This window comes from Scomber scombrus, chromosome 4 (genome assembly GCF_963691925.1).
Source record: "Scomber scombrus chromosome 4, fScoSco1.1, whole genome shotgun sequence".
Lineage (NCBI taxonomy): Eukaryota > Metazoa > Chordata > Actinopteri > Scombriformes > Scombridae > Scomber > Scomber scombrus.
The window spans coordinates 8895820-9008154 of NC_084973.1; the positions used below are offsets into that span (position 1 = coordinate 8895820).

Here is a 112335-nt window from a genome sequence, read left to right on the forward strand (position 1 = left end):
AGGCGCTTCTCTCTAAATTCCGAGCTACAATATCATTCTGATTGGACTTGGTCAAATTATGCTCCTAGCCAATCAATTTCTCCTGAGTTTAGTTAAACTTAAACTTAATTGCGGCCACATAGACCTTGCAACAAGGTTTAATTATAGCACAGCCACAGTAACCAAAATCTTTACTACTATCATTAGTAAGCTTGTGTGACATTATGTATGTTTGCCTGCTTGAGAATAACATCCATTCCACAGTCAAGTATCAAGCATTGCTGCCTGACTGCTTCCGACTGCTTTCTAACTGTAAGATAGTACTTGACCGCACACACACACACACACACACACACACACACACACACACACACACACACACACACACACACACACACACACACACACACACACACACACACACACACACACACACACACACACACAGAGGCTTCACTCACAGAGTCATTTGAACAGCCAGTACAAAATATTGATCACACTGAAGGCTCTAATTGGTATGGCTCTAAATGGATACAGTTGGAGTGCCTCAGATAAGGCAATCACAGCTAGCGGTGGATTCTCCAAAGTCTACAACCAGATGATATGGTTATGATAGACAAGGGCTTCACAATTTAAGACATTTTGCCACAGGGAATTTTGCTGAATAACCCATCTTTCCTTGTCAATGGACGGTTCACACAGGAGGAAGTCAACAATAACAAACTGATCTCCAGTGCAAGGACACATTTGGAACATTCCATTAAGAGGCTGAAATTGTTTTGCGTTTTGCACCACATCCCATACCAGTTCAGAAAAAAATCATCAACAATATACTGGAAGTATGTGTGTGTCTTACACATTTGCTAACACCCATTCTCTGCAAAATTGAATGAATCGGCTGATTGTCAATGTATGTTGTACATAACTGAATAACAGTGATTCATGCTGTTTAATGGAGAGACAGATGTGCTTTGCCCCCTTGTGGGTCATCCATCTTCCTGTTCTTTTGACTGATTTATGCCTGTTTGTTTTGCAGAAAACTTTCATTAAAAAACTAATACCAGACCAAAAGAAAGTTACTCCTCTCTATATCCAGAAACATGTTACTGTGTGAAGTGCTGAAACTTAATTTATTACAACTGTCACAATTAATTCAAAGGGCAAGCGCAGATATGTGCTTACAATTGTGACACTGTTTGGCAGGAAACAGTCTTTATAAAGTATTTCCAGAGTGTCAATAGAAACAGTCCATGTCAAGTCTTTTAGCACTGGCAGGATAACAAGGTCAAGAGGAGTCCATCCAAATAGTTAACAAGTCCAAGTAGGTTAGCTCTGGTCAGGTGCCCTGGATCTGATGCCAGGACTTACACATTTGTTTAAGTGTCAGGGAATCGGTCACTTCAATTCATCCAACTCCAGAAAACGGTCCCTATTCTCTGCTGGAAGTCAGGTACTCTTGGTTCTGGCTGACCACGGACACTTCACCTTAATAATACAGTCACCAAGTATATAAGACAGTAACACTCCCCTCTCCTGGATATTCACACCAGTACATGCTGTCCATTGCTGCTTTGTGCTTGGCTCATGGACGATTCCCCAATCACATGCCTTGAAAAAAAACCAAACACACCGCAAATTACAGAGGTCACCTACCCTGCTCCGGGAGAAATACTGTCTTGTTTTAGGTATTTCCCCACTCTAACACACTTGATTCTAATTATTAACTATCATAATCAATGCTTTGATGATGAAATGTAAATTTCCCCAGTGACTTACAATATATGAAGTTGTATATGTTATAGATTGTTAAAACTGACTTTACTCTTGTACTTGGTTAAGTTAGAGCTAGTTTTAACTACTTTATATATTGTAGTTAGATGTTTTAATCTTTAGTATGCATTATATTTCATAAGCTTATGTGTTTTTAATGTTAAATAATCTGAAAAGTAACATATAACAGCTATCATATGAATGGTGTTTAACCCATACTTTTGACAATAAATATTTATTTTCATCACACAGTGTGTAACAATTCATTTTGGCAAATTTGACTGGCAGTCATAAAGTAACAGTAGAAAAGGCATTCTGATAAATTCAAAAACAAACTTCTGTTTTAACACAACATTTTCACTAAATATTGCATTCTAATGAACCAGTATTATCAGCCAAAAATAATGTATGAATTAATTCATAAATTAACACTTTTTTTTTCTGTAATTCTGTAAATTCTGTAATGCCAAACTCAACACAGGTGAAAAATAAAAACCGATGTGCACACTTACAACACATAAACACAAGAAATGTGGCATGCAGTTAATGTCACTTAAAGCATCTCATTATTGAGTACATCACTACCTGAGGGAGGGCTTTGTTGGATCAGTTGTAAAACTGAAATCTCATTCAGTTGTCAAGATATACTTAATACATTTCATGATGCAAGTCTACATGACTGTAAGACAGGTGTTCTGTGTGACATCAAAACATACTCTCATTACCTTTAAATCTCTACTGTAAGATAACAAAGCAGGCACAGTTTTCTAGTATTGCTACACATTGGCAATATTTGGTCATCTCATTCAAGATCTTTTGACTGCTGTGGGCTGGTGAACTTTTACCGTACACACAACACAAAAGCTTCAAATACAGAAAACAACCTAACTAAGTAATCTTTGTTTCAAGTACAACACATTTAAAATCATTTATAATTTGATCTGATTACTCTATGTGCAAAACACAAAACAACACACTATCATGTTTGTAACAAAACAAATACTGAGAAAATGTTACCTGATCAAAGTATTCAAACAATCATAAAACAGTCTGTCTTCAAGAAAGTGTCCTAAATAGGACTTCCAGTCTTTTCTGTGCAAATGTCAGGATTATAGACTGGGTGGTGGGACAGGAGCGGATGCTCCAGTGGTCATTTCCCTTAAGAAAGATCAAAGTGCTTCTGTGTATCAACAATCTTGGAGGATCCATCTACTGTACATTGAGGGGAGATGGATGAGGAAAGAAATGTAGTTGCAGGGCTCAGTTAAGTCTGCAGAGCTGAAATACGTCGCTCAATACACTGCTTACCTGAGAACAACAGAGAGATTGAGAAATCGAGATTATTAGACTAGATTTAAAATCTGGTGAAGGTAAGCACAATAATAGTGTCAAGACAATTCATCACTATGACAGCATGGGAAATGCTTTTATATGTAGTGTGATTCTGGCATTTGTGTGTCACAATGTTTCCACATACATTTATCAATGCTGTCAATGTCCTTTTGCTCTGTGATGACTCGGGACAGACCCTCCATCAGTAGAAGGGCTTTATGGTAGCGCTGGACATATGCTGTACCGTAGTGGAACATCTCATCCAAAGCTGCAGCCTTTACCTGGATGCAGTAATCACACACACACACACACACACACACACACACACACACACACACACACACACACACACACACACACACACACACACACACACACACACACACACACACACACACATATACACATACACACAGTTATGATAAAATAAACATACATATTGGATAGAATTTGATTTAGAGTGAATGTCAACATCCCCCTCTTTGAGGTGAGCTCACCATGTGCACAGTGTGGTTGTAGATGAGCTTCTCTGCTGTGAGTCCATTGAAGCGGTCCATAAGCTTCTGTTTGTTAAGCAGGAAACTCTGAAGCCGAGTGGTGAGGGAGCGACAGCATGTTACGCAGGTCTTGTACAACTCATTCAGCTTCCTGATAACTGAAATCAGGATATACAGTATGCAAATACATTTCATTATTATTATAATTATAAACTGACTTGACTACCACACCAAAAATACTTGCATATGTCAAGCTGCTCTGGGCAGTACTCCACCAAAATGTATCTTACACCATTCATCCCATGTCAAATTGTCAGTGACAATTAATCCATTTTTAGTGTGATAAAAAATATTTAAAATGTCCATAGAAACTTCTAAAACTTTTCCTTATGAAAAATCAATTTTTCCAATGCCAATCTGTATCACAGTGAAACAATCATTTGTTTGGAATATACTGAGTATATCGATTAATAGCATAGAGGTGGATTAAGATGCTTGACAAGTGTCTGTTTTGATATATTACCTCTGCCATTAGTACACAAAAGTCCTCACCTTGTTTGACAGTGGCAGAGGGAAGGAGTCTGCCTTCTTTGATATTCCCTTTAGCAGTGTGCAGTGCTGCTGACAGAAACTCTTCAGCCTTCATGTACAACACTAACTGCTCTGCATAGCTGGAAAGTGAACATGAGAAACAACATATTTTCAAGAACCTTTGTAAAGAGAGGGGAGCTACTGTACATGTTCAAATGTTGACATAAAATGTCAAAATCCTCATGCTTCTCACCTCCACTCTTTACTTAAGAGGCTGATCTGATCTGTCACCAAACTCTGCTCTAAAAAGGAAACATCAGGACTGTTGATTGTATCCAGCCCCGGTTCCTTAGAAGAAGCCAATTCCATGACACAGTGGACAAAAGCCAAGGTGAAACGGAGGTCACTCAGAGCATCTGTGTGAGCTTGCTGAGAAGAATTGGAACAAATAAAATACTGTGAATACTGAGGTTGATCACTTGGATTCAGAGTTTGCCGAGTTTATGTTCATTAGCAAATAATTCATCAGGCCTGTGACTTCAAAACAACCAGCAGGATTCCCTTCATCTCACAGTCACTGTATTTTTCTTTACCTCCATCAGTGTATCTTCAGGGAGCTCTGGAGGGTGAAAGACCACACTGCAGTGTGGAGTAGCATCCATAGCTTCAGTCTCACTGTTTGTACGACTTCGACTTTCTCGCTGAAGAGGACGACTGTTGAGTAGCCAGGCTGAGTTAATGTAGTTGGGGGAGCCTGGATTTAAGAAAAATACAAACCCATCATAACCCTGAACATGTGAAATATGAGGAATGAAAAGAGAAAGCATATTCATCAAATTTGCTGACCTTATAGCAAACTGCAACTTTAATGTGACAAATCACAGTTCGTTCTTCTACATGCCCAATGTTAACTTGGAAAACTTTAAAATGTACCTGGTTAACAATACTTCTATACTTGACATGACATCTTATTTAATTTGAATAAATGGTCCGATTGAACATGAAGCTGGGGAGAGCAAGTCATAATAAAATTATAGCCTCAATCATGGATCACTCAGAAATATAAGAGACTTTTCATAAACCTCCTACAACACAAGCTAAAATAAAGGTTAGGTATGAATGTACTCAACAGTTCATCAATATGTAAGGTAGTTACTGTAATAAGAATATATACCTGTTAACATCCTTGGTACCATGGCATCAGGAGGAGTGTTTTCTTTGGGTGAAAAACCCATATTGAATACTACAGCAGGTGAGCCGTCAGGGGAAGGAAATCCTGCATGACAACCAGTAGGTGGAGCTGTGGGGATGAATAAGAAGAGTCAAATGGCTATGATGGTCTTGGCCCAGTAAACTTCACAGTCATGGTCACTACGTAGTCACATCTAAATAGGCATCTTGTTACTACAGCACGTTGCCAACATGTTTTAAAGTGGGTATTGATGTCATTATCACCTGAGACCTTAAGGATTTTACAGAGGCGCTTTTATAGATTGACCGATACAAGTAAAGACGTATATTTGTGTATGACAGATGCACCTATCTTTCCTGATTTGTGACAATGACACGACTACATATACTGAGGTACTGGTAAGTAAAGATGAAGACTGGTACCTATGATGTCCATGCTCTTCTCATAGCCAAGGCTCTCGTCACTTCCTTCATCCAGAAGTTGAGCTCCAATGGCAGCCTTAAGAAGCACGTCGGACAGCTTGCATGTGCTAAGTGATCTGGACATTCAATACAGCCACAGACATCACAACATCATGACCATTAGTTAATTTATCACATGGCATATCTTTCATACTGTTGTGGCACCACTGTGTGCCACATGGCAGGTTTTCATATCAATGATGTAATCTCACTATTGAACTGAATTATTGACTATGTCATATGACTACAGAATGTTTTGTATAACATTATTATATAATAACTATTATAATAATAATGATAATTTACAGACATTACACTATTCTGACCTTTTAAAAGGGCCATTTTTATTGGGTGAATTCCTGCTGAAGTTGATCTGGGAAGCAGGAGACATGTCAAGGGACTGCAGGTCTGGGGCTGTCGTGCTTCGGTTGGGCATCCTTGATTGAACCTGCTAGTAAGAAGCATTTGAAAATTCTGAGACTTGACTGGCTTGAAGGTGTGTAGATAAAAAAATATTTAGGGTTAGGGTTAGGTTAGGGTTATTTGTGTAATATAGTTGTTTTAGAAGCTGACCTTGGGGCTGAAAGTGTCTTGCATGTCCGGAGAGACAGCAAACCGTCCAGTTCTTGTGCAGAGAGGAAGAGTCTGCTCTGAGATCTTTGGGGTAGTTGCCACTTGAGTATAGAGAATCACAGATATTAAAACACTAGCAAAAACGTCAACAGTATTCATTGGAACACTTTTGTTCTTATTAATAGTATCATCAACACTGAATGAAACATGCTCAGGCATGCTCTCTGGGTGTAGGCCTGAATAAAAGTACAAGATTCAAGCAGAGGGAAAGTGGGTACAGATATCAAATAACAACACTTCATCACAAAAAAACTCCTGGAATGCATATTTGTGCTGTATATCAGTTTCAGATGGTGGAATTTTGTTAACACCCAAATGGCCATGGTGGCCAACCCATTCTAACAGACTGGGTTGATTTAAAGTAAAACAAAAGCAGATTAAGATGCCTACCAAGTGGAGAAGACTGCAGCGGTCTGGCTCCTCCAGTTGCCAGCCTTGAAGAGCAGGGGTTGACACCTGAAGCTGGAGATCTACTCCCTCCATATCGTGGTGAGCTTTCATTGCTGCTCCCAGCACAGCAGAGTGTGACCCTGGATGACATGAGGAATAGACAGAGGAGAATGGTTAATAACAAGACACTGGGGTGAAGTGGGTACAGGGATAAAACAACTGAGTGGTTGTACATGCCTGGTGGAGCCATGAAGGCCTACAGGCTGCACCATACGCTGGTAGTTTCGGATCTGAGTTGGGACAGGAATGGGCTCCGAGCGACAGCGGTTACTGCTGTTGAATCCAACAGTCTTGCTGTAGGGATAAAAGAGAGTATGTAGAGAGAGAGGAATAGGCAATTAAGAGTATATTTGATAATTTTATGAAAGAATGGAAAATATTTTGTGTCATTTCTCATATAGTACATGAAATGGATACACTGTATATAATGTTGAATTGAGTTTCACATTCAGCCTTGTTATCTATCTCTGAACACTTTCATCTTCAACCCACCAAAACTGGCTTTCTCTTACCTAGTAAGCTTGAGGGGCACAGGAGATGGAGGAGGCATCCTGCCTGCAACTCCGGGACTTCTTTCAGCCAGTAGTGAGGTCCTGGAAAGAGCAAAAACACAGATTTTCAAGCTCTGTTTGCACATATTAATAATAATTACTAACCTAAACACTTAAACAGGAGTAACATATTTCTAGAGTTTAACTTTCAACCTCTGACACTGAAATTTATGCTGAATATTTATAATGGGGATCACAGAGCGAGTCCTTTCAACTGTATGTGTTTAACTCACCCACTGTATATCAGGCAACTCTCAATGGGTGACCCACCTTCCTCACATATGTAGTCACCTTGAAATCAGTCAAACAAGAAATAGTCAGCCTTCAACACGTTAATATGTGACAGGTTAATGTTAAAGAACTGCATGATGATCCATTGAGTGATAGTGACTTCTTACTGGTATACTGAGCAGGGACCATGACATAGTCTTCTGTGTAAGATGAGGTGTTCCTGCTTTCTCGATTGGCTATTTCTTTCAGCAGGAAGTCAGGGGTATCTTGTGCAGGGGAGCACTGTACCTTGGGCTGAAGTCGGTGCATCTCCCCATTGGAATGCTGCGAGGGTGTGAAACAAACAACTATTTGATCAAATTTAACTAAAAAGAAATTGCAGGGAAAAATACACATGTTTTAAAGAACATCTATATTACACATCTTTTAACAAGGGATTTTGGTTTCATAAATCCATAAGAGGAACGTGTACACACTTGAAGGGAGGCCAGATGGGATGTTGAGGAGCTGCTAGAGGAGCTGCCTGAGCCAGAACTGGGGTAGGAGAGCATGGGAGCTGGAGAGCCTGCCAAGAAAACATACATGTACTTGTGTTAAGACCTCAGCACCTTTATTAATTATATAGTAAACTGTACTGAAACAATCATGACACAGTAGAGTACGTACACTTCTTTGTAGATGAGCTCGTCTCCAAGAAAGGATGATGGAAAAACTCATCTGCAAATTTAAGGATTTTGATTTAAGAGAAGCCTTTAAAAATGTAATTATGAATTACTGACTGTTAAAAGGCAGATCTTACCAAAGCTTATCCTTTCTTTGTGGTTTCTCTGAAGGAGCCGCAACAGTAGATGTCTTAGTTTACTCGAAGTCTCCTTTGGGATGCTGCAGAACATTTTTTGATACACAGTACAATCCAGGAAGAGGGGGAAACATTAGATAGGTGTCTCTGCAAGCAGCTTATACAAAATGTAATGAGTGTAGCCTACATGTCCACAGAACAGCAATTATTTTCAATTACATGCTTCAGTGTGTTCGCTGTGTGCACTTTTTGTTGTTGGGTCTGTTTAGGTGGTGTTAAAAGAAATAATATTCAGGTCACTTGTGTTTCATAAGCACAGAGCGAGCTGTAAAATATGTGCATTTTTAATCTAATTTACAGCTTCAGTGCAAAAACCCTCAGGGTACCATGACACTCAGAGTCAGTACAGACTGCGTGTGTTTATGTCTGTGTTGAGCTATGTGGGTCATGTGGAAAATGATAGCTGTGCAGACCACTAACTGGCAGCTCGGGGCAGGTTATATATAGAATGAAAGAAAACAACAAGCCATGCCTCCCCATACAACCCGGCCGGCTTATCACCGGCTTTATCAGTTCAAAAGATAAGCATGGCCACAAGGCATACACAGACTGGCAAAGTACACCATGCAAACAATCCATAATCCCCTTGAACACTTTCCAGGTCCAAGTTCTGCACATCAGGGATTCAGTGTTAAAATGACTTTAAATAGCCAAGAGAACTGTTCTTTTAAGGCACTGGTCTAACTGATATCAAGGCAGAGAGTTTCACATTACACACTGACAACACCTTAAATAAAGGATGAAGGAATATCCCATAGATGAAAACACTAGATATAAATAGAATATTTGCCTATACCTTGAGTGTATGGAATTAAACAGACAGTATAGCACATTAAAGAGAAACCGTGGCTCTTTCTTCTAACTTCATGATGACTGATTATTCAACAGTGGAAAATATATTAGACGGCACAATACTTTTGCAATTGTGCGGCTCATCGAGAATGTTCTCCAAGATGATCGGACCCGTCAGGTGTCTGTATCAGTTTCTTTCAGATTAAAACTATATTTAGTGGTGGTGTGCAGCTTGAAGATTTATTAAGTTCTCTGTAGGCATGTATGTCTGTTTGTGCACCTGCATGTGTTTTGCAAACCAGGCATGTGCACACATAATTTGCGTACGCACAAACTTGAGCATGAGCACAGGGCAGATTACCATCAGTCATTAATCAGAAAACTGAAAAGTGCAACTGGAAACAGCTTTCAAAGTAAGGCGTCAACTTTTTCCGTTGTACGTGTACAGTGAGAGTTTGTGTTGGCGGGGGGTCACCCAGAGGCGCACTAACCTGGGTAAGAGGTTCCTGTTGCTTTCATAGAAGAGACGGAGCTCCTGTGGTGTGCTGGCCTATATACACACACAAACATGAGTTACAAAAAAAATCGCACACACATGCATAAACACGTGCAAATGAATGGAACTGCACACTTACAAACATGTGTGTTTGAGTAAATGATGAGGAATGTTTGACTATCTGCAAATATTAAAAAACGGTGCCACAGCCAATTGTGCCACAGTTCATATAATCCAAACATAAAACAAAGTGGATCGCTTGGAGATGCCAGCTAAGTAAACATAATCGTCATCATCTTCAGCTACCCTCACACTGACCTTCGGACTTAACTCACTGACCTGCCTGGCAGAAACAGAAATCAATCTGTCCTCTCATTCTCAAGGAAAACGCATTCAAGGAAAATGTAATATAAATAACCTGCTTACAAAAGGTCAAACAACACATTTCCTCTTCTTTAACTTCTAATACATTAAGATAAAATGGATTTCAAAATCAAATAAGGGATCAAAGAGGGGACAAAACATTAGCATCTGTCTGTACATAAATCAAAGCTGAGGCAATCTGCAAATAACACATTCATCTGAGCTGCCACGTGAACAACATTAAGTTATAACGGGGAAATTGTGAAACAATATTTACTCTGGGTTTAGAGGAATGGCATGCAGCCATTTCCGCTTGCCCCTCATCTGTAAACAAGCCTCTTTCCTAACAAGCAGTCAAGCTGTTCCAGCATTTTCCAAATAAAAACACAAGAACAGGGGGAGTGTCACTCAGCAGGCAGGTGGTTTTTCAGAGTTACGTTGTGGATCACGTTGTTTCTATGTTGTAAAAAGAACGTATCGTGTTCAGTTTAGTGTTGACAGTGATGAGCGTTCCCATTCTAGAAACTAAAGCCAATCTTACAAACAACTTCATAAGTATTTGTGATTATGTTACGGACCTTAGTGAACATTTTTTGGTTTACTGCCAAAACCATTTACGTCATCACAGAAGGTTGATACAACTTTTGTATCTGAATGTGTGTGTGCTTAGAAGCGCCGCTCACATGAAATGGTGCCTTTCCGGTCAGACACTGGTAGATGATAGTGCCTATGCTCCACAGATCAGCCTTGGCATCGTAGTTCTGGGACATGATGACCTCCGGTGCCTGTGTTCAGACAAACACAGCTTACACCTTGGGGCCACAGTAACTTGTCATTTTGTTGGCATAGGAAACCAAAAGGACTTTAATACTCACCATGTACATGGGAGAGCCACACAGCGTTGCTGCCATAGTGTTTGTCTGGAGGTGACGTGCAAACCCAAAATCAGCTGAGGGGTGAGAAAAGTACAGTGAAGGACCTATGGCACAGTAGTGTGTGTGTGTGTGTGTGTGTGTATTTGTATGCATTGAAGGGCATAAGCTGTTGAAATCAGCTAAAATGTCTGGACCACAACATGTATTGACAAAATAAACTATATATAAACTAACACAAACACAGACACACACAGTACATCCAGTTCTTCTAAAACTCTTGTGACTTAAATCATTACCTAACTTAATGCAGGTGTTGATGGGACTGGACCTGCGCCCCTCTGTGTGGCAGAGCAAGATGTTCTGGGGTTTCAGGTCTCTGTGGAGAATGCCTTTGCTCTGCAGAACCTTCATGGCTTGAGCGATCTGCTGTAAGAATACGCGGATGGTGTCCTCACTTAACGTGCCCTTGGCTGCGGGCCAGAAGGGATGAAATACATTAAATTGATACAGGAGGAAGTTAGCATTGTAGCATAATAAGGGTTTATCATATTGCATGGTGTGTAGATAAACGTGGAGAGGGGAAGGCCAGCACTTATTCTCTGTAGGCTGCTGCAGCATTAGGCCCTTCTGTTGGACTCTTAATTTAATAATCATCAATAGTAAATAACATAGGATTAACTGTTTTATCTATAAAATATACACATATAATAACAAGTGCCCATCACAAGTTACCAGAGACAAATAAAAAAAATAAAAAACCCTAATATTGAGCAACAGTATGATAATATTTTTCTGGTTTCAGCTTCTCAGATGTAAATATTTGTCACTTTGTGATGACTTCACTATTTTCGGTCAATTTATGAACTGAATGATTAATAGGGAAAGTTATCAACATAAATCAAAAACCAGATCTTAAATTTTACTTAAAACTTTATTTTGTTACACTCCCATGATAAAACTCCAATATGACATAGGATCAAATACACAGCTCCAATCACATCAGCGTCACTGCTATCATAGTTCGTAGAAGAGAATTTTGTTTACGGTGTGGCTTCTTTTGGATATTAAAATATGTCTAACGACCCCCACCACACTCCCCCAACTCCCCTTCCCAGGACATCCAGAATTTCTAGCTGCAGTGTTTTTCCACCAGAGGACAGAGGATAAGTGAGTGACAGATGGGTGAGTTCAGGTGCGTGCTCCGTGAACCCTGCCAAGACGTGACCGTGTGGATCCCTGCAAATAGCTGGACGCGACTTCTGGCAGGGACACAACATTGGCAAGTCTACAAAATAAGGAACTCTGGCACGGTGGCGGAATTAGATCAGTGTTTTACGTCAGCATTTAAATAGACACATCTACACCATCGAGGTAAATTTAGCACAAGAAAAAACCACCTCCTGGCCCTCAGACACGTCATGTTTTTTGACAGAGGGTTTGAAACTTGAAGCAAGGGAAATTTTCAGTGTGACGTCTAGTGAGAAAAGTGATCATTCTGAGAATTTAAATATGGTTAAATCACAAGGTATACAGATCGGCAACGACAAGGGGAAAATAAGTTGGGAGTTATTATTGGGCACTTATTTTGCGCTGGTTTCTACATAATTAGTACAAAAAAACCTAAAAAATAAACAAACAAACTTAATTACAGGCCAATTCTAGGGGTTTAATTGTATCTGGGTTAAGTACTTGTATTAGTGATCATTAACCCACTGACCTGTGGGAACATTAAACCTGAACTCTATGGTTATGCTACTCCTGCCGACTAAAAATCCTGTTATTCCTTTAAAACACTGAAAAAGCTGAGCCACACTGTCCCACCAGTACTACAGTAAGCTGCTCCAAACATGTTTACAAGTAACAGGCTGTGAGTCTGATCCTCTTTTGCAACAGTAGGGTGTACTGAGAAAGGTACAACGGAAAAACTTATCAGTTATGAAATGTGGGTTACATTAGAGCCTTTGTGTTAGGGGACACTTACAGTGAAGATACTCGGCCAGGTCACCTCCGTTGCAGTACTGAAAAGATGAGAAGGACTTAACAGAAGCTGTCATGATGCTGTGTTATAATGAATATGCTTTACATTTTAACATGGAAACAGATGGGTCATTACTATTTCTAACACAACTTACCTCCATGACAAGATACACACATCCCCCCATTTCCTGTGGATAAAACCAGATATAATGTTTACAGGAAACTGAGGACTAAGAAGTATAAAATGATGCTAAGATTCAGATCAGAGTGATTTTTAAACAGATTTGATGAATGGTAATGAATACATCACATTTTATTCATGTACTATAGGCAGATGGGGAATTATAACTTATACTGACAATCCATCAATGTCTTTGCAGCTGTGCCCTGGGTTACACAACATCCGACAGCAACTCATCTCTTAGACTCATTTTTCGCCCATCATCATCTATGGGCTCCTTGACAACAGATAACTCAGGGGCCTGAAACTGTACCCCATCATGGCCGTGTCAAGGGGCCTTCCCCCAAATTTAGCAACCCTGACCATTGCCATTGAAGAAGCTACAGAGATCGGTGATGTGAGACAAGGTGGGGTAAAAGTGTGAGAAGTTTAAGGTGTCAACCCCACCTGTTATTTTAAGAGGATGTAAAGTAGGGGGAGGGGGGTATGAGCTGCCTCTTTGTTATTTATGCCAGGAAGTTAAAGCTAATAGGGTCTATGTCTTGGATTAAAACTTGTAATAACTCATTAATAACAGTTTGTCTACTATAGTGTAATACATGTCGCAGAGAGCAGACGTTGTGCTGCTGCCAGGTAAATTAACAACATTAGAGTCTACAAAAGTCTCTTGCAGCCTGACCTAGAGTCTGAGAGTATAATCCATAGTAATTAGCCCTGTATGCGTGTGTGTCTGCTGTGAGACGATACTTATACCCTGTGCTCTATAAGCCATTGTTTAACCGGCTGCACTCTGCCATCTGCCAGAAACAGAGAGATCGGCTCACCCATGTCTGGCAGGTGTCAGTAAGGTGAGAAGTACACACACCCATTCAAACACACATCTAAGCAAATGGTTACTATCCTGTGCTATGTGTGACCTGTTTTAAGTTTTATGGATATTTATTTAGTGTATGGCTGACAGGAAAATACCCTACAGACAGCCTCATGAAAAACTTCAAGGCCTGACAGCTAAATCTGTAGCACATGAGCACATGTTTCATCAACATGTCAACATTTGCAACATGTGGCAACAAGGTCTACAGTATGACTTGAGTGTGAATAGCTGTGTGTTACAGAGATATGTGTGAGAGGAGAGAAAGAGAAGAAAAAACAAAACATCTCTACCTGATAGTCCAGCAGTCTAACAATATTTTCATGTTTGAGTTCCTAGAGGAGGTGGGAGAAAAACATTTTAATTTAATGTACACTGAAACTGACACAAAATATACTGTACTGCACCATCAAAATCACATTACCTTCAATATTTTGATTTCTTTGCCAAGAAGAGCTTGTGATTTGGCCAAGTTTTTCTTGTTGATACACTTCACAGCAACTTCCCAGTCACGTTTCTTGAAAAATAGAAGAAAATATAATAAACGGTACATATCAACAATGACCAGACACATACATATTTGTCTCACATATGAAAGTTACCTCTTTATGTCTGCCTTTGAACACAACTGCAAAGGCACCGTGACCAATCAGGTCTTTCCTGCTGAACTCAAACTTCCCAACAGACTCCATGGATAATAAAAAATAAAGAGGCTAAAGTATCCTAGCAGGTTCAGGAGGCTGATTTTTCGACTGAAACAAACTCACAGTCCCACAATACTTCCCTTGTGCCCGTAAATCCCATTTCATACATGAAAAACGTTGTATTCACAAGTGAAAAGTCATATCATCGAAGAAAAATATCGATGACAGCCTTCAAAAGTTGCTGTCACCAGAGGAAAAGTTAAAACAACGTGCGTAGGGATAAACAAAGGTATGTAAACAAAAAAAACTAGCGTCCCACTTTGCTTATTTAACGATTCAAACCTGTTCAAACGGCTCCCTGTTGCTTCTCCGGAAAAAAACACAAGTTAAAAAGTCGCAGTGGTGCTGTTAGTTCGTCATTTGTATTCAGGGAGAGCTCGTATATTACTGTCTTGCTCACCTTTACCCATCCGCTGCTGTTATTCATATCACATGGCGAGCATGCGCACACGGACAGACAGAGGTTTGACGACGGCGCCTTCAGGGACACCTCGTAAACTCTCCAGTCAATGTCTTAAATAGACTTGAATTTATTTTTAAATACTAAATGTAGAAGGTAATTTTAGTGTAACAAGTAGCCTACTGTATGGTACGAGGGCGTATTAGGGCCATATATGTTTTTAAAAATAATGTAGGGGGCATTCTCTGATTTTATAAAGTGGCAAATTTGCGAGAAAAAAACACTAATTTATGAGAAAAAAAACTCTGATATTTTCTTTATATATATGGCCCTAATACGCCCTCGTAGTATGGTGGCCTTTTTTCGTTTGGAAATTTAGCACTTCTTGCTTTTGGATGCCTAAACAATTTCTTTGGACAAAATAATACATATGCACACTTAGAATAATTATACACACAATAAAATCAACACGTTTTAACCACATTTAGTGGTTCACATGCTTGGATTACCAAAGGCACCAGGGGCCCGAGTTATTAGGGGTCACTAAGCATAGGGCTCAGTCAAAATTCCCCTCCATAAAACTGAAGAAATCCCATTTGTCACATCAAGAACAATATTATAACACTTTCAGAAGGAATTGTTTGTCTCCTTTGGTTTCTGTAAGCAGTTTAGGCTTACTCATACTGACACCATGCATTGTAGGCATTAGTGCCTAAAGGCCTACAATCTCATAATCCATCAGGGCCTAAACATCACAAACACATCGACATGATAAGAAGTAATACTTTTATTGTTGTGTGTTTTAGCTGGTTACATAATGTCTCCATATCAGTCAGTTACACAGTAAGGTAATAACTCTCTCTCTTACAAAAAATGGTATAAAGCAGTAATAGTGTAAATAGCAGGTACATATACAAAAAACCAACAAAGGAATTATGCTGGCTATATAATAAAGATGACACAGGTTTTTTGTCAAAAAGTTTTTTTAATAAAGATAATTGGAAGCACAAACCATAGTACCATAAGACAACAATCAATAAAGGCCTTATACACGTTTTGAAATACTGAAATATTTAACTTTAAATCTGACATGAAAAGTGGGTGCAGAGTGACTTACAGTAAATCCTGTTTTAGGAAACTTAATGTTGGTACAGTGTAAGATAAATGACATTTTAAAATGATGTCCTCTCCCTCCATTCTCACAGTATGTTAAGAAAAAAAAGCAACCAGCTTATTGTGTCCCTCCGCTGCAGAACATATTTATTTTAATGTACAAAAAAGTATGAAAATGTAAAAGAAATTTAGCTCTAGAAATAACTAAAGACACTATAAAACTTCACAGAACTGTGTCCACAACACAACCAGTATTCACTATTCTTCAAAAAAGCGTAACATACTGCATCTTACGAAGATGTGAGGTACTGCAAAAATACCAGTCAGTTCATTTCGAGAAAGAAAACACAGACGGACACAGAATTTACCATGAGAACATACTGATTATTGAGCTGTGACACTTTGCAGAAGACGTAAAACAGAACTCAGAATCACAAAATAAATAAATACATTATATCAGAAATACATAGGTTCTAATTCACTGCTACATCGTCCTTCGTTATTATGCAGTTATTATGTTAAAGCTGTGTGAATGAGTTGAAACTTAGAGGTGTTTATCCAGCAGTGAGAACAAGTAAAATGAGCTATTTGTCCTGGGTGCTGATGATCCTGCTGTTAACAGCTGGTGAAACTATTGTATTATTGTTTTGAAGGTATGAATCTACCTTGACAGGAAAATAGAAGTGCTTTCCTTGGTTTTACTGTATCCAAGATCATGTTTTAGTACAGAATTGTTCCCTATTATAACACTTCTCATCCCAAAATGTAGTTACATTTTCTACAAGTAAGTTAAAGCCGATGGATTTGCATAATATTATTTTTTGAGGAGAAATTACATGTTAAAGCATTTCGCTGTGATTTAGATTAACTTTGGCCACCCACTTAATCAACTGCAATGGACATGACAGACCATGCAGCAAGCTAATCCAGACACTCCATTACACAGAGCATCATGGTCAGACCCTGAACTACCCTCTTACACTTGGTGTCACCTCCCTGACCTCCTCAGAAATCCCAGGCTCCTCTTTTTGGGAACACAATATGTTTTTAAATGAGATATTAATAAGGCACAGTTCTTAGAGTCTGTTTGTCTGTTAAGGTGAAGCTATAACTTAGCTACATGACACCTCCTTTGGTATCACTTTCACTTGAGGCTCGGATGAGTGTCCAATTCAACACGTAAAATAGTGGAAAAAAATACTCTGGCATTCAGTGTTTTGTCATTCTACACTAGTAAGCTTCAGATTGCTCTGCTGCCACAGACGAAAACGGTGGCTGGTGGTTTTACACGGCGGAGAGGTCGATACGATTGGCTGAGTTGGTGCTTTTGTCCCATGTGTTCATCTTAGTGGGAGTCACGCCCTCCTTGTTTCCATTCATCTGGAGGATAATAAGGAGAGTATTAGGTTCAGTTAAGAGTTGAACAGCTCATCTTTGCTCTAGCAGAGCTTATACACCAGCACTCACAATGTCAGAGTTGAAGGGCTTCACATTGATGTTTCGAATGGAGCTGCTGGTAAGAGACCACACCTTGGTTTTGTGTTTGAAAGCAGCTCTGACCTACAGTACAGAAAGAAAGAAAACCATTACACCATTAGACCCTATTGCCAAATAAAATTCTGCTGTTGGGTGTGTGGACACTTTTCTCCCACAGGACTTAACACAAAAATAACACAACAATCATTAAAACATGAATGTAACATGTTTATCACCATACCTCAGAGTTGAGAAGACAGTGAAACAAGAAGACAAAGAACCCCTAAAGAAAAGGCAAAGGAGAGTAAACTTTAGGAGGAAATCACAAATGAAACATTTTGGAAAAGACAATATCTTGTAATGAAGACCTTACTTGTAATGAGTTGAATACTGCAAAGATATATAGGAACGGCAGGGAGTGCGTGTTAAAAGCTAGGACACCGAAGATCCAGGAAATGCCAAGTATAGGCAGGAGTACAGCCACTGCCTTTACTGTCAGCCTTAAAACCAAGCAAGAGAAAAAACGTGTTTATATTATTAGCTCTAGACATAAGAACAGTATCTAATAATCAAAACAGCACTGGTGTGATCATGAAAACAAATCAACTCACTTTACAGCATTAGCATCTCCGTGAACTTTGTAATTCTCTCCGCTGATACGAGATATAATTCTGGTCACAGATATCAAAATGCCAATGTTCACCTGTAACACGATTCACGCGTTCATGAACAGAAAACACTATTTTCTTTCTTTCTCAAATAGAACACAATCTCACATCTGATAGAGATTAAAGTTGAAGATCAAATTGGACAATGAATTGTAAACTGTAAAAAATGACAAGTGCAAATTGCTGTAAATTACTCACCACAATGACAAACAGAGCCGGTGCCACAAACGCCCAGATGGCTCCATTTTTCAGTGACAGCCAACAGCTGAGAAAGCAAAGACAGGGGAGAGAGTAAAAAAGAGACATATTGCATTGCGTTCCAAGTGAAAATGCTCTAAAGCTGTAATGTGAATTATGAAATGACATCTGTAGTTACTGTTAACCTGAAAGTTTTTGAATAACATTAAACACAGTTGGCAGTTCCAGTTTTTTTCCAAAGTTGATGTAATTCTTATGCAACGCCACCAAGCTTTGATCAAATCAAATTAATTCAATATAAGTCCATATGATATCTTTTTTTTTTTTGGTTGAAACATGCAGGTCATACTTACTTGTCAACTTCACCATAACTGTCCAGAGCTGATGTCATTGACACCACACAGATCACCAGTGGAGAGCCTGAAAAAACAAGACATAAAAAACCCCCTCATGTTACAAGTCTTAGTACTGAACTTAGTATGTGTGGCTGGATTGACCTGCTAATGGACTATGGGGTAAAAAAAATAAGTTGTTATCAGCACACTCATCTTATTCAATTAAGAAGTATGCAATCAACAGAGTCTATGTTCTATTTTCTTCTAATGAAAACTTAGTCTTTCTTTCCATATTTTCTGATTTCCCTCCTCTGTCTGTGGCACTCAGCCTGTTCAGGACAATTATCTTTTAAATGGCTCACAAATATACAGTGTAATTTAATTAGAAGAAGAAAAAAAATACAGACTACAACTGCTGGGCTGTGCAGTTTTTTGTCACAGTGACTCAAACAAGAGGAGTAAATTGTGCATTTGTAAGGATCTACATTCAGCTGCTGATTAATTCTCATTTGCACTGCTATATTATTGTATTTCAATGTTCAATTCATTGTTTGTATTTGCCTGTTGATGGAAATTGTTAATCATTGTTTAAAAAAAGTTATCTTGTAAGAATAATATGAAACAATCTACTGTAGGGCAATACCACTGACAGGTTAGGACCGATTTATGCAAAATAATTAACTTTTTTGTCCACCTGCACTGTATATGAATGGATGAGATTTTCATGACACTATAGGAAGTGAAAATTGCCATCATCAAAAGTGTGCCTCAACTAATTTTAACAATCGCAGAAACTGTTAAACATCATGGTCCTGATTATATTGTCCAATATGGTAAGAGCTACCCACCAACGATTTCTTGCATGCTCTACTGCGAGGAAACCGTATAAAGGAGGAAATGAAAGATAAAATCTCAATAGCCTTTATCACAGCTTATAGCAGCAGCAATTCATTATGAAATGAATCTACTTTTTTATTTGCATCAGGTATGCTTCTAACTGTCAGAGAAATCTCTAGCACGTAATTTGCAGTTGGCCACACAAAATGAAAAATTACTCTGGCCAGAAGAAAGGAAGTAATAAAAAAAGGATCATTTTTCCACTAATGGATTCAACATGTGGAGGAGAGACGATGCATTCCCCAGCAGCCAAAGAGAGTATATGTATGTCCCAGATTCCTTTCATCTGTCCATCAACTCCAGTTCAACTGAGATCAGGAGAGACAATGTTACACTGGAATGTAACTCAAAGCAGATTTATTTAACGGGTTCATAGTTGTTTACATTTACCAAACAATATTTGACCAGTAAGGTCACTTCAAAAATAGTAAAATCACATTTACAGTAAAGGAATGGCATGAGATAGAGACAGGACACTGGGTCAAATTAGAGACAATAAAATAAGATGACAAGAACAGAAAAGCAATAAAATGTCAAAAGAGAAAGTCATGGCAGATATATCCTCCTCGTAATGTGAGTGTAGTAAATAAAAACTACAGAGCAGACTTACCCCAACCAATGCCGTAGTAGTAGAAGTGTTTGCTTCCCTCAGAGCCAAACACTTTGACCACCATACTGTAGAGGTGGAGGCCCTCCACCAGCATCCAGGCGAATGCACTCAGAAAGAAGAAGTGAAGTAGGACAGCCATTACCTTACAAGGCAGCTGGGACAGGGAACACAAATCCAATTGTTTCATTTCATTTGTTTTTTACTCAACTACAGTATTTTTTCCTTCACACTTTCTTCTTCTTTTTTTCTTTTATACATAATCCTTAATTTTAAACATTCACTTGTAGTTCACTCTTTGCAACATTTAGCATTTTACACTGTAAAACATGAACTATGTTTTCCTCATTATTTATCCAAATGCACACAGACATGCACACTAATCTTTCCGAGGCACACTACAGTCCTTATCGCCTTAATTTGTATTTATCTAATCATTTAATTAACATCATCATTGTCTTTTTAACATTGCAATAATTAAAAAACTGCTTACAATTGTTATCATCAGCAACATCTTTATCAATACTACATGGCTAATTATTATTATTATCATCATTGTCAACATGAGCAGAGTGCTGTACTGTGTAACTACCGTGCCGGGGCTGAAACGAGCACTGATGAGCAGTAAGATCTCAGCCACCAGGATGGCGAAGGACAGGTTGGCGTGGATGTGGTAACGTTGGTTACGGATGGTACTCACTGACCTGCAGAGCAGCAGTGGGACAATATCATATCAGATTGCTATTTTCTTGTGATCAAAATGAAATTTTTTGAACAGATATTTATGTTCACATTGGTGCAGTTATGAAATGAAAAAAATATTTATCAAGGCACATGGAGTGTATGTGTGAATCTGTCGATTGATTGATATATTATGATACATTATATGTTACAGTCCCCCTCCACTCAAAAATGTGTTTTGCTTCTTGTTACCTCACTTGGATGTTTGGACTTCACTGTGCAGAGTTTGACACATCTGTTTTCACACGCATCTGGTGAAGGAGGAAAGTTTCTCCATGCTCATCTTAAACCTGACCTATGATTGTGATTTTGTGACATCACAACTAGTTTGGAGCCAATCATGGTTCAGTATGCCACTTTGATAAGTATGCTGTGGAAACTTGAATGAGAATGGACTTTTAAGTGAGGTAGGAGACATCACATGTTCAGTAGTTACATTTGCATACTCATTGATTCTTTTTTTTCTTTTTCTTTTTTTCTTTTTGATGAAGGAGGAGTAGATTTAATTTTAACTTAGAGAAAAACTAATTTATCACAAATCATTAGGCTATTGAAAGCAGAGTATTTGTATATGTCTTCAAAATGTCTGGAGGGGTTCTTTAAACGTAAAGATTTATGAATGTGAGCAATTCATTTGAGTGATTGTTGATACTCACGACAGGACTGCAAAGGTGACCAGAGTGATGGCAAGACAAAAGATGGAAATTGAGCAGCCAACATAACCAATGGTTGACAGTGCCACCTGGTGGATGGTGGTGAGCTGTGTATGGAGACACATTGCTATCAACAATGGACCAGACAATTTGTAAAAACATGATTATTTTTCTTACATGGAGGGTTGGTACATTGTACCAGCAACACACATGCAAAGTTAGTTCTTTCCAGTCTCCTGGCCTGTGTGTGTGTGTGTGTGTGTGTGTGTGTGTGTGTGTGTGTGTGTGTGTGTGTGTGTGTGTGTGTGTGTGTGTGTGTGTGTGTGTGTGTGTGTGTTATAAGCCAAGAAATTCAAAAGAGCTCAGTAGAGTCTATAATGATGAACACAATATTGACCTTCATTAGTATTTACTCAAGCAGGCTACCTTCCAGGACTGGGCAAGAATATATAATTCAACCATCAAAAAATCTGAGTAAAATGGCTCAAATTCTCCTCAGTAAAGGATAAAAAAGTTGGATATGACAACTTTTTGAGAAACAGGTTTTACCAAAAAAAAAAGGGGGAAAAAAGAAATACATGTGTTAAACATTTCAAATAAAGTTGTATGAACTCACTGTAAACATACAGTCAAATATTATTTATTGTTACATATTGTTTTAATGGTTCTGGGATAAACAGCATGCACATTGTCCAAAAAGCTAATTGTATTGTGTTTCTCCTTACGCACATGGTCATGGTGTACAGCCTTGTGCATTGATGTTGTTTTGGAGTTCAAGCTATTTTGAGGGTTTGGGTTTAATTCTCCATTAACTGTCTTCACATGTGCCTTGTCATTATGAGGGCAGAGGAGTCTCAGTCTTCCAGAAAAGGGATACGTGGGATGTTCCCTTGCAGCTAAGGGATGAGGCAGCCCACTAATTAGAGACTGGCTAGGGGAAAGTATAGCATCAAATAAACTTCTGCTCCTTAAATACAGCACTGGCCCACTTAGCAGCAATAAGAACTCCTGTTCTATATTTAAAGAAGCCAATGGGGTTGCTGACCATACTCCCGTGGCACATATTCTTGGATAACAAAGACTCAGTCTGTGGTGACAATGCACATGGGACTGGTGTTCCAAGTTGCTCTAAATCCAGATAATGTAAATGTAAAATACTCTGCAGAAGAGCATTTAGAATTGAGGAGAAGCAGCGATAAAACGTTACCCCAGATGTTTCAAAGGGACACCTTCTGGCCGATCGTTAGAGGGACAGCTTTTTGGTCTCATGGGGGACTGTGGTCCTTGAGGAATTGACCTTTGCAGTGATCCAAAAGAACCACACTTAATCATGGTTGTCCACAGCACTTCTGTATAAAACCACCAGTAAAACCGACATCGTGACTGTGCAGGTCTGCTTACAATTGACCTACAGCGAGGAACTGCAAACTGTCCAAAAGGATAGAGTGGGGGCTTCTGGTCGGTGGGTTAGTGTGTGGTAGACCACTGTTTCCTTTCTAATTATGCTACAACAAATCTACTTATCTGTGACATGACAGTGAGGGAGGGATACACTTTTGAAAATGGTGGCATAAACCTCTCTAAATAAGTAGTGGGAGGTTTACTGTTTCTGCAAATGTACAACAGATTAAGGAAAAAGCTCAGTGGTCAAAATCATCACATTAAACCTTCAAGAATTATTTTTTTGGCCACCTGGGGGCAATGCAATAAACTATATACACAATGACATATTATCACCATATAAGGTTGAGATGGCTTAAGTGTTAGCAAAATGCTTCATATCCAGTGGATATTGAGCAACATTAGCATTCCTTTGGAGTCATATTTTTGGCCAGCAAGCGAATGTAAGTCCAATTATTCATTCTTTTTTTTTTTTTCTTTTTTTTTTTTAAATCTTCGTTTTAGTCTCCCCAAACTCCTCCTGCCAAATGCTCCACTGTGTTTGCCGGATAGTAGCAAACTTTGTCTGTTCACCATTTGGTGCTGGACAGGTATTGCAGGTTTATCAGGGATTTTCCCCCTTAAAACAACTGCCTGTTGTGGCTCGAGATGAGGTTGATGACAACAGTGAGAGTCAAAGCAGCAGAAGCCAAAACAAGAAGCTGAAAGAAACTAAAGCGCTCCATAGGGGAACTGCAGAGTTGTGTAATAATCCTCTGTAAATTCATCACTTGAATGAGAAATTAGTTTCACATTACACATAGTACTTTAATCTGTTGTTCCTACAAAATTACAGCAGCTTTTAAGAGTGGCCTCATACCTTTATGGGCACCACTTGCATAAGGATGGCAAAGTTGGTGAGGTGGTTGCAGAGACACACAGAGTATGTCATGTTTCCATCTGAGCGGACACAACCTTCGTTGGACCATACTCCCTCCTTTGAACTGAAATAGAAGACAATTAGGTATTATTAACGGTGAAACATAGAGAAAACATACATATAAAGATGTAAGCGTTCAAATCTGAAAGAACAACCTTAAAGAACAGAAGAGACAAGGCTTTTGTAGGATCACTAATGGCAAAGATCACTCAACATGATCTATTGTGGGAGGCACACTGAGAATTTCCTTTGCTGAACTTACCAGGGCAACCTGACATAGCGATCCAATAAATCACATTTTTCTTGAGCTTTCAGGGCAAAGGGGAGTTAGGAGAGGAAGCCTTTAAATCCAACTAAAACACACTCCCTTTAAAAATGATTTATATTTTCTAAATAGTGTTTTGGCTTCCCTTATCATAGCGCCACTTTTTCTTCAGTGGGCTGTTGGTCAAGATACATCAAACTGAAACAGCAAGACACGTCACACCGGGTGTTTTTGATTTGAATGAGAAAAGGGAAATACACCTTTTCCAAATCTTTTGTTATTGCCTGTGATTCAAGACTTGTGCAAAGAAGATCCAATGAATCAACAATCAAGACAAAGCCTCTCTGGCTCCACATCTGAATGAATAATTGGGACATGCTGTATCTAAATCATGCACATAGACCCACCTATAGTCCAAGAAGGCACAGTAGAGGAAGACTTTATTGCTCTGATTTAATACTTGGTCCTGCTGTTCTTTAGTCTGAAAAAGAGAAATAAAACAAAGTTGAGACAGTGCTATCTTTAATTATGTGGCATACAAAAACATTTATTTTGGATTGTACTAGCTCATTAAATTACAAACTTTGTTGTTCCAAATCTAGGAGCCACTTGCTTGGAAAATGTGATTTGATTGAGAAAACAGCGTTGAATATTTAAGACACAAATTAGCGGCATTCTTTCCTTAATGCTCATTCTTTCATCATACACTCAACAGAAGCCATGGATCTTGATATATTGCATAAAAAAACACTGAATAACTTACTATTGGATCTAAGGACGAATAAACCACTTCATTAATTCAGCTTCTGATACCAAATAAAATGCTTCATTACTTCAACTAGAAGAGCTTGAGATCATAGTAGAGGAAAGACAAGACGCAGATCACCACTCAGCAAAGGTGATTATTCCGCTGAAAGAAAATCCCTACTGTCTACAAGAATCTTATTTGATTATAACTCACTTTTTCCATGTCATTCCTTAATATGAGATTTGGCATCCCAAGAGACAGTGAGCTAATGGCTAAAGTGCAAGAACTCAGTAATTGGGGCTTGGCCCTGGTTTCAGGTCAAACCGCTACCCTCCTCAATCTGTCATCTGAAGAAAACAACACTTTCATTGGCTGGTTGGGTGTATACTGAGAGACTGCTCACCTCCTCTCACTCCTCGAGCCTTGACTCTCAGACTGAATAAGTATATGATTAGATGGACTGTGTCTGCACTATTTCCTTCTGGAAAAAGTGAGAGTGAGAGTGAAACTGACAGTCAGGCTGTCTGTTTCCTGGCCCATAGGCTCAGTGATTCATATTACAAAGCATAGCACACGTACATTGACTTCATTGTGTAACCAAATCGTTGCTCTCATTCTGTCTGTTTCGCACATGCGGCTCTTTAGTCATCATGTATTGTTACCCCCGAGATGAATGCATGGATAGACATGTGGCCCATTAGAGCAAGCAGGACAATGGATCCAAGAACCATGAGACCGCCATAAATGCACCCCGTCATCGCAGACCAGCTTTGAGGAGCTGCAACAACCCTGTGGGTGAATTTACTGCTCCCCCGTGGGCTTTAATAACTCACATTTCTTGTTGGGTGTAAATGAAAGCAGATGGAAGAAAGACAAACTGTAATCCGCGTACTGTAAGCCTTTGCTTTACAGTGTCGTGTGTTTGCGCTCCACAGTCACTGAACGTTTAATGTTGCAATGAAGGAAGACTAATTATCCACATTAAGAACAAAATGTAAACCCTGTCTTGTGGGAAACAATCCATAATTATCAAACCCGAATAGGTACAAGATCCACTCTAACATAAACATTAACTAACAGATCATAAAACATGAGAAGTGCTGTTTGGCCATGCTTTACCTCTAGCAACTGTCTGTTTGTGATACGTTCAGCGTGTGTTTTGGAGTTGGTATCTGAGGAGAGGTGCAGGAACCTGAAAGTCACTGCTGAGTGTTAAAATGCACTCGGAGATCCGGCCAAGATCTGCGCGCACGCTGTTGTTCCCCAATGCCCCGAGGCCTCAGCATCTACCAGCCAAGACTGCAGCTGGCACTCCAACTCTTTATTAACAACAGAAGGCCAGCAAACACCACCTTGGAAATCACTTTGAGTATCATAAGAAGGATAGACAACAGAGAGGAAGAGAGGAAGAGGGGACAGAGGAAGCTAGTGACCAGAGAGTGATGCAGAGTGACGGGTTGATATAAAGGAGGAGAGTCAGGAGAGAGGATAGAGAGGCTGATAAATCGTAGATAGTCAAGGTGTTTCTAGTGCTCCTACGCATGTCACTCTGTCCTATTTGATACAGCTGTCAACCACATCTTCATCTACAGTGCTTGCTTTAACCACAACTTTTACAGATTTTTCAACAGTGGGAGTTAAGAAATGAAAGAAAACAGACTTTAATCTTCAGATTGACCAGCAGCTATCAGTGGTGGAAGAAGTATTAAGATCCTTTAAGAAGGAGTTCAACAATGTAAAAATACTAAATTAAGACTGAAACTGCATTCAAAATCTTACCTACCTAGCAGCAAGATGTACTCATAGTATCAAAGTACTTGTTCTGCAGAAACAGTATACCTGTGAGTGATGCATTATTACATATGATATTATAAGATTAAATAGATTTTGTGAGTAGCGTTTCACTGTTGCAACTGGTCACATGCTTTATACACTATCCCATCCAGGTGATCAGAACCCCTCTAATGGGTTAAGATAAATATGAGGGGTCATGAAATGATTCATGGAAAAAAGCTTAAAACAAAGTTCTGCTACACAGATTTGTAGCAAATATTTGCATTTTTTGTGAAATATTAGATGATTTAACGTCTTTGGGCTTAACATTTTTCATTTAAATGACACCATCTGGGGGGTTTTAGAGGGGACATTTTTCTTTGGTAGAACTGCCAATTCAAAGACATCTGAAAAGTGACAAGTTTCCATCTAGATACAGATTTTTTTTAAGTGTCACAAGTGTAAAAAAGTTAAAGTTTAAATCTGCAGTAAGTTCTGAATTTATTATATATAATAATCAAAATATATTCTTTGAGGCCATTATTGCCTTTTATGGATAGCAACAATTGAGAGATGACGAGAAACAGGGTGAGAGAGACGGAGAATGTTATATGCTACATTATAAAGCATGCATCTAGGCTGTGAAATAAATGTTGTGGGTAAAAAGTACAATATTACCCTCTGGAATGTAGTAACGTAAAAGTGGAAAGCAACATAAAGTGAAAATACTCATGTTCTGTAAAGCACAATCACCTCCAAATTGCACTGAGTAAATGTTTCACACTGGCAGCTATGATACGTAGAGAGTATTTTGGGTATACAGATACCACTAAGCTGAAACAGCTGCGAGTAGAGAATAGTACTATAAATTATAATACTTGTTTGGAGTAAACAAACTGTTTATAGCTGCCATGTCATCGTCATTACATGCCTGTGATCATGTTTTACATAACAACAATTTATGGGGAAATTCCGAGCATTGTTAAAGATTTGAATGGTGTATCCTGATGACTCGGTCGTGGCAACACATCTATCAACCGTTTACACCGCCACGCCATCAGCTGTCATGCTAACTAAATGGCCCTGAATGTTAACATGAAAAATGCTGTCTGCTGTCTGATGTGTACATCTCTTTAGCACAAACTAAGCCGAGTCCTTTTTCTGGTTGATGACTGTGTTGAGCCTGTTGGGTAAAATGATGAGGGATGAAAATAAACACTCTCATGCATCACAAAAGTATATAAGTCTTAGATGACATACAGAACCCAGCAATTTGTGTAAATCCAAGCTTTTCTGTCCTCTGCGGTATCTGTCAGACCTCCCATGACTGGCAGAGCTGGATGCCGGAGCCTCGCTGTGGCTGAGCTAGCTTCAGCAAACACAGACAGCGTATTCCTCTGAAAATCCCTAGATTTTGGGCAATTACAGGCCAATCTAAATTTTAACTTTCGACGTCTGGTTTTCGAATAAGGTGCTATCTATCAATTTTGTTTCAACAGTCAATTCAAAACAGACAGTGCTGTCAGAAATGCAGACAGGAGTAAACCATTACACAGCCTCCTGTATAAACACACATGCAAGCTTCCATTTCTGTACTTTAGTCTGCAATAATCTAAATTAAAAAGTTAAACTCACAAATAACTATCAACTATCACCAAATAGACAACTTTGGAATTATGTTTTTAGGGTTCTGTGATATGGACAAAATCAAATATCATGATATTTTGGACCAAATACCTCGATATCAATATTGTGACAATATTGTTGGTGCTTTCACAAAATATTAACACAATGAGATTTATGATAAATAATCATCAGTAATGCGGATATAAGGACTAAATGCTATGCTTACGTCCATTTTGGCTCACATTTGTTCTTGCTTATGTATGCTCCTGTCAAACTGCTCTGTAATTGTTTGTTTGTCGCTTTGTTCAGTCATAGTTTGCTTTGCTCTTACTGTGTGCTGCTTATGTCACTCTTAGTTTTATACTTATTGTAACTAACTTGACTTATAATGATTTAAATCTGTTTCTTGATTTTAGGCTGCCAACTCACACCTGGCCAGGGACAACAGATGAAAACTAGCCTTTGGGCTAATTCTGGCATATTTACAGATATGTTCATTAATATGCACTGTCCCTGACAAATAAACTAATAAAATAAAATAAATAAATAAAGGCAAATAATAGAACCGTTAGAACAGTCTGGTCTATAAAATGACATCACTTTACTGTAATACAGCCTTTAAAACCAGGTAAAGACTTATGAAATCTTGTGATATTAAAATATCCAAAATCTAAGACGATAGTCTCATATCACATCATAAACATAATATCAATATATTGCTCAACCTTGATGACCAGCACTGTGTACACTAATAGTATGCTGCAGTGAAACCAAATTGGCAGTAGTCTATTTTTAAATACCCCAAATGGTGACATCCAAGTAAAATTTCATTTACACATATCAAATGTGAGCTTATATTCAAAGAACGCTAAATAATGAGCATAAAAAAAATCTTGACATTTTGACAAAAGAATAAAAAACTCCAGGAAGTGCAAGTAAAAGGGCCTTGAGTAAATGTTCGCCAAATATGAAATATCACTTACAAAAATAAAATAAAAAGTCTTGCAAACACCCACTCAATCCATCCAGTGCTGGCACCATAATATGCAGCCACAAGTGCAGTCAGGCATATTTCAGGAGCAAAGAAGTCTAAATAAAGGCTTTGGTTGCGCTAAATATAAGAAGCAGCAAAAAAGGAAAAAGGAATTACACAACAGCATGAGTGAATAAGTCAGCTATCTTAATCTTCTCCTTTTCCCTCAAATGTTCCAAATATTTGAGAACACAGAGAGCCAGTGTGTAATTTGGACTGCACTTTCTGCGTTTGGTATAGATATCATTTTTTAACAGTGGGGCTGCCTGGAGGGCCAATAATAACAGCACTGAAACTCATCAGTCACACTTTATATGACTACATCCTATTATCTAAAACTACTATATTTTTTGTGGAAATGTACAGTAGATTAAAGTTGTTTAAAGTATGAGTCAACAGAAGAAATGGCTGTCTAAGGTGTAGTCAGGCTTTGACAATGGCTAAATTGTTCTGCCTGACAACAATAGATAGTCCATAATCACATTTCCCAAAAGCTACAGTAACTGCTGTTAAATTTAGTAAGGGAAGGAAACACTTTATTGCAGTATGTCTGGGAAAGGCGTGCAGAATTATGGTAAAACATTACTCAGCCAGCTCAAAAAGCACTCACCCCAGCTCAAAACTTGACCCGGGCTTTGAGAAAAACCTGCTCGTTGAACCACCTTAAGGTCAATGCACTAAAGCACCCTGCGGCTTTGACACAGCGCAGATCTCATTGTCGTCATAACAGCACTTTTCAATCAGAGGTTGGACTTAAGCTGATCCACATACAACATGTGGAGTAAGAATCTGAATCCATGCAGCAAAAACACAAATGGTCTTGAGTGAGATCATTGTGTCAGGGGAAATGTAATAATACGTGCAGCTGTGGTTTCAGCTCAGCCTCTGAGATAGACACTTCCAAACAACGAGACGTGTTGATAGGCACGCAGGGTGTGAGGGAAACTGGGGACAATTAAACAGCCATAGAAGTTTTGATAAGGTGAGTGGTGGATGCTTAGAAATACTGTACCGTGACTGTTAACTTTTGGTTCAAAGTAGGGAATGGGACAAGTGTTTCTTTGCATTTAGAGCTAAACTCAAATGACAACGCGTGAGGTTCTCCATGCGTGAATTCATGTGTTAAATTCCCACGGGTGTTCCTGTGGGCCCACCGTAATGTTCCTCTGGTTCCTGGCCTGTTTCTGCTGGAACAACATGTTTGCATTTATAAGTTTGATGGGCTGCATTTTGAGCCTTCGCAGAGACGTTTGAACGTGGGAAACAAATGGGTCAGTAGGCGTTTGGGCTTGTGAGAAGATGTTAAGAAATCATTTCACAACATGTAAAAAGTCTTGTGTCGAAAAGAAAAATGAGTAGAAAAGATTTGTAGTTGTGGGGGAAAAAAATTGAGAACTTCTAAATAAAATGTGTGCAAGATTTACATCAACAGTGAGGTTACACGAAGACACTAAGAAAAGGAGCTGCTTTCATGAACATCTGAAGGTTAAAAGAAGAAAGAATTCTGAAAAAAAATGTATGAAATGTATTTGCAACTTAAATGTGAGACTTCGGTGTCACTCACATTGTGGGAACTTTGAGTTTCACGATTTTCTGCTTTGACTTTTCTTTACTCAGATGTACACAAGAGCAATTTTTCTTTCTTCATGTAATCACACCATTGGTATAATTTGTGAAAATTATAATTCACTCCATCCAATTTTGCCTTGAAGGGCAGGTTTTGAAATTCTTTCTGAACATTATTTCAAAAGCTCCTCTTTTTTTTTTACCAACATTGAAGCCCATGGAAATAATCGTATATATACAGAATCAACACCTTTTCTATCTTCCTTTGGGTTTAGACTGGAGCTGCACGTACAGAGAGGTGGTGGTCGCAGGGATAGAAAAGGGGAGCTAAAATGGGAGGAGCCGTAAAGAGGAGGCTCTAAAATCCAACTCTTTTGGCAAGAGAGGAATAGCAATAGCCAGACCTCCATCTGTGATTGATCAGTGCGCTGGCTCACACAGCTTGTGTTTGTATGTGTGTTGGCGTATGGATGGGTGTGGGTGGTTGGGAAAAAGAGAGAGGGAGAGAGAGAGAGAGAGAGAGAGAGAGAGAGAGAGAGAGAGAGAGAGAGAGAGAGAGAGAGAGAGAGAGAGAGGGGGGAGAAGAGGCTTTGCCCACAAGGTCTGAGCTGGGCGTGTGCTAGGAGTTATAAAAAGACTTGCAATAAAGAGCAGTTATTATTGTGGCAGAAAAAACTGATACCAGCATTTGCTTAAGTGATTAAACAATTAAGAGCGTGAGCATCCGAAAGAGTTAAATAACCTTTACATGTTTATGTTCCAAGCGGCTGAACAATTAATCCATTATTTTCTACACAAGTGCAGCAGCTCCAAGGAGTCTAGACGTCTTTGTAATCACAAGCCCCCCAGTTTCCCCTTGTTGCCCCTGACCTCTTTCCTTTCTTCACATCAAACGCTTGCTTTCATGCTATTTAAATCATGAGAGCGAACATGTTTGAAAATTGGCACATGTGGACACTACTTTCTTGTCGAGCCACTTAATGCATATTTGAACTGATAGAGTCATGGTGAAAGTCAATTGAGTCAGTTTTGTAAACCAAATCATTACATTACATCTTTTTTTTTTAACATTTCAGGCAAGATCGTCGTGGTTATGTCCAGTCTGTGTAGAAAAGAAGACGTTGCCAATGTTAATGATTTGTAGTTCTACTTTACCTCACAACTTAAATGATAAAAGTCAGTTGAGGGATTGTAAGAGACACCAGCACTCTACCTCTGCTGCCAACCTGTGTCACTGTTTGCTTTGGCCCTTCTTATGAAGCCACCTCACTAACACACAACTTTATAAGCCTGTAAAGTCATGCCCTCCTTGTCAAAATCTGCTTTTCAAATCCTCTCGCTTTTGACCCTATAAATGGACTTTGCTCATTAAATAAATCTTTCCATTCATTCACTTCATACCATCAGTGTGATGCTTTGAAGCAAGAAGAGGACAGGGAGGAGGTGTCAGTGTTTTTATGTATGTATTAATGTTTAACTACAGACCCCGATGCCTCCCACCCTCCTTTTTCTTCTCTTCTTCTCTCCTTCGGCCCTCTCAAACTGAACTGGAGTCAGACAGTGGTGATAAATCACTGGTGGAGCCAGTGTCCAATCAAAACCATGGTCGAATGGCGTGAGAAAGCATGTGGGCCTCCAGCAGCCTTGATAAGGCCTTTACTGGGTATCAAACTTGGTCTGTACCATCACGTAGCGCTGCTCCTTGGCTCTGACCGAGTCCGCTGGGAATGGCATGACTTCATTGTGCTGTTACAGTGAGCTCAGTGAGGGTATCAGTCAAAAGTGCAAGGTCACTTAGACACCAACTGACGGTGGCACCCGCCATGACAAGGTTGGTGACTCCATCAATCCATGGTATATCTGGTTAATCATGGCAGGTGTCAGATAAAGAAAAAGGATTGGCATTTTGGGTTTGAGTACAGTGGGTGACTGTTTGTACAGTGCAAGCAATGGCACCAAGGACTAACCATGGCAACACGAAAAGACATATGAGAAAGCTGACACATTTCTGCCTCAGACACATTCAGCCTCCCCGCTCGGTTTTAATGAAGTCACTGGGTGCTTGTCTACTCTCTGAGGATAAACCACTGAACTGGTGCCATGAGAGTACACCTTTGACCTTTAACTTGCGCAGACAGTAAAGAGCGACATAAACAATGACGGGAAAGGTCTGCCACATAGTGCGTGAGCAGCCCTCCCTGCCTGCAAGCGAGGGAGGCGATAAGTATCCATCAGCTGCCAAAGACATTAAAATTCCAAAAATAGCCACTTTTTGACTAAATCCAACTGCAGGTCTGTGCGGCAAACCAGTTACAGCAAAACAAACCTTTTTTTGGACATGTTCACAGCCAAAACCGCTGTGTGCCAAATTACAAAGCAGCTCCTAAATATAAATCATTGTCCCAACTATGCAGCCTAAAGTTGAAAAGTGCTGGCACGGCACGTTCCAATCAGTATGTGTTAGTAATAAGTATAACAGCTTATTTGTAATGGGGTAGAAAGGAAAGAATGTAAGAAGGCTGATTTATCCTTACATCAGAAGTAAAGGCAATCCAACTGAAACAGAAACACCTTCACTCAACAGAGAGAAGAGCTGGTGAGCATCTCCAGCACCCTCATAACAAAGGAGATAATAAGCTCTCTCCCATGGTGTCCGCTAAAACAAACACAGTAATCATTGTCACAGGAACCAGGCCAGATAATTGTAGCATAAACATTTATTTCACCAAGGAAAATGAAGGCAAACAAACCGATATTGCCATGGTTTCATGAAGCTGCATGGTTTTCATTTGTGCTCTTGCGAGTGAGAAGAGAAAAAGCCTATTCGTAAATCATCTCAGTTGAAAATGAATGGTTTCTGCAAGACTTGTAAATTAAACAGTGCTACATTAGTGGGGGTTTAGTCAACTGGTTTTGTATAAATAATTGCTATTGTATGATCATCTAATATATCATTAACATCATGCATTTAAATGAAAAGAATGCATGGACTCACAATCCATTCATTGTGCAAAGGATAAAACATACACTGTGGTTGTGAAGTGCACCGCCGCATTTCTGACTTTACAGGGAAGCAAGCAAATGCGATACACATTTGTAAGTTAATTTTCATTATGAGTTTCCCATGGAAAACTGGCACGGCCCGTGCCATAAAGCAGTGAAGAAAAAATATGTTGTTCATAAAAGCTAGTTATTGTTCCCTTCAAAGCGCCCTAAGCCCACAGTTCAAATGTCCATAATCAGTTCGCTTTCTGGAAGCCACATGCTCCGTGAGGGAAAATTTAAGCAGGCTAATGAAAACCAAAATAGGCTCCGCTCTTTGTGTTGGTGAGTGCCCAGCTGCACAAGCCTCGGTCAGTGATAGACACTCATCTTCTTACATAAGAGAACGCCCAAAAATAGAGCTGATAAATTTCATATGGGGGGATTCGGCTACTGCAACCACAGGCAAACTGTGGCCTTTTTTTCCTCTGATAAGCCGGGTGTCCCACACCCAACGGCTGCGCCCTCCAACTGGAAAACCTAAACACTCCATTTTCCCAGTATGAATGAGTCACGCAGCGGTAAATGGCAGATAAAGACAAGAGTCAATTACGAAGATGCAGTTTGTATTGGTTGATTCTTACCAGGACATGGGTGAGAACAATCTTGATGAGTGGAGCTCCAGACAGGTTGATTGACAGTGCTGGTGAAGGCTCCACTTTCAGAGAAATTAGGCAACTTGCTACTTGAATCTTATGATCTTTGAAATCAGCTGCTTCGTGAATTCTAAGAGACAAAAAAGAGAGACAGGAGAAATAGGAGGATGTGAGAAAATAAAAATATAATTTTATTCAGAGTTAGAGACGTAGATACTGACACCAAGTAGAGGGCAAGACAGAAAAAAAACTAATTCAGTCAGATAAATAGAAAAACCCACTGTGTCCTGGCACAGGCACCAACACATAAGTGTTACACACAGGCTCATAGCAGTAGCATTTAAGTGGGACTTTGATCATCTGTCTATATAATTAATCGTGCTGACAACCAGCAGCATAGCATCAATAGTCTTTCAGAGTCATCTGATATGTGACATTGAGATCATACAAGCATCACCTCTCTATCATGATACAACGGGGCACTCTCACCCACAGAGAGAGAGCGGAACAGGGCAGTGAGAGAGCCGTGTTAAAAACATTCAGTCACAAACATCTAACATCTCCAAATGTGTTGTCATGTATTTTTAATTCTAATTAATGTTTTGGTACTTAAAATTCTATGAGGGATGGCGGCAAGGGAAAAAAAAGGGTTGCTTAATCACTGTTATGTCAGGTTTGGTATAAATAAACATTGCAGCTGTAGTGGAACAAGCTGGCCTGGTGATGAGACAATAACTAAGGGGAGGGAGGAGTGGAGGGATGGAGGGAAGTGGGGGGGGGGGGGAATGGATATGTAGAGCTAATAGCAGGGTGTATCAGTCAGTGGAGGTTGAGTGGTGAGATGAGAGATAGGAGAGGGGACAGATAAGGCTCTGGCCCCAGGCATCAGCCGTTCAGGAAACACGGGCGCCTTAGTGCCAGTGGACTTGATACCCCCACCCAGGAAGTACAAAGAGAGAAGGCTTTTTGAATGGCTGGGTGAATATTTACAGCTAACATTTTTGTTTAGAACATATGGTCATAGGACATAGATAGGGTCCTCGCCAAAAACCAAAGCAGCACGTCGAAAGTTTTCTTACCTGGTCTTGACAGGACTGATCTCATTGTAGTAGCTGTGCATGTTGTGGTAGAAGAGACCAACGATGGTGGTTTGAGCTGAGGTTAAAAAAAACACACACAAAAAAAACACATAGTTGAATGTACGGGGCAGAGGGCTGGGAATGTAAAGCTGTACCGCTAAAATGCTCACAATGAAGGGAAGTTAATTAACGCTGCCCTGCTGCCGCACGCTGGCACCGGCAGCCTAATAGGACAGCCGTGTACTCGCACAAGGGTGAAAGGGAGAGGGCCACGAACCATGTGGTTGTTGGGAAATCTTATGAAACCGCTACATGACTTCACCAGTAGAGTAGGAGGTCTGGTCCCCCTCCCTTTATCTGACCTATCATCCAGCTCTGTCCCACCTCAATACTGCAAAATAAACAATGAAATTGGAGGAAATCCTTAATGGTCCTGGTCCTTTTTTCAAAGGCCTTCTAGACTGGTCCGCTGACTGAGACAACAAAAGCTTGCTGATGTCAAACAAATGTGCTGTGTGTATGATGCAGGAGAGTTTTTAACCTTCCAAAAAATCATTTCAACAGAACCCCAGAAGGTGGTGGCCAAGTTTCTTGTACAGCTCTCCTAAGGAAGCTGATCGATGTGCAGCACTCTCCCTCTCTCTTTCTCTCTCTAATTATTACCTGCCCTAAAAGCATTTCATTCAGCCAGGTATTCAGACCTATGAGTTAATTTGATCCTGGCTCTAATGTGTCAGCAATAACATGTATTCCATTTCTGATAATAGTCCTTTAATGAATTATTAAAGCGATTTATTCCAGTGTTCATATGGCAACGTGGTGCATGCAGTGGCCAGGTGGAGCCAGGGGAATCTGACCTGAACACAAAGTCAAACAAACAGAGTTTTAATGCCCATCGTAATTACTCCCCTCCCCCTCCCCCACTACACCATGTGAGTACACTCTTCTTAATGACAGATAAAAGTGCTCTCTCTCTCTCTCTCTCTCTCTCTCTCTCTCTCTCTCTCTCTCTCTCTCTCTCTCTCTCTCTCTCTCTCTCTCTCTCTCTCTCTCTCTCTCTCTCTCTCTCTCTCTCTCTCTCTCCTTCTTTCTGTTTTGAATAAAAGAGTAACTGCCAACATTAAAGTCATAGCTGGATTTCTACGGTGCACCATAAAGCCACACAAAAGCTCTCATGGCTCTCATGTAAGTACACTATGCTATGTTAGTGGTCTTAAATCTTAGCGTAATAAATTACCGGCCAATAACAAGAGCCTCCCAGCTGGACAATTTTCACCTGGCAGAATCAGTGCACGACTTAAATGTGCGGTGTTCACGCTCAACTTGGACAAGCTGCTGCTCTTCATGCGGTGAATCCTCAAAGCTAGGAGAGGTCTATTTTGTACATCCCTGAAGATATGTCATGTTTGAACATCTGTAATCTGAAATATTTGCACTCACACTGCATGGTGAAAGCCTCGCCAGGCACGGAGATGTAATTCTTGCCCAGTGTGGGGAAGCGGTAATGCAGGTTGTAGTTCTGTGGGAATTTCATCAGAGAGTAATCTGTGGGGTCAGAGGTTAGAAAAAGCGAGAAGTTTTGAGAAAAACAGGCAGAGAAGTATGAAGCTATCGATCTGGTTTATCAGGGGTGGATCAAAGATGTGAGGTCACCCTCGGGAGAAAGACACAAGCAAGTTTAGTGGCAAACAAAATATTATGCAAAAGAATATAAAACCCCACTCCCGTGAGAGGCAAGGTGGGAGGGAAGGAGGAAGTGGGGGTAGACCTCCTCCAACTCTGCTTATCTGACCGGTGTTTGTCCTCTGAATAAGAAAACGAATGATGTCAACTTGATGCTCCGTGTCCTTCTGTCCTAACTGTGTCAACACTAATTTACAAACAGTGAGTCACCTTATGGAGAGCTGACCCAATACTGACCTGCAACAAAAGATGTTCCACCCAGGGAGATGAGGGAATTCGGGCTGGGCTCCAGGTTAGTCACCATGTGTTCCATCACTCTGTCCACGGTCTCGATCAGACCGCTGACCACAGGGGTGGACTGCTGCTCAACAATGACACAACAGGAAAATGAGCACAATCAATTCACAATCACCACTTTCACTGTCCAGCGTTGCTTAATCCTAACCTATTGAATGGGGTCACATCTTTAAAATCTCCTTTTGGTATTTCAAGTGTATCACATTTTTTCTTTGCGGGATGAATTTACAAATATGAAATAGGTCAAGTTAAAGGCGCGTTACACCAATTTTACACATAAATATCAATTTATTGGGCCTGGAGAGTACTACTTGTGATGAGTTGTAATCTCATAGTTGTACTAGATGAATGTGCTGGTTGTTATATGTTGGTGTGTGTTTTTAGGTGTATCTGTATAAATCTTAGACAGATAGGTACTGCATGTAAATCAGTGTTTTATTATTTGGTAATTGTTCTGTGTGTACCTGCCTAGTAACTGCAGAAGGAAATAAGCTAATAGCTAAATCTGGCAAAAATAATCGCTTTTCATTGTGAGATTAATGGTTTTGTGCATGGCCCTTGTTTAATAAAAATTAAAGACTTAGACTCAATACAATACAATACAACAGGTTTATAATATGTTCTGTTGCTCTGGAGAGAGTTTTACAAAGTTATCTTGGCTTGAAATTAAAAAACGATAACAGAAAGCCTGCATTACAAACTGGTGGGCATATACAGTAGTTAAATGATGTTAACCAGGCAGGGAGCGGAGGAAAGTAAATGTTGTTACTGGTTGAATTATGGGAAATGTAGGATACAAGGGTTTTTGGAGTGTGACCTATACTAAAAAGCATAAATTAGGATATCTCTCTCTCTCTCTCTCCCTCTCTCTCTCTCTCTCTCTGTTGCTTCAGTTCTGACAATTAGAAAAAAAATCATGATTTTTTATTAGAGTGCGACATTAGGAGGTACCCCCTATAATCAAATACGTATTTAAAATACAGTGATGAGTTTAAAAGTCTAACATGTACCTTGTGTGTCTGTGTAAGATTATAATCTGTTCTGTGAAAATGTGTGAAATCGCAGGGGGATTTACTGAACACTGTATCGACTGTCCAAGTTTTGCATTCTCGTACGTGAACATCTGTTTCAGCTTGCTCCTACAAAAACAAGCGTGCTTGTTCTGAGCACTCAATGTACTGAAACCACACACTTTCTTTTGGAAACAATGTATGAGAGCACGGAGCTTTGGACAGGCTTTACAGTACTGGAAGTTGCAAATGTACATTGAAGGAAAGGTACACATCTGTATTTGACTCTGTGTCGCCTATATACTGTTGTTCTATGTGGATTAACACTGCCAGGTACTGTTATTGCTCCTGGCACCACCTGTTCCAGAAATGTGCAGTGTTACAATCTGAAACTCATGGATCTCTTAAGTGCCTTCTATTAAAGTATCCATCACATTGCATATGTTTCACTATAATGTTGCAGAACAACAGTGTGAACTCATTTACCTCTGGTGACCCCGGAGCGGACAGCACTTCTTCCACGCTTTTGAGAAAAGCCTGGATGGAAGAAAATGGACATCACGGAATTGTTGCATCATGTGCACATGGGTGGGCATTGTATCTGTGTGTGAACTGGTTGTGCAAGTGTAACGTGTGTGTGTGTGTGTGTGTGTGTGTGTGTGTGTGTGTGTGTGTGTGTGTGTGTGTGTGTGTGTGTGTGTGTGTGTGTGTGTGTGTTTGTGTGTGGAACCGTGCTCCAAGACCTGTGTGAGGTTGTTGGCAGTGTTGTGAGGAATGGTCCTGTTGGGCAGCTCCTTCAGGAAGCCCAACATTGGCATGGACTCCGTGTCCTGGGAGCTTTGGACCTCCTCATGCTGGCTGTTGACGACAGCAGAACTCTCTTCAATGGCTCTCTGGGGAGACAACACATGAGGCATCAAATGAGGTTTATCAGGAGGTCGTTTCCGAAGGAGCATGGTGTTCCAACATACACAGGATGTTTAATGTGACTGATAGCCTGAATTTGGGGGAATACTTTTTGTACAAATGATTCAGTGTTGCTTTCTTTCAGTCTAGTGCCCTACAGGGAGCCATTTTGTGTGTGGTATTGAGCAGCTGTCTCCACTTTCTTCTATTTCTTTATCCGTGTTCTACCTCTAAAGCCCTTTAATAAACAAGACCGCTCTATTCACATGTGCTGTCAATATCCTTTTTTTATTCAAAAGGAAACAATGGTTCAATAAGAAATGAATTGTTTGCATTCAGGGGGAGAAAAGGCCTTCATCCTGTTCAGTAATTATGTTTGTACATATTTTGGCCCTAAAACTGTATACAAATTCCTCATAATCATTTCTGTGTAAAGGAAAAATTAAATCTTTCACCCATTTAGTTCATGCAATTTTACATTTAGGTATCATAAACATATTTTGTGACTGCGAAGTCAAAATTAACAAACTTACGGCTGTTGGTAAAGTTAAAGTGAGTTCTTTGGAGACACTGGGTGTTGTGGTAGAAACCACGGGTTGACCTAGAAAAGACAAAATTAGAAGACTCTATTAAATGTTAGAAAGATGTCTTTTACTTTCTAAAAAGTATTAACGTTTAGATAGCCTTTGCTCAAATGTGAACTCTGTGATCTTCCCATTTTTTAAGCATTTCTATTATTTTGTCATTTGTCCTTTGTTGAACCTGACTGGGCTAGCTGCTTTAATGTAGCTGGATTTTATCACCATGCAGCATTAACAGTTTACAAGGCTGGACTGTGCCCAGTCATGAAAGGAGATGGAGCACAACCTCCACAAAAGCTGGATAATCAACCACATAATACTCTGCCACTAGCTTCTGTACAAGGTTATAATACAATTTTATGTCTTTGCTGTCATTGAATAAAAACAGCACTAACTAGCTACCAGAAAATGTCCATACATGGATCTACATTAGAGGTATCAGTCTGAACCATTCCTGCTCTTCTTTGGTTCAATGCAACATTTTATATGTGTGCTCTGGAGAAGTAAAAATATTTTTCTGTAACCATAACAGTTGGACTCTTTGTGTCTGGTAGTGGTCTGTAGAATATATCATGCTTATGGTAATAGCTTTGGAGAAGAAATCAAGGCAGTGTTTCACACATCCTGACCAGTGTGAGTTCACACTAATAGCATCATATTATTACCTGACACACAATAGAGGAGGCAGCTTACACCCTTAATCAGTATTTTTCACACACACAACAGGAGTTAATTCGGACTGCAAGCTGAAAAGGTGAATTTCATCAGGCTTTGATCATTTCTCAGACAACCATGAAATGTGATAATTGGCTATTTATCAATTTTCAGCAGAATTTATATTTCTAAATCTTAATAAACATTAAGAGTTTTTTTTGTCCATTTATGGCCCTCTCCTAACCAAAGGAGGTAAACAGCAAGAGAACAAAAAAAGACAAAAGTCTGGGGGTTTTGTCCTAGCATGTTTTAACCTGTCACATTAAATCAAAATGATCTGCCCCCTGCAACCCAACATGCCTCAACACTCTTATAAATACTTATAAGGCAGAACTATGTGAGCCGCGGCACTTATTATTGTCAAAGGTCATGAAAATGTTTTGTGCAAGAGCCATTTGACAGGGAGGTGGGGTATATTTGTATAGTTTAATATCTTGTTGTTATGCATGAAAGCTGTGGGTGGAATGCAAGCACGGAAATTGCTTTTTAACCCGTATTTCCTCAGAGCGGAGTCAAGAGGGAGGAAGCTTTATAACAGACATGCCATCTTCGAGAAGGACAGGAAATACTTTGAAGTGGACCGTGATGTCCTACCTATGGCTACGCTGTAGTAGAGCAAGATCTCGTAAGGGGTAAGGGCCCTTTCCCAGATGACAAACTCATCAAAGGCCCCTGTTACATAGTGACCGTAAGCCCTGTTGTTGCCAGTTCCAATGACAAGATCAGGGTAGGGGTCGCCATAGTTTTCGGAGACACTGCCGGTTTTGTCATCAGCAGTGAGGGTACCGTTGATGTAGACCTTCAGGCCGTCCACTTTTGTCCATGTGAACAGAATGTGGGTCCAGTAAGGCCCTAAAAGAGAAAACAAATGGTCAGTTTTATATGTCATTCTTTCAGGGACATGACTCTGCTTCACCTGGCACTCAGCTTCTTTTGTCAAATATATCTTTCTTATAAATAGAATAGATACATTAACATCAAACACTTGGGTTTAAGTTAAAAGGTTCATTTAATAGCCTGAATCAGCTGAGTGGTATAAGTTTAAAATGCAGCTCTGAAGCCTCTGCTTTGGTCTTTATTTTGCCACACTGCTGGCGTTCAGATTCAGCGTCTGGTTCTGTGATGGGCATAACATGCTTGGCTACAACTTGAGCGCACCTGCTTTCTTTTGGGCAATGAGCCGCTGGCTTCAATTTGATTTGTTACACAGAGACATGGATGAAGTAGCATCAAACTACTGTACTGGATGGATTACTGCGACTACTACAGTGTGAAAAGAGCAGACTAAGATGAGCAGAAAGCACAGAAATCTCTGGGAGGAGGAGGAGGACTATGCATCATTGTCTTTAACACATGGGGAAATCACTTTGAACAAGACATTGGCCGTTTCATTTAAGTAATTTTATTTCCCAAGAGAGTTTGGAAAAATAAATATAATCCTGACATACTAGGTCCTGATAATGAAAAGGCTGCTAGCAAAATAGCAGAAAGCTATAACAGTGTGCTTTCTCATTTGGGAGCCCTTGGTGATTTTAACACCTGTTACATAAGGGGACATCTGCCAAAACCAGAGCAACATGTCACTTCTCCTACTTGCTCCACTCAAATCTTAAACTGTACTGTGGAAATATTTAAGACGCATATAAAGCAGTCTACCGACCGCCGTTGGACGGTTTGGATTTGTAATTAATCTCCTTCCCAAGTACAAAGCCAGAGTAAAAACAGAAAAACCACCGAGGAGATACAGGTGTGGTCTGGAGGCAAACTCAGAGACTGCTGTGAGGGAAAATGTGGGTCACTTTTTTTTACTCATGTCTGGATGGTAATGAACTTACTGACACTGTAACCTCCTACAGTAATTTCTGCAAACATTCTAGCATCATGATGGGTAGAGAGGGTAAGAAGCAGGAACATCATGCTGTGAATAACCCAATCTTTGACAATGAGCTGAATGTTTTCTACAGCACATCTGACAGCTGCTTTCTAACATTGTTTCAGTTCCCAAAAAAGGCAGGAGCTACTTTGGTTCATGATTTATGTTTGTCTCTGTTATTCAATAGAGAAATACTTAGGAAATCGCCTCACTGCTTCTGTCACTTAACTCGATTCACTTCAGTTAGATTATAAAAGCAAAACAGTTTTGGTTTTGGATTTTAATTAAGCTTTTAATGTTCTGTTGGACAAGGCATGGTAGGGTAACCTGAACAGTGAATACAAGAGAAAGCTGGCAAGGATCATCAATGTGGCCAGTAAATTAATCAGAAGGCCACAGAGACAGTTACAGGGTTGAGGGGGGGGAAGCTCTGTGTATCACAGAGAAACCGTCACATAGAGTCTCCAGATTTGAGGAGCTAAACTCTGGTAGGCGGACACCTCTGGCAACATAGAATGTAAGAAGAAAGAAGCTATTTATCCCGCAGGCATTTGGCTTGCTCATTTCTTGAGATTTAGTTCTAATATTTTTACATTCAGCATTTCAGTATTCATCCTGTCAGTGCTGTTGATATGTGGTGTTCTATTCTTTTGTGCAGATGTACAATTAGAAGCAATTGAACAAAGTAAGCACTGGAAATGAAGAGGCAAATCTGGAGTGCATCAAGTGCAACAACGAGAATAGGGAAATCATCACTGAGCAGGACACACAAGTCCTTTTTGCTACTTACCTCACAATGATGATGAATTTTTAGTGCTGCAACTAACATTAATCATCATCATTAATTAGATACAATTATTCTAATGGTGAAACTGCCCATTATAATTTCACAGACCATGAGGGTAACATATTCAAATTGTTTGTTTTCTCATGACAGCAATCTAAAACCCCCAAATATTCAGCTTGCATCATATATGACGAAGACAAGCAACAAATCTTTACAACTGAGACATTGAAGCCAAGATTTTTTTGGTATCGTGAACGTTTCATGACAATACATCAAATAGTTGTTGGGATATTTTATCTAAAACTCATGTCAAGCTCTTGGTGGCACTGATGAAAAAGTCAGATGATCATCAAAAGTAAGATTAATCCTCTGGAGACGATAAACATTTTGTACAAAATTTAATGATAATCCATCAAATGGTTTTTGAGGTAGATCCGTCTGGTGCAAAGTTGTGCACCAAACAACAGACCAACAACTTTTGCTCTAAACTTTTTGTTTCTCATTATTATTTTACGATATACATGTGTGCCCACCAGACCTCAAGATCAGAGTCTGTTCTGGTCCTGCAGAATCTTTGCAATCAAGTTTACAATGCAAAGAACTTATTTCCCCTCATTTCCCTGAAGCAAAACTCCCAAAAGACAACACATTCACTGTTTGAAAAAAACTTCTACCAGAAAAGCAAAACTACCAAAACACATCTATGCTTTTGTGCCAAAGACCACCGCCACAAAAACATTTGAACACTTTTAACTGAAATAAAATGCCCCTTGCACACTGTGACACAGCCTTCACTGATGATTATTTCAGTCACGGGGCACCTCAAGATTTGATCCATTATCCAGAAAAGCTTTTTCTCACAGAGAGAACTGACAGATTTTGACATCATGTCCCAAAACTTCAACATGTCACTCTGTATGAGAGCCAGATGATGTTTGATCCTCCGTAACTGAACACGCAAAGCAAAATTGAGTTATGACGCCCTGTGAACACAATCCTGAGTAATTTCAGGGAAAACAGAAGATGACAGAAGTCATTTGAGAGCAAAATACTGACCTGTAAAAGCTTCACGTAACTCGAAATCTCATATGGTTTATTCAATTTTGTCACAATAGGTTACCAAATCTCTTCATCTCATTAGAATACAAATTTTACGCTTTATGGCCACACTATGACCGTCATTATGTTTCACATTTCATCTAACTTGACCCTAACTCATCACCAAAGTCGGGCAACATTATCTTTTTTAAGAAGGGAAATGAGCACATCTCATTACACGTCCATGATAATAGTATGTTAAGTGAAAGATTTATGAAATTTATCCTTGACTTGCCAAATCAAATCCAAGTCCACGGCTACATCTGGTTTCACTTAACCAAACCATGAATGCAATTACATAGCTTACAAATTATGGTTTAAAAAAAAAAAAAAAAAAAAAAATCTCCCAGACCAAAATACATTCCTCGGGGGAAAATCAGCTGCAAGAAGACTGTGTAATTGAAAGGCAAATTCATTCGCAGTACCTGGAACTTCGATATTGGCCTTCCATCTGTGGTTGTTGCCTCGAGTGTAAAACTCCACGTAACCGCTGTAAGGATTGGTGTAGACAGAGAAGCCATTAGAGACAACTTTCCCTCCAGAGGCTGCGGCAAAACGTGACTCTTTCTCATGATTCTTCCAAAAAAAGGAGAAGGTAATCCCTGCAGAATGAAATGGAAAAATAATTTGTAGTCATCAATACATGAGATTGAAAATGCTTTGTGTTTTGCCAATTTATGTGCACAAACTGCAACAATATGTTACAGTGATATCTGACGCTCACCCTCAGGACCGCACAGAGTAGGGTCGCTAATGCACGAGTTCTGGTAGTTTCCAAAGTGGAGGAAGGTACCACCGTTGTCTCCATTCAGGAAGATGCCCTTGTTGACCATTCCTTCAACAATATCTGTGGCAAAGCAACAATAAGGGACGTCATTTTGCCTGTAAATTGGGAGCAGTGTCTTCTAGTCACGAGATCTGCCCGATAAGAACCAAAACACTGAGAATGTTCTGTTTTCTGCTAATTCAACAAATCAAATTATCCAAGCACTCTCACCAGTCAACTAATCATAAATTGTTTCGCAACTAATGAACACAAGTATTTTATAGCTTTCTTTCTCATAAAACAACACAAAGACATTAAACATGTGGCTTAAATGTATTAAAACAGTTCTGGTTTGATTATAGCTGGCAGTACAAACTGGAATCATGTGCATTCAAGCAATGAAAAATACTACTAATTAAAAAATCCTTTCAAAGTTAAGAATCCCTCATCTTGTGCTGTGCAGATGAAACAAAGAGAAAAGTGCGAAACGCTCAGCTCTACCATAGTTAGGTGTGTGGTAGAGAGAACAACAGAGGGCAGTGGGTGGTGCACGAATGAATTTCAGTGAGCAGAAGTGATTGATCCTCACCTACTGTTGCAGAAATGTTAGTGTAGGCAGAGTCATTGGTATACACATAGGAAGAGTTATGGGAGGAAGGGAGCACAGTGTGGTTGTGGATTCTGAGAGCTGGACAAAGACAACGGAGAGAAACAGTGATTCACACCTATATATAGACACATGACAGAAAGAGACACAGTGAAAAGACACAGTGAAAAGAAAGACAACGAGAGGGACGTGGTGCGCAGGTATGAGACAGAGTGATGCTGAGCAGAGTGCACAGTGGCAGCGCTTTTCCTCCTCAACTGAGGAATCTCCTAAACTCAGAGTGACTTCACACATCATACTCGAGTCTATACCTGATCCCTCTTCAACTTTATCTCTTTTTTAAACACTTACAAATGTAGGGACAACATGGCTGCATGTGAAAGAAGTAAATATCTCTCTTTAATCTATAAATCACATTTTATCATACTTTTTCTACCTCCAGATTATGGCATGCTGTATGTAAAGTATAATATAATAAATTAGCTCACACAGCAGATATTTTATCCCACAATTTCAGCAATAAATCTGGAATACTGTACAGTATGAGAGCTTTAAAAACAAATCAGCAGCATATTTAAAAAGCACAATTGCTGTGGTGAAAAAAGCTGAAGACCATGCAAAGATCAAACAGACAAAGACATTTAGGTGGCGCGTTCCCATGAACATACACAGTTTATGTATGCACATACTTATGTTACTTCCGTTAACATAACCTGGTCTGTTTCCAATCTTGTCCCACAGTTCATAGATTCCTTCCACGGCATCGAGAGGCCAATAATGTGAGGCCTTGGCCAACACCTGCAGGCCTGGACGGAGAATTCACGGATAAACAAGGATCCAAAAAGGGATTTTCCCCCAATCAAGCTCTGTCCCATTACTCAAAATACATTTTCCTGGCACTCGATTTTCGGATTTGGGGAGGGATAAGAATATTTAAATAATGAAACATACAGATGAAAAGGCTGTTTATGCAGCAGGGGCAAACAAATCAATAAAATGTTATGGTATAGATATTAGCAGATCAGATGATATAATTAGTGGATGTATAATTCTGATCCAATATCAAGTGTAGCTGTATTATATCATCTAATTTAGCATCATTTGCCAATATGTGAAAATAAAAGCAATCATTAACACTCATGCAGAAATGCATTACTACCTGGATGTTGTACCACTTGAGCATAGACCTGCAAGGAAATCAAATAGATTGTTAAAGGCTGCGATAAAACAGATATCAGACTACTATAGGGTATGATTGGCCTGTACTTGTTAAAAAAAATGTATTACCTTAAGACAGGAGAGAAAAGCTGTGAAAAGGTGAATTTGCAAAGAAAGCCCCATAGCTGTTGAAAAAAGTAGGCTACCCGTTGTCAGTTCTGAAACAATATTGTTAAATCCACAAATAAAGATGAATCCAGGAGAAGTCACTCATTATTCCAAGGAATATTCCAGAAAAACTTCAAATCAGTCAACGTGTCCAAAATTTGAAATGTATTTAAAAAATATAACAAAGACTCCTGAAAGAAAAAGGGGTCAATTTAGTGCTCTGGTATGAGACAGAAAAGCTTCAGAAACTGTTCTTTCATGATAAAAATCTGAAGCCCAACTTCCACGCTGAAAATTGTAATCCGTGATCTTGAATCCTACATTGACTTAAAAGTTGTTTCTATGCGTTTTATTCTCTGTGTCTGCATCTGGACAGTTGCAAGGAGTAGAGGCGCACTGGGTTGTTGGGCTGAACGTGGGAATTGCAAAGCGTGATGTCATTTTTGGATCTTCTCAGAAGGGGCGTTACAGCTGTGCGTACATGGCACTATTTGTGCATAATTGGAGATTGCGCGGGGACTGAACACTGTGCGATCCAGATAAAAAAGATACGCATAAACATTTGGTTTCATGACTAGTTTGGTTATTTGGATAAATTAGAGGGCAACACCCAGGATTCTGGGAACAAGGAGAGATGCTGCTGAAGATGGGTGGTTTTTGTAACGGTCTGCTGGCATGGAGTCAGACCCAGAAACTGCTGAAATAAATACAGTATCTGCAACTTTTCTGGGTGACCCGTTGGATTTTGCTTTATTACATTTCAACCACGTTACTCTGGAAAAAAAGGAAGATTCGCAAATATAACTTTCCCACCATGCAGAAACAATATAGTAGTGTGTTATATTGGATGTTTGTTTTATGACACCAGTTCAGTATATGAAGGTACACAGCGCCATCGCGTGGCCAGGTGAATTATAGCTCAGGTAGTGGTCACATAATCGACTTCATCTATTATTTATGAAACCCTTTTGTATAACTGGCTGGTGGCGTGTTTGCTGTCAACGTAAAAATAATCATCTAACAAAATCATCATTCTCATCTATCATGTGGTTGTCATTTAATAAACCACATGTGACTCTGTTATAAGCCTACAGTGTTGTACTTCGGGGATTTTTAATGAGGTTATCTTAATATGAATTATTTTTCCGTTTTCTTCCCTCCCAAGTTATAATATGATTATATTCATTCGGTTGTTTATCTTAATGGACTGATCAAATTTAATTGAGGATGGACTGTGTGTGTGTGTGTGTATGTGTGTGTGTGTGTGTGTGTGTGTGTGTGCACGTGTGTGTGAGAGAGAGATTGAGAGAGAGAGAGAGAGAGAGAGAGAGAGAGAGAGAGAAGAGAGAGAGAGAGAGAGAGAGAGACTGAGAGAGAGAGAGAGAGAGAGAGAGAGAGAGAGAGAGAGAGAGAGAGAGAGAGAGAGAGGCGGATCCCGGTGAGAGAGATATTGTAGATCTGTAAAGACACATTGTGTTTTTGTGGTCAGACATATCGACACAGATCAGACCTGAAACAGCCTCCTTTAGGTTTTAATTTTGTCGAACCTTTACTTTAAAACTTTTAGAGCACCTGAACGCGCTTTCTATTTCTAGGACCCGTCTAAATAACGTTGTGCATGTAGGCCTGCTGTGTTTGTTTCCAACCATCCGGACCTCAGTCCACAGCTAGGTGGTTCAATGTTACACCACATATGGAGACTAACCACAGGATGACCCAGCGGGTGTTTTACTAGAATTATCTGTCCAGAAGACGAACTGATCGGTGTGATGAAGGATCGACTGGCTGAACTGAGCGCTGTAAGTGTTCCAGCTTGAACTTGCTTTGATAGGTAAAACGTCCTGGTGCATTTGCGCAAGATAGTCACTTTTTTCCATCCGCAACAGGGCAAAACACAAGTAGAGGAGGATGTTGCAGTCGCAGTGGACAGAGATGGCTTCATGGAGAGCTTTTTCAGAAGGGTGGGTATCACTGTAACACTGGTTTGGGCTCTGGGATGAAATGGAGATGTTGACTTGTTTTTACGTGCTTGTTGACGCAGGTGGAAGAAGTTCGAGGGCTCATTGATAAGATCTCCTACCAAGTGGAAGAGGTGAGGAAGATGCACAGCATGATCCTGTCTGCACCCAACCCAGATGACAGTAAGTTTGTGCCTCATATGAGATATTCAGGACTCAGTCAGAGAGCATGGGTAATTTTTAAAAATATTGTTTTTTAATTTTCTGCCACATTTTTCAAGGAATAATCATTGCAGTGAATTGTCTTGTGAACTGCTTGGCAGGAGTTAGATTTTTCTGGCAACAAATGCAACAAATGTCTCACTTCCTTTCTTTAATTTTCATTGTGGATGAATGGCTGCCTTTCCGGAAATCATGTGAAGGAAACAGCACTGTTTCAGCCCCAAAACTCATAAACCACTGTACTCTGGGTTCTGATTAGGAGGTTAGAAACAGATGAGGATTTGAACATGTTGTCATTTGCAGATGTTTGTTGGCACCAGTGTATTACTTAAATGTTCTTTAATTTAACAGAAACTGTTTCAAAGTACGACAAATGATTAAAACAGTATAACAGGCACATGTCAAAGTGGCACACAGTTACTGTGGAAACAGACCAGAGAATTAGCCAGTGGCCTTGTTTAGTGTGGGCTGAGCTAATGCCTGAAGAGCCCATCATGACCCAACTGAGACAAAGAGGCTGATGAAACGAGTATGTTTAATGTAACATACTGTAGTGCTGTGTTTTAAGATCCATGACATGGAAATGGTCACCAGGGACAGAAACAATGAGCTCTGTGAAGTGTGACCTCTGCAATATTGCCACAGGGTTGTTGCCAAGTTACAAGATGAAAACCTACAATAAATCCTATATTTACAGGAGAGAAGGCCACAGTGATTAGCTGGATGACATTATTTTTCCTTGACAGCAAACAGAGTCTGACGTTTTTCCCATTTGTGTTTGTGTGTGAAGGAACAAAGGATCAGCTTGATGCATTGACCAACGATATCAAAGGGAATGCCAATGTGGTGCGAACGAAGCTAAAATGTGAGTTGGACCATGACACAAACACCTTAAATCAGATATTTAATATTTTTATTATTTAGATTTATTGACCGTACTGCACCAACACTGATGTCTTCAACTTTTCTGTTGTGTAATGTTGTGTCATACCTCTCCTCCTCTGAAGCCATGGAGCAAAATATGCCCAAAGATGACACAGCTAACAGATTTTCTGTTGACTTCAGGATCCAGAAAACACAGGTATTGTTTAAATGAGGGGTTTACAGATTAAATTATGATTTTCTCTGTTTGGTGGTAATTTTGAACCTAGAATGAAAATCTAAAAACAACGTAAGCATCTTGCTTTGTAAGGTTATATGAAGATGTACTAATCTGCAATCTGAAAAACCCACATTCATCATCCTCTGTCCTTGTGTTTTTACTTGTCCTCAGCACACAGTGCTGGCCAGGAAGTTTGTTGAGGTCATGACCCAGTACAATGAGACGCAAGTGTCCTTTCGGGAAAGAAGCAAAGGAAGGATCCAGAGACAGCTGGAGATAAGTAAGTGACAAACACTAACCCTCCTGGACCCTCATGAGGCCAGGGAGTAAGGCCTTTTGAAGTCCCTGAATCTGTTTAAGAATTAGTGTTGATGAAAACTGCTAATACTGACATGAAATACTCCTCTTTTTTGCTTAACTCTGGTTAAATGCACAAGAGTTGAAAGTGTGAGACTTCTAAATCTAGAGATAAAAGAGCGACAAATAAAACCCGGCTGTGTTAGGACAGGATCCAGGAAACAGACCACACCGGTTTCCTCTCTGCTTCTCTGCACACTAACCTTGTTGATAAACAGACGGACAGAAACTGGGTTTTTTTTTAGACTTCTTCAAGTTGTCAAGGTTCTCTTTTCCTCAAACCAAAGTCACAATTCAATGCTAAATGGAGTTCTTGTTCCTGATCACATCCAGAAACCAGAACTTTAGTGTTTTGTGAGATTTAATGTCACTGAAATTAGTAGCAGTTGTAGTAATAGTAAGATATAAATATTAGTTGTGTTCCAGTATTAACAGGATGTGCAAAATTGTAGCATTTGCAATATAGTATATAAATGATATATAAGATATATATATAAATTGATTTGCATTTTTATTAGCTTATTAATTTTAACTTTTATTGTTTGTTTTTGCAGCCAGTTAACCTCATATTTTCAACCAGTTTTCTGAGGAGCATGCTTGGGTGTCTCAATTCGAAATTTCAGTGACAAACACATACAGCGTGTATCAGTTGCATTGTATTATGCACATATGAGTAACATGAGACAATAGTGAAAGGCAAAAATAGGACGGTCTGACACAGTCCCTGCGGCCAGCATTAATGAGAGGCTCTGGTTCTCCACTCTGCAGACGGAAGAGCCTGATACTGGAGACGCCTCACTGTGTTAGTGTTGCCTGGGAAACGGGCAGAGGGCTGGGCGGCCTGTGTTACAGTAGTTCACCTGTCATTGTCAATACAACACTAACCTCAGCCTGTGCTGTAGTGGAGCTGCAACATTAATTTACATCATTGAGAAGGGATACCCTATTTGCGCCAGGTGTATTGATGAGTTGTAAACACGGTGTGTTTTTGCTGTATTTGGTGCAGTGTCTCTGAGGAATAGCCATTGCAAAAGGTGTGTGACATTACAGTAAGCACCTGCACAGAGATCAGCCTCTCCAGGGAGGTTGTTGTACAACAGGAGGGCTGGCTTCAGGAAAAGAAAGCTTTCTGTTTATAGAGTTTTAGCAGCTGTTTCTCTACGAGGGGTCCTTTGTTCCTGAGACAGTTCTAATCTTAGTCACAAGTACAACCCTTATCCATGAATAAACTGAGCAGCTCGGCAGGAGCTGACTATAATTAAACATGAAATTATCTAAATTAACAATCCACTTGAAAATGCATTGTTTGCAACTGTTGCACTGAGATATGAGGTTTTAATTGCAGCATGTTTTCCTTTTGATGTTTAGCACTTATAATCCCTCAATAAGAATTTCAAAACCACAAAAATTGACTCGAACATGTAAGGGAAGTCTTACATGACTTTTAACTTCAATAGTAATCCTCGGTGTGCCTTACTTTAATGCTGTCTAACAATGTGTTAGATTATCTGTTGTTTTGTTAAAGGGGGATATCATATTTGGATTTTTTTGTTTCATTAAACAATACAATAAATATCTCATTACTCACAACAGCTTTGTGTTTGTAGCAGTGTCCCCTGGGTGGACATCAAAGACATTATTTGTCTGTCAGCTCAATCAATAGAGCCACAGTGCAATGAGGTTTCATCTCCTCACACAACAGGCATTATAATGCTCAATAATCTGGGGGTTCTTTGAATTGAGTGTCCGAATTGTATTTTTATTATATATTTATATTTATATTATATTAATAACAACTTCGTCACACTTCATCATGTCATGTCATAATTTTATATACGCCATTTTAATGGTGAAAGAGCTAAATTCATTTCATTGCTGGATAATCATCGCTTGCTTTAATTATTATGATTTCAGCTGGAAGAGTGACCACCAATGAAGAACTTGAAGACATGCTAGAAAGTGGAAATCCATCAATCTTCACATCTGATGTAAGATTTCCCATACTCTGCTGCGCACTCTTGTTGCAGGTTTAGAAAGTAATCATGCCATCTAGTGGTGGAAAAATAACAAACCCCACTTAGGGTGGGGTGCTAGGCTTTTTTTTTGTCAACCAGAACTGGTAAGATTGGTTTGATGTTTGAATAATTATTCATTAAGTCACACTTTTATCTCCTCTTTTAGATCATTTCTGACTCTCAGATCACGCGTCAGGCCTTAAATGAGATAGAATCAAGACACCAGGACATTATCCGCCTGGAGTCGAGCATCAGAGAGCTTCATGCCATGTTCATGGACATGGCAATGCTGGTTGAGACTCAGGTAACAGCTAAATCTCCTTGGTTGTTACTTGTCAGCTCTTTAAGATCAGGTCATCTTCATGAAAGACAATACAGATTATGTTTTAGTTGATGTCTAATAGTATCTACTTTGTCATACAGTCTTTGTCATAACTTTAACCTTATGTATCATTCTGCAGCCACTATGCTTCTTTACCTATGTTACCAAGACAAAACCTTGCACAGTTGACAAATAAAAGCATTTAGATTCTGTCATTTACAGGGAGACATGGTCAACAACATTGAAAACAATGTTTCCAATGCAACTGAATTCATTTGTCGGGCTAAAGAAGAGACCAAAAAGGCAGTGAGATACCAGAAAAAATCCCGAAGGGTATGTGTTTCTTTTTAATTACATGCGGCTAAGTTGTCACAAATAAAAACATTTGCAAATGTCAATTATACAAGATGCCACAGTTTAAATGACAAACCTCAGTTTCCCATTTACAGCCACTGTATGAATCTGTTTATAGTGCTAATATTACTTCTTTTAGTTCAAATAACACCATGTTCTTTACTTGGCAGAAATACATTATCCTTGCATTTGCTCTATTGATCCTGCTTGCTGTCATTGCACTAATTGTTGGCCTGTCTGTTGGACTAACTAAACCTCCTGTATGAGAGGTCCTGTGATTACTGCATGAGGTAATAACACCCACATACAACTTCTATTTCTGGAATATTCATCCACCCATTCATGTATTTATTAACACATTCATCTGAAAGTTTTTTTAGCATCCAAAACCTGTGTTTCCACTTGTTACAGCTAGTTACATCTCTGTTCTTCTCCTTTTGACAGAAACTTCTCTTCCTTACCATGTGTGGGGCTGCAGGGTTACTCCTTTTACTCATCATAATAGTTGGAGTCTTTGAATGATAGATTTCATGGTTCACAGACTCACAGCAGTCAGCTGTTCCTGTAGTGATGAAGCCTGCACCGGCTCCATAATAAGTCTGTCATTCACTATCCAACAGCATTACAGAGAGGATCTCTTAACCAAAGTGAGGTATTTGTGTGATCCACTTTGTACCAGTAACATCAGACCTCATGATACACTGTTCTGGAGCAATTCTGTACCGCTATAATAAAATGTCTTGTCAGCACATATCCCTCTCTGTCAGTGGCGATATAATGAACACAGACAGCACATCAGATATATACACTGGTGCACATTCTGTATTGCGGCCATTTTCTTGTGTTGGATATCAATTTCAGACATTTCTTGGTCCAATGACTTGAAAGTAATTGTTTGATGTTTTGGGAAATATGCTTATACTACTTGCAGATATTTATCTGAGAAGATTGATACCACTCTTAGTGCTAGTGGTATAACTCTTGGAAATGAGGCGAATAAGTGTACTTACCAATCATGTTGAACTATTCCTGTAATATTCAAATGTTTATGTAGTAATTGTAATTCTATAAATTATAATATAATTTGTTTTACATGTTCAAGTGTGTGTTCCATATGTTATACATGTGAATTGAATGTAAAAGTACTACAGCTCAGGACTACATTAGGAATAGTAAAATGTAAAAAGGAAAAAGAAAAGAAAAAAAACAATTATATTCACTGTAATATTTTCCAGTTAATTGTTTCTCAATCAGAAGAAAAAATCCCAATCAATCAAATGTGATTCATCACTTTATTCAATACCACGAAACCAGCTGGTATTGCACATTCAGAATGTTTTTTTACACTAAACCATACCTGCCTTCTTGACCTTTAATATGAATCCGTAACTTATTCAATTGTATTTATTTATCAGTGTGTGTGATGATTGAAATATTCGTTGTGAAAAATGTCATGCTGTAAAGTAGGCTTCTGGATGACGTTATTTCAAGAGCACACATTTTCATTTTGATATATTTGTTTCTTTTTTTTAATTCATTTAAGTTATATCTTGTATTTTATATTAAAGCTGAATAATGAAATCATGTAATTTCAAAAAATAAAAAAACGTGTTTACCCCCTTTCATATCAAAGGCGTTATTATTTATATTTATAGATCACACCAGATATTTTTATATTGCAAACACCTCTGAATTACTCAGACATTATCAAAGCTCTGTTCATTTAACAACCCAAACATTTGGAAATATGGTATGCGTTGAGTAAAATAGAAAGAAACAGAGGTTACTGTTTACTGCAGGGCTAATGAGCACTTTGCAAAAAGCACCTGACTTCCATGTAATCAACCAAACAAGATTAATGAAGAAAGTGGAAGTAAGCCCCCCTATCAAATCAGAATTAGATTAAAGGAAACGTCAGAGGTTTCCTATTCCTAGGCATAAAATACGAGTGAACCTCTCTGCACATTGGGGTGTTTTCAGGTCATTGAGCACAATATTCTGGATAATAATAATAATCATACTAATCAAATTGTGTTTGTAAAGCACTTTTCAAAACAACTGTTAGAAAATGCTTCACAAAGAGGAATAAAGTAATGATAAAAATAATGGATAAAAGTAAAAAATGAAAGTAACATAAAATAATAAAGCAAAAGCTAGATGCTAGTTATGAGAGACGATTGAATTCCTCAGGTAAGCGATTCCTAAGGGTTGGAACCCTGACAGCAAAAGCCTGGTCACCCTGGGTCTTCAGCCTTGACCGGGGAATACTGTAGGTAACAGGGCCGCATCAGAGGATCTCAAGCTATGGGCTGATGAGTAATGATTTAGAAGTTCAGCCAGGTAGCTTGGTGCCAAACCGTTCAGGACCTTAAAGGTGAAGAGACATTTTTTAAACTAGTGAGGTAGGGAAATAGATCAGGCTTTTTTTATTTGGTTAAAAGTCTAGGGGCTGCATTTTGGACCAGCAGAAGTTGTGCAATCATGTTTTGGCCAAGGCATGTAAACACTTCATTACAATAACCCAGTCAAGAAGTGAAGAATGATCTTTAAAGATCATTAAAACATAAAACGATCTAATTCAGGAGATATTTCTCAAGGAGAAAACACAAGACTGAGACAGCCTTTTAATATGGGACCTGAGAGCGAGGTTCTGATCTAAAATAACTCCAAGGTTCTTAACAATGGGTATCATATGTTGAGCTATAGTGTGAACAGCAAGCACAACTTGAATATGAGTGTTTAGGACTTATAATAAGGGTTTTCATTTTGGAGGAGTTAAGCCGAAGAAAATGTTCTGCCATCCAATCCTCAACTGCAGCTAGGCAATTTTGCAGGGAAGATTTGCTCATTCAGATGGTTTGCAGGACAAGTACAGCTGAGTATCATCAGTGTAGCAATGAAATTAAATATCATGCTGTTATAATATGGCTCAGAGGGAGTAAATAGAAAGAAAATAAAATTGGTCCTAGAATGGAGCCCTGCAGCACCCCATACATAGACAATGCTTGAGAGGAGGTAAAACCATCAGCAGATACAGCAAATTTTCTGTGAGAAAAGTATGAGATTAACTACTGGAGGGCAGTCCCAGACAAACCAACCCATGTTCTCAATCTTTCAATAATAATACTATGATCAACCATGTCAAAGGTCACCTTCATCAAGATCAATGACAACATTTACAAGGGCTACAAGGCCCCTTCAACAGTTTAGAAAATTCAATGAAGTTACGTCCGTGATCTTTGTCACCTAGATGTACAAAAACTTGGTAGGCACACATATCCCGACTTACAAAAACGTCTCTTGGTGCTATGCCCTAAAGCCATAAGGAAGTCAGCCATTTAAATTTAGTGTGCAATATCAGTTGTTGAATCAATCACACTTGAAGGCAGCAGGCTTGAAGAAGTAGAGTCCATTACCTAGGCTATTTGGGGAGTATCATTTACAAACAGGAAGGTACAAAAGCAGATACACAACAACAACAAACAAAAATTAAAGCCGCAAGCGGCGATGGCGGGCCCTCGCTCACCCATGCCACCGCAGGGCCTGAGGCATGGCGGGGCTGTGGTGTGAAGCAGAAAGTGAGAAAAAACCTGGAAGGAGGCCAAAAATGCAATGTTTCGTTCATCCAGTAGGGGGCAGTCACAGGTAGTTACACATATGGTCTGGTGTGGTCTGGTGTGTTCAGGGCGGCCACTCATCAGTCATGTGAAGTTCGGAGTGAATTGGACAAAGCATGAAGGAGTTATGAGAGGTTGATGGTTCATCCACCAGGGGGCAGTAGAGTGTAACAAAACACAAGCGGTTGCGTTCAGGGTGGGACAGTGATTACACATGTGAAGTTTTGTGGAAATCGCACAATGATGATGTAAAATATGGCACTTCCTGTTTCCACTAGGGGGCGACACGAGTGAGATCGCCTATGAGCGAATGGAGACGTTGAGGTCGGCACCCTGGACCTGTGTACCAATTTTCATGATGATACGAGTTCAATAAAGCCATCAAAAAGCCAAACGTATTTTCATGGCGAGGAATTGATGGTCGCCGCGTCGCCACACGGACGCCATTACTCGTAGCTTCACAGTCTTCATAATGTAGCTTCACCAACTGGTTCTGAATGAAGTTGATGGGGCAAAGTATGTAATTTTAATGAATCTTAGTTAACTTCTTGTTACCACCGGGGGGGGGCGCTATGAGTTACGTGGGAAGTTAATATATCGGGACGTTCAGGGCGGAGCCATCATCATGTCCAGCAAGTTTGAAGCTGATTGGATGAAGTATGTGGGCGTGAAAGCCACTCGTATGTACATGGCGAGCACGCCAAAGTTAGTTGAGCCCTGGCAGACACGCCCTTTGACCTACGGATGCGCAGAGCACAACTTAAGCTCAGCTAGGTCTGGAGATGTTGCGTACCTAATTTGAACTTGATCGGGCGAACGCTGTGGGAGGAGTTAATTTTAGGCGGGAAAAATCAAAACCAGAATGGCCGACTTCCTGTTGGGTTTAGGTTATGAGGTCAAGAGGCTTTTTTGCATATGTGGGTATAATATATATGTGTACCGAATTTTGTGAGCATAGGACAAAGTTAGCAAAATTCCCTATGGGCATTTTTGGACTTTGTAGGGGGCGCTATTCCGCCATTCTGCGTCGACCATGTGCGACCACCCAAAAATATCGAATTTCGGATGAGGCCGGACGTCCGTGCAAAAGTATAAGCATTTTCGCATTTGGGAAAGGGGCGAAATTGGGGCACGAAATGTCGGAAGAATAATAATAATAATAATAATAATAAACATTACAATTTCAATAGGGCTTTCGCCAGGCGACTTGCAGTCGCCGCTCGGGCCCTAATAATAATAAACATTACAATTTCAATAGGGCTTTCGCCAGGCGACTTGCAGTCGCCGCTCGGGCCCTAATAATAAACATTACAATTTCAATATAGCATTTTTCCCCGGGGGTCTTCCATACCACATGATTACTTGATTACTTGATTACTTTGGGGTCACTTGCACTTTGGGGTCACTTGCACGTTGGGGCATGAACGAATTTCAATAGGGCTTTCGCCAGGCGACTTGCAGTCGCCGCTCAGGCCATAATAAGACTCTTCAACTCAAGTGTAAAATCTGTGATGGTATATGTTGCCGGGACCTAGAAAATGATGAACACCACAATCAATAAAGATCTTAATATCTATTGGCCATACAAAATCAGCAATAGGCCTAACGATCTCTGACGAGGACACAACAATTACTACCAGCAGCAGAAGAAATTGGAAGAAGATAAAGATGGATCGGCACGGTTATTGATTGTATTATTAATTTTATTTATTGGTTAAAAATTATTCATTTTGTTTTATTATTGTCAGACTTACTCATTAATTGACTGAATGTGAATGTATTTCTTTTGACGTCAAGTTTTACCCGCCTTTACCGTAATGCCTTGTACGTGCAACGCAAAACAATGCGGAGCTAGCTTCTTGTCAGGCGGGGAGTTCTGGTCCTCTGAAATGATGCGAACAAGGAAGTAATTTAAAACTGCATTCTATCAAAAGGCCACGGGGGGGGGGGGGGGGGGGGGGGGGGGGGGGGGGGCCTACCGTTTTGGTGCCAAAAGGACTTCCGTCTCCATACAAGTCAATGGAGAATTCACCAACTTCTCACTTGATTTATAACCTCAGTAAACGTTTTAAAATGTGTTTATGGTCTCAATCGCTAGTTTAAAGCCTTCTTCAATGCAGTATGATGTTCATTTGGGAAATTTTGGCCTCCTTGATTTTATATGTGACGATAAAGCAGGGTATGCATTAGGGCGTGGCTACGTCGTGATTGACAGGTTGATTGGTTCACAGGTTCAGGAGGACGCCTCATGCCCCTCCTGATGCCCATATAAGTAGAATCCGTGTTTGTTTTTTTTACCCAGCATGCACCTGAAATTTTCAAGATGGCGCTGCTCAGATCCGAAACTATTCGCTTACAATTTTTTTTTTTTTATTGAAAGATTTGTTAGTTGGGGTGTACATTGTGAAATGAGGGATGAGGGGGTTACTAATAAAAAATGGAATACTGTCAACAGATTCAGTTACATAGTATCATGACAGGCAGGAGAAGACAAAGGATAAGTACATTTTATGTTAGGCAAACAGAGGTCTATTCAAAAACGTGGAAACAGAGAAAATAGTGCTATGGTCTTGATGGCTTTCTTATTTTCAGATTGACTAATTAGGTTGAAACTATTCGCTTCCAAGCAGCAGTCCACAAACCAATGGGTGACGTCACGGATGTTACGTCCATTTTATATACAGTCTATGGTTGCTACAAGGCTAAGCTAAACACTTAATCAGACCCTGCGTATGAAATTATGAATGCGTGTTTTCAGTTAGCCAGTGTACGAGCGGCTTCAACCTGCTAGGGCTAGGTCGGCATAAACTAGGCTAATAATTGGTCAACAAATTTAAAGTTCATCTGACCAATGAGAAAAAAGGGAAAACTGACATTGCAGCCACGCAATGTGACGCAGCAGGTGTCAAAAGACTGTCTCTGCTCTTAAAAAGGATGATATTTAAATGCAGAGTAGTAGAGTACGTGTGTAACTGGAATTAGAACTGACAGGGGAAGAAAAGCCTGCAGCTCACAGTCTTGTTGCGGTTTTTGAACACGCTGTCCTGGATGACCATTGGACAACCTCACTTCTGCTGCAGCCTACTTGTCTGCGTCAGACGTGAGTGGTAGTAAAATATTAAATATACTGTATTCATGTGGAGTGTGATAGTGTTAGCATAGCCTACAGCTAGAGTGAATCACTGTATCATCAATTAAACATAAAGGAAAACTCGCATTGTAAGCAAGTTCAATTATGCTGACAATCTGAATGTCCTCATATGTTTTGACACTTCAATTCAACATGCAACTACAGCTTTGCCTTTGAATGTCTTGTACACTTAACACAAATCAAGCCTACATTTTTTAAAATGATTTGTGACATTTGAAATTGTTCACCTTTCCAAACATCATCACTTCCATTTAACATTCCTGTTATTTAATCTCATGAAAAACAAATAAAACAAAATGAGTTCCCTTTTAGAAGAAATACATTTTAAGAATAAACCACAGTAGATATATGCAGCTCTTTTCTGCTTTTTTTATTTTTATAAAACAGCCATAAATGTAATTATATTTTTATATTTTCATGTATTTCCTGTAGCAGCTGTGCAGTCTTCCCTGTCAGTGTGTACCGGCAATAATCCAACATCCATTGTTATGTAACTCTGCTGAATACAGATATTTATAATCTGAACATGCTGGAGTCATGACATCATCGGGCACTGCCGACCATGACAAGCATTTGGGGAAGCATGCAAACCGGTCTGTCATGGTAGGTTCTTGCTTTAAAACCAACAGGAAACGTATTAGTGAGATGTAATGTGATTGATGTGTGGCTTAACTTGATGTTTTTATATCCCAGGGGACAATGGGTTGCCAGAAGGCTTGCAAGGTGGAGAAACTCCTAAAACAGTCTCAGAGGGAGGTCGTGTGGAGCCAGAGACAAAGGTTAGCCACAGAAAAGAAGAACAGCCGGATGAGAGGCACAGATAAGGTGAGCGTGATGTGTTGTTTGCCTGCGTGTTGGTCGTAAAGCTTTCGATGAATAAGCTTTGATGCAGTCGTGTCTGGACACTAGCAGGATCAGCACTTGTTGATGCCTGCAGCCATAATCTGACCTCATCCTGCACTCCTCAACCAAGGCTCTTTACTCTTAGCAAGGCTCATCATTAACAAATGTAACCATATGATGCACTCAGTGGTTGTGATTTCATTTCTTATGCAGCTGATGCAGCTACTAAATGTGCAAGATATGGTCGTGCCTTATTCATTGTAAGTTGTATTTGCTTTTTTATAAGGAGATTACCCAACATGCCATTATGTAACATGTATTTAATTAAATAAGGCATAAAATATGCAATACATCAACAAATTAACTGCATTTGGGCAAGTCTGCTAGATGTTTTGCATTGGTCTATAATTATACACACACATATGCAAACATGTATTTTTTTTTATACTTCTGGCAAACCAACTTATTTATATAGCAATATGGTTAGTTTTTAAGTAACTTTGTAACCATAATGTGACTCATGGAAACTAAATATCATACACTTTTAAAAAGCATTTTTCATAACAGTAATGGTTGTGGTATTGAACTAATGGTAGTGTGTAGTTGTCGTGTGGTTAATCGTCAGTAGATTCACAACTAAGAGCAGAACTGATTTGAAATTGCTGTTGAAGTACAAACAAACCAAGAAGGAGAGGAGTGAAGTGCAGTGGTTTTAAAGATGTGCAGGATGCAGGTAGTCTGGTAAATAGTTTGAGTAGCTCATGAGTAAATATGTGCAGATTAACAGTCAGTATGTGATCATGTGGTGGTGTGTGTACTTGTATTGTGTTTGTGTGCGTGTGCAACGGTGTTTGAACCTGCTTTGGGGGGGGGGGGGACCTGATACTTTGTGCTATTTATTGCTTTGGATTTGGAGCAGGTATTTAATGGAGAGTGAGTGACTGTCTTCATAACTAAAGGATACAAAGTCAAACCATACTGAGATGGATGATACATGAAGGGATAATTTCAGTGATGGGCCTGTAGAATGTGACACAAATATGTCGTGACGTGTAGTTGAATGGAGAGCATCTTCGGTTTGGTGTTCTTGATTAAATCCCTTAATATTTGCAGTAGCATTTGGTATTTGCTGGGTAGAAAATTCCTTACGGGTTCTTGGGAAAGTCAGTCCTCATCTATACTGTCTTAGTAAAGTGTTTAAGGTATTTATTGGCACACCAAATTGACAGACCTCCTAGTGGGTCATACTGTATCTGTTTAAACAACTGAAAGAGCTTGATTTGAAAAGTGGCAGTCATTTAAATGTAGGGACTATAGGAGTGGAGAGCTTGGGAACATTCAGGTACCTGTGAAGAGAATACTTTTACCCATTAAGAACACCCTAATGCATTAGGAACTGATGTCAATGCCACTGGTCTGAAGCAACAGACACTACCAAAGTTAGAATAGTTTTGTCTGTGCTGTTCTCCTGAGCTTGAAGTACACAGGACCTTTGGCTTAATGTGATATCACATATTTTTATATACCAATCAAAAATGAGCAACATTTGAATCAACATGTGATGCCAGTTTTTAAGGCTTTTAACTTAACAAACCACACCCACACAGTTCTGATAAAAAAAGAATAGCTTTTTTATTAATTAAAATCATGTACTGTTTACATCCCTGCTTGCTTGCTAGCAGTCTTTTTTGTTACTACCTTTCTTGGTGTATTTCTTCAATTCTTGGCGGATTACCGCCACCAACTGTCAGGCTGCAGAACATGAAACTAATGGTATGATGTGAATCCTGCTGTCTGCATGTTTGCAAGGTAAAAAATAAAAGAAAAAAATCTACTAGCAGTCAAAAACTCACACCTTTAACTTCTTCTTAAGTCATGAACATTAAATGGACATTCTCCTGGGCATTAATATTGGTATAAATGCCAAATACTCATGTAATGGCATGATAGCCAAAACTGATCTAAGCTTTTGGTTATTGTTATTTTGTGAAATTAACAATGAAGTCTAGCTTGGTCATTAGATGATTAGTTTAAAACAAAAACCTTATGCAGCAGTATTTATCCACAAATTATGTCTTTTTTATTCTGTACTCCTTAACATATAAGCTGCCATCACTCTTCATGTTACTGTTGTTGCACCTCACGCAGGTTTTTTATTTTTTATTAATATGCAGGACCCTTCACAAAAGTGAATGTCAAAACAGTTGTTCACACCTCCGTACGTGTCTCAGTCAGCTGAGTTAAGGCAGGCCTGGAGCGCCTCTTTGACAGCTGTCTGAACAGGTTTGGTTCCCTTTAACGTTCCAAGGTAGGCAGGCGTCCTGTGAATCATTATTAAAGAAATAAATAAAATAGACTAACACAAGACCAGCAGCAGCACAGCTAGCTGATGCACGCTATAAAGCACTCTCTTGTCTTGTAAAGATTCAGACAGTGCCTTGATCCCACTTAGCTCAGACATAATTTGCAGCTTGACATTAACTGAAAAGGATTTTATTAAAATGATCTGATCTGTCAGTCTTGTGTCTTTCCCAGTTGACCAGAACTTTAAAAACTCATAGCTATTTTAACCTGTGAAGCTTTGATGTTTCATTGGAGGGCAGATGAGATCTAGAAATACAGGACTGCATTATTCTCTCTCATGGAGACACATTTAATCGGCATCAATTACCCCATCATTCATTACATCTACATTCATGAATAATAGAATAAAATCAGATTTTTGAACATAGTTTCATTTAAGAAATCAGAATGCTTGTATTACTACTTTTTTATCCTGCTGTGTGGTGGTTTTAGTGAATTTAATAGTTGTGGCCCTTGAGGACATATAATGTACGGTGCCGTTGCCAGCAGCTGATGTTATAGTGAAAACCAGGTGTGCTTCCTGCTCATTGTCAGAGCTCAGCACCTCCCCCTTTTGTGTTTACACACCAGGTAGAGGACATGGGAGGGAACATTTGACATCAATCGTGTGTGATGTAGCGGTGCCTTGATTGTTAAACGGCCGCTGTGTGATATAAGCTCCCAATTGGGATTGCAGAGAGGGTCCCACTGGAGGGGGAGGGAAGGCCCAAAACAGAGGTAAGGAGCTGCTGTGGTTGCTAGGCATCTACGCTAAGAGGAAAGCATATCTGTTTTGGTCCCTGCTCCTCCTCTCTCATTTTCCCACAACAGGGTGCAGCGCCACTGTCAGCCACAGAGGGCAGCCACACTGCACAAGCTGTGCTGCTTTCCTCCACATCTCCCTACAGTGAAAAAAAACCCTCAGGATGGCCCAAATAATCTCCTTTAATACCCTTCTGGACTTGATTTCCTGATCTGTGATTGGATGGCAATGGGTTTGCTGCTGTTTGTGATAGCTGATTGGTCTGGCCCACTGTTCAGTGAGTGAGGGTTTGTCAAGCTGGGCCTCTGGGAAGCCTCTGTGGCATAATGACCCATGACGAGGCAAGGCACAGTCCCTGTATCAGCTTGCAAATAATAATAAAAAAGAAGGTCAGGAGCAGTGCAAAAAAACTGGGAAGAAAGACCAAGGGGGACGCTAGAGAACCTCACATGACCTTGCCAGCTTCAATCATGGCTGCTCATCAATGGTGGTTAGGTGGGCAGGCAAGACAAGGGGATACTGCACTGGAGGGGTTTATTGATAGGATTGTGTGTGACTGCTGAGAATAAGACAGAGAATGACCAATTCTGATTAAGGAAGACGAAAGACATCCTGGAGAGGGAGAGCGCTGCTCAGTGCTGCTGCACACTGCACTGCCTCTGCACCCCTGCGTGCCTGTGTGTGACTAAGTGTGTGTGTCAGAGAGAGAGAAAGTGAGCGAGAGAGACAGAGAGAGAGAGAGAGGGAGAGAGGGAAAGGGGGCGTGTTGATATGTGTGCTCTGCTGCACAGCCACGGTAGTGTGAGCTGAATGATGCTCGCTGGCTGTCTCTCTCTCTCTCTCTCCCTGCGCTCCCTGGCTGTGCCTCTTTCTGCCGAGCATTGATGAACCATTTTATGCTACAGAGCTGCCATAGACATTGTCCTGGTCCCGCTGCTGGCTGATCTGTCCTTCCAGCCCAAAAGGAAACACCTGCCACCGCATTTGTTCTCTAACTGCTGCTGCTAAGGTACTGTACCGTCTACTGTCTGCTGTCAAGCCGTGTGTGTTTTTCTGAGCCAGGGATTGTTGTGCTGCCTCTGCTGCAGGATCCCTGTGCCACTGCTGCTGCTGCTGCTGCTGCTGCTGCTGCTGCTGGGGGGATAAGGATGATCTCAGTGTCTCAGAGTCTTAGTGGCTAAGATAACAGAAATATACTCTTCTGTCTATTATACACATGTAGCTCCCTGCCGTTATATGCATTTCGCGAGGGATGCATCAGCCGGTTTTGAGCTGTTCTGCACAGGAGTGCTGAATATCCAGGTTTTGACAGCACTGAGAGGAGCCAGAGGACACTGCACATAATTTGCATGCAGTAAGGATTCACTCCATATTTGTATATGCTCCTTGTCCTAATTGAAAACATGCTGCAGTGTGTTTTCACAGACTAGTTCAGTCAGCATAGCGTGAGCAGCCTGTTTATTGTCTGTGGGTGATATAACAAGATTTTTGGGGTTGACGTTGGTTCCGGTTGTTACTGCCATTCCTGACGAAAGGCACTTTATGTAAAGTCTGCATGCAGAAATGTGTCATTAAGGTTAATGAAATTGTATCAGTGAAGATATGAATGCTAAATGGTTGTATTTGTGCAGATAATTCCTCAGTGTTATACACCAGTAGACTGTTATCAGTACCCGGCTGCTAAGATAACAGCTGATATGGTTGGTGTGTTTTTTTCCCCCTTAATAAAAAGGTGTCCTCGAGCGTGTGTGTGTTTGTGAATTATAATTTGACACTATAGGTTGTCGTAGGTATTTATAGATATGTAAAGAAGATAAGTGTTTCTAAATGGTGTGTCATTAGCTTTAAAACTAAACAGCATTTTGCAGTGAGACGTGATCCTATAGGTGGCAGTCATGAGAAGGGAGGGTGGGAGTGGGAATAAACAGTGAAGGCTGAACTGTGACTGTGAGAGAGTATGTTGTCTGTGTGTGTTCTGTGTGTGTATGTACGAGCGTGCGTGCATGCACAGGTATGGATGTTTCTGTCGCCTCCCAAGGTCACTCATTTTGAGGAGCTTCCATAATTAGGGCTGTCACTCTCGATCCGCACCTCACATATGAGACAGTTCTCTGACGACAAACTCCCATTCATACTGTAGCTCCTCCTGCCCACCTTGACAATCCGGCATGGTCATTCATCATTTCACTGGTTATCCCTGAGCTGCCAGCAAGTGACTTTTATCTTCACAATGCACAGGGGATGGGTATTCATATTTCTTAACTTAAAATGTTTGGCTCTGCATTGAGTTGAGTGTAAGAGAAGGGATGGGAGGATGGTGGTGGTGAAGGGGGGAGTTCAAGGAGGGAGGAAGAGTGCTGCTGTGTATTTCTTAAATCCAGAGCTGGGTCAAATAGTATAATTTACATAAAGTTCTGTTAATTTCCTCCATTGGGTATTTATTGGGTAGGGTGGGGTTTCACTGCACTGGGAGTTCAGACATTTTGTTTTCAGTGATAGAAAATGACTTAATCTGAATTTAAAAACATCTGCTGACTGATTTTATGCTACATGGAATCCATCTGGTGTTTGCCTGTTTGGTATATGTAGTAGACTGATTTGCACTGGATTTTTTCAATTCCAACACTGATATTATAGTTTTGAAAAATACAGTTTATAGGCTTATTTTTGATAAATTTGCTATTTTAAATTTGAACCAATATCCATAACGAGTGGGGCATTTAAACCTTCAAAAACTGATTTTTTTGCCACTTAGGGACTACAGAACAAGCTCTAAACATAACATTGACATAGCAAATAGCTGATTTTTTAGACATCCATACACAGAGCATAATTACCATGATTTTGCAGGTGTGTTTCTGGCCTTCTGGTGAATGTAACTCAAATATTTACTTTTCTTGTAGCTCTGCGTTGGTCCTCACCAACTCCTGCCAGAAATATTTGTCTCATTAGCAACTTAACGCTCCATTATGTTCACCAGCTTGCTAGCTTTGTTTGTCTTTCATTTGGCACTGGGCAGGTATCATCCAGTGTGTTTATCAGAACGCTTATCATCAACAGAAATGAATTGATGGTGGTGAGAGTGAACCATAGCATTAAAGTTGGTGACGGTAAAACCAAAACAATGATCTGAAAGATGATAAAATGCTCTGTATCAGGGTCTGAGTCAGGTGAAAATTGTCTGTTTTTCCAGTCCTTGTACACTGATAACCGACATACATGCTGATACTGACATAACTATAATAAGCTTAAATCATGGGATAATATTTGCGATGCAGATGTGTCAGTCAACTGAAACTATGAAGCAGGTTACAAACACTATAAATTACAAAAAAAAAACTGTGTTTGTGGTGGTGCCAATGCTCAGCATAATTAGCAGAATCCCTTTGAAGCTGGTCTGTTTAGGTCTGTATAAAATTCATTAACTATATATGGCTGCATTGTTGGAGTGTGCACCAGAGTGGTAATCATGCAGTTAGCAACCTTTTTGGGCAATGTCGATGGCACACAGCTGGTAATTCACAAAGAAAGCTGGAACTGAGGACTGAAATATATAGCTTACATAACAATACTATGATCCAACTATAAGCCAAATAATGCATGAGCTTCTCCTGTACATGTGTAAGGTAGGCATTAGCTGCATATTGTAAGATGTTTTCGTATGAAGCATTGCCTCTCTGTTGAAGAGACCAAAGCAGAAAGGTCAGGGCTTAGGTGCTGAACATGGCTTTTCAGTGTGAGAGGAGCATGGCTCAGCGTGGTCCTGAGTGACTGAAGCTAGGCTGTAGTAACAGCTGGAACACTGCTGCTGCTGGCGCCTGGATGTGGCCTGGATAAGGCACGTGACCCCGCCACAGTGTGAGGCATTAGTGATATGAACAGCAGGGTCCACGGCCGCTGTTACATAACACCATCTTCACTGGGAAATCTCTGTAAAGATGGCTTTGTGAGACTTGGTGACAGCAGAGTGAAAGTGCATTATCATTGTCAGCGGCCGCATCACTCGGTCTGATTGTTGGACTATCCCATGCATGACAAAGCAAGCACGGGTTCACTGCCCTCTCTCTTTTGTGTCCTGAGGGCATTTTAATGTGAGGGCAGATTTATGTAGATGTTTGTGCTTTCAAAGCCCTGGTGTGTAATGCCTCTGCACTTGATCCTCTCTACACGAACGTTCAGTATACAGTGTTTGTGTGCATCTTCTTGCATCTGTCTTTAGATGAATGTGCATGTGCATGTTTACCTACAGCTCACGTTTGTGTTACGCCATAGCGCCCACGGCTCAAAGGTAATGTAAATTGATACGTTGTGCCAGCTGTCTTCATGTCGGCAGTTTGACTGACTGCTTTAGTTGGACTCAGACGTCCTGGAGGAACTGGCTGCTGACTGTGCTGGAGGTCAGAGGAGAGTAGCCGGTAATCACCTCAGGGATCTGACTGCATTCATAATTGATTGTTCCTGGAGTTGATCAGGGCTGTCCACTCAGTCAGATGGACAACACTGATCTGGCGTAAAGAGCATGAGATTAGATGAGCCCCCCGGAAGTTAGTCGGAGTGGTTTGTTGTTGTGGTGACGCTAATAATTTACAAGTTTGGAGATGCGCCAGAATACACAGCAGCAAGTGTTTGCATGAAAAGCTGCAGGTTCAATCGGGATGAGTCTGATCTTGCATGGCTTATGCTAATACTTCTTAGGTGTTACATTATAGTGCGCAGGCCATTGATTGTCTATACAGGAATTCAGGGAAGAGAAAAATTAACAAAGCACCTTTCTTGCACACATGTTTTTAGTTAGCACTAGCATTACTTGACTAACAGAACTTAAAAAGTCCTAACAGTCGTCATTGTGAGTACGAAGAGAGCAAAAACACAAGCGTAATTTTATCATATTTAACTAGTTCTCCCGGAGCTGTCAGTAAGTCTGTGTTTGTGGTCAGCTCACAGAGGTTCAAGGGGGCCGTTTGGATCTGTTCTGGAAGGTGGACCATCAACACCTAAGGGCGGGGGCAGGGGGATGAATATGCGGATCTTGCCAAAATCCACAGGCAACCATGATTATTTGTCGGGATTTGCTTTGTAATAAAACAGCTTATCTCCACTGGTCCAATCTCGGTCATTCTCTCTGTCTCTGCCTTTCTGCTTACAGGTTTTTGTACATTCATATTTTCTTTAAAAAATCTAAATCACATGTCATGCTGTCATGCTGCATGCTCAGTTTCACCTTGTGTAAGTTTATTTAACCCGCACTGGCTGATTCCCTCTGATCTGTTATCCATGAGACAGACTGATGTGATCCCTGGCCTGTGCTCCATTTGACTCTCTATACTGTAGACGACATGAAGAGCTGCATCCTCTGAAGTACGAGGTGTTTGTTGAACGCCATGTCCAATGTTCATGTCCTTCACGTGGACAGGCTCTACTGTCTGTATTGTCCACCATGTTGGAGGTTAATTGCACACATTTTGATAGCATATTATTGGCAGGCAGAGCTACAGGCGCACCGTGGCAGTCAGTTCAAGGCACACTTGCTGTTCCTACACCACTTTTAATGTTGACAATGATTAATGGAATGCTAATGTGATCTGGAGTTAATGCTTTGTGTTTATGTGGGGATGTAATTGATTCTAATGTCCCGATCAAGTGGAATTTCACAGTGGATTACTTGAAAAAAAAAAGCTCTGCTCTGCAGTGGGTGCTGTAGCACAATGATTCCTTTTTTGCAGCGATTCATCTTTGTTAACTGTGTGATAGGGCATTCTACGTCGTACCGTGTTATAGGTCTCTGTGGGGTTGGTAAGGCTTCTGTCCAATCCACTGCCTCCATGCTGGCCCATCAATGAACAGGGGCACAGGGTAATTGCATGAAGAAGCTGTAATAAGGCGGATTGAATTAGCTTTTCCCTGACTAAAATGAATTAAAGAGGCAGTCATGACATACAGACTCCTAAACTGACTTATTATACCTGCTCAGGCAAATATATCATAATATAGTGTATTTTCTGAGAGACGCTGACAATCTAGGACTACAGCCCAACATGAGTTTGTGCAGATGCCTGTATGCTGAAATAATAAAAGGGTGTCTAATTCTACTTAATTAAAAATGCCAGAATGAATATTTGTCCTAATATGGATGTAAACTAAAAGCCAACCGTTGGCCCTGACAATTGTAACAAATAATGAGCTCATATTGTCCTGAAATGTTCACTCGAATCCTATCTGTCATGTACACAGTAATGGAATATTTTTGAATGGCAGCTATGAATAACTACATCTCAAACATTTTGTAAATGATCTGATTAGTCAATCAAGGGAAAATATTTCAGCAACTATTTTGATTATTGATTAATCATTTAAGTCATTTTTCAAGCAAAAATGCTGAACATTGCCTAGTTCCAGCATCTCAAATGTGAGGATTTGTTGTTTTCCTCTGATTTATACTATTATAAATTGAATATTTTGGGATTTGGAACTGTTGGCCATTGGCTTCAGAAAATTGTGGTGGGCCTTTTTTTTTTTTTTTTTTTTTTTTTTTTTTTACAAATTGCTGACATTTTATAGAACAAACTATAAACTGTTACATCAATAAACTGAGAAAATAATTGGCAGATAGCAACTGATAATGAAAATAAATGTTGCAGCTCTATAAATAACACTGTGTAGCAGTGTGTGGATGATTACAATTAATGGACCGTTTGACAAACAAGGCAAAGGTGTTCTGACTAAGCAAGGAGTCACTTTTGGTTATATTTAGACTCAGAGTTTCACGGGGGAATGGCAACCGATGCTAGAGAGACAAGCTTTGGAGCACCTACTGTATGAAGGTTGAGGTGGATGAAGGGACTGCATGGCTTTAGGAGTTGTGCCTTGCAGCAGGGGTCTAGGGCAGGACAGAGACGTCCTGTATCCAGATGTCTGTTTGTGTTAGGGAGGTTACAGCACTGCCTCCTGCCACGAGAAACAAACACTAATTGCCCATTGGCCCTGGGTTGGAGATGTGCAGCTGGGGACACGCGGCTAAAAATAGCACTGCTTGTTCACATGAGTGGCGGGCACACAGCACCATAGCATTAGTATTCAGCACTGGAGCATGGCATGGACAAAAAAAGGTCATCTTCTGGCTATGGCCACAAATGTCAGGGTGGGGTACAAAGCGACACCAACACAGGGCCGGGTGAACTCCAAGGAGCACCTCGGGCTTCGGCCCCCATATGGACCCACCTACTGAACCACCGTCCTCAGTCTGAACACTTGCAGGAAAATGTCACATGGTAACAGCCCAGCAAGTGTCATGACATCCTTTGTTTTGTTTGTAGCCCAGCAGTATCCACGCTTGTTCCATGCAGACTTTAGCTCCGTGCAGAGACGGCCTTCCATGCTTGAGTCGAGTTACAGCTCTCCCTCTATGACACAAAAGCAGCATCTGGTTCCACCTGACTGGAGCCATGAATAATTTAAAACGAGGCATTATTATTTTCCAGCCAGCTCCACTAGCTTGGCAATAACAAGCAGTTTAGGTAGTGCTATCAGCATTGCTGGCTAAGTGGTTGAACATGGAGAGACGATGTTATTTTACCTTGTTGGCATCTTATACTTGTGTGGGTTTGTAAGTATCTGGTTGAATGAGTGCGTAAGTGTTATTTTTCATTGAGACACTAGGTCAAATCTTCCTTGGTTGTTTTCAGGAGTGGAAATGTGAGTCAACAGAGCTATGTGAAGCATCCGGGTGACTTAGTTGACCATTATTCCAGTCAGCTGACGTCTTGTGACATGCACAGATTAACAAGCAACAGACATGAGAACTTTAATTTGATTTTACAGCTCATTCATTCAACATTCACTTTCTGATTTTATTATGTGTGGCTCTTTTTTTTTTTTTTTTTACTGATTTGACAATAAGTCCCTTTATTTCTCATATTATCAATGTTTACTGCACTCAACAATGTCAACATGTGCTCAATGTAGCAGGTGGTCCAGTAGATTCTTTACTTTTCAAACTGAACCTGTGAAGATCAATGAAGGAGAACACACTCTTGTGCACACGCTTGTGCTGCATGAGTGTGGCTGTTAGCTGTTTTTCCACTCAGACCACCTGCTGGCTCTGAGTGACCATTCAACAACACTTTAAAATAGTGTGCCAGCAGATTTCATCTGGGACTTAGCAGTTATTTGAATTATCCAAAAACTGTGCAGTGAAATTGTAAGTGTAATTGTTGTATCGGTAACTTGCAACTGAGGAATAGTTTGGCTTCTTACCACTGTTATTATTGTATTAATTTGTCTGCAACTTTCCTGTTCCTCTCCCCCCACAGCTGAGAAATGAATTTCTGCCACTGCAGCTCCCAGGCATACAGCGTGTGGACAGCTTTCGTCTTCTAGAGGACAACAGCGGAGCTCTGAGACTCAACCCGGAGACCCTGAGCCACCAAAGGCTAAAGCAGAAGTTACTGGTGAGTTCTCTGTGTGAAAGGGAGATAAAGGCTCGTTGATGCTGGACCAGGCATGGGCCATTAGGAGCAGTGGAGGATCTCTGTTAATTCATTTGCTTTTAGTGGTGTTGTGTAGCTTTCATGTTCCTCTCTCTGCTTTGGATTGTGAACTCATGAACCATTAATTATTTTTCCTTTGGTTGCTGGTTTAGCTTTGAAATGAACTCAGCTTGCCTCCTCTCTCGTGCGTTTGGAATCATCGTTTGGATTAATTGGGGTCAAAGTTGCAGTTTACTCAGTATTTCATGATTACTGATCATGTCAGGGAAGAGTCAGGAGATGATGCTCCTGAACTTGGGCCTGTGCATCTCCTGATCCCTGCTTGAGGAGACCAAGCCTAAAGTGAGATTTTTTTATGAAAGTTTATTTGAACTTTTTGTTCACATTTCTGTCTGTTACATGAGGCAACAAACTATTTTGTTGCGCTTGTAGCACGAGGATGTTAATATTAAATCAATGCCAAGCAAATATGTAGATCTATATGGCAGCTGATCCAAAATGAAATCTTTCTGCATTGTATTGACTTAATGATATATGAATGCAGTCAAATATCAATCTATAAAGCTTTCTATGTGTGAATATCTATTGGTGTCACATGGATCATTTTAGGTGCATGTTATCATTCTTAAAGGTTCACTAATGTTTAAATATCCCCCAAATTTGGAAAACAGATTTTTTTAACAATCTGATGTAAGCACTGTCGCAGTGTTGTTTCCTGTGGAGTGGGGAAACCCAGTAGCCATGTTGTTGCAATGCTTTGGACAGTAAACAGCGGGTTTCCAGAATGAAGCTGGCTTCCTCTTCCTCAGGCTTCCTCCAGGCTGCAATCTCACAGCGGAGGCTGCTTGTAATTCCCCCGGCTTCCCCTGACGTCTGTGGTTCAATATGAATGAGCTGCATCGATTAAACCTCAGTGAGGTGCTTGTGCGGAGGGGATGAGTCGTGTGTGTGTGTGTGTGTGTGTGTGTGTGTGTGTGTGTGTGTGTGTGTGTGTGTGTGTGTGTGTGTGTGTGTGTGTGTGTGTGTGTGTGTGTGTGTGTGTGTGTGTGTGTGTGTGTGGGGGGCTGCTGGCTTTCTCTCCTGTGTGTCTTCAGCACTTACCAGACTGTTGTTTTCACAGAGGGTGACGTTACGGGTGACATCTTTTGGCGAAACCATAAACTGAAGCGTTGTTATTATCAGCTTTTTCCTGCTTGTTAATTAACAGTTAATGTAACTGGTAATTCCCAGTGAAGTGAAAAGAGAGGATATATAGCATAGGATTACATAGGAGGGTAGGATTTAATTGCAGAAATTGTAACATAAGAAACTAACATTATCTGTAACTGTATCTCGTCATGTTTTTTTGATTCTGGTTTGCGTGGTTCACACTAACATTGCACTCCAGTAACACACATATTCTCACATGGCTTTCACAACCCTCAAACCTTATTGTCTCACGCACGGAGAGTGTGTGTGTGTGTGTGTGTGTGTGTGTGTGTGTGTGTGTGTGTGCCTCGTTGTGTTAAAGTCCACAAGCTGTAGTCTATAGGGGGGTGCGAGGTTAGCAATACTGACTGTGATTGTTTGCATAATGAGGGTGGTGTGAACTTTATTTTTAAAGTCGCCTGCCTGTGACAGGGCTACTTGATAATTAGCTTGTCAACATTTCCTAAGGGCTTGCCTGCCTCCTCCGTCATGCGCAGCAGCATTTTCAAAGAAACTAAATGTGAATAATAACATGTATTTCAAAACCGGAATTAATTTGTTAAATCACACTTTTATTCATCAAGTTCCCTAAAGATATTGTCATAAGTCGGTGGAAAGAACATGACTGTGTGTATGCCTTCATTTTGGCAGTGAATCAACAGAATGTTTTTGATGTATCTTCTGATAATTATAACATTCGCGAATGAGGTCTGGTTACCTAAAAGCTCTTTTGTCGTACCTGTGGCGGTTGCTGGGAAACGAGTGCTTTTGAAGCCTGCGTGCATCCTATTTTGTCATTAAGCTGGCATTTTAAAGCGTTCAGTCAACAGAGAAATGGACTGGGAAGAACGGGGGGGTATTGGAGAGAGGGGTGGGTGGGTGGGTTGGAGGTGGTGTTGTTAGTTCCCTGAAGTGGAAAAACAGCCAATTATGGATTCTGAAAGATTGGCGTACCATCAGTAATTACCAATACTGCATATTCCTATGTAAGACTGAGTGAAGTGGTAATGAAAAACTGACAGAGCATGAGGCACTTCTTCAGCAAGCACCATTAGCCTGCAGCCCTGTTATCTTATGATGGAGATGCAATCAACAAACAGCCGACGTGCCCTGGTAAAGGTGTCTTCCTCGTGTACACATCTGTCTGCAGGCGTTCCATCTTTCCGTCTCACACAGCATGTGTGTATTCCTGTGAGCGAGCACGACAAAAAGTGACATTTTTAAACTTTGCCCTAGAGATTTTGTACCCTTTTTTGTTACCTTTGTTGCTCGTCCTCTTTTAGGATTGCAGATTTGTGCTGGAGAGGGAATTTTACAGATAGATGTTATCTACAAAAGTTGACATTTACATAACGTTCTCCCCTGTTATAGGACTTGATAGTGTATGACTGCAGGAGGTTTTGAGATCATGGAACATATCACTCACTTTCGTGACTTCACAATACATTACGCATTACCAAACTGTCACACTGATCATTAAAGTCTCAGCTTTTCCTTCAATCCTATTATATCCTGAAATCAGTGCATCCAAACCAACAGAACAGAAAGTTTCAGCTAATCAACTAGCCTGTTCTGCACGATTTGTAGATGGTCCGAGACTAAGAAGCCTTTTACTTCTTCAAAGCGATACTTCAGTATGCATCTTTTGCTGAATAGAGGCTACTGTAACAAAATGTGGTAGTTATGTAATCATGGTAAATATAGTATTATAGTAGCATAAGCAGAGCAGAGTTAATATGTCAGTGAAATGCCTCAGTATCAATCATGTCCATTAATACAGTAATATCTATCTAAAGTTTGCTAACATTAGCTAACTCTAGCCCAGGTGTGTAGTGTATCAGCAGAACCCCTCAGGATAAGGATACGTTTTAGTGCTTATGAATTCAAGTTTTAATTGTCAGAGGAACTATGTGTCACTTCCTCTTTTGAAAGTAAGTAAATAAGAGTCTCGCTTTAAATTATCTTAAAAAACCTGAATGGAATTGCGGTAGAATTAGGACGTCTTTAAAGTCTCCATGTTTCCAGCCCGCGCTGCCGCAGGGGTACATTTTTGAGGTAAATTGGCAGGCTTTCCACAGTGTCAAAAAATAGAACGGGCGCATCCGTCAAACGCTGGTCAAAGCGAGCGTTTGAGCGTTTTTCACCATTTGAGCGCTTGACGGATGCAAGTTGCATAAAGATGTGCTGTTTAAAGTGGAGAAGATTTACTGCCTGATGCGGTAATGTGATGTGTGACGATTTCGGCGTTAGGAGATTGGCGAGTCATTCCCATGCATTTCAGATTATTCCGGTCTCTTTATCCCTTTTTTTTTTTTTTTTTTTTTTTCTTCCGGTGCTCTGAATGGCCTACCAGCATATTGATAAGCTGAGGATGTGACCCATTACCCATCTGTCTCTGGAGTGTCTCATTGTCGCAGCCGTGATGACAAGGGGCAAGACTTATTAGGGATGTGAGCAGTTTCTCCTTGGTTAACTCCTGCCCTCATAACTATTCATGACTTGGAGGAGGCCTACAGTCAGGCCTACGGGTTTAGTCAGGCTGCGCTCAGTTTGATGGTCAAGTGAATCATCAGGCCAAGGCAGTGTTGTTGATCATAAATATGCATCACACAGATTGGAAAAGTCACAGTCACGTCTCAATATAGATATCATAGACTGCGGCGTACCCATCATGTTCCTTTAAACAAACAGAACTAAAAATATTCTGCGTGTCTCATGTTCTCTCTCCTACACCACCATCACTGACCAGATTCATAATTTATTCCAATGTGTTAATATTAAGAGGTCTGGGGTAGAATACACATTTCACTCAGAAATGAAGAGGGCTGATCAATCCCCATCTCACTGTGATACAACAGAGCTAACCACTGAGCCACCACGCTGCATCAGATATAATAACACTGCTGTCACTGCTCAAACACTGTGCTCCTGTGTTTCATGTGCCACTTAATGCTGCCCACCGCCCCCGGTCCATTATTATCACTTCATACATGTAAACTCAGAACGGGTCGAAATCTCTGTGTTGTGACAGGTTGTTACATGAGACAAACAGGTGTGTATATTTATTGTCTTGTATATTCATTTATTTTTGCTTGTGTATGTTTGTGTGTGTGTTTGCGTATGTATTGACGTGGGAGGCCCCTGCGCTGGGGGCCAACCTCATGTTTACATCACTTGTAATGAAATTAGAGCCGCGTGGCGCCCACACTACAGGCCTCCACTGATCCTCTAATTCAATTACCCCCCTTATTAACGCTCAGATGCTGCTGGCTGACCCAGGACAACACACTGCTTTTGCAACACACCATTCTCTCCGCAGCCTTTTCTGCTTCTCCAGTGGGCCGACTAGTTATGAGCCATTGTCTTACAGATGCCCAGGGCACAACCAGGTTATTCCTTGACACATACATCTTTCTTTATGACTATAGCAGCAGGCTAAACGCTTTACTGCACTGATGCGAGACACAGTTGATTAGACAAAAGTCAACATACAGTACCTAACATTGTGCAGTGTGTGTGAAAAATCTACAGTAAGAGGGGAGAATATTTTTGTGCTTTTTTTTGTTGTTGTCTTTGTGCCAGTAAATGAATATGGATACATTATTCAAGTATGAACAGATCTGAAACTGAAAACTTGGCAACTGTTGAGAAATTAACCAGCTAAAGTTAGTGACCATATCAAAAGTGCAAGCAAGGGCTTATCATTTTTTCATTTTTATCCATCTCTTTCTTATGTTTTTTTTAAAGACACTCTTCAGAACCACCTCCCATTGCATCCACAACTTTTTTCTTTTTCTTTTAGATTTATAGCTTTATCATTTTGTAATCAAATATATATTAATGTGACTTGACATTCATGCACACATACATTCCTCCTCCTCCTTCACCTCCTCCTCTATATACAATTTTCAGTTTGAAGGAAAAATAATGCAGGTTGGCCAAATGCAATTCTGACTTGTGTTAAAATTCAGTTTTTCTATTTCCATTATTCATATCCTCCTGGATCATGAACAGTTGCCCTGCTCTTTTCAGTCAGACTCAGTTTACTTATTTATTGATTTTTTTAAAAGCAGGTTTCAAATACAAATTCTTTTCATTAATTTCCTTATAATCAGGATACAGACATTTTTGTAAGGAAGATAGCAGCTTTGTGTTACAATACCACAAGAAAGCAAACATACCCAATTCAGCTTTCAATTATAAATAAGAGAAAAAGCGGCTGAACAGGAGTGTTTGGTATTCTTTGTATTTAATCAACTACAGAGTAAATGCACAGAGCAAAATGTATCATCACTCATGAACAGTAGACATGGATCTGATTCCTGTCTCATTTAGCAGGAGATACCAACCTTGTATATAAACTGTAAGACTGTGTTGCTATTGGAACAAAGCCCATCGCCTCTTCGCTGTAACAGATCTTCAAGGAGCTGGGGGGACGCATGGCATAATTTAACACACAGGGTATCCTGTGCCAGCACATACACAGACTAGGGCGCGCGCACACAAACATACAAACACACAGCACTGTGTCTAGCAGACGGGCGGGCCTCTACCTCACCAGATAACGACACACTCATGATGCTGAGATAACGTTTATCACAGCCTTATCACAGATAGTGGAGAGAAGCAGAGTCCTTTCCAGTCTCTTCCAGGGTCAGGTGTTGCCAAACCTGCTGACACCAGCCACCTTCATCTACAGTCTAGCCTGTCATGATGGCCATGAGCTTTAGCGTCTCACTACTCTATGTATTTATTCAACAGCGGCGCGGCACCATGTGGTAAAATAACTCCCACTGTTGCTCCAAAAAAGAAACAGATTTGAGATAACATGAGTACATTCAAGTTCAGGAATAGACCTCTTTATGCCAAACCAAACAGAACATCAAAAATAGCAGTAGAAACATTGCTTCACATCACAGATTAAAAACTCTGGGAAGTGTATGAAGCTAAGCTGGTTAATGGGTTTATCACAGGTTTGCAGAATCCCCTGTCTTTTGACTCGCTCGAGTGCATGCATGATACAATGAGGCTAAATCATCTCATGGCCATTTTCAGGATTTCAAATCTAAATCTCTGCCAAGTTTCTCAATCTGTAGCAACTGCATTGAGCTTATTAAAATTTCAATCTGCTACAGGCTCTCTTTCTCGCCTCGCAGGATGAATGTGCCCTTTTAATAATGTAACCGGTTTTAACAAGATCGTAAAATGTTCATCTAACTTTCATAAGGCCTGTTAGCAAAGTGACAAATTCTTGTGATGGCAGCAATCACTTTGGCAGTCCCTCAGTTTTCGAAATGAGAACACAGTCAGTTTTTTTTTTTTCTTTCTTTCTTTCTCTTTCTGTGCAGCTCCACGGAGGCCGGAGAGTTGTGCCTAAGTTTACAGCAGCCTGCAGGGGAGGCTGAGCTTGTTGCTGTGTCACCCCCGTGGCTTTGAAAAAGAGGTTAGTCATGATGGTGGAGATTTAGATCGGCCTTCTGGTAACTGATAGTGCTCAACTGAACACTCCCCTTCTCCTCTGCCTCATCTATAATGTACATGAGTTACACTGGCCTAAACCCTGAAAACTCAGTCTTTTCAGGCACAGCTTGAGCATCTGCCACTTGAAGGCCTTTATTTTGCATTTATGGCTGATGAGCGCTCTCTGTTTTTACACTATTTAATATAGTATGTGGTTCAGTGACATAGTGGATCTAGGTAGGCCCGTAGCCAGAACAAATTGAAGGGGGGTAGGGGTGGTTGGTCGGGCGGACTTTACACATGGTTGAAAATGTACACTTTTACAGGTTAAAATGTCAATACCATTATGTGACAAGAGAAGCACTCATATTAAGATAATGCTTAACAACCTGTGCTATAATATAAAAACACATTAAAAATGTGTTAATTAAACAGCGAAATGTCTGTCTGCGTCATCACAGTGTAGCATTTTCTAATGTAAACTTAATGAACAAAAACAAGAATGTTGCTGAAGCAAAAGCTGTTTAATTTCACCAAAACACCACAACATTACAAGCCTGAGTTTAAATAGGTTTGTAATCTATCTGTCCTGTGCAGAGTGAGCATTGTTTGCCTTATTCCACAGCTCAGTGAACTCAGCCTCACAGCTGAGTTTCTAAACACACTCTGCATCACTCACCACCTACAGTTTTTTAAACCACTGGACTCACTGTTAGAAGAGCTACATGCGACCCGTCTCAGTGTGGAATCTCTGTCCTGAGGACCTTTCCCTTTCATTCATTCAGGCATTTGTGTTTGATGTCTGTCTCAAAGGCCAGCTGCGCCTTGCGTGCATGGTGCATGGACCGACGGGGGTCAGCGAAGACATGCGTCAATGCTGAGAATGAATTTTCACACGTCGCAGTGGACACATCAAGTGTTAATCCAAGTCTCTTAGCAGTCACTACACTTGGCATGAATAACAGAATGCTGACGTTGGTACCAGACTGGCTTGGGATCCTGTGTTATGTTTGGCTGTACGTCAGAAAGTGTACGGATGCTGTGTGTTTGCACCACAGACTATCAATAAAATAGCAATTTTTACATATAGTAAAATGTAAATGCCAAACTTTACATGTAATTATTCCATATCTGTTTGTGTAAGTTATCAATGCCCATATTTACATTAAAAAAATGTTTCTATAGTTACAGATATTTTAATAATACAATTACAGATAGATATTTTCAGTTTTTCAATTTTTTATATATTTAATATATTTAATGCATACAGTGAGTTATCTGTACAAGATTTTTTAAATTTTTAATTTTTTTTATTTAATTCTCAGCCGGGAATAAAAATACAGCTGCAGTCTGGAACATGGGCTGCTCCATTATTTATTAGATAAAATAACACAACAAATTCCATGTACAACCCACAAATCAAATTCAGTAAGGCAAAACATTTTGTGAAACTGCAAATCAGTATTTTGCCTTGACAGAGGAAACCTCAGCTCTTGGTGCATGCAGCTGTAAACAGTATGCTCCGTGACCCAAACAATTGCTGTCAAAATAGTTAAATAATCCACTAACTGACATGCTGAATAATAATTCTAGTGCACAAATTTCACTTGGAATATTTTGGCAGTGCACTACTTTGCTGTTGCATGTAGGTACGCTAGAACCTGAAGAGCATAAATTCTTAATAGCAAGACATGCACTATCTCCAAACATCTTTTGTAAAGGACAACATTCTTAAATTGGATTAGTAAACCAGTAAACCGCCATCAAACGGAGCTAAGGTTAGCTAACGTTAACTAACAAATGAAGACCACAAGGAGGAATGTCATTGTCACTCTGAAAAACACACAGCTTGGACGCTGAGCTGATCTGGCAGGTCGAGCTGATCTGATACCTACACCGCAACTGCCTTCACCATGTATTCCTGCCATTCACAAGTCTGGTACCTCAATGACTGACAGTGATTGCTCTCATACGGGGTGCGCCATAGGGGGGCAATGCACCCCAATGCCCCCCTCGTAGCCACAGGCCTGGAACTAAGGCCGGGTCAGGGTGGTGTGTATGCAAAAGCTGCTGGCTAATTTAGAGTGTGCGTGCGCTTCGCCCTCTCAGGCGTTGTTGGAGTAATGTGACCTTCATAGGGAGATTAAAATATGTAGCAGGCATGCAGTGATTTTTGGACTGGCCATTGGTATTTATTGACTCAGTCAGTCCATAAATATTGATACTTGCTCTACTAAAGAGAGATTTGACTTGGTGTATCGTTTTTGCATTCATGCACTAATGGAGCTAAAGAAAAAGAAAACTAGCATGAAATGATGGTACCTGATTATAACAAGAATAATTGGTAGAACATGTGTTTTGGTAACCTAAATCTGCTTCTGACCCAGCAGGAGCTTAATAAAGTCATTCCCATTATGTGGTGGCTAATTACAATGCCTGTCACTAAAGTCCCCAGACTGCACTGTCAAGTGAAAGAGCAGTTTAAAGGGACAGTTCATGCCTAAACACAATAAAACCAGTTTTATTGTGTTTACTTAGTGCTGTATTGTTTATCCATTTGTTTAGTTGTGGTGTGACATGCTGAGGTTTAGATAATGGTTGTAGCTCCAACACTGTAGTGCACTCATTGGCATTTGTTTGGTGCTCAGTGAGCAATTTAGTACTGCACTATCATTAAGTTGGAGGACTCACAAGGGAGAGAGATTAAAAGCAGAATGGTCAGAAGCAGTAGAGGCCGAGATATCCTGCCTGTTAGTCCCCTGTAGCTCATAGCTCCAGCCCAGCAAAACACTGGATCCATTAGTTACTATAATACAACTCAGTAATGTCTTTTGTAAGATCCTCCCTGCCTGGTGAATAGACTACTGACGTCTTTCAACCTCCACACAGTCTCCAGTCTTATCCCAGATGACATCACTACAGCATCATCAGGGCTATTTTTTCTTATTTTAAAAAGTTCCTTCCAGCACCACAGAAGGAAACTATCATGACAGATTTGCAAGTGCAAAATGGCAGAATGCCCCTTTAAAACTGTATCTCTTTTGTTATTTAGCTCTCATTTTATAAATATGCATACACGAAACTGGCTTTGTTTTCAAATCTTTGTGTAGTTGTAAATAATCAGGAGGTGGGCGATTGTGCTCAGTCTAGTGGCCCTTAATTAGATCAGTGCCTGGGTGGAATTAAAGGCCAACAATGGCTGCCAGCGTTTCTCATACAGACAGAGGAGCTGACTGATAAGCTGGCCACTCACAGTGTCAGAAGAGTTGGGATGAGCTGTGTCTGTCTGGAGCTATTGTATCCTGCTATAACCCTCTCTTGCTTCCTCGCATTGTCTTTTGTCTCAGTTGGTAATGCTGCTCATCAGAGCGTTTTGTTCAGTGGTTAGACGTTTTTGTTTTTTCCCCCTCAGAGCTGGTTGTTGACTGTTAAGTTTTACTCTCCCGCTACTTGCTGCATTTGAGATGTTGGCCTTTTGTGAGGTTTTTGTTCTTAGTAGGTAATTTGGGATGAGTGTTAGGGGCAAGTGGTCCTGACAGGCCGACTTGGGATGACTCACAATGCTGACATGACTTTTTGTCCAATGAGTTAAAGGTTGTTTTCTGGGTCACTTGCTTAGATTGCATCTCTCTCCTTCTCTCCCTCTCTCACTTTTTAAAAAATCTCTTTCTCTTTTTTTTATTTTCAGCTGATGTCTTAGGTATATCAAGGCTTTCCTGTGAAATGAGAGCCAGCTCAGGATCCCCTCTGCATCAATGGGAAAGTCCTGTGAATGTCCTGATTTGAGCAAAAATACTGGGCAAATAAATATATCCTACTGTCTATTTTGTATATTTTATCTGCATCCAGAAAAGGACATCAAGGATTCAGTCTTCCATTCTCACAGCTGCATCTAAATGTATTCAAAGCATAGTCTGACACAGGTCTTACAGAGCAAAATATGGCATTAAGCCACTTCTCAGGGACTGAATATTTAACTTGCCCTCTCCTAGAGAGTAGACAGACTCGAAAATGTCTGGGAGTCAAAGAATACCTGTTTACATTGTCAGAAAATGCTTTCCTAGCATTGCTGCATGAATACACTGTCCTTTAGCACATGTAGTAGTTATACTGGCCTTGAGTTCATATTAATTTATTGTGTCAAACACACTGCTTATCAGTTAGAGTCTTCAATGGTGTATTATTAGGCGACTAAAGCTTTGGCAACATGCTGTAATTTAATCGGCAGGCTTGGGTAGCACCATGGACTTGAGCTGAACTTCAGGATCAGGTTGCAGACTTATGCTGCTGTTTCAGAATTCTGTGAAGTGAGCTCTGTCTAACTCGCCATCGCTCCGGTTCAGACAGACTTCTCGAGACCAAAACCTGCTGTTTGTTACCTGCTGCTTGTCTGGATATGAGGGAACTAGTCTTTCAGTCTTGCACCGTCTCTGTGTGGGAGAAGGTAAGGCCAGGGTAATGAGAGCACTTAGGAAAAAAAAAACTAATTACCAGCATTCTACTGGTGATAAACTCTTCTGTACTTAAATAATTATTCCTTGTAGAGTTGAACTTTTCATTGATACCACATGCTTATTGAACTAGTAATTTAGTATCATATTCAGACTTAAGTCTTATCTTTTACTTAAAGGTGCAGTATGTGGAATTTAGTGGCATCTAGCAGAACTGACTTGGCAGAAATTGAATATAATATTCATCAGTATGTTTTAATTTGTGTATAATTACCTTAGAATGAGCCCTTTATAGCTACATAGGGAGCAGGTCATCTTCCATGTTGTGCTGTTGTGTTTCTATAGTCCAGCAACATTCCTAAATGCCACTAAATCCTACAAACTGGTCCTTTAAAGCCTTTGAGAAGCTTGTGGTGTGAGTTCCCCTTATTTCTTGTTTAGCCCATTAGACATTTTCTGAATGTTTCTGGAAGTTACAGTATGAATGGACTTTGAGGGAGCAAGATTATGTCACTTAACTGGCTCTGATGATATATTTTTAAGAAATATGCCTTTTTGTTCTACTGTAGCTATTACAATGACTAGAGCTGTCCATGATGTTAGTTCACCTAAATTCAGAAAATAGTGAAAAATGTCCAAAATAGGTTCCCAGAGTCCAAGATGGTGTCTTGAATTGATTTGTCTCTCAAGAAGTGATGTAATGATACAATAATTTTTCTTTCAGATACAATTCTGCCAATTAACTAATTTTTTCAGCTCTAAAAAAAGTTGTATTTTATTGAATTTGTGTTCTCTATTTTATATCTACTCTACTGTTATACTTTATGACATTTCATATTTTGCAAACTACAATTGCATGACCAGGGGCTATAGCACGACCACAATGGAAAGTCACTCGTCATTATTCAAACATTAAGCTTAGGCTGTCGCCCAACCCAGTAGTGTCTAATGCCCCTGATCATTCAGAATGCTATGCAGGAGCTGTTGTGACTTCTTGTTGCATAATACTTCAACTGCATGTACATGTGCTGTGCTGTTGTGTGATATTTAAGGTGGATTTTAACCATGTTCATGTGTTCAGAGGCACAGTATTTCCTTGCTGCATTGCTGCCATAAGCACTGTCTTCCACTTAAAGAATGCCTCTCCCTTCTTTCTCTCTCTGCACTGATGATGACTCACACTCCAACACACCCTGCAGAAATCTCCTCTCATGCACCGGAGAGAGAGAGGAAGAGAGAGAGAGAGAGATTTGTCCCTTTATGTACGTTTTACACACACACACACACACACACACACACACACACACACACACACACACACACACACACACACACACACACACACACACACACACACACACACACACACACACACTACTTGCTCATGTGTCCTGCTCTACCTGTCTGTTTACAGAAATACCTGTACTCATCAGTATCCCCAATGGTTCCCTGCAGGGTGGAAATGCAGCTGGTGTTTTTGCACTGCTAAACCCTCAAGTGTATTTTGCATTTATTCGGGCAACTTCTTCTCTTACCTGCAACCAAGGCGCTTTAGGAGAGCATTGATATTCATTAAATGCATTTAATACCTCTAAAAAAGAGAAGTAAAACCCTGCATAACAAAAAGTACAATCCGAGGCCGTTATTTCAACAGGAGTTGAGTATCTGGTCAAAGAACTAGTAAATGTTGCATCCATAAAGATTTGGGTGCAAAGGTGCCATTTATAGGTTTTCCTAGTGATCCTCTCACCGTAGGCTGCCCTCCAGTGAGCGAGCTAACATTGTGTGACATTTGCAGTGATGCTGAAGTCCAGGCTGCACGTGCTGCAGTGCCGTAGGTCCGTTACCCTCAGGCTTCTGCTTCTCTGGAAATAGAAAAAGAGCAAAGAGACCGAGCGTGATTAATGGCCATATATGTGCAGCAGAAAACACAACAGGCCTGTCCGCCGCCATCTCCTAACACACGGCCCCACAGGCGGAGAATTACGTAACAGATCTGCAAAGTTGCTCATGCTGATTCTTAATTGCTTTAGTTCATTTATTGTATGTGATTGCAGCTGCGAGGCCTTGTGCGATGCACGCGTGTCAGGTGGGATCACAATCACAGTGAGATGTGAGCGGTTTCAGATTCAGAGTGGTTTGCCCTGCAATGGGTCTTATTTACCCTGCCCTCTAGTTTAGCTCTCAGGACTGTCTTTGGAAGAAATGTTTTATCTCTCCCCCTCGTGCCGGTCGGGATTTGACTGCCACTCAGTTTTTTTTCTATTAAGAATGTGCTATTTTTAGCGCACTGTGTCAAAACACGGCTGTCTCATCCTATGTATGTGCGCACTGAAATAACTTCCCTTCCCCAGAAGGCTTGAGTGGTCTCTTCAGCTACATGTGCTGAAGCCCTGTTTGCTTTGCTTCACACTGCATGCAGGGCCATTACGCAACCCTGTGCATCAGCCGCGGGGCCACCGGGCCAGAATGGCAGCCAGCTACCAATCACTCTCCCTCTCATCTTCTATTTCCCTCCTGTTTTTGTCTCTTTCTCTGTCTTTCTGTTTTGCCCTGACTCCCCACTCTTTGTTCCTTTCTTAGTTCATATTTTTCAAGGTAAAGAAGAACGCATAGTGCACTGATTTGTGTGTACCAAATTATAGCAGACTGTGTTTTAGGGAGTAAGAAAAAGCTGTGGATTGCCGTTGGCATGCAGCGTGGTTCTCTCTCGATGTACTGGAGTGTGAAGGCAGGTCAGTGGAGGCCAGCGGAAGAAGAGAGGATGATCTGTCCTTTGTTGTCAGTGGGCTTCCTGTGTGCTCTGCCTCATCTTAATGCAAAGTAGAAGGTTATACTTTCAGAAGTGTTGGACCTCTGAATGGGCACAGTCTGCAGTACTCCACTAATTGTTTGATCTGCCATATTGCACAGTGCTTCTTGGCAGGTTTAACACAGACTTAAATGTGCCTTGAATTCTTAATGTGCCATCGACTGATGATAAAATGGTAACATACATTGAAATATTCTCATGATAAACATTTACATAGTACAATATACTATTCTATCTCAGTATATTGTCTATACATTAGTGCACTGTAGGCCTACATTTACAAGAGCCAGACTGGTGAGCTGGCGTAGATAATACAAATACTGCAAAAGCAGTGGAAGACGTATTTAGTTGTTACATGAGTAGTTTGACATTTTGGGACATACATTTCTTTGCTTTCTAGTTGAGAGTTGGGAAGATTGATACATGTCTGTTAAATAGAAAGCCAGCAGCCAGTTTGCTTAGCATAAAAACTGTAAACAACTAGATTGTATCTTGTCAAGTGTCTGTGTCTAGCTAACAGATTGTCTGGCACTTCCTGAATAAAACAGCAAACTGTCGTTTTTATACTTAAGTCACATCTACATTTTGTTGCATTCTGATAGACAAAATCCTTTGAGACAGACAGATCAATACTGGTTTCATGTGAACACTATATGAAGCTAGAGCTAGCAGCTGTTTAGCTTAGCTTAATGATTGGAAACAGAAAAAAACAGCTAGCCTGAGTCTGTCCAAATTGTTTCTGAAAACCCAAAAACCAAAATTAATATGTATCTTGTTTTGTTTAATCATAAATTGAAGTGTACAAACAAGTTTTACAAGAGAAGCAAAGCTAGGCTAGCTGTTTTCCCACTGTTTCAAGTCTTTGCTGCTAGCTTTATCTTCATACTGTATATTGGATATATATGACATTGGTATCCATCTTCTTCATTTAACTGACAGCAAAAAAGTAAAAAAGCATATTTCGCAAAATGTTGAATTGCTTTCTTCTGAATAGTAAGTGCTGACTGAAGTGTATTATGTGCAATACAAGCAACACACAATATAATAACCAGGGAGTTTGAGTACAGAAATTACAGGCAAATTATGTTCCAGAAATTAAAAGCACATTATGTTCCATTTAAGTCTACTTGTGTGTGGAGAGGATGTCTGACATCTCACACTAGCTGAACCTTGCATATCAAAACATAGCTGATACTCTATTAAGGTGGTAAATGAGCCTGATACAGATATTTGAAGTAGCTCAGAGTTTTAATTGGATGAAACAGAATGTCGGAGGAGTTGTGTTGACCCTCTAGCACTCTCTTTCTCACACACTCTTTCTACGCTGCTCTCAATCACGTCTACTCTGTCTGGTGGTCTTCAATATGCCTTGTCACCCTTGTTTGGGTGGCCATTCACATAAGAGTCGGTATTTGCATCTCAGTCCTAAATTGACCTGACACATGTTTTTCTTCTGTTGTTTGTTGAATACTGAAAGGAAAAATAACTTTCACAATTAATCTCTGTGCTCGTAATTATCCAGTACATTGCAGTCTATTAGACCTGGGAATGCAGGAAAGTCCATTACGCCTGCTATTATGGCATTCAGACACTAAACTAACACTCTCTGTCTCCATTCTGGCTGCATTTGCCCCCTGTTTTAGACACTTCAGAGTCAATTTTTCCAAAGCAAAGGCAACACTGGAGTTCTTTTTTTGTCCTCCCGAATACTCAAATTAGAGTTTCAAGTATTAGAAATGGAGAGTCCAATGATTGACAGGTTGGAGTATTGTTTTTATGCTGTTTATCCTCTCCCCTGTGTGCAGGAATCAAAATCCTGACAGCCCCTTTCTGATCCCTGGATGAGGACCAGCGAGCATATTGACAATTGAGCTTTGTGCAGCAGCAGCCATCTACTCCAGGCTGTTGTTTATATGCTAATGCCAAACTCACGCTCCCGCACGACCGTCTCACTCCCTGTTTTGCTGTTGACCGAACACAGCAAGCTTTAGCTCCTCATATCAATCTTAACTTATTTAGTTTGACAAAAAGTGACACCTTTTGTGCAGAATATCTGAGAGATCCTGTTATCTGTTAAATTAAGTTTACCAGGGAAGGTGCGCTGATTGCAAAAATTTACTTCACTGTGGCTTCTGGGGAATCACATGCTGTAACAAAATTAGTTTCAGATTTACAGTCCTCATTTACCCCGGAGTTACAGAGCTCTCTGCTGTAAAAATAAGTAATTTGTTTTCAATTGGGCCTCAGCGGGGGCCCCTCCTCATTTGTTCTGAGATACTATGTCTGTGTGACCACAGTGTCTGTGAAAATTTGCAGGTAGATTTCCTGTTACTAATACAATTATGTTTTGCTCCGTTAACAAGCATTTTTGTTGATATAAAATAACTTGAAATACTGTAAAATGCGTGATTCTTTTCATATTAGAAATATTTTTTATGACTTTAAGCTGTTGGTTTAATTATTGTATAATGCTGTTGATCAGTTAATTTATTAAAATGACCACAATGAAGATATCTGATCTTCTTGTTATCTGTTTATTTGCCTTCACGTCTGTTTTGTTGTTATGCTTTCCCTCCAGCTTTTATAACAAACACAAAGATAATAATAGAACTGAATGGAATTAGTGTGTATCTGTTGCTGGCATTATCTGACCACTTGTACGATTTGGCACTTGCCAGTGTGGGCAGCAGGTCCTCTGTTGCTACTCAGGTAATGACCAGTAATTGAGTGTTCTGTAAATTGGCAGTGATGGTTAGAGAACGTCTCCCAGATGGGAGGCAAAGGCGTCTGTTTCTGCTGCGATTGTGCCAGACTCCTGTGGGGTGAAAGCCTCACTCTTTATCTCCTCCTGGGCACCACCTGTCTTCCATTACTGGACACAGGATCTCTTCACCCTCATCCTAATGTTGAAAAGTCCTCACACCAGAGCCTATCTGGTTTTTCTAAGGCCAAGACCCCAAGTCTCGCACCCTATAATAATTAACTCACACACAGGAAGCCTTTCTAGTTAAGTAGCACGTTTGCAGCCAGATGAACCTTGACACCGGGCAATATATGACCTTCCTCTCCATTTTCCTCGTTCTCTTGCATTAAGAGCCATTAATTGACACCTCTGTGGGGTCAGACAGACAGCAGCTCTTGGCAAGCACTGGGCTAAAAGGGAAGGATGTCAAAGCCTGGTGCTGAAATTAAGGTTAGAAAAGGCAAAGATCTTTTTCATCACTGCTTAAATTAAACAGGGAAACTCCAGCCATTTTATTGATGGTTTACCAGCAGCGTTATACAAACTGTATTTTGCCAACATGAACTTTTTTTCCCCCACCGTTGACAAAGGATACAAAAGTTAAGGTGTACTCATTATATTGGTTTTGCAATCTGGAGAGCAAACTAATTGGTCACCAGCTGTTGAAACATAGTTAATGAATGGAAAGGGAACAGAGAGTTGTTCCCCGAAACCAGTACAACTCCTCCCTGCAGGATGGAGCAGCATATGTCTGTGGCTCTGGCTCAGGATCAAAGCGGGAGACATGCCACCTCAGCTGGTGACAGTCCCTTCGCCTAAAACAGTCTGAACCCTTTCTGTGTGGGGCAGGACGATGGTTAAATTAGCAGCAGCCAGTGTAGAATTTGCTAAGAGTTTATCATTACATTCTGTTGAATTGGTATTTTAAGCTGAGGCAAAGAAAAGGGGATGTACCACCAGAGCTTTTTGGTAGATACTGCAGCTGCCATGCTGTGAATCACAATGTCAGAACAGCATCAGCACTGAGGTGTTATTGCTCTTTGATACAGTAGAGCAGAGCTGGTAATCTAGTGGGTGAAAGAGGGAGTCCCTGTGCAGCTGTGACTCCTGAATCATTTCATAAATGATAGGTGTGGGTAAAATTACTGGACATAATTGTTGTAGCTAATGATAAACAATCATTTGTGGTCCAAAGGCTGCACCACTTTTGATCTGAAGGATCACTGTATAGCTCGTAATTATCCATCTTAGTCTACCTTGACATTTCATAGGTCAGTGATTTTGCATCAGCAGGGACATTGGGATAACACTGGATCAGAACAAATAGGACAGCATGTAATATTTTGTGTTATAATCAGCTTATCTGGTTGGGGCCCAAGTGTGCAGACAAACAGGCAGCCTGGTTCGATGTGAATTAATTTGATCATGGCAGGTTTACGAGATTCTCTTTCTCCGTTGGCTTCTGACTGAGAGGGACGCAGATGTGAGAGCACAACTCCCCACAGAAGAGGAATGAGTGATTCTGGCAAAGTCATGACAGCATGAAGGGAAAGATGGCCGCTCCTTTAACTCGTTTTTGCCAAGGCATGGTTGCTTTCCGATTTGTCAGGTGGAGCTAGTCTGTCTTTGCTATGTATCTTTTACAGTAAAATATTGTGTAATTTAAACAGCATATCTATTATTAAATAAGGGGGGGGGGGGGGGGGGGTGAGGTGAAATACCTGCAGGATTACATTATACAATCATTCCAGATACATGAGGCCAGATCAAGTGCTATTTAGTCTAACCTAATCAAATGGCTTAACTGCTTTATTTATATTTAATTTGTGTGTGCTGCTTGCCATTAACCTTCAGGTAATGATTTCTAAAAACATCTTGCAGAACACTGTACTGAAGAAAGCTTTCAACATGGCTCAATATTATTTATTTTACAGTGTGAAATGGCTTGAAATGATTTGTTGTGTAGTGTGTTTTCACAGATGAGAGTCAGTAGATCCATATTCACAATAAGAATATGAACCAAGATGCGCGAAGTCTATGGGCAGTCTAAAGCAATGATTTTGTACAAGAAGGCTAATTGCTGTCAGTTAATGCCAACCGGTGCTCTCTTTGAGTGCACCTGTGGTTGCTGAAATAAATAAACAGAGGCCTCTCCTGTGGGTTATGAGTTTGCTGCTGCCGTCAAGTACCTGGATTTTTGCTGTGTGTATAGTTGCATATTAGTGAATCTTGATTCAAGGTTCATTTGTTCTCCTGCGTTTGCTCCCCTGCTCAGTTTCCAATGTTGACACTGTCTCCTGAGGGTTGGACACTCTGTCCTGACGGTTCAGAGAACAGCAGCTCGTCTAGCTGCACGGCTACTGGCCACCCTAATGAGAATGAGCCGGTCATGTCTTGAATGGATTTCCACTTTTATTCAAGCATGGTATAACTTTTCCCACACCCACATCTTTGTGTGAAAAGGTGACCTGGATATCACAACCTGCATTCCTATCAAATGCTTGCTGGGATGTTTACACTCTGAAATATCAGTCCCAACAGGATACCTCATTGTGATTCCAGCCATAAATGACTGATTTTGGAAACTGGAATACAATTTGCAGCTTTTTTGTCAGAAAAAGAGGAAATTGTGGAAATTTTCAGAAATTGCAAGGCTGTGGGGGGGAAATGGGATGTGTTTGTTTGAGCTTGTTGGTGGTGAGACACAGTCTGGGAGTAAACTCTGCCTGCGAAAGTCAGATGTAGGAAGTTGGATGGTCGAGGTTGAATATTGATTATATTTAACCTGGGTTAATTACATGACGTGGAAAAAGTTTATTTATATTATGAATAAAACATATATATTACAGTGATTACTATTCTTTTGATGATCAAATATTCCTGGAGGGACATAAATGTAGGGCCCCATTTACATCTGGTACAAACATGTGATCTGTATGTATGGGTCTTTGTATTTACACATGGTATTAAAATGTGCTCTCGTTTTCTCAATTGTACCCACATTGTTATCGGATCACAATATGCAAATCAGTAATAGGCGGAGTTGGTGGACCGCTTTTGGCTTTTGTGGGGCTTGCTTTAGCTGGCGGGAGGTTGCATTTACACCTGCTGAGATCTGATCACAATGAGAGCCTGACTACCTCCAAATGTAGTCTGGCTGATCTGACTTCATTCTGTGTTCTCAGAGCATCCATGCCTTCACTGTTTTTCCTTATCCAGATACAGACAGCATTTAATGCCAGGGGTAAATGGGATATAGATGTTTGGTTGGAGAGTCAAACGGGATAAGTGCATACCCACCTGGGATGTTATGTTTCTTGTTTTAGAGCATTAAGTTTTTGTGTGTATCTATGTGACTAAGCCATCCTTTGTACTTCTGAGGATCTCTGCAGTATTGTTCTTTAATCTCTGATAAAACTGAATAACAACACACCACTCCGCCTTTATGGTGTAGAGAGTAAAATCCCAAATTAAGTCCATATAAAAAAAATAAAATTTCCTGCCCACACACTTGTGACCTGTACTTTGTACATGTTTTGGTCATATACGTTTTCATAGGAACCGTCTTTTGCTACGAGGCATTTACTGGTCCGCCATGAGAGATGAAGGTTACCATGTGAACTGAATGACAATCTGCAGAAGCCCGGCCAGAAAATCCAGCTGGGGGATGAATAAGCCCCTGTGTCTGAGTGGGCAACAGCAGTGGGCTTCCAGCATTTGCTTGGTTGCAGCAGTAATCATCAGATGTTCTCTGTGGACCTTTAGTCAGCGAAATGGTCTCGGCTGCCAAAACACAAAAATAAAACCTGTTTATTCTCCAATCATATTGTAGTTTCGCTGCATTTTTGAATCCAGCATTGTCATGTGCCGCACAGGAAGATAAACAGATATCACAGCAATGCACAGCACCTTCTTTAATCCCTCTAGGAGTCTCTTGTGGCTGCACGAGTCATTGTTTGGTTTTATTTTATCAAGTCTCATCTGACATCTTGGTGTTCATGCAGTGGGATTATCAGATTTACAGTGCTCTCCCAAGAGACTCTCATACACATTGAGCCTGCTCTTTAAAATTAGCCCCTTATTCCTACAGCCCTACATTTTTATTATAGTTCATCCTTTTGGTTCTGCTCCTGTCACTCCCCTTTCATCACTCTTGATTGCACAGGCCTTTGATAGTAGCAGAATAGTTCCCCCTTCCTGTTCTTTGGTTTGTTTTTCTTCTTGATCTTTTAATCATGATCAGTATCTCTTTTTTTCCCTCCCCTGCTGTCTCTACAGTATTTCCCCTTCTTCTCTTCTTCTTCTTCTTCTTCTCCTCCTCCCTATGTGCTCTTCAGTAGTGTGTTAGACTCATAAGACATCAGCAGGGAGGTGGCGTAGCGTTTGTTGGCTCAGAGAGGTCAGACCCTGGCAATAGTGGCAGCTTCATTTTGGATTCTGCAGCATGCTGGGGCTCATGGTTTGTGGTGGGGAGATAGAGAGAGTGTGAAAGGAAAAAAAAGGAGAGAGGGAAAGTAGGAGAGGAAGTGGAATCTAGACTAGGCTACTCCGTTTGCCACTGCTGCATGATGTTTAATATGCCTGATAGAGGATGCCTCGCTGAGGTCTTATACCCGGGACAAAATGCTGCAGAGCTGAGGAGCTTAGACGGTAAATCCTGCCTCCATCCCATTTTTCATTTTGCCCATTCTCCCTTCTTTTTCATTTGCATTCCTATCTAGGCCTCGCTGCATTCATGCATCCCTCTCATGATCATACATCCATTCACCATCACCGTCTTCTTTTCTTTCACCTCACTCTTTACCCTTTTTCTCTTTGATCTATCCTTTGTCCTTTAATGTGTGTGCCTGGGTGTGCATGTGTGCGTGCGTGTGGATGGATGGACTTGTTGACCTCTGAGAGTTACACTTGTTTTTCCTGTAAATCTGTGATTCAGCAGTCAGTCTGCATGTTGCTGAGCACACACACACACACACACACACACACACACACACACACACACACACACACACACACACACACACACACACACACGCATGCATACACACGGATCCACACTTGCAGGCGGCAGACGAGTACAGTATTAGTAGAGTGCAAGCATCTGTGCCTGCGCACACAGACTTAAGCTGTAGGGGTTATGTAACTTACTCTGCCATTTCCAATGATTTGAAACCACAGGGGCTTGCTATGCTGGACTACATTACTGTGTGTCTGGGCCAGTGGTATGTGCACTATAGTCAGAGACTACATACAGTACTACTAGGAAGCTGGTGGTTGCGTGTTAGTAACTAAGGGGAATCTTCTCTTAAAGACCCCGACAAGCCTCTCTAACACTCAACATTGTTAGCCTATCTGTCAGCCTAATGGCCTTTTGAATAGTTGGAGCTCGGCAGGAGAAAAGACACAAACACACAGAACACCAAGAAAAAAGTGTCTCAGGGCTATATATATATATATACATACTTGTGTATATAAATGTGTATGCATATACAATATCATTGACAGCACCGGTGACATTTTGAGAGGAAGCAAATTAGCTGTAAAGCTACAGTATGTGCCATAGCCTGAGCTGATGTACTGTTTGTTTTTGAGCTAAACTACTCAAGGAAAAGTCAAGAGCTTTTTCTTTTGGGTGGTAGTTTTCACATCAGTTTTATTATAATGTAGTTCAGCTGAGTTGTAGCGCACTGTGTGCCTGCATATTTTTTTTAGAGGATTGGCATTCAGTGTGATAATTGGATGTGAAGTTAACTTAAAAGATTTAGCAAGAAGAACATAGGCTGCTTTAAAACCCATCCTGCAGCAAGTCTTACGCCTGTGAATGTCTGTCTATATTTGATATCTCCATCAGATATCTGCTGCTTCCATAAAATCGGCCCCTGGTAGAAAACGTTGGCAGTTTTTTTTTTTTTTTGCTCAGCCATAGGCGGGATTATTAGCCATCATTACGCACCATGCATATTCAACACAACAAGGGATGAAAGAGAGAGACAGAGAGAGAGAGCGAGAGAGAGAGAGAGAGACAGAGAGACAGAGAGACAGAGAGAGAGAGAAAGAGTAATGAGGTTACCCCTGCTCGCCAGAGATTATGCACAGAGCTTTCCCAACTACAAAAGATCAGAAGACTGAACACTGAGAATAGGATGGGGAAAGCCTCCTGTGTTAATTAGTTATTGCTGAAATACAAGTAACTGAACCTCATTTCATGTTTCATGTTGCCGTGCATTGAAGTCACAGCAGAGAGTAAGCAGCAACGAAAACAGTAGAAACTATGTACACCACTACATCACTTTGCACTATGTACACCACATACTACTGTTGTTGTCCCATGAGAACTCTCCATGGTGCTGAACACCAACCAGTGTGTTCAGGGCTCACAGCTGAGGCTCTGTAGCTTGCTCAGTGCTAGTGTGGTAAATAGTAATAACTTGTCAAGACTGGATTTTATTTATTATTAGTATTAATTAAGATATTGTGTTAGATTGAGAGAAAAAGGAAAGCTGGGGAAGTCACTTTCTGCAAAAGAGATAGTGGAAGAAGTGTATAGATAGATAGATAGATAGATAGATCGATAGATACATACATACATACATACATACATAAACACTTTGATATTATTGATCCAGAGGGAAATTTAGGACCATTATAGATTGGCATCAACTATAAAGTATTCTGCTATTTAACCACGCTAGCGCCAACGCTTAGGGATGGCCATTTCTGTTGGTAGGTCCAACATTTTGTTCTAGTCTAAAATATCTCAACATCTATGTGACGGATTTCCATGAATCTAATAGTCTTTGGTGATTCCCTGATCCTTCCTGTAGTGTCACCATGATGTCGACATATTCTGGCTGTTAGTAAAATGTTTCAACTACTACTGAATGACTTGCCATGAAATTTGGTTCAGACATGTTCCCCTCAGAATAAATTGTAATAACTTTGGTGATCCTCTGATTTTTAATCTAGAGCGAGTGAAATGTTGAAAGTTGGATGGGTGAGATCTATAAAGCTGGATCTCGCCACAACCTGAAGCCAAACCATAACTGTTTTTGGAAAGCTTGTACCACTCACTTGCCTGAAAAAAGTTGTCAAGTCGTTGATTTAAAGATGTTCTGCTATTAGACAGAATGTGAAACTCCTGCTGCATACACTGTGTAAGAGACATATAGGCAATATAGATCGCTGTGGATGCACCTTCGCTGTGAATGCACCTTCGCTGTGAATGCATCTGCATTAGTGTCACAGAGGCATGAATGCTAGATCCAGCGTAAGGGGTCTTTCTCATCTGTCTTCATGTGCTGAGCAGTAAACGCCTCTTCACTTATACAGGAGCTCATTACTCACAATGGCAGCCATTTGAATCTTTTATCAGAGGGATTTTTAATTGAACATTGGCAAATGTGTTCCAAACAAATGGTCCTCAGCAAGCCTGACAGGGGTGTGTGTGTGTGTGTGTGTGTGTGTGTGTGTGTGTGTGTGTGTGTGTGTGTGTGTGTGTGTGTGTGTGTGTGATATTCATTGGGCATATTAGTGTGATGTTGTAGCCGTCTGGTTCTGAAAACTGTACACAATAGATACCAGCCCACATGGGAGATGGCAAGCTGTCTGTGGAGGCTTTGTGTGATTCACGGAAAGGAAATCATGGGAGTGTACTTATAATGTTTATATGTTGTTGGTTTTTTTTAACATTTCTGAGTTTTATCCGATCATTTTCTATTTTTTCACATTTTACTCTTCTTTTTATGTGCTTCCTTGAATTTGTAGCAATTAACAATAATGACTGTTTTGTTTTTCAGCAGTTTACTAAACTCAAATTCTCTCTTTTGTGACTTTTGTACGGAGCCCGTAAAGGGACATGGTAAAAAGAAAAAAAAGCGTTGGTAAACCATGAGCATGAGATACTTTCTGGTGAGCACGAGATACTTTTCTCATGAGCACAAGAAACATTTCTCGTGCTCACGAGCAGCCGAAGGTAGCATAATTAAGGTTAGTTGTGCTTCCTGTGCTTAAGCCTCCAGGCTGCTTAAACAATGGCAGCAGAAGTGGATTTATTCTCTTTCCTCCAAACGCGAAATATACCTGATAGTGTCATCAACAAACTAAAAGATGATAAGGTGAAGATAAATGTTAACTTTAGTCACATGAAGTAAGCAATACATATATAGCCTAATGTCCTAATTCTCCTTGCATTTTGTGTACATCCACCTATATCCACAGAGCTGGCCAGATGTTTGTAACTGTTCATGAATGAAATTAACTACGCGATCCAAGGTGGTGTATCCCTTGCGCCGAAACAGACTACAAGACTTCAAAATTTGTTTTAAATGTCTTTCAGGGCGGACTCACACTAGGGCCAGTTGTTCCCTACCGTGCTGAAGCATGAATGCCCCCCCCCCACTGGCCCGCACTCACATTACCTCAAACATGGTTGCCTCCTCCTCCACATACGTTGCGTGTTGTGTACGTAACCGTGTGCGCATTAGGGTTTAATCCCAGGAAAGGGAATTCCTGGGTAATCCAATCAAAATCATTTCCTGATTCCCGGGAAATGTAATGACGGGAACCGGGAAAAAATATTATTATTTAAAAATAAAAAAACACAGAACATTGGTAAAATATATTCACTAAAACATAGGCAGACAGTTTACTCTCATAAAACATGCACAGGTATGTGTTTTCGCGTGCTGTGCGCCGGTAAAACACAACACAGCCGATCAATTAACACAACGCACTATGATTAAAAAGTGCAAGCTTTTTCTTCTGAGTCATGCCTGTGTAGTCTGCAGAGGTGGCAAAAGTACTACAGATACTTGTGTAAAAAAGACTCTAGTAAAAGCAGACGTACTGATTCAACTCTTTACTCCAGTAAAAGTAAGAAAGTTCGATCACTTCGAGTGATCATTCACGGTCGCAGGAATATGACTTACTTTAACTGAATGACTTGAAGTCGCCAAATGACTTACTTTAATGAATTTGGTTAGTTTATATAATGCAGATTTGTAAAATATTACTTTTATGAGGGTCACAGTCACAGACAATAAACTTAGCATTTCTTAATAGTTACATTAAATTTAGAATTAATGGATATTTATGCTGAACAAAGTCAAATTTCCAAAACTTGAAGTCAACATGTAGAAATGCTCCCTGCAAATCAAAACCCAGGGCTTCAAACATTGCTCATTTACAATGTTATGGCTGTTTGGCTGCCCTTTCTGTAGTGATTGTTGCTAAAGCTTTTCCATGTGTTGTTTGCGTTGTCTACTTGCATATTTTTCAGATCTGGCTCGGATTTTAAGGGATGGATTTGAGAAGTTGGCATTTTGAGTAAAGGCCAAGAAAAAGCAATGAAATCCTACTACTGTAATTTGTTTCATGGTTTGTTGACTTAGCTTCTGCAGACAACAGATGTCTTCTGAGAGGTAGATTTTAAGAGCTGACCAATCAGAACAGTGATCTCCTCGGGAGGGTGGCCTTAAAGAGACAGGAGCTTAAATGGCCTGTTTCATACGGAGGCTGCACTGAGACGCTGCATAAAGGGTCAGTAAGAGCTAAATAAGGAGTCTTTTGAACTGTAAATCATGCAAACATATTCCAGCAGAGCCCCAGATTAAAAATATAGACCTAAAAATGTGTATGTTAATGCTCAACCCTTACTCTTACCTTTACTTTAAACAAATACCAATGTTTTAAAACAATATTTTAAAATCCTAAAGCATGAATTATTATTATTACTATATTTAATTATGGCACTTACCAGGACATTTATTCTCCATCCTGTTCTGTCCTTGTGAGCGCTTTGGCACACAACATAACAAAAGCACGTTTACACATACATACAAGCAGGATCACTGATGGACCAGATACAACAGATGAAGGGTCAAAGATTTAATCTTTCCAACTGTCAGTTGCCGGGGGTGAAACGCCACAAGGTTCCAAGTCAGGAGAGGGTCAAAGCTTGTTCTTCCTCCTTCTGCTCATCTAGTTCTCTGACCTTATTGCTCACTGCCTTATTAAATATTGTCACCACTCAGAAGTCAATGGTGGAACCAGCAAAGTAAAGTGTCCTCCATTTGAATGGATTCCAATATATATATTCAAAGTCCTGCCAAGCTGTGAGCTGTGGTACAATGAAGAGCGCATTCACACACAGTATGGATTGTGTGCTGTGGGATAGTGCTTATTTTAGTCTTGCTCGGGGTCACGTGATCCCGTGTCACAGTAGCAGAGTGTGTGTGTGTGTGTGTATAATTCAGTTTAATTCTATACACTAATCTTGGAACATCCAGCTGAACTTTCACTCGCATCTATAGCAAGGATATTTCTCACACACTCATCTACAGAGGATCTAGTTGGTGATGTAATACTTTCATGTGTTTACTACTGTAAAGCAGTGCAGTAGTGATTTATACATGAGGTCTGTGCACATAAAAAAGGCATGTATTTCTCTTTCGATTGGTTTACCCTTCAATAAATGGGTCACCAGTCTAAACTTGCCAAAAAAAAGGAACAAACTTTTGCTAACAGTCACAATGCGATATGGCATCTCCACAGCATGACTGAACACCCAGGCATTTTTGATGGGGGTATCCCATTTCTAGCTGTCTGCTCCCAGCGAGAAGACTAAACAAGTCATCCTCATCTGTGGAAATGGTGGCACACTTGAGTCATGTTTTGGCTCTAATCGCACGCAGTGAAAAGAGGTGAACTTCTTTTCATTGTAATTCCAGCTAACACAGAATTCAGCTGTCAGCTCAGTTAAACGACTGCTTGATGGAAACACAACAGGCATTCAAAAATGTCAGGAGAGAATATTAAGTGTCAGCTAGAGATTTGTGGAGACTCACTGTATGACTGATGACAGAGAATGCAATGTACGTTCATATACATGTATAATGTCCATGTGGATACATTAAATTAAAGTTGGGTCCATTGAGATTATATTTCATTTAAATGGGACACTGAACAGGCCTTTCAAACAGTGAACATTTTTACATGTTACAGAGGAAGCACATGTGTTACTAACATTAGGGTTGTATTCCATTTATTTTGTCTGTATTTTTGTTCTATCAATGTCACGGCACTGATAATGTGTTACTACTATACTAGTTACTGGACCTGCTATGTTTTTCCTGCTATGATGAGTCGAAACTTCTGCTGGGAAAATGGACAAAAACCACAATGTGTGAAAAATGGGGAATCAAGACAGATCTAAGGCAAGACTAGTTGAAGTTTTTTGCCATGCCATTATTGGATGGATTGGTATTAGATATTCATGTGCCGTGTTGTGTTAAGAGCTAATTATTAAATTTCCAACCTCTGACTTGCATGGAGCGCAGCATTCCTACAACCTTGTGCCACTTGCACAGACCTGCCAGTAAACCCATGTCTTGGAAATTCAAGACTGGCTTGACTGAGTAATGGCCTTTTAACAGACTTAAGTTTGATCTCTTTCATCATATTATACCTAGAAGACCACTCCCTTACATCCTCTACATTTGAACCGTAGGATCATCCCAGCCTCCTATCTGTTTTCTGACAACTAAAACGTTTTGTAATAACTGATAGATAATCTCTGAAAATCTCTCCCTCTGTCTGCACAGTGCGCATACACATACATATACACATGCACGCACACACACACACGTACACACACATACACCCCCACACCTAAATACTGCTGAATAATGAAATGCTCTAGCTCCCTCCCTGCCTGCCTAGTCTCAATGAGTTCTCTCAGGAAGCTTCTGTTCCTGACAAACCATAGCAGCCGCCCTCTGCTTTCTTCTCTCCCCAGGAGACTGAGATCAGCACCAGAAGGAAGGAGTGTGAAGCACTTGAGGCAGAGGTGAAGAAAAAGAATCAAACATGTCAGACTTTGGTAAGTGCTCCAAAAATATACCTTGGCCTCTGAGTGAAAGGACTGAGGCTACAATTGATTTGTACCTGAGAGCCTTGCTCACTATCATCGCACACAAACGTCCCCTGAGAAAATGAGTGGCGGTTTACTGTAATGATAGCTTGGTTCTCAGGTGGTGATGACTGAAATTGAGAAATGGGAGCAGTTAACTGCAGGTTGCAGTGTCTCTGAGTAGAATTTTCTGTTGGCATGAATGCATTTGAGAATGAGGGCTATACTTTGTAACAGTTTTTCTTTTTGCTGTGAAGAAATACTGTGGTGCTATGATGTAAGCATACAAACAATGTGTACATTGCAAGTGGTCTCCTCAGGCTGTGGTTATTTTGGTTTCTTTTGTGCACAGTTCATGGCGCTCTGTAACCACACTGGTGTTATTTAAGAATACGGCACAGCATGTGTGGTCTACATGTCAAAGGAGGATCAGAGACATGTTAGACATATAAGTCTTATATTTTCATGTGTTGTTTAGTGCCTCTTGAAGGACTTTTTTTCCAAAAATGTCATTCTGCCTGCTGGAGTGGCCTTGACTCAGGACAAAAGCAAAGAAAGGAAAAAAGATGTAGGGGAGCTAAAAAAAAGAGCTTTGTTTACATGTCTAATCTTAACATTTTATCATTTTGGTTTCTACTGACTGCAAAGGCCTACAATGCAGGTTTCACAAAGAAAACCCAAAGTATTGAAAATGTTTTATGCAGGAAATGTATGTAACATGTGACATTAATGCTACTGAATGTAGACAAAACTGTTCATTTACAGCAGAAACTCCACAAGATACAGATAAAGTATACCCATATTTACCGTAGCTGTTCTAAAGTATCTGACTTGACATTTTTGTCTTTTTTTTATGTAGTTTGTCAGTGGTGTAACATGGGTGATACTGTATCATTAGCTATAAGAAGTTGAAATACATTTATTTAATGATTTGCAGACTTTTGGGTTAACATTTAAGTGCTGACAACCAAGTGTCTACTTGTGGTGAACAGTGACATTGTATTCTGTCAATATGTTAAAGAGAGTAAGTACATTTTGTTGGAAATTATGAAATATATATACAGCAGCAGTGTATGCAGTTTAATGCCATTAGTCAAACTCACTTCTACCCCACAACAGGGAAATAGCTCTGTTTTGACATTTCAATTGCCCCCCCCCCAAGAAGCAGGTTGTGCAAGGCTCTCAGCTTTGGTGCTTTGTTGTTGGAATCAGGTTAGTACGCTCAAGTAACTGTTGACCAACAGCAGCAGTTACTACCCTGTGCTGTTGTATTACTTCAGTCAGAGACAAGAGTCATTGGGCTCTATCAGTTTATCACAGCAGGAGCACATCAGAGTAGTAAATCACAGTTTAAATAAAGTGAATGGTTCTGATCTTAGGGGTTTTACTATTACTGGTATGGAAGTCCCACTGAGCAGAATGACAAATCCATTTTTTATATTATTATTATTATTATATTAGACTGAGATGGAGAGGTCTACTCAGCACACAGCTTCTGTTATAGTTTATTCTGAGAGGGAATGACATATTGCTGCTGTGATGTTCCAGTAGTGATTCTCAAAGTGGATTCCCCATGGGCTCGGCAGCAAGATGTTGAGTTTAATTTTTGTCGAACTGACTAGAATTTAAGAGGATGTGTAAGTGTCGAAATGTATACAAGGCCTACAGTCTTTGGTTTGGAGTCAGAAAAAACAACACAGGGTGTTGTGTGATGACATAAGAACCTCTTTATGAAAGTTGGAAGTTTAGCTTTGAGTAAAAATGATTCATATGTGTAACCTGTAGAAGCAGAAGTAAGCACTGAGTAGCGCAGGTGGCCTGGACTGAAATATTTCCTATTAAAGGCAGGAGCTGGAGGGATTCAGTAATTTAAATGGCAGTGTTTGGTCCTAGACCATTTGAATTCATTCCCTCATGCCCCTAAGCCCACTCCTTTAGATGAGCTGTCTTTGTGTGTGGCTCTCTGCCCCAAATAAACACTCCATTAGGACTATTTTCTTTGCTGCCCTTCTCTCACGTTCCCTGCCTATAGCAGCACTTCCCTCCTCTCCCATTGTCAGTGTGCTGAGTCCGGGGGGAAGCTACCCAAAGGACAAACTGTCCCCAAATGGCGTGCAGAAACGGCAGGCTGGTCTCCACAGACTGCAGCACAGCTCTTATCTCCTCCCGCACTGAGCCCTGAGAACAGAGGCAAACACAGACAAGACCAATGAGCACTATTGTGAGAGGATGGTGAGTTGACAGTAATGTCACTCCCTGTTTGGTCTAAACTGGCTTACCTCTCTCTCTCCCTCCTCTGTTTTTCTCCTCCTTAATCCTCTCCTTCTCAGGTTAAAGTAAAGAGTGCACATACAGAATAGGGTGCAGCAGTTAGTGACTCAGTGCAGCTGCTCTGCTGGTGGATTTTTTAACAATCTATTTACCAAACACTGACAACCTATACAGGGATATACATTATTACCAAGTATTGAAATTCCAACTGGTATTAATGCCACGTCTCCTCAGAGTGACTTCAGCTGTCATGTATATAAACACATAATTTGAGTGAGTGTATGAATGACAGTAAACACTGGCATAGCCATCTGGCACCTCCACCTTCCTGGGTATCGAGTGTATAACTACAGACCATCAGCTGACTATGACTGTGCTACCCTGTTACCATGGTGACAAGCATCAGCTTCGCCAGTGTCTCTGGAATATGTACCAGTGCTAATCAAAGATGGCATGTAACACAGTTTTGGTTTCTGGGTAAAAAGTGTTATTTCCTAATTGCTTATGTTTAAAAAGTAAAGAAAATAAATGAGTGTTACTCCCTTAAAACTTTGCTTTTGTGACCTGGAGAATGATATACCGAAATGAATCTACTTGCAATGCGAAAACGGGCAAATTTGCAAATTTTTGTTCACATAAGGTCAGAAAAAACAAAAACAAAATTAACATGCATTTAAACTAAAGTTATACAAAAGTAACCACAAAGGTTTTCCCATTGTAAATAAATACATTTCAAAATAACAACTATCCTGGTGAGATTTGAAAGGAATAACAGACATTTTCTATACTTTGTAAGCCCCGGAACACATGGTGAGATCAATGCTGAGGCAGACAGCAAAGGAACTCAACAAGTCCAGGAACCGTACTTTGTAGCTGTGCTCTCAAATTGAGCTCAATAGCTGGTGTAAAATGCTTCCTTTGTGGTCAGTTTGGCTTTCATTATGAACTGTTTGTAAACACAAACACCTTCTGTCAAAAGCGTGATTGGCAGATCCCATTGCTTGGGCGCATGGCCCATGTATTATATGAGCCAAAGCAAAGAAATTCAATTTCACGATTGGCTCTTTTATCTTCATCTGCAAGTAAATGACAGTATGCATTAGTATTTTAAATGTTTTGCAGCCCCTTAAGTTGGCTTTGTACCGTATGCTTGTTCATTCATGTACAAAACATTTTGCAGTGTTGAAGGGAAACACTGCTGTGTACTGTTCAGGTAGTGCAGATGATCCACAGGACTCCTACTGTAGAGTACACTGTGCACCTGATTTGAGTCCAAGTCACTACACAATTAAAAATAGTAGCATTACATTCTAGGCGTTTTGCCAGTCCACAACTTAAAATGATCTGCTACTGTATATACTGTATATGCTACATCTACAGTACGGTAGTGATTGGCTGGCTGTTGTCTATAGTGAACAACAGCAATTTGATGCTGCTTACATTAACTGAGTTTACAGAACAGAGAGTAAGTGGGTGAAACGTTGGCTTTGCTTGTGTGTTAAATGGCACAGCTGATTCATCTGTCTGTCTTGTAGAAAATTAAACACACAGCTCTCACCAGGCTGAGTCAGACCATGTCTGGACAGAACACACAGCTGCCTCTGCACTGCTTTCAAACAGCCAAGTAACCCAGGTACTCTGCATTAGATAGGCCTAATTATTTTGTTCCGAAGTGCACTGTGTATTATTCATGAAACAATGCTGGCTCATCAAGAATGAATAGAACGCATTCAAATTCATTTCCAGTTTATTATTACACGTTCATGGTGGTCAAATGTGTGGCCTTTTGTAATGTGATAGCCAAAGTGACCCATCTGTTTCTGTTGCTTACACTTGCTCCTGACATACATTGTATATGGTAACATCATAACACATGGCTTTGCTTATTTCGGCTTGTGTGTTCATGCAACATCCCTGTTAACATTAGGTGTACTATTATCTTTAGAAATTATTTCTTTTAAGGTACCTTGTGGTGTAACTTTTATTTGTGTACACAAAAAAACTCCACAGGGTACCTTTAAATGAACAGAAATAAGCTTTTGACTTAAGATTTTGCTTGTATTATGTTGTTTATGCCATATTGTTTACATCATTCAAATCTGGAATTGCAAGTCTACCCTCAGCAGTAAAATCTCTGGTTTTCAGCTGAATAATGTTGGAGGCAGCGCAATATAGGCCACAGTGTATTCTGCATGGAATTCTCTTCATCATTGGGCTCACAGGCTCTGCGTAAAAATGTGTCTTGCCAGGGGATTATGACGTACACTGATCTGTTTAAAGCGTTAACACGTCGACAATGCAGGACAAAGACACAGCTGATTCTCTGTGTTCAAGACAATTTGGTGTGCATCATCATGCGTGTGTCGCTGGTTCCAAATTGCAAAAAGGATTTCATATGAGGATGGCAGTCTTGTTGAAATGCTTAAATCAACAACAGGCTTGAATTTCAAAAAGTACTTTATCCGATTGTTCTGTGAGCGTTCAAACAGTGAAAGAGGCCCTCTGCTTTTTTTTCAGTTGCTGTTTGTCCTTCAGAATGAACACCTGGAGGCCTAGCCAACCCACATTAGCTCTTAATTGAGAGATCAATGGATATGAATAGGAATGTCAATGCAATATATTGCTTGTACGGGAAGCATTAAAATGGACACAGTTGATCCGGGTTGAAATGCCAATATTTCTTTGGAGTTGACAGAAATGAAATTAATGGAAAAGTAACAGATCTCAGATGTGACTTCAGGCTGTTGTTTACTTATGGCTTCTTGTCCTTGACAGTATGTGTCCTTCATGGTGTGCATATGCACATTTTGTCCATGTTTGAGCCATATTAGAGTATATTAACCACATTCGTCCATATCATAATGTATTGTTATTGCTATTAATTATTATAATAGTACTAGTCAAGGTAAAGCTAGTATGGCAATGTCATGTGCATTTCTTGTAAGATTTGCTGATGCACAGTTAAATAATGACACATACCAGTAGTTTTTCTTTCCCCTTGATTTATTCAAAGAGGATGACCACATACTCATTTGAGTGTGTCACCAACATTTCCACCACACAAGTGTCAAAAACAGCTTTTTTTCTTTTTGCATAGATGCATACACCACCTGATAACAAATAAACAATCAGTTGGTTATATCATAAACTATTTAAAGGGGCACTTGAGTTCATCGCAGACAACAGCAGACACAGGTGTTATGAATAACATTAAAAATGGATCTGTTCAATTCCACTAAACCATGACATTGAGACGGCGAGCCAGCATGCACAGTATATACTGACCGTGAAACCAAAACCGCTAAATGAAATTCAGCTACCATTAATGTTGTTATTTACACCTGTGCTCTTCCAGTTATATATCAAATTGTCTTCCATGAAATTGACATATTGCCTTGACTAGCATTGCCAGCATTTTTTTATAATTTGGTGTGACTTTACCAGACAGCTAATGTCTCACGCCAGTGGGGCAAAGAGAATTGCTTAACATTTCTCTAGTCCCTTAACAAGTTTACAATTGCACGCATGTTAGTTTTTTTATGTTTACTCCTGTCTCCATTTGCTCTCTGAAGCATCCTTCATAAGTAAAACATAAGAGAGCAGGAGCAGGAGCACCATCACTAGCCATTAAGAACCACTGTATTTACTGTAAATGTATCATGCATGAGCGAGGAGGTTTCTTGGCTCCCCACAAGAACAACGCTTGGCCTAAATGCTGCGGTAGCTGCAGTGAATTGCACATCGCAGGGAACTCTCCAGTTGACACTGCAAATTGCATCCACGGCACGCCTCATGACTGTTGATTGAATGTAATTTAGTTTTCTTCCTCTGCAATGAAGGATAGTTTTCCCCCCAGCACGACATACTTGGTAGGAAAGACTGGGTATCGAGGGCAGTCTTTGTTTGTGTGTGTGTGTGTGTGTGTGTGTGCTTGTGTGTGGTAAGGAGGGTATCAGAATGCATGTTTGATCTACATCATCTCATAGAGAGAGTGGTGAGGAAGAACATTTTTGTGGCATCTGATTACAACCATTCCAGTATGTATAATACACTGAGCTCACATTATAGCTAATATTATTGTTCCACTGTAGTGGCTGCTATCATGCTAAAATGGCAGCTTTTTTTAGTAATGCTTTCTAGAACATACTAGAGAACCTCGAGCAGTCTCCTCAGATGAATAATGCACAGGCTATCGCTAACAACACCCTTTTGAGTGCTGTGCTGTGCTGTGCTCTGGTCTAATCATGGTGACTTCTGGGGCTCTAAACACTGTTTTTTCTCTGCCTCTTTTGCCTAGGAGAATGAACTTCAAGATTTCCTTCAGGAGAACAAGCACTTGAGCCTCCAGTTGTTCAGCAATAGTCACAAGGCATCTGAGTATGAGAAGGTAAGAGACGGCAACGCTGTGGTTTTTTGACGTCTTGAGTATGTACACACTTCACTGGCACTCCATCTGCACTTGTTTTTGCAGGTTTCAAGCTGTGTCATATCTGTGCTGTGAGCACATTTTAAACACCAGTTTTTAAGCATGGCTCTTTGGATGACATTGTTGGTTGGCCACTTGTTCAGTCCTCTGACTTTGCTCCAGACTGAAATGTCTCTACAACTACTGGATGGTTTGCTGTGGAATTTTGTAAAAACATTCATGATGGTCAGAGGATGAATCACAATGACTTTGGTGATCCTCTAGCATCACAGTGAGGTTGTTTTTTGTTTTTTTTGAGTGAAAAGTCTCTGCAATAATTGGATGGATTCCCATGAAATATGGTACTGATAATGCCTGCCTCAGGATGAAATGTAACACTCCTATACAGCCTCACAGAGCAGCTAGCATGGCTGCAGACTAAGTCTTGCTTCATAGACCATCTCTGGACTTAACATTACCACTACTGTATATCTGATGTAACATGTAAAGCTAAAACTTCCCTTGGATACTGTAAAGATGTAGCCGTTTTTCCAGTTCCCCGCTTATCAATGCAAGCAAAGAGACTCTATATATTCTAATAAATACACCATCACCTTCCTTTTTAACCTAAAGACCTCCAAAGTCTTCTGAGCTGATAACACCACTGCAAAGTAGATCAACAAACAAAGAGCATCAGGTCTCTCTATGGACAGGGAAGCAATTTCCTGAAGGAGTTGATTGGCAGGTAGTTGCCGTTGGGGTTGAAGAAGGGCTGGGATGCTGGTTATGTCTTATCAGGACTTGGGTGGCTCTCGGAGCAGCTATCCTGAACTGTTATCACGCTGACGGATATGAGAGCAGCACTCTGCAGGGCAATGCGGATATTAGCCCTCGCTTACACCCCCATGTTCTGATCCATATCGTCTCTGAATGAACTAGGAGGGGCTGCGAATGGCATCTCCCTCTACCCATAATAGTCTATTGACCTGCTTCTGCTGAGTCCAATATAGTTCCGTTCGATCTGTCTACATTAGGTCTGACAATCGCTGCTATCCATGCGGATAGTTTTTACTGTGTGGAGGCGGGCCATTCAGATACAGACTCACTGGTTTCTGTTTGTGTTTTGCTTTGCTGATGTTTGTTGAAACGCCCTCCGCTAGGAATCATTAGTCATTCATGGCTGCTCTGAGGATGGAGGCTTTACCACATTATGGCTGTAGGAACCAATCACCTTTTTCCTGATTAGGGGGCTTTAAAAGGCTGATTGAAATAATAATACAACTGGTCTGTGGGAGGGGAGGCAGAATATGACGAATAAGCAAAAAAGATTTTTCAGATATTATTCACAATAGTAGCAAAGTGCTCATTGGTGTTGAATTCCTGTATGGTGTTATTATAATGTGCTTCGTTCAATTGAATGCTTAGTGTTTGGTTAACAATGAAGCATGAATAATTTATTAATGTTTTGGTCTACAGCCACAGTAGTGAATTATGTGAGCCTTACATTATTATATTATTTAAAGGCTTTTATCACCGAAACCAGCCAGCTCCGGCGTATGGCTCCTAACAATTTCTGCCTGTCTTAAAGAAAATCGTTTTTACAGTACGGTGCTCAAAATGTACACTGAGTACTAGAAGAATTGGAACAGCTGTACAATGGAATACAATTCAGTGCCACAGTTCAACCTTTATAAAGCTTATTACATTTTCTGTTCAACTCTATAGTCAGTTAGGAGGCTTTATGGTTTCATTGGATTGGGCCAAAATGAACTTCTGGAAGTGTGTAGATATTGTGGTCACTAGTTAATCTAGTCTTTAATGTTTACCGTTATTGTTTTTAAAAATAACACAACTATTTAATTATATATAGGGCAGCTGGCTGTATGACTTGTAAAGTCACTACCTAATCAACTTAACTAGTAGGTTTTTTGGACGAAGTTGGAAGTTGCGGACACTGTAACGCTCTCTATTCATCCTCACCCTCATCCCTTTCTTTATGTGAATAAGGTCATTTTTGGTCTTTGATAATTAGCTCATGTATCATTTTGCTCCATTGTCTTTTGCCTGGCAGCGCCCTGTAGTGATCAAAGTGTTGCAATTATAATCGGCAGTGATGCATTTAATGTAAAGCTCATAAAATAGGTTTTATCATTGCCAACGTGGTCTGATTGGGTTAAATGTAACTTTATAGCATTTGACTGCTAGTTGTGCTGTGGAGCAATGTTATGATGACACAATTTCCCAAGGACACACATGATGCAATACACATTCCCGCTAATGGTGTTACACTATTCCACTGAGCAATAATGCACCAAGCAAAATGCAGGGAAGAAGCAGTTTTGTTTTTTGTTTTTCAAAACAAATCTGCTTTGCAATTTTTTTTTATGGGTTAGGAAATGCTTTCAAGACATTTGTTTCGCCTCAAAGAAACACATTGTTCCTTTTATCGAGAAACACTGAACGTAAACAGAACTTTGTTTGTTTACTAGAAAAACTCCACAGAGCACCTTTAATATCTTTATACAGCAAAAATACCACATACACCAAGATAGATCCAAAACAAAACATAACATAGCAAATTCTTATCAAGAGAAAATAAGCAGTATAGGATCCATTTATTTGTTTTCTATGCCCACATTCTCTTCAAGTTCAAACTCCATATCTTACCATTACATAACTCTGAACAATGAAGGGATGGAAACTTTTGGGTTTTGGCTCATTAAACACCCAAAACATTGGAATTAGGGAATGACCTCTCATGTACCTACAAAAAAAGACATGGACATGCCAATATTCCTGAAAAGGCAAAAAATGGTCCCAGTTATCGTAAGACAGACGCTGAATATTGGGCAGTGAGGGCAGTGTGAAACCCAATAGAAAATGCTGCGGATGAAACAGCCTGGTTTTGACCCAGGGAACACAAATAGTAGAGCAGCTACACTCTCAAACTCAGACTCTTTGCTCCTTGCATGTTCTGTCTGCACAGGTGAAGTCTGAGTATGCCCAGCTCAAAGAGACCCTTGGTGCTGTGACGCAGGAGAGAGATTTAGCCCTGTGGGAGAGGAACCAGCTCCAAGGCAAACTGGAGAACCTAGAGCAGGTGCTCAAGGTGAGGAACCCGGCTCCAAGGGCAAGCATGACCCCCACTTTCTGTCAGTACTGTGTGCATTTCTAGTAGTACGTCTATCCCGGGATCCTAAATCAGGTGTTTTTACGGAGCCTAACCCTTTGCCAGTGCCCATCCCCTACCTGTGCCACACTGCCTCCATCTGGTAATCTTCCGCTATACTGTCTAATGTCCCTGACATGTCTGTTGCCTTCCAGTGTCGTGTTGGGAGGTCTGACCAGGAGCTGTGAAAGAGTAGAAGCTTGGAGCAGTCTGCCCTTCCCCTTCCCTTCCTATTCCACCCTTTCATGTTTTCCCACCCTCCCTGGTCTGTCCCTTCCCACTTCCCCACTCCCCCTGCTAGAATTATAAGGTATTACTGCTATGTCTATCTGTTAGGGAGCAGTCCTGTTCAATCCCATTCTGAATGCTTTCTGTCCACCTCAGTGGCTGTGCTTATCTTCCCCTATATCCGTGGGCTGCTTACCAGACATACGAATGGTCACCTGGCTATAAGACCACAGCACTGTTGAATGTGAATTTTGCATGAGGCAGGACAAAGAGTTTGGCTTGATGAAGATGGGAGGGGGAGGAAGAGACGGTAGAGAGACTGGGTCACCCCCCTCGTGATGATAATGTCACCTACAAGTTCGATGACATTACCTATCCTAGACCTTAATTTCTATTGGCATGAAAATGTCATTCGCTTCTTTCACCTAACAGTGTCGCAAATATTCACGTATAGTGGGAGCAGTGATGTGACTGGATGACACAGACATATTGTGTTATGAAGAGCCAAGCATTCAGTCCCCTTGTATTGTATGGCTTCTTTTGTTGTTATGGATGACCACAGATAAGTGAGCACGCTACGGAGTTTGCTCACCCTTTTCATGTAACTTAAAACCCTGTATTGATCACGCAAAGACAAC

At 40.3% G+C, this 112335-nt stretch overlaps 3 protein-coding genes across 5 annotated transcripts; 1 reads left to right on the forward strand and 2 right to left on the reverse strand.

Moving 5' to 3' along the window:
• Positions 1-1968: 1968 nt before the first annotated feature.
• On the reverse strand, positions 1969-15129 carry ulk1a (unc-51 like autophagy activating kinase 1a). Of its 2 annotated transcripts, none has more exons than XM_062417187.1 (27): positions 14644-15129; positions 14466-14558; positions 14335-14376; positions 13145-13177; positions 12994-13030; positions 11309-11482; positions 11013-11086; positions 10821-10922; positions 9770-9828; positions 8427-8509; positions 8294-8344; positions 8104-8192; positions 7795-7951; positions 7630-7687; positions 7358-7438; positions 7023-7139; positions 6786-6925; positions 6336-6436; positions 6089-6210; positions 5724-5839; positions 5284-5409; positions 4703-4863; positions 4363-4538; positions 4131-4249; positions 3579-3736; positions 3227-3362; positions 1969-3057 (listed from the first exon to the last, which is right to left on the reverse strand). In XM_062417187.1, the coding sequence occupies exons 1-27, from the start codon at positions 14731-14733 to the stop codon at positions 3014-3016; spliced, it is 2739 nt and encodes a 912-aa protein (XP_062273171.1). In that variant the 5' UTR covers positions 14734-15129; the 3' UTR covers positions 1969-3013. The 2 variants fall into 2 exon arrangements, with proteins under 2 accessions (XP_062273171.1, XP_062273170.1); XM_062417186.1 differs by having other exon boundaries at positions 6089-6213.
• A 2164-nt stretch (positions 15130-17293) lies between these two features.
• Positions 17294-47544, reverse strand: adgrd1 (adhesion G protein-coupled receptor D1). Its single transcript, XM_062417791.1, has 26 exons — positions 47491-47544; positions 47363-47390; positions 46893-47009; positions 46186-46284; positions 45555-45677; positions 45256-45432; positions 41667-41924; positions 40311-40378; positions 39615-39764; positions 39358-39408; positions 37802-37925; positions 37322-37426; positions 35882-35957; positions 34791-34932; positions 24826-24899; positions 24094-24217; positions 21837-21940; positions 21032-21143; positions 20443-20596; positions 18954-19020; positions 18601-18667; positions 18346-18437; positions 18108-18234; positions 17976-18017; positions 17726-17818; positions 17294-17638 (listed from the first exon to the last, which is right to left on the reverse strand). Exons 1-26 carry the CDS (start codon positions 47542-47544, stop codon positions 17543-17545), a joined length of 2724 nt encoding a protein of 907 aa, XP_062273775.1. The 3' UTR covers positions 17294-17542.
• A 1520-nt stretch (positions 47545-49064) lies between these two features.
• On the forward strand, positions 49065-55464 carry stx2b (syntaxin 2b). 2 transcript variants are annotated; one of them, XM_062417191.1, is made up of 10 exons: positions 49065-49328; positions 49416-49490; positions 49571-49670; positions 50500-50574; positions 50717-50790; positions 50983-51091; positions 53083-53156; positions 53350-53487; positions 53728-53838; positions 54304-55464. In XM_062417191.1, the coding sequence occupies exons 1-10, from the start codon at positions 49299-49301 to the stop codon at positions 54379-54381; spliced, it is 864 nt and encodes a 287-aa protein (XP_062273175.1). In that variant the 5' UTR covers positions 49065-49298; the 3' UTR covers positions 54382-55464. The 2 variants fall into 2 exon arrangements, with proteins under 2 accessions (XP_062273175.1, XP_062273176.1); XM_062417192.1 differs by lacking the exon at positions 54304-55464 and adding an exon at positions 54030-54184.
• Positions 55465-112335: the final 56871 nt, after the last annotated feature.

Excerpts from the sequence above, each read along its gene's own strand:
- stx2b (XM_062417192.1), top strand. The coding sequence starts at position 49,299 with ATGAAGGATCGACTGGCTGAACTGAGCGCT. Across the intron at positions 50,575-50,716 it reads GGTGCGAACGAAGCTAAAAT|CCATGGAGCAAAATATGCCC; the intron begins GTGAGTTGGACC and ends CCTCCTCTGAAG. Across the intron at positions 53,839-54,029 it reads ACCAGAAAAAATCCCGAAGG|AAATACATTATCCTTGCATT; the intron begins GTATGTGTTTCT and ends TTTACTTGGCAG.
- adgrd1 (XM_062417791.1), bottom strand. The coding sequence starts at position 47,544 with ATGGGGCTTTCTTTGCAAATTCACCTTTTCACAGCTTTTCTCTCCTGT. Across the intron at positions 37,427-37,801 it reads TGGAACATCTTTTGTTGCAG|ATTACTCTCTGATGAAATTC; the intron begins GTCAGTATTGGG and ends CTGACCCCACAG. Across the intron at positions 18,018-18,107 it reads CAGTATTCAACTCATTACAA|GGGTTCTTTGTCTTCTTGTT; the intron begins GTAAGGTCTTCA and ends CCTTTTCTTTAG.
- ulk1a (XM_062417186.1), bottom strand. The coding sequence starts at position 14,733 with ATGGAGTCTGTTGGGAAGTTTGAGTTCAGCAGGAAAGACCTGATTGGT. Across the intron at positions 5,410-5,723 it reads GAAGAGCATGGACATCATAG|CTCCACCTACTGGTTGTCAT; the intron begins GTACCAGTCTTC and ends TCATCCCCACAG. Across the intron at positions 4,539-4,702 it reads CTGAAGATACACTGATGGAG|CAAGCTCACACAGATGCTCT; the intron begins GTAAAGAAAAAT and ends AATTCTTCTCAG.